Source organism: Sus scrofa, chromosome 8 (genome assembly GCF_054392235.1).
Source record: "Sus scrofa isolate SSC_HxYL_T2T_F1_AM1 chromosome 8, Sscrofa_HxYL_maternal_Yorkshire_Landrace_v2.0, whole genome shotgun sequence".
Classification (NCBI taxonomy): Eukaryota; Metazoa; Chordata; class Mammalia; order Artiodactyla; family Suidae; genus Sus; species Sus scrofa.
In genome coordinates, this window is record NC_139390.1 from 16,312,275 (window position 1) to 16,456,453 (window position 144,179).

A 144,179-nucleotide genomic window follows, 5' to 3' on the forward strand; every position below is an offset into this window, starting at 1 on the left:
AATAGATATCCAACAAATATTTATTGAATAGCAGAGAGAACTATTCCCATTATCTTGTAATCATTTATAGGGGAACAAAATCTGAAAAAGAATAGATACATATATATGTATAACTGAAACACTTTGCTGTACACCTGAAACAAACACAACATTATACATCAACTACTCTTTAACTTAAAAGGCAGATCACCTTGAAATACAACGAATAAATAATAAAAATTTTAAAATAATAAATTTGTGTACAAAAAATGAGTAACCACCTACATAACATTAATGGTGAAAAGTGCTGTATAATATTCAGTTGAAAAATTTTTAAATCTTATGTTGCTATATAATAGTTCAAAAACTTTAAAATCTAACTAGAATTACAACTTGGTAAATGTATCACTGCATACTGGCAGAGAACACAGGAAATGATAAGACTATGTTACAGCATTGAAGTTAATAGCAGTAACATTTCTTTTTTTTAACTTCTCTTGATGTTTATATAACATTATATAATCACTCTTTAAAAGGTAGAAGCAGTATGCTACATATAAGATCCTGCCAACCTACTTGTCCACTATAAAATCCCCCCCCCCAAACACAAGTTATCTTGTAGCTGGGACTAGCATGCTCTGAAAAACATAATTTCTCTGTTCACCAGATCTCCTTCATAAACATGTACCTCCTTTACATACATTTCAACGTCGGATACACATTTATCATCAGTGTTGTTTCCCAGATCACATAAACTGTCCGTTAGGCTCCCTTCTTGGGTTATTCACATGACAATGGCATTTCAGGCCTAAGAGCTGGAGTCAACGGCTCCTTCTCTGGCACCAAGAATGAAAAAAGAAGGGCCACGTGTGTGCACAAAACAAAACAGTTTATAAAACTAATGGAATAATGTGGGCATTTTACAGGAGAAGCAAGATCTATAATCTTATTCCAAAAGGTTTCATGCTCTGACTTTTTCAAAGAGAGATAAATCATGCTGTTTCAAACTCTAAACTGAAAATGAAATGTAGAGTCCTTTTAAGTTCCAGATAGGAGCACTAAGCAGTAATCTGAACACCAGGTGGCAATTTGGTATCATAACAGCAGCACGTAGGCCAAGTAGGTAAATCTTTCTGTTACCACTGAAAGGGATTCTTTGTAGGCATACAAAGGCATGCCAGGGAGAAGATCTTATTTTCATCCCTTTTTGTCTTCTTTCCTTTTCTAATTTATGTTCAGAAAAAGGAGAGTTCAGGCAGATGGCGAAATTAAGCAGGACGTCATCCTAAATATGGGGGCCTGTTGGTGCCATATGACATTCTTTCCTTTTTCTTCCCCCTATTCTTAGTGTACTAAGGCATAAACTTTATGCATAAAAATGTCCCCAATAAACTTCTCCCCATCTTATTCCACTCCAATTTTGTGTTTCCCTTGGCTCCTTTCCCTTTAGGATAGTCAGGAAAAGAAACCTACTAAACTACTTTAGGGAAAACTATAGAATTTATTGGTGCCTCTAGAGAGATGTCTCATGAAAAGCAAAAGCAGGAAGTCCATCTCACTTTGAAGGAAAAGTAGAGCCAGTTACATGAGAGTCTGGACCAAGGGCTCAGTCTTTCCTTCACTATCTGCTTTGCCCCACCCATTTCATTCTTACTCTTCTCTCTCTCCCTCTCCCTGCTTTCTCTCTCATTCTCTGAGATGGCATACATATTAACCACATAGGGCTGCCACCACCTCAGGTTCATATTGACAGAGAATTGGCTGCAGACCCAGTTTGAAATTAATGTTAAAGTAATCTTATTGGTTCTATTTGACTCTACTGTTTTGGACTTATGAAAGACGTCTTTTTGAGAAAGAACATAATGAACTCTAAGACCATGTTCTTAAACATCAGACCAAGAACAATACCCTAATAAAACTCCCAATTCCCAAGGAAAAGGACAGAGAAAAGCCAGATAAAGCCCTATGATACTCTCTTATGAATGTTGCAGGCTGTGAGTCTGTCGTGGGTGTTAGTAGCATCCTGAAAATAAAGACAGAAAAACCAAGACTGAGAAAATAAAGAGAGAAAAACCTGGAATTGTATTAGGTTACTGTTCTCGCTATACCTTCTACTTGACCTGAGAACGGATTCCAAACTGCTGCCAAGGCTGAAGTCTTCATGCTCCATGGAATCTTGCCATGTCCCTCTAAATTTTCTTGTGCCTCTTCACTTGTTGACTGTGATTCTCTCTACTGCCCTTTATGTGCCTAAAACATGCCAAGGTCTTTTCTATCTTAAAGACTTTGCCTTGGCTGCTCTTTGTCTCAAAATATCCTCCCATCACCTTTTCTTTGCATGGCAGACTCATCCTCCAAGGCTCATTTCAACAGTCATTTCAGACAGATGTTCACTTGGCTACCCTATCCATTGCAGTTTCTTACTAAGTTTCTCTATTTTGCATCATTCTTTTAAATATAACCACAAACTAAAATTGTCTTGCTTTAAAAAAAAAATGTGTTTATCTCCTCATACTGGACTATAAGCTCCGCAACTGCAAGATTTTTTTTTTCAGTTCACTGCTTTTCCCTTACTGCTGTAGAGTGCGTTCCACAGTAGATAGAAAATAAATATAGCAAATTAATGTAAAATGTCAATTAAAATAGTTATAGTCCTTGAAGAAATGTCTATTTAGGTCTTCTGGCCAGACATTTCTCCAAAGATGACCTATAGACGGCCAAAAAGCACGTGAAAAGATGTTCAACATCGTTACCAGAGAAATGAACATCAAAACTACAATAAGGTATCACCTCACACATGTCAGAATGGCCATCATGAAAAGGTCAACAAACAATAAATGTTAGAGAGGGTGTGGAGCAAAGGGAACCCTCCCATACTGTTGGTAGGAATGTAAATTGATACAACTGCTATTGAGAACAGTATGGAGGTTACTTTAAAAACTGAAAATACGATGCAGCAATCCCACTCCTGAGCATATATTCAGAGAAACCCATAACTTGAAAAGATAGATGCACTCCTGTGTTTACTGCAGCACTATTTACAATAGCCAGGACATGCAAGCAACCTAAATGTCCACAACAAAACAATGGATAGAGAAGATACAGTGCAGAGTTCTTGCTGTGGTACAGTGGGTTAAGGATCTGGCAGTGTCTCTGTGGTGCAGGTTTGACCTCTGGCCCAGCACAAGGGGTTAAGGATCCAGTGGTGTTGCAGCTGTGGCATAGGCTTGGATTCGATCCCTGGCCCAGGAACTTCCATGTACCATGTGTAAAGCCAAAAAAGAAAAAAAAATGTGGTACATATTACTCAGCCATAAAAATGAAATATTGCCATCAGCAGCAACATGGATGGACCTAGAGATTATCACACTCAGTGAAGTAACCCATATAGAGAAAGACAAATGTATGTTATCACTTATATATAGAATCTAAAAAATTTAAAACAAATGAACTTATTTATAAAACAGAAATACACTCAAGGACTTCAAAAACAAACTTCTCATTACCAAACGGAAGGTGAGGAGAGGGATAAATCATGAGTTTGGGATTAATGTATACACACTACTATATATAAAGTAGATAATCTACAAGCAAGGATCTACTGTATATCATAGGGAATTCTACTCAATATTCTATAACAAGAATTTGAAAAAGAATGGATATAACGGAATCAATTTGCTGTACACCTGAAACTAGGACAACACTGTAAATTGACTATACTTTACTATAAAGTAAAAATTAAATAAAAAATAAGGAAAAAAGAAAACAAATTATTACAAAAATAAAACAAATAGGTGTATTCCTAAATGCAAATTTAAAGCTACCTTAGTGTGAAATAGCAGCATCAAAATGTTTGCTGGCTCAAAAATAGCATGTTCAAAATAGGCCATGGTTTCCCAAATTTCTTGTGAACTAGGTCTGAAACATATGGAGGAGCAGATATCAATCAAGGGGGCCCCTTTGAGGTCCATGGCCATAGCACACTCCTTCAGGGTCCACACTGATAGAGAGTCAGCAGAGTGGAGGGGAGAGTATTATACAATTCATATGAATAAACAAAAGGAATTCAGTAAAATAATTCAGCTTCTGTGGAAAACAGTTTGGCAGTTCCTCAAAAAACTAAACCCAGGGATTTCCCTTCATGGCTCAGTGGTTAATGAACCCAACTATGATCCGTGAGGATGCAGGTTCGATCCCTGGCCTCACTCAGTGGGTTAAGGATTTGGCGTGCCGGGAGCTGTGGTATAGGTCACAGACGTGGCTCGGATTCCCACATTTCTGTGGCTGTGGCATAGGCTGGCAGCTGTAGCTATGATTTGACCCCTAGCCTGGGAACTTCCATATGCCATGGGAGCTGCCCTAAAACAAAACAAAACAAAACAAAAAAACCCTAAACCCAGAATTATCATGACTCAGTAATTCCACCTCTAAGTACATAACCAGAGGAATTAAAAAGAGGGATTCAGATACTTCCATATTCATTGCAACATTTTTCCTGTAGCATTATGTTCGGTAGTCAAAAGGTGGAAACAAATGTTCATCTGCAAATGAATGGATAACCAAATATTATGTATACATAAACATTTAAGGGCACATATATATATATTTTATATATGCCATAAAAAGAAATTACGATATGATATATGCTTCGACATGCATAAATCTTGAGAACATTTTGATAAGTGAAATAAGCCAGACACAAAAGATACCATATGATTCTATTTACATGAAATACCTAGAATAGGAAACTTAATAGAAATAGAATGCATATTGGATGTTACCAGGGGCTGGGATTTTTTTGCATAATGATTAGAGAGTCTATTTGTGGGTGAAGAAGATGCTACATATTCCAATCCCTAATTTAGGGGAAACATTTGCAAAATACATGTGTGATAAAGGACTGATATCCAAATGGACAAGGTAATTTTAAAAATCTGCAACAATAACTAGTTTCATTAAAAATGGGCAAAAGATCTGTACACGGACACCTCAATAAAGAAGGTATATAGAGGCAAGTGAGTACAGGAAAGATGTTCAACATCACATGTCACCAAACAATTGCAAATTAAAACAACGTACACCTATTAGAATGGCTAAAATCAAAAACATGGACAACGTCAAATGCTGCTAAGCATGTAGAGCAGCAGGAATCCTCATTCCTTGTTTGTGGAATGCAAAATGGTAGAGCTATTTTCCAAGGCAGTTTACCACTTTCTAACAAAGCTAAACATATCCTTACCATATGATCAAGCAATTACACTCCCTGGTATTTATCCAAATGAGTTGAAAACTTATGCCCACAGAAAAACCTGGACACAGATGTTTATAGCAGCCCAATTTATAATTGCTAACACCTGGAAGCAATCAAGAAGTCCTTCAGCAGGTGAATGAATAAATGAACTGTGGAACATTCATATGATGGAATATTAGTCAGTGCTAAAAAGAGGTGTACTACAAGACACAAAAAGACATGGAAGACCTTTAAGTGCATATCTCTAAGTGAAAAGAGCCAATCTGAAAAGGTTAAGCACTGCATACCACACCACATAACACGAACTCTCTTCGACATTCTGAAAAAGGCAAAACTATGGAAACAGTAAAAATACCAATGGTTGGCAGAGGTTTGTGTGAGAAGAAGGAATAAATAGATAGAGCACAGAGAATTTTCAGGACAGTGAAACTTCTTTGTATGATACTATAATGGTGGACACATGTCATTATACTTTAGTTAAAACTAATAGACCAAAGAGTGAAATGCAATGTAAACTACATATAATGATGTGTCAATGTTGGTTTATAAATTGTCACCATCTGATGTGGGATGGTGATAATGGGGGAGGGCATGTATTTGCGGGGAGAGAAAATATATGTATTTTTTTACTTCCCCTTTAATTTTGCTAAAAAAAATCAATAAATTAGTTTTGAAAAGCAAAGTTTTAGAAACAGTGATGGTTGCACTGCATGGTGAATGTAATGATGCCACTAAATTGTGTATGTGATAATGTTTAAAATGACAAATCAGCACCATGGGGTGGGTTTGCAGCATTCAGACCTCTGGAATTCAGCATCTTGGATAGAGGATAGGTTTCTCTTTGGGCAGGGGGCAGAGTGCTAGCCCATGAAAAGGCTAATACTGAATATGAGAGGGCTTTGTGGTGTCCATAAGTATCTGCAGAAGAGAGGGAGGGCTAGTGATACAATTTTGGTTATGACTTTTAATAGGACTTAATCTATTGCCACACGCAGAGGAGACTTGCAGAAACGAGAATTACAAAAACATAGCAGAAAGTGTAAACCACAGATAACCTTTCTTCCTAACTCCTTATACTATTTTAATTGATTCTCTTATTTTTGTTAATGACCCTACTATTTTCATAGTCCAAGTTAAAAATCTTTAAAAAACTTGGATTCCACATTTTCCTCACCCCTTAATTCCAATATCTAATCGACCGTGGAATTTCACAGATTCTTCTTTCTCAGTATTTCTCACATTCATCTCCATGTTTTTTCTTTAACATCTTCCTCCAGGACTTTGTTGCACTCTGTTTATAGCAAACATGTTCACCTCTATCTCTACTCTAGGCTTCCCCTTCCCAATTTAATCTCTTCTGTACACTTTCTTGCTGAGTTGATTTACCTAAAACGTATCTCCAAGCATGTCATTTGACTTCAAGACAGACTCAGGTCATTCCTGATTATCTGCAGAACTAAGTGTGAGTATCTACCTCACTCTGGAATGCAAGGCCCTACACAACATATGCATTAATTCATATGATGTTTATTAAGGATCAATGCCTGTATATGGAAACAGGATGGAGCAGAGGAAGAAGTGAAATGAAGAAACAAAGCCAACTCCACAGAGAATTCTGCAGAGAATCGTGCTGGTAGCTCCTGGGGGCTCAGCAGGTTAGGGATCCGGGATTGTCACTGCTGTGGCTCTGGTTATGTCTGTGGTGTGGGTTGGATCCCTGGCCTGGAAACCATCAACGTTATCAACTGATAAAGCATTAGAATGCTACCTGAGCCCAAATGAGCTTTCATTTTTTTTATTATAGTTGATTTATAATGCTGTGTAAATTTCTGCTGCACAGCAAAGTGACTTGGTGATACATATATATCCCAGGAGACTGGATATAGTTCCCTGGGTGATACAGTAAGACCTTGTTGCTTATCAATTCTAAATGTAATAGTGTGCATCTACTAACCCCTCTTTCCTGCTTCAGTTAAAAGATTTACCTGACTAGTTTCAAGCTAAGATGCTGAAACAGAGCGATCAAAAACTTGAGCTGGCTTGGCAGGAGAGAGAGGGAGAGAATGGGTGGAAAGATCAGGAAGGTGTATTTTAGTAACACTCCCACACCCATAGGAAAATGAAAACAGGGAGGACAAAGCAGGAGACACTGTGTAACTATTAAGTAACGGGAATAGCTTTCTTATCTGGTTCACAAACTGACCCTCGAGGCGATTCCAAGGGAGAAATTTTCCAGAGATCACTGAGCATAGCACATTATTGGGAGAAGTATAGGGTTTTAAAGATATTCCTTTGGATGTGCAACACATGATATGTTTATTTGAAAAACACCATCATTATTTTGGAGCAGTGTTCCTCAAAGGGTGGTCCCTGGACCAGCAGTGTCAGAATGATTTGGGAAACTGCTGAAAATGTAAATGATCAGGCCTAACCTGATAATTAGAAACTGAGTATTTTAACAGAACTTTCTAGGTGATTCTGATGCCGGCTTAGGTTGAAGACTCCTCAACACATTTGTTTGTAGGATATTCCTAGACTGTGAATTATTTCCTCTATATCTAATATGTTCAGTAAAGCTGGTTGAAAATTAGTAAGTATCATGAATCCTTGTGCTAATGATTTTTTAAAAGTATGCAAAACATTCTTTTTAATGGCCAAAAAAACATTAATTACCATCCTATAGAAACAGCTGTCTATCGCTCAGGGAGCCTTCTGTTTAGAAGAGAAAATCCCATAATAGAACCAGCCTGCTGTTTATGCAAGGATGAGCACAGGAATCATTTGCTGGTACAGTTCTACATAAATTACATTTGTTTATAATATTAATCAATCGATAGCATTAAATATTTCACTTTCTTAGGAACACTAGAGAAAACCACTCCATCAAAGAAAAAAGTTAGTTAAGGACAGAAAGGTTGGAAAACTACACAGAGTATTCAAACTGATGAAATATCTAAATATTTTAACATGGCAAGATGTATGACTTAATACAATGTTAGACACTCAGGGGCATATTTTATTGAGCTACTTAATAGGTAGAGCTTCCACCTAAACCTGAGATATTATTAAGTTTCATCAATTAAGTCGATTTGGACTGGTAAAATGCTCAAACCATCTCTGTTTATAGCGTGACCTAGTTTATTATTTTTCCCTTGCATTTTTTAGACATAACCTATCACAACTGCTTCGTATGCCTGGGGAGTATGTATTAATAGTTTAAAAATGATGCCTTTTAGATTTCTATTAGAGTTGAGAGTCCGTTTCAGTGTTGCTTGCAGACATAAACCATATTCTTATTGCATTTGTACATTTATTCAAAACTAATTTTAAAAATTGATACATGCATATCCACTAGATCCCATTACAGTGACGCATGATAATTAGAAAGACAAACATTGGTACTAGATAATATACATGATAGAAGAATCAGAGTGTCTTAGTCTATTTACTTAACCTTTCTGGGTCCAAGGTTCTTACCTCTAAAATGAAAAATTTTTAATGTATAAAATATGTAAGACTACTATGAGTACATCAGAAGGCTAATTGCTCTTTACGTGACCCATCTCAATAGCACTCTTCTCCCCTTATGCAGCATAGCCTCACCAAATTCTTGCTGTGGGTTTCCTTCGGAAACAGTGAAGGAAATGGACTTTGCATATGTGTATTCTCTGGGCAAAGGACAGAACCTCAGTGTAGGAACAGAGAGAAGCATGAAGATGTCAACTGTAGGAAATCCTAGACGGTATAGGGAAATTATATCTGCTTGTCAGAGGCCACATACATTATGATGAAAACAAGTTTAACCCAATTTCTGAGTTGGCTAAGAAGTGCTAAACGCCCTCTGGATTGTATACAGTGAATAAATTGCAGGCTTTGTCCTCTTGAGTATTAATGCCAAATACCAATTCCCTTACCCCAGTGTTACAGCCAAGGTTAAGAACAACCAAGTCAGAGCTCTAGCACCCTGTCTTGTCTATGTTGAAATTGTTCCTAGAGCCCAGGGCTTCCGCTGTGAGGGAGGTTGTGCAGGCTGGTGATGAGAGAAGGCTGGACCTTCCCATGCGATCCAGACCTTGTCCAATGTTGAATCTAATGACTCTAGTCCACGATTCAACCACTTCCAACACATCTCTCCTTTCAAAGATCCAACGTGTCCTGGCCCCATGTTCAGAGACCTAGCCCAGCCATAACTGGCATCTGTCACGTCAAGAGTAAATGAGCTCTTAAAAAAAAAAAGAAAAAGTACATGACCTCTAATGAGTAGAGGATTTAGGAAGGTCATAGAGCAAAAAAGAAAGAAAAAAATAAAGCCCAAAGACACTTCTATAATTCTTTTCGAACAGTAATCACTTTCATTTTAGAGAATATTGCCAACAGTCTAGTTTGTTCAACTTCGTGTTTCCTAAGAGAAAACGATTAGTCTTTTTCAGGCTGGAAACATCTGATTCCCATAAGAGCATATTTGTCAGCTGAAGACTTCTGTCCTTTTAAATACACAAATACATAAATATCTATATATTTAAATATATAGATGTAAATATACACATACATATAAAAGCAGGTCGTCATTATTCCATTTTACTCCACAGCACAGGTTTGAGACCAGAGCCAATTACAATAGCAAGCAAATTGACCCCAAGTATATGTGGGTCTAATGGTGAAATTGTTTGGCAGATAAAAGCTGTTACCTCTATGCTGATTTTTTTTTGTTGTTGTTGTTACTACTGTGACTCTTTAGACTGAAAGCAGAAAAAGCAAATAAATCACAAAACCTATTTGTTTATTTATTTACTTATTTTTGTCTTTTGTCCTTTTAAGGGTGCACCTGTGGCATACAGGAGTTCCCAGACTAGGGGTCTAATTGGAGCAGTAGCCACCCAGCCACAGCCACAGCCACAGCAGTGCCAGATTAGAGCCACATCTGCAGGCTGCACCACAGCTCATGGCAACGTTGGATCCTTAACGCACTGAGCGAATCCAGGGATCGAACCCACAACCTCATGGTTCCTAGTGGGATTCGTTTCTGCTGCACCACAACAGGAACTCCACAAAACATATTTAAATAAATCAGGGCCTACAGGGCAACTGAATGCTATGAAGCCACCAGAAGAATGCTTTGCTGAAATGGAATGCTCTTGAAGTTAAATCAATATCAAAATGATACATGTTTAATATAACAAAATCTGTATTACATTTTTATAACATCTGTACTTAACATCAATATTGAGCTGTGTGTACATCATGTACCTCTGATATGATGCAGAGAAACACGATACCCTTGAAAAAATATATAAACACAATCTAATCATGAGAAATATCCAATGGACTGAAACTGAAAGACATTTTCTAAAATGACTGACTAGTACTCATCAAAAACAATAACAGAAAAACCGAGGAATTGTCCCAGATTGGAGAACACTAAGGAGACACAACAATGGAAAGCACTATGGAATCTTGGATTGTATCCTGATCCCTGAAAAAAAAAAAAAAAAAAGCACTGGGGACAGAGGATCACTGAAATTTAAATAGGTTAGCTATTATTATTATTATTATTATTATACTATTAACCTAATGTTAACTTTAGTCTTAATTGTATCATTTTTCTAAAAGTTGTTAGGATAAAATAAAATTAGTAAAAGGTATGCATGTTCTGTATGATATTTGCAACTATATTTGAACTTTTCAAAGTTATAAACTTTAAACTTTAAAAAGGCCTCACATGTATCATAGATGGTTTTATAAGCATAGAATGTTTCTAGTGACACAATAAACCATTGACAGTGTGGCCTCTGAAAGTAAACAGGAGATCTGAGGGTTCAGGAAAAAATTAGATGCCCCCTTTTCGTTGCTAATTTTTTTCTTCCTTTTTTTTAACCAGGTGTGTATATCTTCTTTTCAGTAAAAATGTAGTTAATCAGGAGTTCCCATCATGGCGCAGCAGAAACAAATCCGACTAGGAACCTTAAGTTGCAGGTTTGATCCCTGGCCTTCCTGAGTGGGTTAGGGATCCTGCATTGCCATGAGCTGTGGTGTAGGTCGAATATGCGGCTGGAATCTGGTGTTGCTGTGACTCTGGTGTAGGCCAGCAGCTACAGCTCCGATTCAACTCCTAGGCTGGGAACCTCCATGTGCCATAGATGCGGCCCTAAAAAGATGAAATATATATATATGTATGTGTGTATATATATATACACATATGGTTAATCAAAAGTAGACAAGTAATGATTAAGTGTATCAGCATTACTTTTTAAATTTTCTTAAATTATTAAAAATCAGCTTTAACAATATTTTAAGTTTAATTATCAATGATTATTGCAATACCCTTATAAAAAATACCACTTGAAAACAAACAAATTATGGTTTATGGGCATAGGGGTATATATGTGGGTATGTGTGATAAAATAATTATATTCTGGTAAAAGAAACTTAAAATAATATTGTTGAAATAAAAATTTTAAACATGAAAAAATATGAACTTCTGATATATTTTATAATTTTTAAAATAAAACTCAAAGGCAGTTCTGTAAGATATGAGTTGGCAATGTAGGTGAACTGTGCCAAACTGAAACTACTGTTATTTTGAGCCACTTTTGATCCTGGTTCTCTAACTATGGGCATGAAATCAGGCCATGAGAAGTCACCCTCCAGTGAGGATCTGACCCCATGGTACTTAAGGTTTTCATTTTTGAACTGTCTTCCTAATGTAGAATTTAATACAATCCCCTGTTTTAAATGTTTGTTGAACAAATACATTAAAATAATAATACTCTGTGCATTTTAAATATTTGCCTACTTTTAATCATCCCATTTCAATACAATCTGTGCACAGAGATGTGTACGTATACAGAGCAGAGGAAACACTGCAAAGACAATTTCTATAATTGAGAGTTTAGCAGAAAGCATAAAACAAAGCAGAGCTCTTCATCTCACCACATACTCTTCCTGTATTCACTACGGGATGTTTAGGGCTGACTGAAACCGCTGAATTCAATGGGAAATGCTAAGTGTTTCTGTCTTGGTTAGCATATGTATTGGTTCAGTTTGCTGAGAATTTGGTGACTCTGCCTTCCACAGAGTCTTCTTTTCAAAAAGAGATGTTATCATTATCTGTTCCAATACTAGAAAGGGAGAGATGTTTCCTCCTGTGATTTATACATTGTTCCCAGTATTGTTTCTCAGCAACTGGTTTTCTAAAAAACAATCCGTTGAGAGGTGTTTTGTTTTCTGCATAAGACAAAACTGAGAGAGTTTTCATATTTGGGTCACATGTTAACTTGGGTTGAATATTACTTAATAATAGAGGAACAAATGAAGACAAGGAGGGAAGGGCAATACCAACTCTAGTTGCTCTAGTCAATTATTTAATTTTCCCAGCAATTGCTTGGAGAACATGCTTTCCCATCTTGAGAAAAAAAATCTTGCATAAGGACCTCTGAAGGCCTATTATGAACTTTTGCAATATGAGTGCTGGGAAGCCACAGAGTGAACAGCACAGGTTCAATCAAATTTCTTCCCAGTCATGAAGTCATCTGAAAAAACCAATTTCACCTGAAGTTTTGCCCATGCCAGCCTTGCTCTAGGCTTACTTAGAATTGTACTCTGAGCATGAAATATATAATACTTTCTTTAATTTTCATGCATGACATCAATAAAGGATCAGAAATGGATGCACAAACGCTTTCAAAGCAGAACAGCTCATTCGACAAATTCAGAAAATGTGTTCTTGCTAACATGCCCATTACAAATGTTAAAAATGGAGTTGGTTTTCACTCCAGAAGATCACTGGGGCCAAGGATGTATTTGCACTATCAAAAAAAAAATTAAGATGTAATTTTCTATTAAGACTTTATGGAGCATTCACTTTCTGCATGTGCGTTTCTCCTATTTGCCATAGATATTTTAATGAAGCATCCCTTTTGGGTTTCTGTTACCTAGCCACTTGGGAATAAATCATTATGACTTCAGAATCTGTGTTTCAGCTGTACCTTGTCAATTATAGGTGAGATGCAGAAATGGAACAATCTGCTTCTTCTAGGATCTTTTGTTTTTCTTTGAGATTGAAGAGACCTTTTGTTTCTTGAGTTAAGGACTCTGTCTAAAAACCCTTCCTGTATGAACTCATCTATATGCATGAATTCAAATACCACCTAGATGGTGATGATACCCATGTTTGTATCTATACACTAAAAGGTAGCTGTAACAAGGTACCATACACCAAGTGGCTTATAAATAACAGAAAGTTGTTTCTCACAGTTCTGGCAGCTCTAAGTCTGAGATGAGATGCCAGCATGGATGAGTTTTGGTGACAGTTCTTCCCGGGCTGCAGACAACTATTTTGTTGTATCCCCATATGGCAGAAAGAAGCTGAGGTTCCTTTTATAGAGGCATTAATTTCGTTCATGACTCCACCCTCATGACCTCATTACCTCCCAAAGGCCTTACCTCCTAACACCCTCCCAATGGGGATTAGGATTTAAACATATTAATTTTGGAGGGGTACAAACATTGGATCCATTGTGCACAGCTGACCTCACTTGATCCTGGGTTCTACGCTCCATGAGGGCAGAGGCTGCCTCTTGTCCTCACTACCATCTCCAGTGCCACATCCCATGCCTACTACAGAGTTTGTGCAAACATTTGTAGAATAAATGAATTAATCTTCACAAGTCTGTGAAGAGACTTGAGAGTTAAGCCAACTGTGAGATTAAGGATACAGTTTTGCCAATGGTCAGGTCTGCCCAAGACTTCTGACCCCAACTGTAAGGAGTTAGGACCCAAACACAAAGTTGAAGGGAAATGTCCACATAAAACAACCTCATTTTTTACACCAATTGCAAGTTCAGGATATTCCTAAAATCAACCTCAGCTTTGATGACTGCCTAGAAAGCCTCACAGAACTCACTAAAAGCTATTTTACTCACAAATGTGATTTATTATAGAAAAAAAAGATACAAATTAGAATGAGTCAAGGAAAAGATGCATAGGATTGGAGGCTTCCAAATGTGAAACTCCCATTATGCCCAGGGTGCTTTGTCCTCTTAATAATTATGTTTGACAACACATATGGAATACTGCCAATCTCGGAAGACCACCTGAGCTTCCATGTCCAGAATTTTTATTGGGACTTCATTATATTAGTATAATTGATTGACTGATACACCAAAAGGTCTATCATGATTCACTCTCTTACCATAAACTATTTTAAGGGGCCCATCATGAATAACAAAAACACTCCTATCATTGATAAATTCCAAAGGTTTAGAAGTTACCTCCCAGTGCCACAAACAAAAGCCAGACTTCTCTTTGGGAAAGGACAAATTCTTTACTACAAAGTAAGCATACCCATTTTATAGATTAAATAAAAATATCATACACATTAGTTTGGATAACTAGGGTTGCAACTCAGGACTATTTGTTTCTATGGTCCAACCTCTGTTAAAATAGAAATTTTCTTCCCATCTTGCTAAACATTTCCACTTCATACATTTTTGACCTTGGTTAGTGACACCTCTGTTTTTCTAATTTCCCAATGTACAAATATTTGTATAATCTCCTGAATTTACTGCTATTTCCCAATCCAAATAATTATCAAGTCATATTCATTCAATTTGTTTCAGAAATCTGGCTCTTTTTCTTCATCCTTCACTGGTACTATGTTAGTTCCAGTTTTCATTATTTCTGACTTAAAATTGTTTCATGTTGCTTCAAGTAGTCTTCTCTCTGCATTATATACTCACACTTATTTTTTCTACCTGGTCATCAGATCTACCAAAAAAAAAACAGCAGAAATATTCATATCACTATTCTTAAAACTTTGCATTGGATCTCTAAGGCTCATATATAAAATTCAAATTCCTTACTATAACTTACTTGGCCTCAGACAATCTAAGTCCAAGTTATATTCCAACCTCCTCTCCTAACAATCTCCCCCATATATCCTCTGATCCTGGCCCTATGGACTTTAACCATGCTGCAGATACAATAAAATCTATCAAGATTCTATGATTCTATCAGTTTTTGCAAGAACTGTCCTTGTCTCTCTTCACCTGTCATAATTCTTTTAATTAAAATCTAGTTCAAATGTGACCTCAGTGGTGATGCTTTTATTCACATTTCCAAATAGAATTATATACTCTTTTTCATAGCTGTCGTCTTGTATTGTTCTGTTTTACTAATAGTGTCCAACATAGTGCATTTTAATTTATTGACTTACATGTCTCTTCAATTACACTATATATATGTGTGAATATATATATTTTATATATATATAATATGTATTATAGGTGTGTGTGTATATATACATATATATATATATAACGGCAGGAACTCTGTCTAGCAAATGACTAGAGAACTCCATACTCTTAGTAGGGAATCATAATAGAGTTTCTGAATGAACGTGAGTCATTTAGATGAGGCCCTGTGTCTTATTCCCCATTGTACCTGCCATGCTATCGCTAAGTCAGCACTAAATAAATCCCTGTTTAAAAACCAAACTTAATGATAGAATAATGAATGAGTGAGAGAAGGAATGAATATTCAGTCTCTGCCAAAACCATCAAACTTGGCATTAAATTACCTAGGTCATTGAGTTTAATCATCTTAATTATATTTTTTGGGGTAAATGATGAAAGAAGCTATCTTAAAATAAAGCAAATGCAGGTTTGTAAAGTTAATCTAATCCCCTGGAGATAAGTCCATGAGTTTTAGGGAAATCATATCGAATTCATTTCAATGTATAAATATTTATGCGCGGCATATAATATGTCCAAAATCTTTTCTCAGGCACTAAGTAGTTTTCAAAGATAAATAGTGCACAGCACCCTCTCCCTTTAGAAAGTTCAGGGTACAAGAGTGATGGCACAGAGCCTGTGCAATATGAAATTACACTATATGTTCAAACAGTGTCAGGACTCAGGGTGGGAGTGATCAAATCTATTTTGAGGGTCAGCCAATGCATCATGCCTTGAAGAGGATAAAATCACACTTCATGAAAGGTGACAATATTCTCAAATGTGGAGGTGAGGAGTGCAGGAACAATTAGCCACCCAGTTCAATCATTCTATGGATATAGATGTGCAAAGCCCTGCTTCTCAAGGTGTGGTTTGTTAGACCTCTGGGAGCCCCAGTGCTCTCAAAGAATTCATGAGGTCAAAGTATTTACCACGTATACTGTGTTGGCATTTTTACTAATGTTGCAAAGGCAATGGTGAGTAAAACTGTTGATTCCTTAACAGAAATTAAGGTCAAGCCACCAAACTATTAACTAGCAACTCTATTCTTCAATGCCAGATACTCACAGGAAGGAAAAACAAAACAAAACAAAAAAAGTCAGTTTCTTTCCTTTTTTTAAAAATGTCTGCACCAGTAGCATATGGAAGTTTTCAGGCCAGGGATGGAAGCCAACCCACAGATGTGACCTACGCTACAGCTGCAGCAATGCCAGATCTTTAATCCACTGTGCCCAGTTGGGGAATTGAGCCCACACCTCCCTCCACAGAAGCCCAAACCACTGTGGTTAGTTTCTTAACCCACTTCCCCACAGTGGGAACTCCAAGAGTCAGTTTCTATAAGAATGACCCTAAAGAAGTAGTTAAACTTTTTATTTTTATTGAGTCCTAGTCCTTGAGTACATATCTTTTTAATTTTCCATTTGACAAAATGGGAATTATGCCTCCAGCACTTCTTCAGTCTACAGAAATAAAACAGTTATCTCCAGAAAAACAACCTGTGTGGTTATTTGAGTTCCAAGCTGAAATAGTTTTCTTGTTTCTTATCACAGAATACATTTCCCTTGGAAAAAAAAAATGACTGACTGATTACAAACTATGGTTATTCACACATTTTAATATCTGGTAGATACTGTGTTAAAATTAGTGAAGTGAGTCTGTTACTTCAAAGAAAACAACTATTAATGATTGTTGCAAAGATAAAACTTGAGCTTTCAAATGAAAATTAGAATATTTAAAACTCCTGCCGAACATCATCAGTTCGATCACTGCACAAGATTTTCTCATGAAACTGGTTGTTATATTAATGAATACATTTTTGTATTGTACAACGAAAAGTATCAACATTTGAAAGATAGTCACAATTCAATGAATGTTATCCAAATGATAATTCATGGATTAAAGATCCATTCAAAGTGCAAAATAAGTGCATGGATTTTAAAGTGACAGAATATGAAAAGGCAATTAATATGTTTTCTAACTGCATAGTGCAGTTAACCTTTAAGAAAATACCACGTGTCGAGTTTTGGTGTAATATCAAACAGTAATATTCACCATTTTCTGAAACGGCTATTAAAGTACTCTTTACTTTTCCAACTACATATCTCCGCCAGAGAGAATTTTCTTTATATACTTCAACGAAATAATGTATTGCAACAGATTCAATACATAAGCAGTTATAAGAACTCAGCTGCCTTCTACTAAATCAGCCACTAAAATGATTCATAAAAATAATAAACAATGCCCTTATTCTCATTAATTTTCTGAAAAGTTATTTTTATGACATTTAATTTTGTTAACATATTTTATTTTAAATAACATGTTACTGTTTTAAATAAATAAATAAAGGTGTTTTTCAATTTCTCAATTTTATCATGGAAAATGGAAATTATTGATAGACGACTCTATAAGCTCTTCGGAATCCTCAGTGATTTTTAATAGTGTAAAAGGATCTGAGACCCCAAAGAGAACAGTTAGAATAAAGAAATGGCACCAACATGTTCAGTCGTTCTACATCGAGAATACTTGCTATATGCTAGGCACTATCGCAGATGCTGTGTTTATGGCTGGAAAATAAAAAGCCAACCTAATCTCTGCCCTCATGAAGTTTGTCGTGTAGTGAAGTATGAAGACAATAATCTATCAGAAAATTGAATCTACAGTCACTACAGACTGTTCCAGTGCAAAAAGCCTTTTTGCCCATGTTTGGTTAAGACAGAAAATACTGCTACGTATGAATGCTTCTAGGCAGCAATAAGGAACTGCTAAAATCAAGGAGGGAGTGTTAATTTATTTATTTTGCAAGCAGTGTGTTCAAAATTCTTTAAATCTTCCTGTGTTTTATGTGTTCATTTTATTTTAAAGTATATTTGATGGAAGCAGCACATAGTTGGTTATTTATTTTATCCAGTAATACAATCATCCTTAAACTGGAGAATCTGCCCATCTATATTTAATGCAATTAATGGTAGAATTGATTTTAAATTTCCTATCACCTGGTTTACTTTCTATTTCCCCCCATGTGTTCTATCTTGCTTTTTTCCTATTTTTCCCCCTCCATATGAGTTTATTATTCATATTATTTCCCCCCTCTCTATTGGCTTGAGTATCATCCTTTCATTCAGTCCTTCAGTAGTAACTCGAGATCAGGGTTTCTTAATCCCAGAACTAGTGACACTTTGTACCAGATAATCCTTTGTTATGACACAGGATTTCCTCTGCAGCATTAAGATTTACACAGCATCTCTGGCTTCTACCTATGAAAAGTTAGCCACAGCCTTTCAGCTGTGACAGTCGAAAATGTCTCCAGCTATTGCCAAAAATTTCTCAGAGGACAAAATCACCCTTGGTTGAGAACTACTGCCCTTGACTCATCAAATTTTAATGTAAATAAGGACTTTCTTCCTTTTCTTGGACATGCAAAGACCTTTCAATATTTATCCCTCCTCTCAATTGTTAATAGCATTCCTGTTGCTATTTTAATCCTCTGTGTATTTCAAACTCCATAAGAAATGCTATCATTTGTGTCATCGATATTTATTTAGACTTGTCCACATGTTTACTTTTAAGGATCTTCATATCTTCCTGCAACTCTAAGTTTCTAATGATGACCTTTTTTTTTTTTTTTTGCCTGCAAAATAATCTTGTCTGGGGTCATATACTGGTGGTAAATTCTCTCAGTTTTTGGTTTATCTGAAAATTCCCTATTTCACTGTTACTTCTGTCATATCCTGTTATATCTCCACTGAGTATAGAACTGTAGGTTGATAGTTTTTTCTTTCTTTAACAATTTGAAATACCATTTCATTCACTTTCTTCCTCAACTGCTTCTATTGAGAAATCTGCTTTTGGTCTCGTTGTGGATTTTGAAGGGAACATTTTTTGGTCTAGATGCTCTGAAGATTTTCTTAATTTGGGGAGAGGTTCAGCAATTTGACTGTGATGTGCCTCTGTGATTTTCTTCATATTTATCTAGCTTAAATTCATAGTGCCTCCTGAATCTGTGGCTTGAAAATATCTATCAATTTGGAAACGTTCTCAGCCATTTTATCAAGTATTACTCAGCTTCATAACCTTTCCCCTCTCCTTTTGGGACTCCAATTACATGTACTGAGACGGTGACTATATCTCATATGTTTTTATATATTGTGTGATGTGTTTTTTCTTTTTTTTTTTTTTGCCACACCCATGGCATGTGGAAATTCCCAAGCCAGGGATCAAACCCAAGCCACAGCTGTAACCAGAGCGACTGCAGTGACAATGCTTTGATCCTTAACCCACTGAGCCACAAGGGAACTCCTTTATGTGATATGTTGTCTCTTCTTGCTGCATTCTCTACTTTTTTCATCTAAGCCAATTTCTATTTTTCTATTTCACTACTTTTCTTTGTGAGATGAATCTAATCTGCTGATAAGTCCATTTATTGAATTTTTAATACAGTTGCTGCAATCTTTTAATTATATAATTGTCATTTGATACTTATATAAAATATATTCAAGTCCTGACAAAATTCCCAATATTATCTAATTTCTAGAGCACATTAAACATTATTATTTTAAACTCCATAACTAAGGAATCCATTGTCTGGATTATCAGTAAGTCTATTTAAATTATGTAGTGCTCATTTGATCTTTAATCATGTTGCCTTTTTCCTCATATGCTTTATAATATTCTTGGGGTTCCAAACACTTCATATAAAACTACTGGGATCATTTGAGGCCTTACATAACGCTATCTTCTTCCACATTTGGACTGAGTAATTCTCTACTGCCTTGGTAGCTTTCTGATTCTTTCAAACAAATTTTTTTTGGTGGGTATGATTGTTCTTTTTCAATTTTTTTTCAATTTTTTAAAGTTTTATTGAAGTACAGTTTATTTACAATGTTGTGATAATTTCTCTTGTACAAAAATGTGATTCAGTTATACATAGACACATATTCATTCTTTTCCCATACAAGTTATCACAGAATATTGAGTAGAGGTCTCTTTACAGTAGGTCCCTGTTGACCATCCATTCCACATACATGAACTGAGGTGAAAGGCAAGTTCTCCCATCTTTTCAATCCTTTGCAAATGATCTGTGGTCTGACATTGTGGTAACACAATGTGGTCCATTGTGCCTCATTAGGAAGCAGTTCATGGCAAGTGTATTTGTTATACAGGTTCAAGAACAACTTGGTCTGGTCTAGACCACTGTCAATGAGATAAATTTACTGAGTAAATGCACTTGGATATTGCAAAAATATTTAATTGCTATACAGGTTTCTAAATAATCTCAGTTTCTGTCCTTGGTTTCTTGCACATTTGTCACTGTAGAGGGACCACATTTTAATGACACTTAGAGATACACTGTTCCAAGTGACAGTAAGTAAATGCTGTAGTTAAAGGCAGAGATCTAAAATAAGCAAGACCTACTTTGTCTTGAGTTAAAAAAAAATCTAAGCTTCAAACTAAATTTACATGATTTAAATAAATAAGTGGGCTAATCTTTAAAGCTTTTGCTCTAAAAAGATTCAGCAAACATTTGCTCAACTTCCCCAGTGGTAGAGGGAACACTATGCCTTGAGGATTATCTTAAGCAAACTAGAGAATGCCATCTGCCTATGTACTAACACCTCATTAATTCAGAATCTGTGATAATTTGGCCAAGTAAATTAATAGTGTCAGAAGAAAGGCAGTAAAGTGTTTAAAACCACTCGAAGAACTACATTTTCAATCATTCTCACATACTTTAGAAGCATCCTTTTCTTACAAAAATAAAGGACATGCTAATTACAAACTCATTCCCTGTATTCTTTACGGCAATTAGTCTTGAGTAAGTGGAAGCAATGTGTAGTGATTTTGTTCTGTTATATACCCACACTAAATTCATTTAAAAGAAACGGAAAGAAAATTTTTTAAATGTTTCTATGAATGTAGCCAAAATTTCCACTTCCAAATTAGGAGCTTTAACAAGAACACTGTAACGTATAAAGCTTTTTTACGAGGGCATCTGGGACATGTGTTGTTTTTGTTTGACCAGCATCCCTTCCTCTTTTGATAATAAAAATTCTGTTTTTCTTAGGACCTTCTCTAAGTCCAAGTGATTTGGGTGGTTTGAACCTCACCACTGAATCCAGGGACATTGTGTGAGCCAGATATGACTGATCAGAGATTTTCTTCTCTCTGACTGCAATTACTGGCTCAGAGACTGGCATGTGACCCACAGCAGGCCAATGAAAGACATATCCAGAATTTTTGCTAAAACTCTTAGGAAAGAAATATTTTTACAAAGTAGGAGGTTGTAAGCCCAAGGCTGCACATGAGCAAATTTCTAATACCTATGGACAAAAAACAGCTAAAAATTAAGTGAATATCAAGTGAAAGGGTGCCAAGAAAAGGAAAGAGACCAATACCTAATGCTTATTGACTGCCTAGCTCCAGCCAGACCCGCACTAAATTTGTACTGATTTGTTGTATCTATGAGTCAATAAATCTGTTATTATTAAAATCAATTAGGTCAATGAGCTTTGACTAATTTCATTGCTTATTTTGCTTTGTGTAGAGGGCCACAGCAAGTTCTGGGAATAAAAAGAAGTTCAGGAAATGAAATCCATTACAAGGAAAATATAACATTGTTAGATGGAAAAGATTTTAGTTGTCGATTCCTTAAATGCATCAACTTTTGTCATTTTACATTATCCTAAGTGTCTAGCAAAAAGGCCTTCAAGTGTTACCTGAATGAATGAATGTATGAATGCATGTGTATGTATACTTATTCATTCATTCAACAGATAATTATTGAGGACCCATTACGTGTGAAGCACTATTCTAGGAGCTAGGGATACAAGAAATAGCTAGATAGATAAAGTTCCCTGCTCAAAGATTTCCAATTCTAGCTCATGTAAGTATTTTGAAGTTTTGAAACTCCTCTTCCTGCATTTTCTAACTTCCATTCATTTTTTATTTTTGTTGTTCTTAGTACTTAATCACTATTTAATTGCAAGATTTTGTTTATTTTTCCTGTTTATGTTAGAAATCCTTCATTAAAATGCAAGTTCCTTTGCTTTATTTGATGTATATGACATGGCATGGACTAAAGTCCTGGAGACAAGTTTATCTTTATGGTTCACGTTACATTTCCAATCCTAAGACATATAGCAAATGTCAAGGTCTTGCTGGGAAAGAGCACATTCAAACTGGGTATTTATGACGAATTTAATAAAGGGACAATTTATTCAAGAGCAGGCAGCACAAAAGGTAAACAAGCAGGGCTACTACAACAGGGTACCATTATCACTCTCAGGTTTGAAAATACATAAGGAGGGGACAAATGCAAGAACCCATAGATAATAGCAGGAATTGTGGAAGGCTGCTCTACAAGGAGAAAGCCAGAGGCCCCAAACCAATCTCTATCTTACTTCTTTCCACTCATTCATCTAGAACTGGTTCCTCCTATTGAATAAACCCAACGGCAAGCCAAAGGGCAAGAGAGACCCTTGAATGGGCCTGGGCAAGAACAGCAGGAAATCCTCCCAGCTGAACCCAGCTCAAAAATGCAGAATTGCGAGTAAGTACATCATTGTTATTTTAGGCCATTAGTTTTAGGGCAGCTTATTATGCAGCCATAGATGACCGAGCTAAAAAAAAAAAAAAAAAAAATACTCAATAGAAAAATGGGCAAAGGACCAAAATAGACATTTTTCTATAGAAAACATACAGATGGGCAATAAGCACATGAAAAAATGCTCATCATTGCTAATTACCAGAGAAATGAAAATCAAAACTACGACTAGGTACCACTTCATACTGGTCAGAAGGCCATCATCACAAAGTCTACAAACAGCAAATACTGGATAGAGCGTGGAGAAGAGGGGACCCTCCTACACTGTTGGTGAGAATGTAAATTAGTGCAGCCCCTATGAAAAACAGTATGGAGGTACCTCAGAAAACTAAATAAAGAACTCCATGTATCCAGCAATCCCACTCTTGGGCATATACTCAGACACAACTGTAATTTGGAAAGATGCACACTTACCAGCATGATTTACACAGCCAAGACATAGAAACAGCCTAAACTGACAGACGAATGAATAAAGAAGATGTGGTATATACGTATAATATAATATATATTACTTAGCCATAAAAAGAATGAAATAATGCTATTTGCAGCAACATGGATGGACTAGAAATTATCCCACTAGGTGAAGTAAGTCAGAAAGAGAAAGTCAAATACCATATGATAGCACTTATACGTGGAATCTAAAATATGGCACAAATGAACATATCTACAAAACAGAAACAGACTCACGGATGTAGAGAACAGATTTGTGGTTGCTGGGGTGTGGGGCAGAGGGAAGAATTGGATTTGGGATCAGTAGATGCAAATTAGTATGTATAGGATGGATAAACAACAAGGTTCTAAAGGAACTATGTTCGATACCTTGTGATAGACAATAACGGAGAAGAACATAAAAAATACATATGTATAAGTGAATCATTTTGCTGTAAAGCAGAAATTAGTACACATTGTAAATCAATTATACTTCAATTAATTAAAAAAATAACTAGCCAAACTGTTATATAATAAGATTAATTTTTTGCTACGGTTTAATCTCTAAACATTTACAGGTTTTATCAAATGTGATAATCTTAACATTTACTTAATATTTTAGAGAATTTTGCCAACTTTTTAAGAACATTCCTCAAGAGGGTTAAAAATATATGGAAACCCTTCCCTGCAGGAACAAGTGATTTCTAAACTGATTTGCACCCTTAGAAAAAAAAGTTTACAAGTGACATTACACTGCATTCAGATCATACTACAGAGATTGATGCAGAGCCTGCATGTTTTCAAGAAAATTTTGCAGACAAATCAAAATTTAAAACACTACAATACCAGAGTGAAGAAAAGGTAGTTATTTATTTCTTTTCATTGATCTTCCTCATGGTCCCATTACATTAGTAATAGGAAATAAAACTTTAATTTTAATTTAATCAGGATATAATGGAATAATTTAAAACATTTCTCAAGGTACTTCAATCTCTCTAAAATGACTCTCTCTCTCCCCACCTTTTTTTTTCCCCACAGATCTGGCCCCCTCTTCCAGTTACTTCCCTTCAAGGTGGCACTTGCATGTAACCTGTAAATCTTCTGAAAATCTCATCTTAATTTTTCTAATTAAAAAAAATTCTTCATGGGTTAAGAATCTGACCACAATGGCTCAAGTCACTGTGGAGGTGTGGGTTCAATCCCCAGCTGTCACAGTGGGGACATTGCTACAGCTGTGGCTCAGATTTGATCCTTGGCCCGGTAACTTCCATATGCCACAGGAGCAGCCATAAAAAAAAAAAGAAAGAAAGAAAGAATGACCAAAAAATTGGGAGCCCTGTTGTCTTGCAGGCTCCTAATTGCACTGTTGGGCTTTTCATGTTCTGAGCCTCTCTGTAGAAGTGCCGCTGTTATTTGCTGCTGCAGTCTTCAGTTTGTATACATCTGGGTTATTCTTGCTCGGCTTGATCTGGTCCTGGTGCTCCCTACTGCTGATTCACCTTCACGTTCCTTCACACTGGCCCTGCAGATCCCCAAGAATCAGCAGTCCTTGCCATTTTGACCCAGACTCAGGTGGTCCCCCTCAAGTTTTGGCTTTGATTTGATGGGTCATCCCTCTGGTAATCACTTTCATCAAGCTTTCAACAGCCTCCGTGTGAACCTTTGGGAGCTTCAGAGGTTCTTCCACAATTTAAGAACATCAAGTCATCTAACAATGTGGTTTCCTCAGGGCATTCAGGTTCCCAAAGATTCTGTCTGGAGGCAGGGTGAATTCTTACTGCTATTAACTTGACCCCCGTATCTTATCTAACCTGCCTCCTCATCTCAGACTTCCGTCCAAAGAGAAATTAAGACACAGGTGCTTCAACTCTGTCTCTCCTCATCTCGTCTCCTTCATGTCTCCATAATTTCAAGGTAAGACCCTGACTTCCCTCTTCTTTCTATATGGGATCGCCACATGATCACTTCTTAGACCTACTCCCACACTCTTCCTAAGGACAAAATGTTAGATTAGGTGGAGGGATAGAGAAATGGGCATAATGGGAAGAGAGAGATTCCCATAATGTTCCAGTAGGAACAAAATTAGGAGAACACTTCAAAACATGCTCTTTAAATGTCCATTTCAATAAGTCAGAAGAGCCTGGTTGCTAAGAGTTTGGGGTTTCTAACCCAAACCGTCTGGGATCAAATCTCTCTGATCTCATTTTTGCCTAACCTTCACACATCCGTTTCCTCATCTGAAAAATGGAGATCACAATATTATTTTCCTCATGGTCTTGTGGTAAATGAGCTGGTTTAAGTAAAGCGTTTGGAAATAAGTCAAATTCTTTATTAGCTTTCTTTAATTATTATATAATGATTGACTTTGAATACATAAGAGATCTACATCTAAATTCAGGTGAAAGAGGGACCCAATAGTTCGAAGCGATGATGCTATTTCAGCCAACATTTCTCCAATTGCCCTGTTTAGTAAGTTATTATTAGAGCTTGAGAGAAGCTGAGGTATTTGTTTTTTAATTTCCTTTCCCAGGTTTTGACCTTCCCATTCACTGGGGTTTGAAATGAATCTGCAGTAAGCTTTATTATTTGCTCTGACTCAGTGTGGGATAATTGTTATTTAAATAGGACTGTAGGTATATGCTGGGAGATGCTAGGTGATACACCAAGGAAGCAAAAGAGAAGAAATAACCCTGCCCTTGAATTGTTTACTGTTCTATTACGGTAAACATAGGAAAAAGAGACTAGAAATGAGTAGTCAGTTCCAAGAGATAAGTGGCCATTTACAATTTCGCTGAGCAGACGCAATTCCATCTAAAAGAGAATTCGCCATTTCATCTGAGACTAGATGATGGTATGTTAGACTTTCTGCTCCCCATTGCCTCCATCTAAATAAATACTGCAGGACTTCACTAAGTGCACCCAGTGGTAGAAAGAATTTAATAATAACATGAATCTCTAGATGCCTAACAATCACAGAACAAGTCCTGAAGTGAAATAAACTCAGACCTTGTAAAAGATATTTGCTACATGTGACACCTCTGTTGATTAGGGCTTGTCACTATAGTCCAGCCTGCGCACCACATGCCCAAGCAGATCTGCTTGGTCCTCTATGGAGATGGCTCAGCAGTGTGAATTAAACAGCATCTTTGCAGGATCCATTCCCACTTTGCAGCCTCATGCTCTACAGAGGAATTCTCAAAGGATGAACCACTCTGCAGATTCTTATAAAGACTAGTTTCATTCTTTTCTTTCCAATTTGGATAAACTTATCTAGTGCCCTTTAAAAAACTAACAAGCAAGTCATTGACTAGCTCTATTTTTCAATGTCATGTCTATACATTTCCCTTCAGTAAGTATCCCCATCACAATATAGTGTCAAGGAGTGACATCAAATAAAACCCACAAAATCATGCATCAATGAACTGACCCAAGAGATAGTCACATAACTATCTCCATTTTACAGATGATGAAACTGAGGCCAAAGAAAGATGCTCTTGGAAAAGAAAAGAGTCTATGGCTCTATTTGAATTAGTCGTAACTTTTCTTCCTTGTTAAAATTCAACACTATTTCATCATAGATATGAGATAAAACAAACTAGAGGAAAAATATTCAGGAAGCAAAAGTTATTTAATTTTACATTTATACTTGTATTTTGATATTTTAATATATCCTTATGATTTCATTTTTTACTATAGTGCTTCTGGTAGATGCTTGCCTTTTCTGGCAGAGTTTGTTGATTTAAGATGTTTACAATTCTGACCACTTGTTATAGTATCTTTTTAAAGTAGTTTTACTCATACAGGTCATTGCACAACTGAGACAAAAAAGAAAAATGGTCTGCTGGTCTGTTATAAAAATAAACGAAGATTTAAATTAGAAGTGTAAAATGCTTAGAAATTGAATTGGAAAATCAGCTCAATTCACTCGCCTGTTAATAAAAGGAAATAGAGTTTTCGAAAAGAAATAGCTTGGAGCCACAGACAATATAGAAAGGGTTTGTATTTGGTTTGTTTTTCCTTAAGAAGCAATAACCATAAGTGCAGCCAAGAGAAAAAACTATAAAATATAAAGAAAAGGAAAAAAAAGTCTGATTTACTTAAGGGCAGATTCATTCGAATGCATGGGAAAGAGGAAAGTTGAAATGAGCGAGCCAGTTAAAAAGTCATTAGTTTCCTAAAAGAGATTAAGAATACTAGAAGAGCTATCTATCCTCGCAACGACACAATTGGAGTAGGCCTTAGTTTTGGTAAATATTAGAGGTTTCTCTTCCTGGTGGGCATATTTCCAGGAGAATGGAAGCTCCTTCTAAATAAGATGGAATCAGTAGGAAATAAATGGTAGGAGATTATGCACAAAAAGGATTTTCAATCCTACTTCAGTCAGACCAATGGGTTTGGAATGTTTAATTGTTCCTCTTTTATGTATATATTTATTCCTTATAGAATCCTTTTACGTGGTGCTTATACTATCACTTTCTGGAATGCTCACTTTCCTAAATTCAATTAAATATATTTTGATTATAGCTTATGTGCCAGACACTTATATTGTGAAAGATAAATAAGACTTACTTCCAACCTTCAATATACTTTCTCCACATTGAACTTTCACTGTCCTTAAATTCCATCTCAATTTCAACCTCTTTCATCAAGACTTTAAAACTATTCCATCATACTGTGCACCTCCCATTTGAAATCCTATTTGACCGCAGAGTTTAGCATTTACTTCTTCTGCAATTTTTTCAAATCCACCTGATGGTTCTTTTTTTTTTCGGTAAATAATGATCTTCTAATATCTGTTATCATGTTTTAAATGACTGAGAACGCAACAGTGAAAAAGACGAATAAGAACCCCACTGTTGAGGTGCTTACATTCTACGTACAGATAAGAAAATGTGAACTATTGGCAGAAACTATAAAACAAAGTCCTGGGATTGGGTGACGGAAAGGGAGATAATTTAAGTAAAGATAGGTAAGCCTAACATAGCACTTATTTATGAAATCAAACATGATTATTCTCCTAATAAAGGCACTTGTGATTGAATTTAGAGCCTACCCTAATCCAGGATTATCTCATCACAAGATTCTCAACCTAAGGACACTTGCAAAGACCCTTTTCCCAAATAAAGTCACATTCACAGGTTCCAGATGGACACTATCTTTTACTGAAGGCCAACATTCAATCCACAAGCCTTCAACCCAGCTTCTGAAGGAGGTATTATTGTTATCTTCTTGTGGCATAGATACTCCAATACAGAAAGAGTAAATAACTCCTGTGGGCACTCAGTTACTAGGTGGTGGAGCTGGTGTTTGCAGTGAGCTACAGGCTTCATGGCTGGTGTGCTTAACCGCACTTCTGCATGGTGTTAGATCAGGGTTCTCTGCAAGGACAGAGTTTGGATTGAGATCTGGATAATGAGAAAGGGCATCCAGATAGGAGGAACTACAACTGCATGTACAGTAGTTCTGTCTTCTCAGCCGGATGGTTGAATATTTGAGACATGTAGACTCTTGCAGTTGGAAGTCTATGCACCTCCCCCTGAATCTCAATAGCCTTCTGGCCATGATTTTGTAAGAGAGTTCAGTGGAAGTAACGCTGTGTGACCTCTGAGGCTGAGTCATAAAAGAGAATGCACTATCAAGAGAGGATTGGTTAAAGAAGATGTGGAACATATATACAATGGTGTAGTACTCAGCCATAAAAAAGAATGAGCTGATGCCATTTGCGGCATTATGTAAGGACTCAGAAATTACCATGATAAATGAAGTAAGTCAGACAGAGAAATATAGATATCACATGACATCACTAATATGTCGAATCTAACAAAAAGAATAATACAAAAGAACTTTAAAAACAGAAACGGACTCAATGATTTTGACACCAAGTCTATAGTTACCAAAGGGGAAATTTGGATCAGGAGGTATAAATTAGGGGGTTGAGAGTAATATATACATAGGACTATATATAAAATAGATAGATAACAAGAACCAACTATAGAGCACAGGGTAATCTGCTCAATAATGTGTAATAACCCATATGGGAAAAGAATCTAAAGAGTAACAGATATATGTATACGTTACAACTGATTTAGTTTATTGTACACTTGAAACTAACACAACTTCCTAGGTCAACGATACCCCAGTAAAATGTATTTTTTCAAAAAGAGAGAATGCAGCTCCCACCTTGTTTGCTAGCTCAGGCTTGGAGCCCTGAGCCACCACGTGAGAAGTCTGGCAACCTTGGGGTTGCCATGCTGTGGGGAAGCTAAGCCACATGAAGAGGCCACATGTAACTCACTCTAGCCCACGATTTTGTCATCAGGTCCTCCCAGCCCAGGTGCCAGGCCCATGAGGAAACAAGCCTTCAGATGATTTCGGTAACAACTGTGGTGTTATATCCAAGTTATGCACCTTCCCAGAGAAGCTGAGATATGATGTGGCAGAAACAAGCCATGATGTTGTGTCACGTCAAAATCCTTGGCCTAGGAAATTTGTGAGCATAATAAAATGGTTGCTGTTGAACAGTGCTTTGCTGTTTAGTAAGTAGTTATCAAATATAGCTATGCCTTTTCATCTACCGAGCTTCCTAAATCACATCCCACAGAGCTAAACACAAAGCAGGTGTAGTGGGGAATAGTGGAGAGAAAAAAAAAAAAAAAAAAAGCGGAAACGCATTTATCAGCAGTTGGTGAGGAGACAAGAAATCGCTCTAGCTATTTTAAGAAGAGAATTAAGACAATATACTACATACTTACAAACTTTTGGAAGAACTGGAGAAAAAAGTCAAGAAACTCACTGCTGATTTCTAGGAACTCAGAAAGGGCAGGTCATCAGGGAAGTTGACACCAAAAGACCCCATTGCCTGCAGCATGAGGTGATTTGCAGGAGCTCACCAGGAAGCCACTGCAAATTTCAAATCTGCTGTCTGGCCATGTGTCTGCCAGGAGCTGCCACCAGAGACTAGTAGTTTATCTTTCCCTCTCCCCTTCCAAAGCTATTCTATATACTAGGTACTGCATCTGAAGGAGGGCCTAAAAGACAGCAATGACACTGAGATCCAAGAATACATTGCACTGTCTGTCTCTTTATGTACTTAGTGTCCATATGTAACTTTATATATATGTAAACTTCAGAGCAGTAAGAAAACAACATCTTTCTTCTACTGAATATGATCCAGTTATCCTTCACATGAATAATGGCACGTTTACCCTCTCACAAAAGGAGGAAGCTCAGTCTTATCAGTAACTTTATCCATCTATGGATGGTATTCATATTCATACCTTTTACAGCTCACTCTCAAACTCCTTCTCTAATTAATTAATTTATTTATTTTGGGGGCATGCCCACAGCATGTGGAAGGTCCTGGGCAAGGGATCAAACTTAGTCCCCCAGTAGTGACCCTAGCCAAAGCAGTGACAATTCCAGATCTTTAATCTCTAGGCCACCAGGGAACTCCTTACTTTCATTTAAAACCAACAACAATAAGGTAACTATCACCAACACCCTTAATACAATGAGGAGGGCAGAAAGACGTTAGTAAATACATATAGCGTGTGGGAAAGAAAATGCATAGCCATCATGGTTCTCAGTTCTATACCTGGTGGCCCCATGCTTTCTATGTACTCAGCCAACTCTCAGATAATAACAGTTCTTTACTTGATAAAATAACCCAAACCTCCATTCCTGAGGGATTGAAACATTAGTGGTCTTGATTGTACCAAGTTGCTTTAGTCTTCCATTAACTTTGATCCCTAGGCACTGAAGTACTAAGAGGGGGTCTCCTAAAATTCCCCAGGTTCCAAAAACCTCCCCCCAACCCTGTTGTGTAGCAGCAATCTTATTTGTCCTTAACAGTCAGGGTTAATCACCCCAGACAATACAGTAACTCTCGTTCTTAACTCAGTTCACTGACATGAAAAATCCAAATGACTACCGACATCCATAGTTCTAGTCAATGCAGCCCTTAATGTGTACCTGCTATACACTTTCTCATTTAGGAACTAAGACCTCAAAACCATCATATCCAAGCACTGCAGAGATGGGAAGCACAACTTTACAATTAGACCATTGGGGATAATGATAAGAAGAAGCCATTTTCTTCCTACCCTTTTAATTCCAAGACCTTTATATTCTGGATATGGGAAAATCATAAACTGGTCAGAAGCTCCAAGAATATGTCTCAATGGATTGGACAGATCCTCAGTCTGCAAGGTATTGCCAGCCATTTCAATATTCTCTTCTACCATTGCTTCTGCATGATTGGGTACATGGAAAGACAGTGAATTCCAAAGATATGAGCCAATGCCCCATTTTGTAAGCCATGAAACAAAAGTAACGTGCGAGACATCAAGACAGTGAATGAGGAATTTCATATCCACATGAGGCATGTCCATATGTCCAAGTCCTTGCTAACACTTATTATTTATTCTTGATGCTAGCCATCCTAAAAGGTATGAGGTGATCTCACATCATGGATTTTTACTTGCATTTCCCTGGTGATTAGCAACTTTAAGCATATATTCATATATGTCAGACATTTGTTTATCTTTTGAGAAATAGCTATTCATTTGCCCGTTTTTAAATTGCATTGTTTTCTTGCTACTAATTGTTTACATTCCTTATGTATTTTGGATATTAACCCCCCCATTACATGTATGTTTGAAAATAATTTTTCCCATTCTATAGGTTGTCTCTTCACTCTGTTGACTGTTTCCTTTGCTGTGCTTTTTCATTTGATGGAATCCTTATTGTCAAGTTTTGCTTTTGTTGCCTATGCTTTGGGGGTCATATCCAAAAAATCATTGCCTAGGCTAATGCCAAGAAGCTTTTTCTTCTAATAGTCTTATGATTTCAAGTTTTATATTTAAGTATTTAATCCACTTTGAATTGATTTTTGTATATGGAGTGAGATAGGTGTCTAATTTTACTTTTCTATATGTGGAAAATAAGTTTTCAACATTTCTTGAGGAAATCATCCTTTCCCACTGTGTATTCTTGGCACTTTTGTTAAAGATCAATTAATCATAAATTTGTGAACTTATTTCTGTTCTCTCTATTCTGTAACATTGATCTATGTTTCTGTTTTAATACTAGTACTATGCTGCCTCGATTACTATAGCTTTAGAATATATTTTGAAATCAGGTGATACGATAACTTTAACTTTGTTCTTTTTGCTCAAGAGTATTTGTGATCTTTTGTGGTAACCATAGGAATTTTAGGATTTTTTTCTATTTCTGTGAAAAAATGCCACTGGAATTTTGATAGAGATCACTATCAAATAGGGATTTCTGTATATATCTTAACAATGTAATTCTTCCAATCCATGTACATAAGATATTTTTTCATTCATTAATGTCCTTTCACTTTCATCAACGTTTTATGGTTTTAAATGTACATATCTTTCATCTCCTTGATGAAGTTTATTTCTATGCATTTTTTTTTGGTAATACTATTTTGATGCTGTGTCTTTTTGGACAGTTTGTTGTTAGTGTATAGGATGCAACTGATTTTTGTATGTTATTTTTTTATCTGTAACTTTACTGAATTTGTTAATTAGTTCTAACAAGTTTGTGTGTAATTTAACAATTTTTATATGTACAATATCATGTCATCTGCAAATGGAGACATTTTACTTCTTCCTTTCCAATTTCCAAAAGGGAATTTCCAGATGCTTTCTGTTTGTTTTTCTTCCCCAACTGCTTTGACTAGGATTCCCAGTATATTAAGTATACTTAATAAAAGGAACAAGAGTGGGCATATTTGTCTTGTTCCTGATCTTAGACGAAAAGCTTTCAGCTTTCAGAGTTGAGCATGATGTTAGCTGTAGGGTTATCATACATGACCTTAATTACGTTGTGTTACTTCTATGACTAATTTGTTGAGAGCTTTAAACCAAAAGCCCTTTTCTAGACCTAGCTTTCAAATCTCTCTTATTTGACTTGTCACTCCCTGCTTCTCTCTTAATAGAATGGTTTCTTCCTAGAGGCTATCAGTCCAAAATGGACCATGTCCTTAACCTACTCTTTGCCTCAAGACTGGATCTTTATGAAACTGAATTGCTCTAAGCATTTCTTAATCTCACATCTTTGCTCTGTGTTGGTATAGAAGTATTTGGTTTTTCCATTCTCCAAGATTTCATGTTTCTGAACTCTTTTCATATCCTTTCATTTCTGCTGGCAAATTGGCAAATTCTCATCTCTTGTAACACATACCAACACAGAAGTTCTTTTTTCTCTCTTTTAATTTATTAGGGTGCAGGTAATTTACAGTGTTGAGTCAAGTTCTGCTATATAGCATAGTGATCCAGCCATACATGTATATTCATTCTTTTCCTCATAACATCTTCCATCACGTTCTATCCCAAGAGACTGGATACAGTTCCCTGTACTGTACAGTAGGACTGCATTGCTTATCCCTTCTAAATGTAACAGTTTGCATCTACTAATCCCAAACTCTCCATGACACAGAATTTCTTTCAACCACTTTTCCTAGAGCTTCTGGCATAGGAGGTATTCTGTCTATCTTCCAACTTATTATATGAAACAGTTCTACCAATTGCCTTGCCACTGCCTAACATGGATCACCATCTTTCCACCTCTCTCATGAGTTTCTTGCCACTTGCTTCTTGGCCACTAAATCAAAGATTTTTATTTCAAATTTTTGTCATAGCAGCACTCTACTTCCAGTATCCATTTCTCTGTTAGGGGAAATAACAGTAGCTGGTAAAATAATTAACTTCAACACCTCAGTGGCTTAACACTCTAAAAGTTTATTGTTTAATCATTTACTGTCCAGTGAGGTTGGAGCAAGATTCTTCCTTATACCCTAATTCAGAGACTCAAACTCTTTCCATTTTATGATGCCACCATTCAACTCATGGCTTCTGGGTTCACCATGAGGAAAGAAAGTGAAAGGGAATTGCACATGGAGTATTTTTTACTGTCCAAGCATATATCACTTCTGCTTTATTTTGGTGTCCAAAATTGTCACAGGGTAAATCTAATGGAAGAAAGCTGGAAAATGTGGTTCATCTGTGTGCCCAAGAGGAAAATAAATTGGTGTAATGAACATAAAGTATTAACTGGTTCATTCTTAGTTCTACTACTTCCCAGTTCTGTAATTTTATGACAGTATTTCTTTATCTGTGACATGATGATATTTAAACCACAAAATTAGTTTTTTTGTAGAGAATTCAAAACCCAGCCAAACTAAAAACTAGATAAGGGTAAAATAAAGGTATATTCAGAATTATAAGATGTGATAAAGATCATTTTTCCTTTTCTTCTTTGAAATTAAGAATGGCTATGTAACTAATTCTGGCTAATAGAATATGAGAAGTGAAGTCTGTCAGTTCGGAACAGAAATAGTGAAAATTCCCTGCTCTCCCAACACCTCAGCTCCTTTGACTTTAGAATACAATTATTGTTCCAGTAAAGGATGGGAGCATGTCTGTCACCTTGGGTTCAGAAATAATTAGAGAAATTAGAATGAGGAACAGAGGACATACTGTGCCCGCCTCCACTGCGCATGTACCACTGACAAGCAACAAACATTTGTTCAGTTAAGCAATGGAGTTTGGGGGGTTAATATGCTTACAAAGCCTGGTGGTTCTCAACCGGAATTGATATTGCCCCCCAAGGGACATTTAGTAAAGTCTTAATATACTTTTGGTTACTGGATACTACTGGTATCTAGTAGGTAGAGCCTAGGGACAATGTTAAGTATTCTACATGGCACAGGACAGCCTCCATCAATAAAGAAGCATCTGGCCCAATGCCAACAGTGTTGAGGTTGAGAAACTATAATAGCTTATCCCGACTAATAAACAATATCTCCAAACTGTTTTCTGCAGTCCTTCTTGGGAAGCTAGAGAAGAATGTGCTGCCATGAAACAGAGATATAAATCAGAAAGTGGAATTCAAGAATTGAAGGAACCAACCTGGAAGAGAAGGAGTTCTCAGGCAGAGGTGATGGTGATGGTGTGACCTAGATGCAGCAAACCAACACATCAGCCAGTTGAAAGCAGAAGAGGAAAGGAAACAATACAGGATAAAATACATGCTATAATAAATAGAGAAGTTTTGAATTACATTTAAATTTCATAGTAATTTTTAAAAGATATTTATATAACCAAGGTTTAATTATCTGAATTGCCAGGCTAGGGGGAGAAGAAATATATACATCAGAGTGTGAATCTGTGTGGGAGGAAGGAGAGGGTTAAAAATTAAGTCCTCAGCTTAAAAGAAGTCAATGATAATATTTGAAATGAAAAAATCAAGAAATAGCCATGTAAGCAGATTACTTAGATATATGAGGATATGTGCCAAAAGCAGCATCTAAAAATAAGTTAAAACTAATCACTTCTACAGATGCACAGATTGGAAGAAAAGAGTGAGGACACTTGTTTTTCATTATAAGCTTAATAGTACCACTTTTAAAACTATAAACATTCATTACTTTTGGCAAAAGCAAAATAGGTTTTACAAAAATGAGGGCTAAATAAATCAACTTTCAGGCATTAAAATGATACAATGCATAGAAAAATCCTTTGTAACGTGTAAACTGCTATGTGGAGGCTCACTGCAGCAATCATTACAGTCGATACTGAAGATGTTATTAATAATTGATGCCAGGCCTCAGCACAGATGCTGTCCTGTATGCTCATCAGCGGGTCATCGGGAGCAATCAGCATGCAGGACAAAGTGCCAAGGTTGTTATCCAATTACTTACCAAGAAAGGCGAAGTCTTGGTTTCTGCCAATCACCCATCAGCCTTTACTCAACACCTACCTTGTGGTAAGCCTGAACCCTACACTCAAGAGTCCATGTAATGTAATAGGGCTGTATGACCCTGACCACAAGGTCTGACCTTGATTTTCGAACATTTTTTCTGGCTGGAGGTGTTTTCAGTTGGGCCCCTTCTTAAATCCCCTTTTACTGGGAGTTTATTATAACTTTACACAAAGTATCACCAGATGCCTCTCCTACCACTCGAAGCCTCCTGCCAACCCTCCACTTTTCCAAAATCAGATAATCAGATCTGATTAATCCAAAATCGGATTAATGACACTTTATTCTTCCATATATTATAGTCAACTTGGTTGATGTCTTTCACTCTCCTTCTCAGAGTTGGAAATATAACATAATGCAACACAGCAGCGCAGATAAGAACATGGGCACTAGAAAGGGAAGATGTGAGTCTGGATTCAGTCCTGCTACTTTCTAAGGTAGTGTGACCTTGGGGAAATTGCTTAACCTCTCTGTGCCTCATTTTCTTCACCTGCAAAAAGCAGATAATAAGAGTACTTGCCTCATAAGTTTGGTATCATGATCAAAAGAGTTAATAAATATAATACTAAGAACTATCGCTGGCACATAGTAAAACTATACAGATATTGATGAATATTATCATAGCACATAACAAAACTATGTAATTGTTAGGTTATTATTAATATGTTTTTTGTCTTTTTGTCCTCTTTAAGGCCGCACCCACGGCACATGGAGGTTCCCAGGCTAGGGGTTTAATTGGAGCTGTTACCGCAGGCCTACGCCAGAGCCACAGCAACGTCTGATCTGAGCTGTATCTGCGACCTACATACACAACAGCTCATGGCAACACCGGATCCTGAACCCACTGAATGAGGCCAGGGATCGAACCTGCAACATCATGGTTGCTAGTTGGATTCAGTTCCGCTGTGCCATGAGGGGAACTCCTGGTTATTGTTAATTTTATTATCATTAGTGCTTAAATAGCATCAAGCATATAACAGGCACAGAAACACATTCATAAATATGACTGAACAGAATACATGTGCAAAGATGTGAAGCCACCCTCATTGCTGCTATGTGAACCATGACAAGATGCATTTAAAGAAATGCAGTCATATAATTTTTCATAGTATTCTCTTACGGTTTTTTGTATTTATGCAGTATCCATTGAGATATCTCCTTTTCATTTCTTAAAAATGGATAAATAAAATATGTCCTTTTTTCTTAATTTGACAAATGTAAAGCCTAGAAGGCCAGGCTTGAATTTAGAATTCATGGCCTCCTTAAAGTTCTGTCCCAGAACAGAGAGTAGGAAAGGGGAAAGTAGGTTGGGTTCAGATCTGGGGCCTGTCTCCTCATTCCACCTGCGGTCCTGTCCTATGGTTTGACATGTGGTCCAGTCCTGTCCTGTGGCTCCACATGTGGTCCTGTCCTGTACGGTGAAGGACTTCATAAACAAGGGTATGGACACCCAAATTCTCATGTCCAAGCTGTCTACACAACCACCCTGACCTGGAAAAAGCCCCTCCCCCCTTGGCCAAGATTCAGGCCTACGAGTGTTTACACAGCTATACTGGCCCATCCTAAAAAGATACCTTGCAGGCCCTAGAACACTAGATTGACAAACATCCCTCAGGTTAAACCATCGAAACAACTTTGCAAGAAAACTGAGTGAGAGCTGGCTAGAGATCTGTCTTAGGGAAAATCCATGAGAGACCATAAATGAGAAAAAGAGGTGTTTTTTCCCTAGACAAAACTTCTGATATCAAATATTGGGGGGGGGGCTTTCCACATCAACAACCCCTCCAACACCAACTGGTTGTTCAACAATTCAACTCTATTCTGACACGATCCACAGTTAGTGTCAGACTCCACAGTCCCCAAAAATCTGCTCCCACTTCAGATGCCAGCGTAATTGGGGTGTCCAGGTTGCTTACCTACCTGCCCAGCCAACCCACAAATTCACAGGTTCCTAGAACCCCCCTCAGGTTTGAGAAATCACTAGAATGATTTGAAGCACTCAAGAAAGCACTTTACCTACTGGCAGATTTTTATTATAAAGGATGGAATTCAGGGAGCGTCAAATGGAAGCGATTCATTGGAGAAGGTCTGAAGAGCTGGGCAGAGACCTTCCATTTCCTTCGGCACCTTCCTGTCCTCACTAACCTAGATGTTCTCTGAACTCTCGGTCAGGTATTTTTTATGAAGGTTTCTTTAGTAAATATGACTGACTGGAACACTGACCACTGGTAATTGAACTCAATCTCATAGCTAAAAATTCCAACTCTAATTATAACTTTATCTGGCAACCAGCACCCATTCTGAAGCTATTTAAGGGTCCTCAGTCAGAACATCTCATTAACATATGAAACACACTCATCACTTCAGAGATTCCAGAGATTTAGGTGCTGTGTGCCAGGAACTAGGAAGAAGACCAAATATTTATATTTTCTTTAGTATACCACAGGGAGACTCTCTGAAAAGCACAGTCCAGATCCTGAGTGAACAAGTCAATTGTCGTCTCCCTGAAATATAGAAAAGCTAGTGACAGATGGCAATCACCGAACCCCAAAAGGCTATGATGCTTCTCTACTGCTCCCCTCTCTCCTTGAATCCAGCTACCCAGAAGGCAAGGATAAGCAAAGATGCTAGAAGCAGCCAACTGCGTCCTTCCTCCCCATTGAGGCTTCCAGATCTGAAGCAGTGCAAGCCAGTAGGAGGTGAGCTGCTCTATGCCTGTTATTAGACACAAGTTTTGATTATTACACTGATGGCTGACCTTTTCCTTAATGAAATGAGATTGTTCTTAGAACTAAAGTTGGGTGCAAAGCTGTGATTTGTATATAACTTTTCAGCCAGGGCAGGGGAAAAAATAGCCAATAGAGCAAATACGAAGGAACAATGGGAAAAAGAAGAAAACTGCTTTGTTGGCACCTTATCACATTTAGCTAAGTCAATGAAAAGTTTATATTACCATGAGGCAGCTGAGATTGGTTTTTTTACTGTAACTCTATACATTGAGTCCTGTGGGGACCCAAGATTTATTTGTGCTATATTCTTTCAGTACCTGACCTATTAAGAAACCCTACTATATTGTGATTTTCCTCTTAAAAAGGGGGGGAGATATAAGGAATAAAATTAAACTCATGCACTATTTTAAAGTATCTTCCTTAAGAGCACTGACAAAATTTTCTCTGGGATGAATATTATCCTTAGAGCTTTCCTATAAGTGATTACCCTTGATTATATAAATTATTTGCATAAAGAATATTCTTGGCACTGAGTTCTCCATAATGTACCCTTTGGTGACATGGTCATTAACAAGTTTGATGGATGGTTCACAGCCTTGAGCCTTGGCCTACTTCTTGGAGTGATCAGTGAGTTGAGTAGCATCCAAGAGGCAACTATAGGAAAGATTCAACCCTTGGTGTCATTCAGGCTTGTCTTTGGCAGTTTAGTTGACTGATCTTTGCATCTTCCCATCTGGGCAAAGAGGCTTTCAACAAAGGAAAATGTGAGCAATTATAACAAGATTTTTTAGGATCCTCCTGGACCTTCTACCATCAGTGCTTGGGGAACATTGCCAGCTCACAGTCAATCATCTTTCCTATTTACTGTTTGCAGCTATTTAGTCACCTTTACCCCTGATGAGTCACTCTTCTCAAATGGCATCTCTCCATGATTGACTGGGACTGCTGGCAAACAGGTCACCTTGCTTTCAAGTACTATTTTTTTTTAAACAAATATTTCAGGAATTTGGGCTTTGTTTGCAGAAAATTAAAATTCATGCTATTAGGTGTATCTTCTTTCTCAGACAGCTCATCCAGCTATGTAAGATCTTGGACAGATTTAATCGATCATTTCATGAAGAGACTGACTTTACCTTGGAGTTGACCTCTGAGGCCCAGCTCCTTCAGTTTTTTGTTTTTGTTTTTGTTTTTCTTCTCACATGCCACTCCTTCACTCTCTCCTGGGTTCTTAACAGAGACCAGGTCTATTTCCCCATATAGATTGGGAATTTTCAGGAGAACATTATTGTTGGTTAGAAAATCAAAAATCTTCTTATCTCCCTATACACTTCTTTCTTCTTGTCTCCTTTGCCTAAAATAAGGTCCTTATAATCAGCTTTATTCTTTCTTCCTCTCTGCCTTTTCTTAAAGTGTTCACAAATCCTCAAATTTCATAATATATGCCTTTTCCTAATTAAGCAAAACATAGGGAGAAAGTTTCAGAACATGGGTTCTAAAGTCTTAGCAAGAAAAATAGGAACATGTGTCATGCTTCCGAACTTAGCATGGGTCCAAGGCAGGTCTTAAGTGGCATTAATACATATCAGGGCATTCTCAAGTCAATAGAACTATCAATTCCAAGGAAGTATAAATTTCCTCTTTTTTGTTCTTCGATGTATCCCAGAATTTATTATAGTGCTTGGCACATAATAGTCATCCAATAGCTATGTGTTGAGTGAATGACTAACTAAATGGAAGAAGGAATGATGGAAAGAAGAAAAGCAGCAAAGAAGGAAATAAAATTTTATTTTGGACTGAAGAAAAGGAGAAATATTTAAGGTGATGCATGAGGAAAGGTCAGAATAGAAATAGGAGAATGGAGTATGGGATTGGAGCCAGACATTACTAGATAGACCAGCATCATGAACCCATATTCAAAGTGGATGAGGAGAGGAACTTTCAGGTAAGGATGAACAGCTATTCCTGTGGGGAACTTTGTGAGATGTGACAACACTTTGTGAAAGATGCGACATGTCTTGGTTTATCTTTAATTCCAGGATGGCAAAGAAACATGGCACGCCTTCAGCACTATGAATATCCACAGAAACCTAGCCCTGTATTCCTACTTGGAAGGTTCGTGACTTTGGGGAGAATTGAAAACATGCTCTTGACTTGGGCATCATCTGAGTCATGGTAAGGCCAGTGGAGAATTAAAAAAAGATGATTAGGATCTTAAATGGAACATCTTGAGGCCCCTCCTAGGAAAAACTGGGTTTGAATTTGAAAGGAGCTGGAATTCTTGCATTTTGTGGAAAAGAATGAGACAATACAATTCACTTTATTACTATTAATGTGGCATTAGTATTATTATCATTAATAAAGTAATTCAGTAGCCATTTTCTAATGGCTACCATGGACCAAGTACTGCACTAGGTGTTGCAAGTACAATGTTAACAGGACACAATCTCTGTCCTGCAGGTCCTTCCAGGAGGTTCTATGTATAAGAAAAAGGCCATTCAAACAAAGCATGCTGTGTACAATGATACATGCTGGCCACAGGGTACTGTGGGGATACTTAAGAGACACACATGCTTGAAAGGATTTAGAAATTCACACTATAAACACACAATTCAGAAATCAAGAATTCAAATGAAGACCAAGACTCTGGTCTGAAATTTTTCTTTTCTGAACATAAAAAGAATCCCATAGGCAGGAATAATTCCTTCAGTGTGCTATTCTGACCTAGACATTTATAAAGTACTTCTCTTTATTAAAATCCTCTTTAAATTAAGTCCCTACTGGGAAGCTCACCTACTGCAGTAAAGTGAATATAGCGTTGACCTTTTCTCCCCCAAACAGTTCATTTTTTATATCATAACCCTCAATGATAGGGGACAAATTATTAAGCAAATATCAACTACAATTAACCTTGACCTGATGCAAATCTTTCTTTTTCTTTCTTTCTTTTTTAACCTGGGAAATGCATTCTGTGGAGTTGGTTATCAAGGTCAAACGATGCAACACTTTTGAGTTAGAGCATGGCTTTGATTAAAAGATAAACCTTTGACCCGTGACAGTGCTACAATCAGAGTAAAACTATTGCAAACACAGTTCTTTCGGTACCAGAGAGCACATTCAATATTCTGGCGAGCACGTGACATCTGTCAAACAGGATGAGTTAAATATTTCTACAAGTCACTCATCAAATAATGAGATTGTTAAGACATCCAGGCAATGCACAAAAGGAACATGTTTCCATTTTAATAATTGATTTGTTCAGTGAATAATACCCAGAGCAGTAGCAGAGAAAACAGCAAGGACTCCAGCACAGAGAAAATAATTAAAAGAAGTCTAACACCCTAACTGTTCAGAGGAAACATCAATGGATGGGGTCTCACCTGATTTGCACATAATGTCATTATTTCAGATTAGACAATTACTGGAAAATAATGTCGTCTAATGAAATATGAGAAATGTAGACACTGTAAAATTCATAAAAGAACTACACCAAACCATTTATTTTGCCATTTAATAACCCATGGGCCACAGCTGATTTACTGAGGGATGTAGATAATTAAGATTCAGAAACAAAATACTCAAGATCAAAGAAGCTACCTAAGTTTATCTAAGTCAAGGTTACCTATGTTCTCATTTGAATAAAGCCTTAACACAAACAGGAACCTATGTGCTTAGATTCATCAAAGTGTCTATAAATATCCAATAAAAATACTCCCTATTAGGCCAGAGATTGACACTAAATAATAGAGAGTTAAGAGAAACTTAAGACCTATTCTTGTTTATGTAGAAGCATCTCCGAACATCTTCATTCATTCATGTCCAATACAATAAGGGTCCTTACTGGGTACCATGCCTTCTCCCAGTCCCCATGGATATACAAGTAAATAATTACATTATGTCCCTCTTCCTCAAAGAGCTGGCTATATTTCGGATGAGGGGGATAAGTATATAGTGACAAAAATACCAAGTGATAAGTGTCATGACAAAGAGGAGGCAAAGGATCAGAGTAGCTAGGAGGAATTAGGTAAGGCTTCACAAAAGAGGTGGTAATTGAACTTGACCTTGGCAGGCAGAGAATCTGAGGAGGGGCATTCCAGGAAGAGAGGCGCCCAAGCAAAGACACTCTGTAGTTAGGTGTGGCTGATTTATCCAGTTCCCCCAGAGAAAAAGAACAGTACAATGGTCAAGACCAGAAACTCAGGAAAGATACAACCCCAGCCTTATCACTTGTTATCTGTACTATTTTGGGACTTACTCTTTTGGATACCTCATCTCATCTCTCTGTGCCTGTTTCCTATTAAATGGGTCCAATTCTAGTCAATTGTGGATAGAGTTGTTCTGAGAATCAAAGCTGTTGATAGATGTAAACCACTTCTAACCGTGCTGAGTATATGCTAAGTTCTGCATAAGGCTGGTTCTTAACCTCTGTCTTTGGGAATAGAATAATTTCTCTCTCTTAGCTTTTCCTGTGTTATATAATATCTTAGATCAGTCTGGGAATCTAAGGGAAAGTCAGAGTGTATTTATTTGAAGCTGACTGGTCTTGGCCAGATGACTTGAAGAACATAAGAGGAACAGGATGATTAGGTGAAGCGGAAGATCCCCGTGACTCAGAAGAGGAGAGTACTCAATGTGAAGTCTGTAGATCAAGAAAAACATAGTTACAATGTTGTGTTAATTTCTGTTGTACTGCAAAGTGATTAATGCTTTTTAAAATCACTACCACATTGTAATTTCCAGGTTAGTTATTTTTCAGCAAAGGAATGAAATTGTTTTTATATTCCCTATAAATATCAAAGAAATGGAGTTCCCTGGTGACCTAGCAGGTTAAAGATCCAACATGAGTTAACTGCTGTGGCACAGGATATATCCTAGGCCTGAGAACTTCTGAGGGCCATGAACGTAGTCCAAAAAAAAATTTTAATAAAAAAAAAACTTTTAATGAAAGAAAAAAACATAGTTAGTCCTAGTGAATCAAATTGTTATTTTGTATAAAGTATCTTTAAAAACTGTTCTATAGTATGTTGAAACAGAGTCTAGAAAAATGCAGATAGTTAATTCTAGAAAGGCCAAGGTGCATACACTTTTTCTCAGTGTTTGCTAGGATTAGGTGAAGGGACATCTCAAATATCCAAAGCTGAGATGAAAACATAATCAAATCCAACATACCACCACTTATGTGTTACTGTATTCATTACTGGCCTTGGTCATCAGCACACAGTCCCTGATTTCTGTGACATTTAAGATGACAGTTTTTCCTCCCAGAGCCAGATTTCAGAGAACATATTGTGTTACAACAGCCCTGACCTCTCTAGGGAGATGGGAGCACGCCCCAAATACCACGCTGACCTCATTCCAGCACAGCGGCTGCTCTGCACAGACTCATTGAGGAGACCTCACCCAGCATACTCATCCAGGCTTTCCTTACTCAGAAGTAGGGTTCTGTTCCATTCAGTTACTTAGAGACCACCTGACCCACAGTCACAAGAACCAGCCAACCTCTTGTGTCCTGAAAAGGCATGTTCTTTTTGATCCACTCTCTAAAATGCACTACTGAATTCATGAATTTAAATTCAGGTTCAGGGTGGACACATCCAATATCTGCAGAAGCCAAACAGACAATGTAAATATATAAAAGTGTAAATGTTAAGTCATAGGTGCTCATCTGCTTGCCTCGCAACCAAATACCTACCAAATGGTGCTTCAAAATACTGTACAGATCAAATGAAGTCGTCAAATATGGAAATACATCTGGCTCTCGGGCCACCTATTTTCAGTTCATTTTCCTACTTTTTCTTTTTCTTTTTTCAATATGTTTATTCCACAATCTCTTGCTTGCTTCTCCTGAACCTCCACTTTCCTCCCCTAGAGAAACCAGGGAAGCCAATCATGTGCCTTTGCAAAGAGTGGGATGATGGTGACCTTGAATCCACACAGAGATAGAGATTACGCTGTAGGAAAGAAAGTTTTGAGCTAGAATTTGGAAGAGCCCCCTTCCATTTCCTCATCTGCAAAATGGGAATAAATGCTATTATTCATTATATGTGACTTGACTCCCAGAAAGGATTCTTTTCAGGGGTAAAAGAAAGTAATGGGCATATTATAATCATCATTATGATGCCCAGGAGAGAAAAAGAGGAAGATAAGGCTCTATTTACCGCATAAATAGTCACAATTGTAACTGTTAAAACGTGAAGCAACTTTAAAGCAATCCTTCTGCATCCCAGAGGACCTGATAAATTGCCCTTATATCTCTTCTCATTTGACCAACGTGCTCCAGATTCACAGACTCCAGATTAATGACTGTGTGATCTAGTCAAATTTACCCATTCTTCAACAAAATGCTAGCAGAAGGAAAGGAATATCTATTTATTCCATATACACATATACATCTCTCCAGGAATATCACTGATTTGTTTTTGCATCAGTGTTGGAAAATTTTAAAATGTATTTAGTTAACAACCATCTCCTTGGCTTTTCCAAACACACTGCTTTTCAGACACTTTATTTATAGATCTTCCTTTGGTTTTCTTTCACCCACTGTAGAATCCTGCCCTTATTTATACTGGGTATTCTCTCAGCAGATGTTGCCCATTCAATATGATCCTTATATAACAATTTAGGGAAAGTTGAAGAAAGTGCATTTCATGGTATTTTTAAGCAACCATCTCTTTCTTTTTTACCTTCCAACATAGTAAAATAAATACAGAAATTACATATATATATATCATTTAGGAGGCTAGTATGCAAGATCAAATGAGAGCATTTAAAATCTACTGTCAACATGGGTCATAAGATGCTGAAATTGAGCTGAAATATATTCCTAATACAAAGATGTATATCAATCTTATCAATCTCCTGCAGTAAGAAAAAATTAATGTCCCAGAACCTTGTCATAGAGTCATAAACTTGAATGACACCTCCAATAATGATTCTGCTTTCAGATGTGAAGGTGCCTGAGCCCTCAAGATACCCTAGTCTAATCAGATGAGGGAGAGTTAATAATCTCTGGGAGCCGCCCATGAGAGATAATCTTTTACTAAACACTCTCATGTAAAGGACTGTGAAACATTAATGCCCCCAGATTTTACATTTTCCTGTATCCGTGCCCTTTGATAATTGACTTGCCCACCCACTGGCTTGGCCATGTGACTTGCAGTAGACAGTGAGACATTAACGAATGATGCATGCAGAATCTTGAGAAAGTGTTTGAGTATTTCTGTTCTTCTCTTGCACCCCTGCCTTCTCCTTGAGATGTCCTGGAGCAGGACCGAATCATCCCGGCACAGAATTTCTAGACTAGTCAGCCCCTCTTAAACCCATGGGCACATAAGCAAGCCAATCAATATAAGCCAGGCCTGATCCAGACCCATGACTGAGAAATAACAAATTACTGTTCAAATCCAACACCCATTTCTGATAAAAGTCCTTCAGAAAGTGGGCATAGAGGGAACCTACCTCAACATAATAAAGGCCTTATATGACGAACTCAGAGCTAACATCATTCTCAATGGTGAAAAGCTGAAAGAATTCCCACTAAGATCAGGAACAAGACAAGGATGCCTGCTCTTGCCACTACTATTTTGTACTCAGATGCAACAAGTTCTTCTTGTTGCAAGGAAATAATTATGGATGTCCCATAAATTTAGCCACAATGCTGCTCGATGCAGTACCATTAACATTACAATAAATTGCAATTAATCTGCATCTTTAATAATTGATGCCTGATTAAGTAAATTGTGTTAAATTACTATGTATCTGTACAGTAAAATACTGTATGCTCTGATTTAATAAGAATATTTCGGAGGGAAAATGGACAGTAAAATAATTCAGGTTGAAATATGTAAACAGTTATCTGATTTTAGTAATATTTATATATACACATAATTGCAACATCTATAAAATTATATATTAAAATGCTCTGAAGATAGAGAATTTGAGTAGTTTTTTTGCTTATTTATATAGTTGAAATATATGCAATAAATATGAGCTATTTTTCAATTGGAAAATCAAGTTACTTGCCAAGTGAAGAATGGGGGAAAATTTAACCTAAAAGTGTTTCATGAGAAAAGATTCCAGAAATTGTAGTTGATCATATACCCAATTTTCATTTAGTCAACAAATATTAATGAGTGTTTTTTCTATTTCATGTGCCAGAGGGATGTGGCAGAGAATAAATGAGTCTTCCACAAGTCTATTTTCCAAGTCCATGATTTTCTTTTCTGTGGAAAGGCTCATTTGAACCCTATATTAGGGAGAAGAGGAGGGAGTGGGATGATTGGGAACTTGGGGTTAATAGATGCAGACTATTGCCTTTGGAATGGATAAGCAATGAGATCCTGCTGTATAGCACTGGGAACTATGTGTAGTCACTTATGATGGAGCATGATAATATGATTAAAAGAATGTATACATGTATGTGTAACTGGGTCAACATGCTGTACAGTAGAAAATTGACAGAACACTGAAAACCAGCTATAATGGAAAAAAAATCATTATGTAAAAAAAAGAAAAATAAATAAATGAAAATGAAATTAATTTAAAGAGAGTCTTCCACCTCATAAAGCACACGCTTTGTGAAGGAGACAAGACTGTTCATACATAAAATAATTATGTATCAGGTCATAATAATTGCATGAAAAAAAATAAAGCCATGTAAGGGGCAAGAAAGTGAAAGCAGAAACTCTGCTTCAGTTGGGGTGGCTAAGGTGATGACACTTGAACAGAAGGAAGCGAGGAGAAAGCCACATGAATATCTGAGGAAAGAGCTTTCCTGACAGACATAATAGCAAGTGCAAAGAACCTAAAACAAGAGTGTCCTGTATTAGAAGCTATCAACATAACAGTCAGATAAAAACAAAGAATATTTTAGACTTTAGTAATAGAACAGCAAGGAATCAATGTTCCTATAATTTTTCAGGTCAGATTTCCTGGAGGATGCTGTGATAAAGTCAGTTCCTGGTACCACATTTTAACGAGGCATATTGAAGAATTAGAGCACGTACAGAAGAAAGTGTTTAGGATAATGAGGGGTTCTGGAACTGGCGTCACTTGAAGACCAGCAGGAAATCTCGATGCTTAATTGAGGAAAAAGAAGAACTGATAGAGATGGGAGAGAATTGTCATTTAGTCATGTGGAGTTTATTCTGTTTGGTTTCAGAGAGCAAAAGCAGAATGAAAATTACAAGCAGACCTCAACCAAGGTCTTAATAAAGCAGATCCTAATAATTTAAGACTTAAAAAGTGAATATTAGCAGTGAGTCCTAGTCCTGCTTGTCATGGGTTGAGTCCCACTTGTAATGAGATGCTGTGAGGTTAGTCCTCTCCATCAATAAGACCTATTGATCTGTATTCTCATACTGCTCTGCAGAAGATAAAGCAGTTACCCTGGGTGATGAAGGCTTACCAGAGTATAGCATCACCTCTAAGGGGTGCCATTTTGGAGGGTACCGTTATAGGATCTTTTACTTGATTCATGGAATAACACAGATGAAATAGCACAGGCTACTCTGGAAAAAAATGACACCTGACTCTAGAATCTTCTAACTTTCAGCTGGAACAGGACCTAGACATCCTGTAGGCAAGGGCCATTCTTGACTGGGGCGAAAGAGGGAGGTGTCAACTGCCCTCTCAGCACGTGTGGATGGAGGCATCTGGCTTCTAATTCAGTAGCAGATTGGGTTATTTCACAAACGCTTAAGTGAGCAAATGATGGTTCTATTTTGATAGGTGTTAATCAAAGCTATTGTCACAGAAGCAGAGTCTTTTGCTACAATCTGTTGTTTGGTAAATGTGCAAAATACATCATGGGGACCTTTCTTCTAGTAACCACATTGCCTGAAACATGAGGTATAAATAGATGGTATTGAGAATGATTTTTTTTTTTGGATATTTTAACAAAAACATCACCCTTCAATTCACCCATCTACACCTTTTACCTTCGTTTTCCAAGGAATGTAGAGAGCACAAATCTTGAGGCACAAGATTCTCTTTTGGCCCTTGCTATATCATATCCCATAACCATATACCTATCACCTTGCACAGGGCCTGAAATAAAGTATGTTCTCAACAAGTGACTTTTGAATGAAATAAATTGAGAAAATTACTGTACTTAACAGACCATACATCATTCTGGCAATGCTGAGGTTGCTTGGAACACTTTGGTGTTCTGCCGTAGAATTTAACTCCAATATTTTCATTTTAACTTTCTTTAATAATTAAGAATTTTTATCCTTGAATGCGCTATTTTCACAAAGCCAAACAGATGGTCAAGTCAGTAACAGGGCTTTAAGGTTTAAACAGGAGTGAATTTAAAATAATGGGAATGGGACCCCTTAGCTTTCTAGAACCACAGAGCGTTATCTAACCTGGACACATAACACCAGAGCCGTCAACTCATCCAGACTACCAAGGGCTCTGGCACCAGCTGTCTTCATCTTCTGCCTGAAATATTGCAATTTTCCTTGTAAATTTCTTATTTCTAGTCTTTTCTTTTCCCATTTTATTGGTTCAGGGCCTACAAACAAAACTGTTCATATTCTGGCTCTGAAATTGACTAGTTCCAGAACCTAAAATAATGGCCCGATTTTTCTACTGCTCAGTTTAAAACCTATAAAGTGGGAATGATATAAGGACCGGATTAACATCATTTCCTGATGATTAGCTGAAGGGATACAGACAAGCTCCAGTGCTGACCATTGGTATCATTTCATTGTCACGATTTACTTTTTGGAGCAGCTTCCTTACCTAGGATTAGAATTTAAACACTGGAGTTCCCCTCGTGGTACAGTGGTTAACGAATCCGACTGGGAACCATGAGGTTGAGGGTTCGATCCCTGCCCTTGCTCAGTGGGTTAAGGATCCGGCATTGCTGTGAGCTGTGGTGTAGGTTGCAGATGTGGCTCGGATCCTGCGTTGCTGTGGCTCTGGCGTAGGCTGGCAGCTACAGCTCCGATCGGACCCCTACCCTGGGAAACTCCATATGCTGCGGAACTGGCCCAAGAAATGGCAAAAAGACCAAAAAAAAAAAAAAAAAAAAAAAAAAGAAAAAAAAAAAAAAAGAATTTAAACACTGATGTGAACTTCAACACTTCTCCTGTCTGAAACCTCAGTTCCAATCCCATTGTGACTCATTCCTTCATCTTCCTATCATCTTCCTCTTTCTTACCCCACAAGTACAAACACGGCATATAACTCATGTCCTTGTTGCTTTGTAAATTGTTTTCAAGCCTGCTGATTTGCTGTTTCCTTCTGAAGTTCCTTCTCCTGAAATACCCTTATCCTATTTCTTTAGCTTATGAGTATGTGCTCATCCAGTCAATATCAACTGCTACCTCCATTTTCCACTAATTATTTAACTTACATGTTGGTTACACTGCTGGACTCTGAGAATCTCAGGCTGGCAGAGATCTTGTTTCCTCTGTCTCCCCAGTGCTTAGCTTGCTCCCTGGAAATAATAGGCTTGCCAAATAAACTTAAAGATTATTCCAAAAGAATGAGCTACAGAACTCATTTCTGCAAGGGCACACTACAGATCCAAGAGAGTCTGTTTAGCCTCCAGGGCTGACTAACGTTAAAGGGGGTAGTGCCGATGAAGATGATTTGTTTTAAATTAGCACACGTTACTAGTTGGTAACATCCAGGATTTAGACTTTCCACTCTCATTGGGAAGTCAACTACCCAGATGCCTATTAACTCAAAAAAGAGAAAAAGAGGTGGCATATACACCCTGTATTTTCATCTTGGATGAAGTAATACTAAGAAATAAACAGGCAGAAAATAATTAAAGGGATCACTTTACCACTTTTCTCTGTAATAGCAAACAAGCTCGATATTTCTAGTAGCACTGAGTTTGACAATGGAAACAGGGTGAAAAGACTAGACAACATATTCTAGAAGGGATGATTGTGCTCTTCCTCCATCATGAAACCAATCACAGTGAACACTGTTGATGTGTCAGCAGGTGCATCTCTCCACCTGCATTTCAGCATGAGTGCTAAGATGGCCTTATGAATACAGCATGAATTGCGTGCTTGACACAGAGTAGGTGCTTAATACATGCTCACTACAGTACATTGAAAGATGAACAATATTATCTATGAATATCAACATGAAAACTGGACTGTCTTCCAGATGGAGGGCTGATAAGAATGGCTGATAGACTTGGTACCAATGTTAGGGATGAGCAAGCTTATTTTCCTGGTGTGGTGACCGAGGATGCTGACAGGAGTAATGATAAATGCTCATCATACCTTCACGGTCCTCCTTCTGCTATCAAATATTTCTGTTCCAGAATGGATCCTTAGTTTTCTCTCGTCACAATCTACTAGCCCTTTCACTACTTCTATACCAGTGAAAAAAATGATCATTTTGGAAACCATCATTTTAGTGACTAAACCTAGGATTTAGGTTTCATCCCATGTGCCAGTTCTGGTGGCTTGGTTATGGACGCTAGCACTGTGTTGAGAAAAACTCTGAGGTTTCATCTTGACTCAGTGGAAAAAAGAAACATTATCAAAACAGGAGAAAAAGAAGCGGCACATGCAGCATGTAATAGTAATTCTTGGACTAAGAAATTCAAACAAATAAGCTGATAGAAAATAAATGAATTAAATAAATCGCTCTGCTACTTTTAATTATAATAGTGAACACGTTCATGTTTTTAGTAGCAGCGAGTTTGACAATAGCTATAGTATGGAAAAAACTAGACTATATATTTTTATAAGTAAAAGGAGAAAAGGAATTAATATGTTTACAACTTCATGTTTCTGAAATTGTCCTAGGTGCTTTAAAGTAAATATCTTATTCCCATTTAACCATTGAAGAAAGTGAGGCTAAAGGAGAATAAGAAACGTGCTCAAGGTCATACAATTATAATGGAGTATTATTAGGGTTTGGTCAAAGGTTGTTTGATGAAAAAACAGTCATACGTCATGTTGGATCCTTACACACATGCACACATATAAGCAAACACACTCATATGTACATATATACATAGGAGTATGTATATGCATACATGATGCAAATTTATCATATCAAGGACATGATTTTGGAACACCAAGAAGTAAATAGCAAAGTTTTCACAGGCAATGAGAAGTATTCTAAAGCTCTTTCCTATTGTCAGTTTCCTTGAGTCTTAATTCATATCCTATTGATGGAATTTACATTCTACAATTTATACATCTGACCTTTCCTAAATATAGAAAACTAGCTAAAAATTTACCCAGGAAGAAAAACTTTAGAGCTCATAATTAGCAAGAAAAGTGGGTGAAAGGCATGCCATCTTACAGTCCATTATAATAATTATGAACTTAGGACTAATGATTGGTTATTAAGATTACTTGTATTCAGTCTGGCCAATAAGGCAAAAATGCATTTGAAGCAGTTTTGAAAGGTTTACATGAAGTAGTGTTAATTTTTTTTAGTTAACACTAAAATACATTCCTTCGTGTCTGGAAAATTGTCTGATGGAAAATTTGTTATTAATAGTGCTGCTAAGGTCAAGCACCACATGTAAATGAGATATTATTATGTAAAATGCTTGGAGAATTTTTCCAGTGATAAAGTACAAATATTTTATAAACTTAACAAAACATGGATAAGCTTTTGGGGTTGGGTTCTTGGATCCAGTATGATAGGCTGATGTTTTCAATACCGCTTTCTCTCCATTGTTCTTAATGAAATACAACATTGAAATCTACAGATAGCTGGAACACCAGCCAATTTCATAAATGTTCTCCCTCTTTGTTTGGGATAAAGGAAAAGGGTTTTTTGTTTGGTTTTGTTTTTGGCCTGTGAAGAGCTTAAAATTATAAATGAGTTTGAATGTCGCTGTCACTGCTATTCAGTAGATGGCTAGGTTCCCAAGGACCTATGGTGGCAAGAATCATCTCAACAGGAACAAGGTATGTAAATAATGAGGGTTATAATCTCAAGGGATGGGAAAGACATTTCCTGGAGAAAAGAAGTATCTTGGCTGAAATCACACCATTAGTAACAGACCACATCTCACTGCTTCAGCATGTGCATCTATTTTGCCTCTATTCTCCCTCTTTTGTTCACCTCACACACATCACCCTGTATGGGTGTATGGTCTAAAAATGGAGAAATCATAAGACTCCCAGCCATAGAAGTCAAAATCAAACTACCAACCAGCTCATTTTGAGGCTTATAAAGAGCAAATGACTCACCCACAAATTGCATAATTAAGAGATGGTTTTAGAATGAAAGGCACTCATTGGCCTTCAGCTCATTCATCTTCCACCTGAACTCCCACCCGTGAGATCATCCCACCCAAGATGAAAATTATCTCTCCATTTCCACGGGGCCACACAAGAAATCTCCATCCAAATTTAAATGGATTTAATTCTAACAAATAGCCCCAGCATAAATTCACAGCCAGTCTGCTGAGCTGCCTTTGTTTTCCCAGCATGACTGGGAATAGCCTGCTTCAAAGAGGCACAACCTAGAAATCAAGACTGAGGACATCGTGTCCACTCTCTGTATAGATACAAAGACCCTAAAAGAGCGACCTGCCTGTTACTATTCTCTCTTCTGTTCACGGCCTCCAGAGTCACACTCACTGTTTATGAGGCATTAGGTCATCCACAGTGCTGGCCACTGATCAATATTGTTAACTTTTTCTGCACATATTTTACCCTTCCTTCTAGGTCTTAGAAAAATGACCTTTGAGTCCTTTTTTTCCTTTTGTTCTCGTTCTATCCCTTAGCCTACTTGATGAGGAAAAGATGAAATAACATACAGAAGGATGCACTGCATGACCAGGAAAATGACTCATCCGGCCAAATAACCTGTCCGCTGGTTACTGAGTCTTGCCAGTGTACATAGACATCCACTCCTAAAATACCACAGCAAAAAAGGAGGGGCTTTCCTGCCTCTGCTCTCTGAAATGCTTCCACATTATCTTCATCGGGAGTTCTAAAGTTTCAGCACAAGAACTGGATCAATCTTAAAGTCTTATGTGCTTGTCCATTATTACATGCCAGTTTTTATGCACTTTTTATGCTCATTTTTCTGATCAGGGAAATGCATAGCTTTCCCACATTTGAGAAGTCTGTCCATCTCGTTTTTATTTTTTTCATTCATTTTATTAATATTAAGTAATTTTGATGTACTAGGTATCATGAGAGTTACTGAGGTATAATGAGAGATAGGTCAAACAGAACCACTGACTTCCTACAACTTAGAGATCAGCAGGAAAAGACGACATGAAATAATAAAGCATTCAATAGTGTCACCCCTCAGTAACAATAGCAGGGAACACCATAGTGCTTTGATCATGTGCAACAAAGAGAACTTTTGAGAGATAAATCCACATTATCAGCCATACTAACAGCCAAACATAGGTATTATTATAGAGGTTTGTTAGTTTTTTGTTTTTGTTTTTTTTTTTTTTTTTGGTCTTTTCTACGGCCACTCCTGAGGCATATGGAGGTTCCCAGGCTAGGGGTCTAATGGGAGCTGTAGCTGCCAGCCTACGCCAGAGCCACAGCAACTGCGGGATTTGAACTGCATCTGCAAACTACACCACAGCTCTCGGCAACACCGGATCCTTAACCTACTGAGCAAGGTCAGGGACCGAACCCGCAACCTCATGGTTCCTAGTCGAATTTGTTAATCCACGACGGGAACAACCGAGGTTTATTGGTCTTAGTTTGCAATGTTTTTAAGAATGGTGCATATCAAATGACCACAAAACTTAAAAACTTACAATAACAAACATTCATTTCTCACTCATGCATCTGCAAGTCAGCTGAGCTGTCTTTACATCAGTCTGGGGGTCTGCAGGTCAACCAGAGCGATGAAACTGCAGCTAGAAGGAGATGTAATACCTTTTTCTCATGACAATAGCAGAAGCCCAGAAAGGTAAGCCAGCTGTGTAGCAGATTTCCAGACCCTGATTATATCATGCCCACTCTCCTCCCTGTGACCATGGCCAAAGTCAGTTTGGGAAAATAAATTCTGCCCACCATGAGGCTGCAGCAAAAAGGATGGAAGCACAATCCCGCAATTACTTAGTGGGGAGAGGAGAATCAGGTCCAATCATCTAATCTACTCAATTTAGTTTGGTAAATCCTGTTGGTGCCGCTTACCTATTAGACCTCTGTGATTAAACAGGAGGTGACATTCTTAAGAATAAATGTGTATGAACATGATTTTTTTGGTTTCAAAATATTCAAGTTCATCAATAAAAGCTACATAGGGCAGAGTGAGGAGGACCTGGTTCTTACCTGTTCAGTCCTCTGGATTCGCAAAGATATTCTCTGCTGTCATGTGTACAAGTACATATTCACTGGTGGAATTCCAAGGGGAAGGAAAAAGCATCTCTTTTCATAAAGTTAAAAAATGAAAGGTACACAAATAAGGAGCTATGCAGAGATGTTATTTCAGACTGGAGGACGGTGCTACAGAAGTTCATAGAAAACAGAACTGAATCTTTGAACTTGGCATCTTGTTGGATCTAGGAGGAGGGGAAGCAAGGAGATTCAAAATCCCTCCACCCAGAAGGTGCAAAATAGGGGAAAGGAAATAGAATCCTGCCTCACCTGAAGAAAATCTTTCCAATTGAATGGGAGACAGTCAAACAAATATACAAACTCGTCAACAGCATGTAAATACAGGCAGCTTCACAGCCTCTTGTTTCCCAGAAGGGAGTCTAGGTTTCCTAATAGAGTCTTTATTAGCCCATTTGGAATTGGAAGGAGCCTGTTCCAAACAACAAAGTCCCACGTTCGTTCCAGGCTTTCAGCTATGTGGTCTCTGAGGTGGGGCCTGTGTTATTATTAAGTCTTGCCTCCTTAGAAATACTGAGAATCTTAATGTGTGCACAACAGGTGTAAATAAAAAAGCCCCTCTGACATTGAATTGAATATGGAAGGACATTATAATCTTGGGAAATTTTGGCAGCTTTGGGAAATAGGTCCTTAAGGTTGTAAGCAGAAGAGAAAAGGGGAAGAAGAACTAAACTTCGCCCTTTAAAAAATGTTTCAGGACCTCATTCTAAAGGATTTGAAGGAGTTAGTACTTGTTGGGTGTGTAATATGGACCAGACAGTGAGCTAAGGACTTTCCATACCCTACTTCATTTGGCCTTCTCAGATTCCTGATATATAGATATTGAGTATCTCCTACTACAAAAAAGGAAACAAAATATGAAAACCTTTCATGAAGAGTGAATGCTGGGCCTCTGGGTAAAGCTGGTTAGAGATGATTCTGTCCCCTCTGTATAATAAGGTTATTCACAAAGTCTGACCAGAGTTTTCCATTCCAGGGAAGTAGCTTCATGCTCACATTTGCTTTCTCCTAAAATACCACCCTAGAAACAGGAAAGAAAAAAAACTAATACCTAAGTCTCTATGGATAAGAAAAATGGGTAGGAAAAGAAGGTAGCAATCACAAAACAGCTCCCGAAGGCCCAGGAACTGGCAGTATCAATTACCTCGAAATATGGAGGTGATTCATGGAATGAAAAGCAAAAAAGAGAATTGATTTAAAATACATATTTATGAAGCTATGCAATCCTTAGATTTCTTTCCCCAATCTTGGCTGCTAAGGATATTTCCTCCCCTGCCTCAGCAAAGTCCGTAGTTTTGCTTTTTTGGAGATGACAATAAAAAAGATCCCTGGAAGACACCAGGTGAAAATGAAGTTGAGGTACCCCACGAACACAGGAGGACTGCATGGACTTTTACACAGTGGAAGCTGGATCCCTTTTATTATGTCTCCTATTCAGCTCTCAGAATGCCAGCTTTCACTCTCCAAATAAGATTTTGATGAATGTGGCTTTGCGGAATCCAGTCAGTCCACGAGGAAAAAAACAATAACATTGTAACCAGGAACCAAGAACAATATTTTAATGAAACAAAAAGCAGCAGGAACTAAAATGAACACTTGGAAGTTTAAAATAGGATGGTTTGAAGAAATAACCTTTGAAAAGGTTTGTAATATAAAGTTGAGATACTCTCCCCCCCAAAAAACAAGCAAAAAACGTTAGAAAATTAGAGGACAAGTTTAAGTGCCCCCATGTCTTTCTGGTGAAAGAGTGAAGAAAGAAAATAGAGGTGAGGAGGCTATCAAAGCAAATACATACATGCATATAGACATCAAAGATTATTTCCTATAACTAAAGGAAATGCTTGAGGTTATATACTGAAAGGGTCTATTAGTTTCCAGAACAATGGATTAAAAAGAAACTCATACCAAGCATAAGCATATTACCATTCGATTTTAGAACACCTGGGAAAAAGATAAGCTCCCACAAAATTCTGGACAAAATAAGCAGGTCACATGCAGAAAAATTATCCGAATCAGAAGACTTTGATTTCTCAAAGGTAGCCCTTAGAAAGCATTAAGGAATGCCTTCAAAACTCCAGATGGAAATTATTTTTAATCGAAAGTCTAAGTAAACCAAACTCAATTAAGAGATTAGAATGAAACCATTTTACGACTTGAATGCTCTCGAAGAGTTCTTTCTTATGTACTCTTTCTAAAGACAAAGATAAAATATATGAGATACAAGAAACAAGCAACTCAAATGGTAGAAGCAAAAAGAATTCCCAGAATGAAAGTAAAATATGGTCCAGAGATGACAGCTGTGACATAGGCATTGGAAGTGACCAGTCCATATTGGAAGAGTTCCAAAGTTCCCAGGAAAGACTTTAGTTTGATGAAATCCACAGACTATGAGGTGCATCTGAATACCTGAGGGAAGATTTAGATGACTTTGAAAATGTGGGGTTAAATTACTCATACAAAAAAAAAAAAAAACACAAACAAATATTAACTATAGGGGAAACATTCTGCAGGAAAAAAAAAGTAACCATATATTATATGGTTCAGCATTGAAAAAATATTTACAGATTACTTTCAAGTACAGCTATGATTCTAAAAACTTTATGTGTTAATTCATTTAATCCTCATACCAAATTCACGAGGTGGGTACTAGTATTTCCCCATTTTACAGACAAGGCAACTCAAGCCCACAGAATTGGGTCATTTGTCCAATGTCACACAGCTAGTGAATGATAAAGGTGGATTTTGAACACAGGCATTTGACTCCAGATTCCATGCTCTTGATGGCCAGGTTATACACCTCAAGTCATAATAACGCAATTATGAAACACTGATAGAACCAAAATTCCCAGTCAGTGAATGGGGAAATTAGGGAAAAGGAAGACCATGAATGTGTGATGGAAAGCAGTGAGGTGAAACAAAGTGCTGAAACTTCACCTTTCACAATAGAAAGTCAACAGATAATGCCCAATATTGAAAAAAGTAATTTAATATGCTATTGAGAGCAGTGAATGATAATACAATGGTAATCAGCAAAAGAGGAAGTGGTTTCTATATAGATGGAGAAATGAAGTAAAGGAGGGTAGGGAACTGCAATTATACCCAATTTTGTAGCACTAATTAACTCTTCAAATTCTAGACATGTTTAACTTTGATTAAAAAAAAAATAGAAAATAAAGAATGTGGCAACGGAGGAGGGGAAAGTGAGCAGTAGAGCCATGCAGTCTCCTATTGGAGGGACAGTCTCACCTCGGGGACTGTTGATTTGAGAATGCCATTGTCACTGATGTAGCACACTGGACAGAGCATGGCAGAGCCAGAGTCTAGCCTGGTTATGCTGAGTAGTGGCATGGTCTGGGCTACAACATTTCTCTTTTCTCCCATCTCCTCAGCTTTATCGCCTGCACAAGGGGATGTTGAACTAGAAAATCTCTAGATTAACATCATAGCATCTTTTGGATGATATTTAGCACATAAATGAGGTGAGGCCAGGCTGAGGAGAGGGAATGCTAGTGGGATAGGCAAAGCCTGAGACAAATATGAGAAGTTACAACAGTTTCCTCCAGCATCTATCCTCCCTTCCATCTGAACCTACCTCTTTTTTTAAAACTCTGTCTTTAGGATTGTAATGGTTTTGTGAGGCTTTCCCTCAACTCCTGTCATTCCCTTCCAGTGATGACTCTTCTCCTATCCTGATCTTCTAGAGCTGTATTATCTGCTATTACCTCTTTGGGGCCAATCCCTCAGAGACTCTGGATATGGCTCACCCTCATAAGATAACTATTCAGTTGTTCTTAATATTGGTGAACCCAAAACACACTTGAGAATCTTTTAAAGCCTATGGATACTTTGAAGAAGAAAAATAAACACGCGTACTAAAAATTCTGCTTTCAAAGGCCCCTTGAAACCTGTCACTAAATCCTATAATCAGATTTCAGTGATTAAGGAGTTAATAGCAATAAATCCTTAAGTCTGAATGGTGATCTTTAATTTATAAAGCAGTTTCACGTGCATTAACACAATAGGGCTTCTCTCCAAGTAGAATGCAGAAAATCATTCCCATTATTGTTTTTAGCTTCATCATGGCACTGGGCCCCCTCTCACACACATGCTGTTTTTCATCACAACAGTCTGAGCAAGTTCCTTGTTACCACCTTTGAGATGAGAAAAGTAGGGCTCAATATGTTAGAGTAAGCACAGCCTTGCTGTGACAAACAGGCATCTGTGGGATAGCGCTAACAGAGTCAGGGCTACTTCTCTTTCCCAGCCCATCACAAGGTTAGCTGAGGAAGGGCTAGCTGAGGAAGGGCTAGCTGAGGAAGACATGGCAGCAATTCCTATAACTGGGCTAGCTGAGGAAGACATGGCAGCAATTCCTATAACTGGGCAACCAACACGGGGTCTTCAAGGGGCTCTCATTCATCACTGTTTCTAGGCAGTGAAGGGAAAAGAGAAAGCAAGTCTAGGGCAAGCGTCTTTGAAGTGGGTGAGATGAAAGTCACGTACAATCACTTCCACCTGCCATTGGTGAATATTATGGCTGAGCTGTGTCCCTCCCCAAATTCCTATGTTGAAGTTCTAACTGCAATACCGCAGAATGTGACTTTAAATTAACACAAGGTCAAGAGGATGGGCCCTAATCAGTGTAACTGATCGACTTCTAGCAAGAGGAAATTTGGACAGAAAGACATACAAGGAGGGTGATGTGAAGACACAGGAAGAGCAGAGAGAGGGCTTATAAGAAACTCACCCTGCAAACACCTTGATCTTGGACAGCAAGACTTAAGAATTGTCAGAAAGTGCTTTTCTGTTGTTGAAGCCACTTCTTCTGTGGTACCTTGTAACATAGTTACATCAGTCCTAGCAAATTCATACAGCAAAATCTTTGGTCACTCCTAGTAAGCTAATAGGGGCTGTGTTCTCAGGAGGAAGGAACAAACAGATATGGTGACAAACAAGCATGTCCATCCACCACATGGACTGCTTTACTTTAGGTCATGTAGCTTTAGGAAGAAGAGCAAATTATTCACAGCTAGGGCTTCTAGTTTAACTTCCAGCATCCTTTTCCTACCAACCAACATTGCATTGAAATGTTGGCTCTGGCATTTACTGCCTAAACACAAAGTGAAAATAATTTTTAAGAAAAAATACTAATGAAGACAAAATGCTTAGAATCTTAAAACCACCATATCTTTCTCTTCTGCCTCCAAGAATTATAAACTTTTTGGGGTGGGTGCGATAGGTTTTACCAGGCAGTCAGAACCCCCAATCCTTCTATAGAGAGTTCCTAAAAATACATCTCTGTAGAAAGTAAATTATCTTCTACGTTCTGGCAGTTTTCCTCTGAACAGTCTTTTCCCTTTATGCCATGGTTAGAATCCTTTTCAAGTTTATTGCTGCTGTGATCTTCTGTGTAACTCTATTTTAAGCTGTGTACAGCAGAATGAACACTGAAGGTACTACTCAAAGAGAAAAGAAGGAAAGATTTAATACCATAGTCAATATTGGACCTGGGATTAGAGAATTTCTTATATTTGGACTTGGGAAAAATAAAAGACAACTCTGAAAAACATAAATACTTAATTTCTAAAATAGATCAGAGTAAATCAAAGCATGACTATATGTGCATAATATTCTGAGTCTCCATGAACATAAACTAGCTATTAAAAGACTCAGTGGTGAGGTCAAAACACAGAGGAGCCTTTTCAATACAGCTGGAACAACCGGAATGATTAAATTATGCCGGTGGATTATGTAATACATTGCCCTTCTTGCTACATTATCTAAGACATGGTTCTGAAACTTGATTGCCTATGAGAATTCTGCTGGTTTTTAACATACAATAGTGAAACAGGCTCAATTTTAAGTGAAAATTCATTCATTTGTTTACTCAACCAACACTTATTACCTAGTATATGATACACCCTGTTCTAGATAGTGAAAATGCAGTCCTTATTTCCATGCATCTTATAAATGACAAGCAAAAATGGTAAGTCAGATATCTATGTGCCATGAGCTTTAATAAAAATAGAGTAAGGAAATAATTATGAGTGTTATGGGAGATACTAAATAAATCACAGAAGGCTTCTCTGAGGAGACGACTTTTAAGCAGAGATATGAATGATGCAACATTTCTAGGGGAACAACATTCCAAGAAGAAGGGCAAACAGGCACAAGGGCACTGAGTAGGGAGCCTGCTGGTCAGGCTCATTGAATGGCGAAGGAGTCAGATATGGTGCAAACAAGCATCTCCATTCATTGCATAGAATGACTTACTTTAGGTTGTGTAGCTTCATGAGAAGAGGAAAATTGTTCAAACCTAGAGCTTCTAGTTTTAATTTCCAGCATTCCAGCAGGACTTGGCATTGGACTAGGTATGTGGGGCAAGTTACTGGAAGCCTGGAGGTGGGCTAAAGACTTTGATTTTACTTTGAGAGGGTTTGGAGGGTTTTCAGTCATGAAACTGAAACCATGAAACCCTGTGAGAGAGTCTTCAGTCATGGAGAAACATGATCAGATTTATGCTTTAAATTTTGGTGTCAGGGCAAGAAGAGAGACCAGGGAAGAGCCCACAGACGTGGTCCACTGACAGTACCAGTGGTCCACTGACTAGGATGAGAGTGGCAGTGATGCAACAAAAGACAGTATTTGTGTACATGAAGTTAGCCTCTAGAGGACTGCTGAAATGATGGATGCATAGCATGAGAAGAAGAAAAGTACCAAGAACAACTCCGATTTGGGGAGTTTGAGCAATGTGGTAAATGCTGGTGTCTTTAGATAGAATGAGCAGTGAAAACTGTGGCAGTTTGGCTGGAGGGGGCCCTGTTATTTAGCGCAGAAGGCGGAAGACTCTTTTCTCCATAAGGTATAATTAAACTTGCTGTTTGAAAAGTTACAACCTGATCCGTCCCTCTCTAGTGAATGAGTTTCAGGTGGTCCTCAAACCACATATTTATTTGATTAAGATTTCAGTCAAATGTCAGTCTCATTTGTATTGCATTTGATTGACAGAAAGGGAGTAAGTTTTTCTCTATAGGATTTGCAACTTGGACAGATCAAGAGCGGCGGCAACTTGGGTGTGGATGCCCTTACCTACCCAGGCTCCCACCTCCCTGCCTCCAGTCCGCTCTGGAGGCCCTAACCCTTTTGCTGTCTCTACTCTTAGCCTCCGATTCTGGGCTCTGGCTCCAGAAGAGCACTGAGAGATACCTGGCTGTTTTCTTTGCTACCACACCTATGGCAGTCTCCCGAGAAACTCTCTAGTGTGTACCTGGAAGTTGCGAGACCAGGAGTATTGCACCTGCTCTTGGGGAAAATCACACCATGATGCAGGGGGTGCACTTACTCTAATTTCTATCGCCCCAAATCCACCATCTCCATTTTTCTTTTCTGAATTAGCTAATGGTACAACAAAGGGCCATTTTTACTCCTAAATTTCAGCTAGAAAAGGACACCATAGCCACAGATACCACTGCACATCCAGATGATCAAGACGGAAATCAAGTTCTCAACTGTATACTTTTCCAAACATACTTAACAATTTTGCTCAGTTTATCCTGATGGAAACATGAGATGTCATCAAATTTCTGGAGGACCTGAAACCATTCAACTAATTCAAGTGGGCCTTCGTACTGAACACTAAGCTAGTCCACTTCCTTATTTCTTTCATTAAAATGATAATTAAAGCATCTCTACTCCTAAGTGATTGGGCCCATGCTGATTTTAGTGCATATGATTGAAATAAAATCAACAGAAAGAAAATGTATGGCTGTTGACTAAAACCCTTTGAGATTACAACACGACTTTGCCATCCCAACTAAATATATGCAAATATGTGAAATGGATAGTCAAAACCCCAAGTAAAAAACTCCAAACTGTGAGTTTTGAGTCTGCTGATAGTAATAGTACAAAATTGATTTTTCTTCTTCATAAAGCTTACTTTTACATGACCCAGTTCCAGAGAGCATCCGAATTTATGGTTCAATATGATTTGATTTAGCTATGGTCATTAAAGGGACCACAAATTTGCCATTAATCATTGATTATGTTCAATCAGCTCTCAAGGTGACTTATGTTTTCTCACTACTTGCAACATTATAATCTGCCAAACAGGCTTCCTGGCATGAAACAGAAGATTTCTCTTAAGTAGTTGGAGAATTCAGTTCCAATTGTATTAAGTACTTACTGATTACACTTTCTAATATTTTGCTTTTAAAGACCTAGAGCTTTCCTGACTACAGATATGTTTTAGATCTCAGATTCTGGAAGAGGAAGGGGTTTTGCTGTGGTACAGAATGGTAAATTCTACCCATGATCCCAAAACCAGTTTCTTTGTTTGAATTATTCTCTATAAAGAAAGCTTTTAAATTTCTCCCCTACTTTGGCACAACATTCTTTCAAGCCACCTTTTTTTTATGTTGACAAAAGGAACAGCCTGAAGGTAGGGCCCATATGTCATTCATCTTAATATTGCCAGTCCTTTGTGCCTGATGCATAAGAGACACTTCCTCTGTGTAAAGAGATTTTGTATATTCTGTGAGGGAGATATTATGTATTGCATCTTAGCATCCATTTCCACCTCTTTTTCTGTTCTTCCCATCCTGTTTTGGATAGGGTGGAAAGCCAAAAACAATACATTACATCCTCTGTACACAATTATATCCTCTGTGGCTGTGGTTGTGAATACATGGAGGTTCTGCCAGTAAGAGCCAGAAACACAAGATTTGGAAGTAGAAGGAAAACAGAGACCTTGCTTCTTGCACAGTGGATAAGTAAGCTCTACAGATGTGACTATTTAGAGCAGCTGAACTCCATCCATTGTGGTCCAACACATAACCTTGAAGATGCAGCAGTAACTGATCATAGACATGGAGACATAATCACAAAATCAGAAGTCATACCTTGTGCCCTTCCACATCTCCAACAGTTTTGTATACAGCTAATTCCTGATACAAAATCCTTTCCTGGGTCCTGCACTAAGTTGCAAGATGCTCATGCAGTTTTCTCTCTCTGGGATGTCCTCCTCAACACTTCTCCATGGCAAATTCATATTTTTTTCCCTTGGCGGTCCAGCCCTTCTATCTGCCTATGACATAATTTTCCTAGATCTTCTTTCACTCTACCCTATACAGGACTTATGATGTCTTCAGCTGATTTTCTCACTAATTACATTTTAATGTGGGTTCTTGTTTGTATGTTTGGTTCCCTTGACAATCTGTAAGGTTGTCTGAGTCAAGAAAACATCTTACTCATACTTGTCTCCCCAACACCTAATGAAGTCACTGATTTACGGTATGTACCAAACAGTTATTTATCAAATTGAATTTAAAGCTTACAGGCTCTGTCTCTATAGTGTCTATAACCTCCCCTCTATAATGTTCAACACTCAGCAAATAGTCAATAAACTTGTGTTATATTGAATTATTAAGTCATTGTCATCATTCTCTTCTCTGCTAGGAATACTTTGAACTTATTCAACATTTGGAGGAGTTCCTGTGATGGCTCAGTGGAAATAATCAGACTAGTATCCATGAGGACGTGGGTTCAATCCCTGGCCCCACTCAGTGGGTTAAGGATCCAGTGTTGCCATGAGCTGTGGTATAGTTCGCCAACACAGCTCGGATCTGGCGTGGCTGTGGCTGTAGCGTGGGCTGGCAGCTGCAGCTCCAATTCAACTCTTAGCCTGGGAACCTCCATATTCTGCTGCCCTAAAAAAAAAATTGGAGGCTAAAACGTCTATGAACATAAGCTGGATTTTGGAAGTTAGCAAAGATATTCCAAGGGAAGGGATCGCATGTGCAAAGATGGGAGGAAGGAGGAAGTACACAGCACTCAAAGGACCACAATTATCTGGCATCACTAGAGTGTCCAGGGTGTAGGAAGGAGAGGGTGTGATGGCGGAATGTGCTCACCAATCCCAAGCCACTCTAATTCACCATAAGCGATGCCTTGAGCAATGACACCAATTGTGCTAGTAATTGTTTTTCTCAGCAATCAATGTATGGGCTCAAGAGTCCAATTGCAAGAGCCATAGCTTCACTAGGATGGCTTCCAGGATAATTTGCTTATCTTGGCTCTGGTGCATACCATTAGGTGACATCTTTATAGCACAGAAAAAAAGTCCCAAATACTGATAGTATGTTACGCAGAGTCTTACTGAGGCTCAAGAATTTTTATGATTTAGCATTGCTATCATTATGTTTCAGGCCATGTTCTCAAACTAGTAGATGCAAAATCCATAGGAAAAACATGACACATCCTTCTGGAGTATCCATTACACTTAAGCATGAAGAAATTTTAAATATTTTTTATACTGAAACAATTACATTATGGAGTAAAATGCTAAACTAGGTGAGTTTTTAAAGACATCAGAGTTCAAAGCAATTTCTCTCCCACTCTTCCCCATCTGCACAGAAAATAGGGGGTCAGGAATTCTTAGAGTTCTTTTAGGACCTCTGAAGGTCTTTAGCTGTTTTGTTTCATGGATTGAGGGCAGCAGTTTCACCAAGCCTGAACCTTTGGGCCCTCAGTTTCATTACAAAATAAGAAACAAAGATGCATGCCCTACCTATCTACTGCACTGAACTGTTATAAAATGCCAGGCAGATCAGATCTGCAAATTATTAAGAATATGGACCCTGAAACACAAGAGCCAGAATTCAAATCCCAGCTCTATTTCAACCTAGCTATGAGCCTTTGGGAAAGTTATTCTCTTGAGGCCTTAACTTTTTCATCTTGAAAATGAGCATGTGTATTAATAACAATACCTACCTGGTCAGGTTATTAAGGAAACTGTATTATTTAATGCAAATTCAAGTTCTTAGAACTGCACTTGACACATGAGAAGCCATTATTTGTTATTATTATAAAATTAGTATAATCTTTTTGTGGGTGTTTTTGTGTTTTTGTGTGTGTGCTTTTAAACTTTTACTTGTATTAGAATTCTGATCATGAGAGAGATTATTTATTTTATTTTATTTTTGTTTTTTTAGGGCCGCACCTGTGGCATATGGAGGTTCCCAAGCTAGGAGTCAAATCAGAGCTATAGCCACTGGCCGATACCACAGCCACAGCAATGCCGGATCCTTAACCCACTGAGTGAGGCCAGGGATCGAACTTGCATCCTCATGGATACTAGTCAGATTCATTTCTGCTGAGCCACAACTGGAACTCTAAGATTAGACCATTTTGAATGATATCTTTCTCATTAATAAAGCTAATATTTAACACATATTAAGTGCTTATGTGCCAGATATTTTACATGCATTGTCTCATGTAAAACAACCCTAGAAAACAAGTGCTATTATGATCAGTAGTTTACAGATTAAAAAAATTGGAGACTCAGAAGAGATGAACACATGCTCTAGGCTGAAAGAGTTAGTAAGCAGTGGACAGAGAACTTGAAGTCTGGACTCCAATTTGTAACCTATATTCGCGTATGACTGTGACACTTTGGTTTCCTTTAGAACCGAGATAGGTGAGTAGTGATGGGAATATGAAAGATGACACCTACATCAAGCAACACATGTATACACAGTGTGTATTCATATATACATACCAGTCTGGGCTATTACTTATCCCATCTCAACCCTTACAATGACCACAGAAGTTTGGGATTATGTGTCTATTTTTTAGAGATGAGACAATAGTAAGATACAGACTAGGATTCCAACCTATGTCCATTTACTTTGAAAACCCTTGCTTTTTCTGCTGTCATGGTCCCATTAATCATAACGCATGAAATCAAGAAGGTAGCTAGAGAGAAGAATGAAAATTCCGTTATCTATCTCACATGAATCCCCAATAATAACTTCAGAATGAAGAGGGTAAAAGAATATGTAATGCACAAGTTGCAGTTGAAGAGTTGGAGGAGAAGCCAGGAAATGTTATTAGCAAATGTCTTGTTTTGACTTTTTAAAAAAGTAGTGGGGACTTAATGATTGCTAGTTTTTAAGTGCACATCTTATGTATAAAGTTACACCCCTTATTGCATGACTCAGTTGTAAGACTGAATTACTATTATCACTGCTATGGAGTTAAATATGACCCCCAGCTATAAATGTGCTCTATGGTATTTTATATTTAAAGCCTGACTAGTCATTTGCTTATGTTTGTTGAATCAAATAAAACTGGGCTAAAATCATCCCACTGTCTCTTTCCAAACTGCTAGTGTGGCTTTATCTTGCTACTAAAAGCAGATGGATGGACAGAGGCTAACAGAATTCTGTTGCATCTCTTTGTAGCAAACAACACCCCGTAAACCTTCAAAAGACAGAGGGGATCAATTACTTCCACTCGGCAATGAGGACACAGTAAGAAGGGACATGGTCAAGGCAACAGTGGCCTGAAAATGGCCTCTCTCCTGGTGTCTATTTCAAGAGACTGGATGATGTTGCTTCTATTTATAAACTCATCTGGAAATGCATGAGCTTTGCAACGTCTTTTTTCTTCTGCACCAGCATTCTGAGAGGACATAAATTAGCGTAACAGCATCAAATAACCTAATACCTTGGAGTCAACAAAGGCAATTTAGATAAACATCAATTTACTAGCCAGCAGTAAAGAAAGGCACATAAATGAGATGACAAGGTATCTGGATTTTGAGAGGGGTGAAGGCATAGTAAGTGAATAGTTGATGGGTAATAAAGTGATGCTGCTGGTGAAGGAGGCAGCTAAGCATCCACAGGTGTGTCACCTTGGAAAGCTACCGTCTCTTTGATTTTCTTTTTATTTATAAAATTGGGATAATGCCTTACAGGGTTATCGTGAAGGCTAAATCATCCAACATGTTTAAGGCCCTTGTACATTGTCTAGCCAATCAGTGGTACCTACTGGTATTAGTAGTATCATCCCCATCATCATCACTCTCATCCACGATCCTCGTCATCTGCCAAGAGATCAGAGACACTTGCCACCAAAGTCTACTTGTATTAGCTTATCTAAATCTATGTCACAGGCAAGATGTTTTCAGTACTGACTTTTGGTACCTGGATTCTTTTAAAAATCTTATGCAAAGCCTCCAATATAAACCATGTATAGCAAATGGGCATTGAAGGAACACAATGGGAAAAAAAGAATAAGAGAGCATACCTACAGTGAATCTGATCCAACACGCCCTGCTTCTTTTACATGAAATCAGATCCTGACTTCTGAGGCTTTTAAAATCCACACGGACTAAGAACCATCCCAGGTCACCCTGTAAATAGCAACCAAGCTTTAGTTGCAGCCCAAGACTCCCTAGGGGGGCATCAGCTTAACCGAAGCCTCATTAAGTGTAGAGAGGAGGAAACAGGGGCACTGAGGAAAGATACTTCTTTTCCCTTCCATTCTAAATTCCAAGAAAAAAATATCAAGCCAAGAAATGTCAGTGTTAAGAGAAGGAAAATAATTACTATTGGCTAAAATTTAAAACTGACTTACTAAAGTTTAATTACAGAATATTCCTGTCTCCTAGTAGAGTGTTGTTACATTTTAAAATCAAGTCTTGGGAGTTCTCATTGTGGCTCAGGGGGTTAAGAACCCAACATGGTGTCCATAAGGATGTGGGTTTGATCCCTGGCCCCTCTCAGTGGGTTAAGGATCTGGCATTGCTGCAAGCATCTGTGTCATAGATCATAGATGCAGCTTGGATCCAGTGTGGATGTGGCTGTGGTGCAGCCCTGCAACTGCAGCTGCAGCTCCAATTTGATCCCTAGCATGGGAACTTCCATATGCCACAGATGGGGCCATAAAAAAGAAAAAATAATAAAATAAATTCTGATAGTAATTAGAGGGATGTAGTCAGAGCATTCAGCACATGCCAAGCATGGTTCTTAGTGCATCATGATATTAGCAAATGTAAGCCTTGCAGCCCTTTGAGGGAGCTGCTATGAGTATCCCTATTTTTCAAAAGAGGCACAGAGAGATTGAGTAATTTATCCAAGGTCACATAGCTAAAAAGCAACAGTGTCAGTATCTGAACCAAGGCCAATGAGTTGCAAAGTCTGTATTCTTTATCTGCCCTGGTTGTGTCCAGGGAGAGAAAACTCAGTGGCAGCACTGTGGACCACCTTCAGACCGAGGAGAACTGTTTTTAGTCTTTTATTCATCATGTGGTGCTTATTCAATCTTACATTATTGGATAAGACTTGAGATATTTTTAAATGATAGGTAATGATTTCACTCTACCCCCACTCCATTCTCTTACAAATGTATTTAAAGATGCATGATTACAGGTCTGCAAAACAACCATCTACTACTGTTTATGAATTATTCTGTTGGTTAAAAATACATTGAGAAATATTGTTTGAGGAAATGGTAGCTGATAATCAGTTTTCAAGATGATCTAAAACTGCAGGGCATCTATCATTTCAACAATAAGCCTCTCAATTTTAATTAGCTATTGATTAGGAAAGAAGGTAATATGACCTAGTAAGACAGCCTGAGAAAAGTGTTTAGAAATTTCACTTTGTCCATTAAGCAATTGTTCTCATATCAGAAAAGGTACTTAGTTTTTAAGTCACAAGTGGAAGAGAGAAAAGAATTAATGAGCTTTGTTCATTTTTCCTTCTATTATGACCCAGAACAAGTTATATGGAGGGAAGGGAATGGAGAAAGAGGACAGGTTGAAATTCGGAACCACCTTTTCCATGGGCAATGAATGAGGGCCAATGGAGGAAGGAGCACTGGCCGACAACTATCATTTCCACAGATTTACTGAGGCAAAATGATCTCCAACATTGAGAAAAAAATAGAGTGTCTAGACTTTTTTTTTTTTAATGGCAGCAGAAGTCATGTTTTGCTGAATTTTTTTCAAAGTTAGAGCTTGTTTAAAGACACAAGATTATAGGCCAGCCAGAGGGAAAACTGGGGTGTCAACTTTCTGGATTTAGCTGTCCACTGACTGAAGGAGAGAAGAAAGCACACAGCAGAAAAGCCTAGTAAGTTCCTATCCCAAGGCTAAGTAATGCTGCATTGAACACTTCCCAGTTAGCCAAGGATTCCTATGTGTACCTCTTTCTTTGATTTCTGTATTCTGTCTACCCTTTTACCTCTATGATAAAGAAAAGTTACTTCATCCTGAATCTGAATTTTTAAGTGCATTCAAGTGTGTGGAAACGTGCTGACTCCATAATCCTCACTTGTGTGAGTAATTCAGAGTAAAGAGGTAATCAATTGTGCTGTCAAACACCATGTCTGTTCTAGAGAAAGAACCCATCACAGTGCTATAGATATAGTTGTATTACTGAAAAAAGTACAAACAAGGAAAAAATAGAAGGCAAAAAAATTAGAAATGTTATCAACAAGAAAAAAATTTTCAATGCATTGAGGCAGTAAGAAAAGCAATAAATGAACATGAAAGACACAAAGCTTGCTCATCTTTTGCTTCTTATTTTCAAATTTATTATGGATATTTTTATGACTTAGAGAAACAGGTAGGTAATATCAAGCAGCCTGAAAACTGACCTCCTGATCTAGTGAAAAGGAGAAATAGAAAGGAACCATCAACTTAGATTTTAGGCTTCTAACCCAATGCATAAATTTCCACCTGAGAACATGTAAATGATACGGATCAGGCCAAGTATCAGCACCATGACTTCACTCCCTTTCTTCAGATACAAGGATCTACTGCCAAACCATTTTCTCAGTTTTACCTTTGAATATCTGCTGGCCTTGACCATACGACAGGTGTTGATTCTCTTAAATCCTAAGCCATCTGTTTTTGAATATTATCAGCTGCTGACAACCCAAAGCCAAGCCCATATTGGCTTTGAGGAGTTTAGCAGGACGAGGCAGGGAGATATCTCTTTAAGAAGAGCCAAAATGTAGAAAGGATGAGCTCAGATCAGCAATTTGCTAAGACTCTGTGCGGGGGGATGTGCTTGTGTGGCTCAGCCCTAGAACTATCCAGAGGGTTGGAAAAATACAGTAAGAATTCCATTATCAACTTATGGTTTAGGCCCAATTCCAAATCTTAAAAGTCACTCACCCTAAATCGTCTCGGCACATTTAACTACATGTCCAAAGAATTAGAAAGAATATAGATCAGCAGCAGATAGGACAATTGTCACTTTCCCAGCACTATTGCTAATTCATACCTCTCTTTCCTTCTGGTCTATAATCCCCCTTCCTAGCAGCCCTAAACCATTGATATCAAAACAATACCATTCAGGGATTATAACACTAAGGCCTCAAGTATTACCCATGCATATTTCATCTGTGTAAGATCTTCTGACTTAGCACAGATAGTTTTCAAATCGTTAACATAGTAAGTTCCATTCAAAATCTTTCGCTGTTATAAAAGTTCCCACTAGGTATGGGCCTCTGCAGTGTGGGACCAGAATCTATGTTTTCTTTGCATTCCCACTAACTACTTTCACTCGGCATTTAAGCATTAAATAAGTATCTGCATACTTGACACTGAGGACAGAAGTGGATAACGGGACAGAAGAAGGTTCTGCTTCCATGGAGCTTATGTTCTAGCTTCCAGAGCAGCCATTCAGATCCACAGTAAAGGCTGTTTGAATTAAGAGATAGTAAACAAAAGCATGTGTGAATGGATAAATTCGTATAGAATAAAGTTAATCCAAGCCAGCATACAGAATTATCTTTGCTTTTTTTTCCACTGGCCCACTTCATCCAACTCAAGAATTGAAGAGACAGAATGATAAGTACAAATCTGTGTGTGTGCCTGCGTGTGTTTAATATTTAATTCTTAAGAATGTTTAAAAGGAAAAATATTTTCTAAGTATTGACACCATTAAACAACTGTCACCCTAGTCATTTACTTGTAAAGCAACATTGTTCTTTTTTGGGGTTGAGGGGGGGATCGGCCATGCCTGCGGACGTTCCAGAACCAGGGACTGAACCTGTGCCACAGCAGTGGCAACACTGGATCCTCAACATGCTGAGCCACCAGGGGAGACCGTAAATCAACATTTTTCTAAGAACGCTTTATATAATTGAATTCTGCATGCTGTCACTTGGTGTTATGACCAAGTAGATTCTTGTGATGAAGAAGTATGAGGAAGACTTAGTTATAAAAGTTTTGGTTTGTTTTGGTTTTTGGTAGGTCGTAACAGAACTTTCAGCATGGTAAGATGGTATATGGTTCTCTAGGAGACCATGTTTGCCCAACTTTAATAGGAAATTCATTTCTGAGGACCACTTAATAAAGCACACTTTGCTTAGTATGGACATGAACAAACCGAATGAATGCTACGTACTCCTCAAAACTATCCTTCAGGGCCAGCACAGGCATCCCCAGCTGCTGAAAATACTGGGAGCTGAATGCTCCCAGCTGTGCTCCTCCCTGGGCTATTGTCCTCAGCTCCAGGGAACTGCCTCCCAGACAGTAATCTGTAGCCAATGATGGGCTGATCATGGAATATAAAGTCTCCTCCCTCTTCTCTCAATTTGAAACAGATCTGAAGGGCTATCCCAGCTCCAGATCCTGTGGGACCAAAGAAGTCAGCTACCTCCACCTGTCTCTGACCCACCTGTCCTCCCCATTTCCTGCCTCTCACAGATACATCTCCCCCAGAGCACACCCCAGTAAAGCTGCTCTGTGCAGTTCTCCATTGCTAACTCTGCTTTGTGGGAATCCAAACTAAGATAATAAGAATTATTTCAACAGATTTGTAAAAATTCCAATGAACTTTTGACCCCCTCACCTCTGTGTGACCAGAAGTCTGTTTCCCTTACAGGGGAACTGAAACTTTGCATTCATAAATTACTGAGTCTTGGAGTTCCCTTTGTGGCTCAGGGGGTTAAGAACCCCAACTGGTATCCAAGAGGATGCAGGTTTGATCCCTGGTCCTGTTGAGTGGGTAAGGACCTGGCATTGCCACAAGTTGCAGCGCAAGTCACAGATGCCGCTGGGATCTGACATTACTGTGGCTATGGTATAGGCTGGCAGCTACAGCTTGGATTCAGCCCCTAGCCTGGGAACTTTCATATGTTGCAGGTGTAGCCCTAGAAAGAAATTAAATAAACAAATAAAATTACTGAGACTCGATCTATGTTCCGAGTAGCAGAGAACCCCCTCATTGTGGGGGTGAATGCATCTCTTTTTCTGAAAATCTTTCTCAAATTTTTCAGTCAATACAATTCATCTGAGAGAGAACCATGTGTAGCCTGTGCCACCATTTCAAACATGGCATTGAACTTTTATCTAAATCAAAATCAAGTGTCTCCCAGATGCCCAGGTCATCTGTAGCGCAGCTCAGGTCCAGGGCCATTTTGTCTGACTTTGATGTCAACCCTCTTTCTACTGTGTCTCACCCTAAAATTAGTGATGAATCTGTGCATAGAGAGAGAAAACAAATGCCATTCTCTAATTTTAACAAACTGAGTCATGTTGAAATAGATCTAGTGTGAACAACCAGCTTTTTAAGAAAAATGGCCCTTCCTCTAAGCCGATCTGACCTGTAATGATGTGTTTGCACACATACATACATGCACATACATACATGCACAGATGTGAGCATGCACACACCCACACACACACACACAATTGTATTTAACAGCTGAAGGGAATCCAGAGTTATACTGGCCAACCCCCTCAGTTTTAGAGCAGAAGTTGAGGTCCAGAGTCAAGGAGTAGTTTGCCTCAGGTCCAAGATGTAGTGGTAAAATTCAGTCTGATCTCTGACTTTCAAAAATGAAACTTAACATAATTTAGCCTGTCATTCAGACTCTGGTGGGGGATAGGAAGAGTGATGATTACCTTTACCCTGCAAAAAAAAAAAAAAAAATCACTCATGCATGAAATTACAATAGATTTGTTTTAGCTAGCCAGATGTCTCATTTGATTTGTAAAAATTCGATGAAACCCACCTTATTAGAGATACAGCACATGGGTAAGAATACATGTAAACTGGAGTGTATAAATAACTACCTTTCAGTCAGCCTCAGCTCACACCAGTAAGCATTATGATTTAATAAATCATCAGTAAGAGATTCAATCAACCATCCAGCTCGGAAATCTAATCTAAAAATCTACGATTCTAAGTAACATTTAAAAATGGAATGTGGACTGAAACAAAACACACACATAGATTGACATCAATTTAGCAATTTCACCAGAAGACTGTTTTTATAAACATTTTTATGTGCTCATCTTTTTATAGATTCAATCAGTACTACCTTCACAGAAATCATGCATGGAGATGCCATGGCAACCGCCACATTCTGCACAGACACACACACACGAAATCAACATGCTTAAATAATGCAATTCAGGCCCACTTAAGTCCATTAGGTTTTGATTCTAGATGTAAAAAATAGCAACAATTTTTTTTTTTTTTGCCACCTAGAAGCCCTGTTATTAATGTTTTAGATCATGCAAACAATGTGATAGAGGAAAGTACAAAAGCAAAACCACAAAGGGAGGTATAAACAATTCTGGACAAGTCTAGATCCGATAACCATCGACTGATTCTTCAGGGGTCTTATTGTAAGTGAATGTCATCTTAGTCTTGTGCTCCTCAAAGGAGGCCTTTATTGGCAATAAAATAGAATTGGTAGAACATGGGATTAATACTTTTCTACCAAAAAAGTGAGTGCTTCACATTTTCAATATTTTTTTCCCATTTAAAATAATACGGTTTTGAAAACCAATTTCAGAAGACAAATGTCTTGATTTGAGTAATTTTTCCAGAGTCATGTTCCCCAGGTAACCTGACAGATACGAGCATAGAGTTAAGTCTTAAGGCTACATCCACATGATCTGAAAAAAGGACAGACTGAACTTCTTTGCAGAACAGATGCTGACTCACGGACAGTGAACAGCTTATGGTCTCCAGAGGAGACAGTTTGGGGGGTGGGGGGGTGTGCTTGGGTTATGGGATGGAAATCCTGTGAAATTGGATTGTTATGATTGTTATACAATTACAGATGTGATAAATTCATTTGCGTGAGAAATAAATAAAGACAGACTACATCCACATGATGTCAGCCATTAAAGCAGAGTGGAAAACTCTATACACCATGATAAGGACAAAGGCTACCAGAAATAAAAAAAAGAAAGAAAAAGAAAAAGGCACAGTCTACAATAGTGTTTTGCCCAGTTACAACTCTTTTGAAACTAATGAGTTAGAATAGAATTAACCCTGGTGTTTACTTAAAATCCTGCTTCCTGTGTCTCCCTCCAATTCTAATGAATCAGAATCTGTGTTCTAATACTTATGAAGCAAGTGGTCCTTTGGAAAAACACCAGAGGATTCACCAACCCCTAGGAGCCAATGTGAACCTAGGAAGGAGTGTTGTCAGGATGTCTTCCAGGCGGAGGAGCAAAGTGGTGCTGCTGCTGGCTTGTTAAATGGCTTGGTTACATGGCGCCTAGTGGGGAAATGTTTCTTGAAGACAAAAAATGACAAATAATGGGGGAGTGTAAACAGAGGCAGAAGATATCAAACAGCCACTGAAGAGGTATCTTTGTGCTTCTACTTGCTGACGACCTGATTGTGTATCACCTGTATCAAGTGTCTTGTCAATAGCAGCTGCACAATGGAGGCAACACCAATAACTACAATCCATTTTATTTTATTTGGGGGTGTGGGGAAACGCTACCAAATATTCTGTGATAATCCATATGGGAAAAGAATCTGAAGAAGAATGGATGTATGTGTGTGTGTGTGTGTGTGTGTATATATATATATATATATATATATATATATATATATAAAACTGAATCACTTTGCTGTACAACAGAAATTATCACAACATTGTAAATCAACTATACTTCAATAAAACTTAAAAACTGAAGAAAATATAACCCATTATGTAACTCATTACAATTTGCAACACCTATTTTAAAATGCACATGGAAACAGACATGAAATAATTAAAGAACAAAGTCATAGACATTCAGAAGAGTTTTTTTTGTTTTGTTTTGTCTTTTTGCCATTTCTTGGGCTGCTCTCACTGCATATGGAGGTTCCCAGGCTAGGGGTCTCATCGGAGCTGTAGCTGCTGGCCTACACCAGAGCCACAGCAACTGGGGATCCAAGCGGTGTCTACCACCTACACCACAGCTCACGGCAATGCCGGATCCTTAACCCACTGAGCAAGGCCAGGGATCAAACCCACAACCTCATGGTTCCCAGTCGGATTCGTTAACCACCGAACCACGACAGGAACTCCAAGAAGAGATTTTTATCTGTATCTGTTGAACTTGACTATAAGCTCCATGAGATCATGAGGCCTCTGCCTCCTAGACCAGTGTGTGGCTCATGTGACATGCTCAAGAAATAATTGTTGAATGATTAATAAATGAATGAACAGTGTCAGGGACAACTAAAAAGGAAATAACTTGGAGAAGGAAAGGGGAAGGCACCTTTTAAGATACCTTAGCTGTTTCTTTGTCTACAAAAGTTAATCACCAAATAAAATGAAACATATGAAAGCAGTGGAGATGGATTGATAACCACTTTTTAAAACGGAGAGCCACAGCTACTGAAGTTGGTATTTTCACATGGCACGGTTTAGTAACAAATAAGAAAAAGATTGGCTAGAGGTGTAGAAATTCAGTTGCTGACCCTTTAAAATCAAACATTAGGCCCCTACAGTCAGAGCAATTGCCATAAGAAAGTAAGTCAACTATAAGCCAATGTAACTCAACCTAGGACATGAGAGAGGGTAGGGAGATTTCCTTTGACCACTGATACCTAAAGGAGAGGTGTTTGTTTTCAGCGCCAGCATTACATCCTGATCATATCTGTATTTAGTGTAGTTTAGGGTGTGTGTGTGAGAGAGAGAGAGATAATTTACAATACTATTGACTAATCCATTTATGAGCTTTTTTTTAATGACCGAATCTGTGGACATATGGATGTCCCAGGGCCAGGGATTGAATCCAAGCCACAACTGCAACATAGGTTCAAGGCCAGATCCTTTAACCCACTGCACCCAGCCAGGGATTGAACCCATACCACAGTGTCCCAAGCTGCTGCAGTCAGATTATTAACCCACTGTGCCACAGTGAGAACTACCACGTCTGGTTATTTTAAAACTTCCACTATTGTTGCGGTCAAATCCGTGGCCCAAACTGGGGAGGTTCTGGTGCCCAGAGGGTACAGGGCATTTGGGCAGTAGCTTCCCCCCACTTCCTGCTGCTGATGGACACCCAAGAACACACACATCACTCACACAGTTATCACTTTTGAATGTCATAAGAGCTCTATAAGACTAACTCATGTGGGTCTAAGAATTTTCATTTCATAAAAGAGGAACTAGAAATATAAAAATAAAGTTCATGAAACTAATAAAATCCAGAGCAGGAACGTAATCCCAGGCCTTCTGATTCAAAAGTCACTTTTTTAAAAAAAATACAGAATTGGGTAATAAGATAAGACTAGCTATTTTAATATAGAATTATGTATTTTTTTCCCAAATAAGTCCTTTAAAATGTCATGCTATAATTTTATGCCTGTAGTTTGGCAGAGATTCACCATGAAAAGTCTAAATAAAGTTCCATTTTACAATTCTTTTTAAAGAAATGTGAAGTCAAAGATGAACACCAGCTACTCTCAGTTCAGATTCTATATGTTCTGATGGCTAAAAAAAGAGAAAAGAGAGAAATCTTGGAAGTTCCCATGTAAGACTTTTATTTGTAATAACTCAAAATAATTCATCTTTTTATTGGTGAAACCTGGCAAAGGGAAACTTAACCAAGTGATCAAAGTTAACCTCTCAGATAAAGAGACAAATTGATATCAGTTGTCTCTACATAGGCTGTCCTGAGAAGGACCCAACATCTTTTGTGACATGCTGTCCCAAAATTCATAACCTGAATTTGACCATGAAAAAGGAACAGCCACCCCGCAATAGAAGATGACCAGTGTGTACTGTTAAAGAAAAAAATTGTTCATGACACTCTTAAAAATGGTAAGTCAGACTTCATTCAGCACCAAAATTCTAAGAGATCACTGCTATGGGATTTTACAGGGGGTGGAGAAATTTGGGGTTCAATTCTGAATACATCATAGGCAAGTAGGAGCAGTGTGGGGGTCAGTGGGAGGAAAACTGCTAGGAGCAAATCCTGACCCAACAGGATTCTTGCTGAGGACAAACCAAGGTGATCAGACATCACCTAGGGAATGGTGAAGGGTGAGGCACCTGCTCAGATATAGAAGGTGGGGGACTTTTGCTAAACTGACAGCAGGCTTCTTGCTAAAACTGTATTTTATAAGGAGGTCCACAGGTGAACCTGAGAGAAGGCTCAGGAGCCTAAAGTTTGGACAAGCAAAGAATCTTTATCAGTACTCTTCTAATGGGTCAAGCCAATGACAGAGGAAAAAAAAAAAAAAAAAAAAGACAGGTTAAGGAGACGACATGACAACTTAATGCAATAGGAGACTGGATTGACTCTTGGTCTAGGAAAAAAAATGACGTTAATGGACAATTGGTGAAATTCAAATAAGGTCACTAACATGGGATACAATACTACTATCTAGTCTAATTTCTTGATTTTTATAAATATACCTTGTTATATAATATATTAACATCTGAGGAAGCTAAATGAAAAATGTATGAAAATTCTTTATATTAATTTTTCAATGTTTTTTAAGTCTCAAATTATCTCAAAATGAGAGATTTAAAAATTTTAATGATTTACTGCTGAAAGGGACCTCACCGATAAATCCATTAAATGTTGAAGCTGTGAAAACTAGCATAATTCATCCAAGGTTGCACGGACTTTGAATCTTAGTCTCCAAACACTGGAGTTCTCTCTTTGATATTGCATCCTACTTTGCCCTCAATTTTCTAAAAACCTGAGACTGTTTGCATAAGCCACCTCTTCCCATTTCATATCTTCTTCAGAGACAAGGGACAATGGTTAATAGCTGCATATGTCCACCATGTCCTAAATGACAGAAATCAACGTTTTGCCCTGAAAAGCAGATGTTAATGCCAGTTTAAGGAAGACACCCTAAGAAGTGGTTATGTGTGGTTATATCCAAAGACAAGGACTTATTTCTCTAAGAACCCAGATCACAATTCAAAACAATCCAAAAAAAAAAAAAAGAAAGAAAAGAAAAAGAAAATTGATAGAGTAAACGCAAATGCATAGTAAACGAGGGGATTACAATGGAAGAATAGTTAGTAATCATGGAGTGTGGCTTACTTAAATCATTGGTCTTTAAACATTTTTTGCTCCCTTTTTCATAAAACTTTTTTTTGAAAAAAACTTGGACATCTATCAATTGACATCTAAAATTTCACCTTTACCTCATGGCCTGTTAGAATGGCTCTTATCGATAAAGCAAGTGATAGCAAGTTTTAGTGAGGATATGGAGAAAAGGGAACCTTCCTGGGCTATTTGTGGGAATGTACACTGGTGCTGCCACTGTGGGAATCAGTGTGCAGGTTCCTCAAAAAATAAGAACAGAACTATCATATGATCCAGTTATCGAACTTCTGGATATTTATACAAAGAATACAAAAACACTAATTCAAAAAGATATATGCACACTTGTGTTCATTCCAACATTATTTATAATAGCCAAGATATGAAAACAACCTAAATGCCCATCCAAGGATGAGTGGATAAAGAAGATGCAGTCTATGTATACGATGGAATACTATTCAGCCATAAGAAAAGATCAAATCTTGCCACTTATGGTAACATGCATGGACCTTGAGCGTATTATGCTAAGGGAAATAAGTTAGACAAAGAAGGACACGCTGACTTCATTCATATATGGATTCAAAAAAATAAATGAACAAACCAAAGAAAAACAAACAGGCAGATAGAGCAAACAAATTAGTGGTTATCAGATAGGAAGGAGCGGGGAGAGGGCAAAATGGGTCAAGCAAATCAACTGCAAGGTGATGAATGGAAACTAAACTTGGTGTGGTGAGCATGTTGTAGCGTGTACCGAAGTAGAAATATGCACGAAACTTAAATAATCTTATAAACCAACTTTACCTCAATAAATAAATAAATAATAAAAAGTTCCCTTTAGTTTGTAATTAATTACAAAAGGCATCATTTCTGGAACACTACAAACAATGGCATTTTACATCCAACTATTAGATTACTCTGCAAAATTTATCCCAAGTAATTCAAACACAACAGCAACTTGAGAACAACCATTCATGTAATAAATAAAAGCATACTCTTCCAGCCTAAAATTTCATATCCTTTCTTCCCCCTTTAAACTATTTTCATTTCAACTCCTCCACAGAGTTTTATCCTAGAAGAAGACATTTTGTGCTTAAAAGCCTTCAATGGTCACTGAATCATACTTTGGTGCAACAAAAATATGTTTGTAAATTGAAAGGTACATTATTTTTAAACATACAGCTACCAGAAGGCTTTAAGTATTAAAAATGATTTGATTATAATTAGTTATTATTATAAACATTATAAGCCTCAATTTTTAAAACATAAGTGCTCATTAGCATAATAAGTAAAACGTTTATTGGTAATAATCTTTTAATTAAATGGATGAGACTGAGGTTTTCCCCTGTATAGTTCATAAACCAACATGAATACTACACACTATCACTACTATAAATAAGATGGAGTTCAGCCTTAATTCCATGCCTAGTTTTTATTTTCTATAGATTTAAGCTAAGAGGGAAATTGTTCATCTAAATGAATGAATAGTAGAAGGAGTTTGATTGTATCAGGAATTTCATTCTCCAATTCTGTCCATGTAGTTGTCAAAAATATCACACAGTGGTCATATCAAACTATTTTTAGTGATCCATCACACATTAATCAGTTAGATACTCCTACAACATTATGGAAAACATTTGTCTTGCAAAAGAAAACTTACTTAGGCATTGAAGTCATCCTTTTCAACAATGCCACCAACTGTTCCACCTGTCTCTTGGTTTTGGTATAGAATAAGATTTTCACTCCATGGCCGTGGAGAGTATCTAAATGGTTAAGAGCCAGGAGTTTTTTGCATGCTGTAAAAGGAAGTAAGTTTCTTAAAAACCAGGCTTATTCTCTCCCAGATCAATTTGTGGGAAAAATAGAAATAACACGTGGAGCTTGAGCATCTGGAAATTGATTGCCTTAAAAGTATCCATTTCTAGAATTCCTTTGTAGCACAGGGGGTTAAGGATCTGGTGGTATCACAGCAGAGGCTTGAGCTCCATCAAATATATATATATATAATAAATAAATAACTATATATATATATATATATATATATAATAAATAAATAACTATATATATATATATATATATATATATATATATATATATCCATTTCTTCAGGTGCCCCTTGGAAAGTGCCACATACCCTAGGAATCTGTGCTCCCCTGGATTATTCTAGATCATTGCAGACATTAGGAATTTTCACCAAGAAAGTACACAGAATTTAAGCCATGTGGAGGAAGATTTTGATAATAAAGTTTCATCACATTGAATACATCTCCTCAAATTATGGAACATTTCCCAAAATATCTTCAAAGTAAAGCCCACCCTTTGATTTATTCCATAAAAAGTAGCTTCAAATGGTCCAATCCCCTTTAGAAAATGTTGCATTATGTTCCCCCAGGAAGGACTATAATCCATATTTAGCACACTCGAGGCCCTGAAAATTCCTATAGTAAAGCATACAGTCTAATTCAGACTTGCGGAATTATATTTGCCTATGTACCTCTTTTCCGTTAGTATCTTTGTGAATACTCTTTCAGAACTGCTGATTTTATGATTTTATTGAATGTAGAAGTTCTGTCTCTTCCAGGGAAATCCCACAAACAGTGGCCCTTGGTAGATGCTCCATAAATATTCATTAGCTGATTTTCTGATTCATATGCAGAGGAAATGAGGTTGACAAGAAAGGAAAACTAAATAGAAATTGATTGGCAGGAATCGTATCAAGAAGGACACCTTTAAACAAAACTCCTCCAACTCATCAAATAGAAGCAAGTATGATACTGTAAACAAGCATAAAAAACACCATCCCTGGAGTCTTCTAAAGCCCACACCAATGGTGACCCCCCCCCCCGCCGGGAGCCCTGGCTCTGAGGAAAAAGGACGTCATGTTAAGAGTTCTCAATGTGCAGTCACTGCTACCAGATCACCAAAGATTAAGCCTCCTGACAGCAGGAACAGACACATAATCCCTGTCATCACAAGCATTCATTGGAAGATCCTTCACATGGGAAAAAGAAGTTATTGCTTTTTCTCCTCATGCAATGTGGGAGTTTCCTTGTGGTACAGTGGGTTAAAGATCTGGCATTGTCACTGCAGCAGTTTAGGTCCCTGCTGTGGTGTGGCTTTGATCCCTGGCCCAGGAACTTCCATATGCCATAGGTCAGGCAAAAAGGAAAAAACAAACAAACAAACAAAAAACACAATGTGAACCTAAGTGTATCAGTGACCCTTTTTTGGTGGTCTCTCTGCAATAGGAAGATAGGAAAGATACTGTGCTTCCAAAACAACTACATCCATTATGTACACCAAAAAGACAGCTGGATGGACAGCCAAAAGGCCTGGCCTTCATCTCTGTCTTTTCCCTTTACCAGCTGGGTAAAGTTGAGTGTGTCTCCTCAACTTAACTGAGCCCCCATTTCTTCATCCATCAAAACCTCATCAAACTAAACATGTCCATTATGAGATCCTTTCCTTCTAACTGTGGAAGGAAAAAAAAAAAAAGAAAAATGTCGTTTACGAAGACCGTTTCAACATTCCCTTGCCTTAGATGCGAGAAGATGATGTCTCAGCATATATTTGCTTTAATCGATTTAGTTGCCTGGCTCATTCTAACAGCTGCCTTTAGAAACATGACCTTTAGGATAATAAGATAATAATAATAATAAGATAATAAGAGTGCTACTAGGGGAAAAAAAGGTGGCCCCTATCAGTAGAAAAAGATGGTAAGGACTCCCAAAGAGTGGTTATCCCACATTAGAGAAATAAGGGCCACTTTTATAGTGTTTGACAGTCTATTATATCTTCAAAGAAAAAGCACCACATACTCCAATGTTCAGTATCAAGTTGCTGCAGCCAAGTAGAAAGATTTTAAGGATTAAGAAAATTACTTTTGTTAATTCAAATATCAGTTTGGGTGTATTTTTATTGCTCATATAAAAAATCTTATGCAACTGGGAGAAAGGATTTTAATAATAGCAATAACGAACAATTATATAATCAAAATTAATAGCGAAAATTATTCTTTTAGTTCTCAGTGGATAAAGACTAACTTTAATTAACACAGTAAATGCATTTCTCCTCTCCCTCTCTCTAGCAGTGGTGGCAAGAGAGAGAAGACACAGAATTAGGTCAGTCCCTCCTGACGACAGGCCTACAACAAATGACAAAGTGAAATAGGCTTATTTTACAAAGGAAATAGGTGTGATTTTTTGGAGAATGTTTTCACAATTATTTGATGGCTTTCTATTGCTGTATTACTCATTCCCCTCCCAAGGCATTGAGATCTTTTAGAATGATATTTGTAAATTTTAAGTGAAGAATGAACAGCCATTGAGGGTTTCATTTTTCAATACCTATTTGCATCAAGTCAAATGCTTTCACATAAGGTTCTCCAAGGAACACGTTTGCCATCTGTTGTGTTTTTATTCATCACACTATCCCAGATCATTTCAAAGCAAGATCCCAACCTCAGTTAATATTGTTTTTCATTTAACTTTAAAATCCCACAGTCTGATATTCCATACCTAATACAACAAATTATCAATTTCAAGACTCATGGTGTCCAGTTCTTATTCTAATTCTTATTCACCTTTTTTTTTTATTGCAAGGCATGAAGGAAAAAGGACTCATAATTACATAATGGACTCTTAGCTACAAACAAGATGCTCCCTAAGGCTTCATAAGTCCTCAAAAGAACACACTGGAAGGGACTTTCTACTGTGTTGTTGTTAAAGTGTCTCTAAAGTGAATAGATCTTCATAAATATAATTCAATGGACAAAAGGACACTTACCTGGCCGAGCATATCATCATGTGCCCAAAAGAGTTAATGCCATTTATACCAAGGTTATCAAGAATACAATGCTATAACATTATAGAATTATGTTGAACCTTATTAAATGTTTTTAGAGGTCAGAAGTGGTGAAATTTTGAGAATGTCAAATACCTCAAGCTAATAACTGAGAAAAGCAAACTATGAAGGCAAAGATGTGCCAATTCCTCTTTAGCATTACTTCTAAGAGAGCATGTATTGATTCTGTATTAATATACTTTTAGGAGCATTTTTATTTTTTCTACTTTTAGGAATGAATATACTTCCCACATAACACAGCTTAAAATTTAGGCTCTGGAATCAAGTGACCTGGATCCTATCCTAATATCTTCTCCACCATAAAATATGAACCCAACTCAAGATCAAGAGTTTTGTTGCCCAGGGGATGGAGATGGTCAGGTGATTTAGATCCTACCCTAATGTCATCTCCATCACTTACTGAGTATATGATCTCAGGTAAATGATTAGACTTCTCTACCCCAATTTCTTCTCACCTAAAAAAAAAAATGTATGTAATACAATTGCTTCCTCCTTAAGGTTGTTGAAAGCACAATATAAGGTGATACATATCAACGACATCCATATAACTGTAGTTCAATCAGCTCTTTGAATCACTGGAGGATTCTCCATCTTTGGTCACCCACTTCCTAGGTGTTCTTACCTACCCAGGGTAGACAAAAGTGTTGATTGTGTGAACCACTGTCTTAGCACACTCAATTCCATTATTACATTATCCACCCAATACATCCCTAATGTTGGGTCAATGTTAAAATCTATCCACATTTTTGACTTTCAGGACTCTGTAGGTGAACATCAAAGAAATCACAGTCACACAAATAAATGCTACCACAAACTATTGTCTCAAACATCATCTGAGACCTCAATTACACCCAACGGGATTTCTTTGTGACTTCAGCCAATTCATGTTGACTTCAGCAACTATTTCAAAAATTATCACCTCATTCTTCATAGTTCTGTTCAGGTGTTACCTTCTCCAAGGAGGTTTCTCTGACCTCTCCATGAGGTGCTTTGAAAGTACATTTGCATCACAGCTAGTGCATATTTATTTGCTCATGATGACTAATTTGTAAATAATACTATGTAGACATTACTTGTTGTATAGGTGAATGAATATGCATTCAGGGTCTGCTCTCCTATTGCATCTCTCCATCCCCTGGATTCCAAAGCTCTTGTGTCAGGTTCATATCTTACCTATCTTCTTATTTCTACCACTGCCTCCATAGTGTATATTAGATGCTGAATCATTTTTCTTGACTGAATTTATTAATAAATAAATGAATGTAGATGTTCAGTTCATCCATTCAGCTATTATTTATTAAGTGCCTATTACACATCTCTACTATGACAGGTACTAGAAATACAAAGACCTGGGTCTCCTTCTTATGGAGTATGTTAAGTGAGCAGGAGAGATGCAAACATGTATTTACTATATAACAATCATTCTGAAGAAAGTATGTACAAACTACTATAGAAACACAGAGGACAAAGCATCTGAAGTACTGGAATCAGCTAGAGATGCTTCTCAGAAGATGTAGTGTTCAGGCTGATGCTTCAAGTACTTCTCTTTTTTGTGGACTACCTGGTCATGAAACAAATTTCATAGTCCTCAATTAGGTTTATGAATTAACTTCTTCTGCTAGCAGGGTTCTTTCTTTGCCAAGTCAAAGGTCACAGAACATGCCTAAACTGATGTGATTCCTTTGTCCTCAGGAGGGCAAAGCACCTTGATTGACAGTCCTATAAAATTGCCTGCAATGTATGAGAAGAACTTCCAAGTAAAATGAACACCTGTTATCAGAAGAGGCAAGAATGGATGCTGGGAATGCAATGTAACCAAACAATGAAAAATTCTGCCATGGATGTAACTGACTTGGTTCTCAAGTCAGCTATGTTTCCTAAGGTACCTTTTAAAAATGTGCTTCCTGATAACATCCATTTAGAATCTTTCAACTGTAAGAGAAATCTGATGCACCGTGGCTTCAAAAAATAGGCTTCTTTTCTCACTAAAGAAGAATTCTGGAGTTATCGGTGCAGGACTGGTACAGAAACCACTTGCCTTTTAGGGCAGTTGATCTTAAAATGTGGCCCAAGGGCTGCTGGGCCTAGCCCATTAATTGGTTGTTACTGTATGTGATGATGTTATGGATAGATTTATGTTTTGATAGTATTAATATATCAAAGCCCTAACCCATAAGGTGACTTTATTTGGCGATAGAGCCTCTGAAAAGGTAATTAAGGTTAAATGAGATCATAAGGGTGAGGCCTTAACTATTATGACTATTGTCTCTATTAACAAGATGAAGAGACACCTGGGATCAATGCACACACAGAGAAAGTCACAGCGGGAACACAGTGAGAAGACGGCCACCTGCAAGCCAAGAGGAGAGGCCTTAGGAGAAACCCACTCTACCAACACTTTGATCTTAGATCTCCCAGCCTCCAGAACTGCAAGGAAGTACATTTCTGCTGTTTAAGCCACCCACTCTCTGGTATTTTCTCATGGCAGCCCTAACAAACCAATATAGATGAGATAAGCACTTAGAAATTTGGATAACCATTTGACAGAATTCTTCTATGCTTGTTGAATCTAATGATAAAATATTTGTACTTTTATTTACAAGTCTTTTTCATTTCATCTATTTATTCATTCTATTGTATCATAATCAGTCCACAATAGACTAGAAGTATATTTTTTAATGATCTTGATCACAGATAATTTGAGAGGCACCACCCTAAAGAACCCATTTATATATTTCTTTTGTCTTTTGCTTTTAGATAGCCAATCTCATGGTGACAAGATAGCTGCCATACCTCCAAGCATCATATCCTCATTCCAAGCAGAAATAAGGAAGAAAGATAAGGGATGAAAGGAAATATGGGTGCCTATTAAATCTGTCCCTTTTAATCAAAAAAGCAAAAATTCCTAGAAAATATATGCTAGAGACTTCTGTTTCCATCTATTAGCCAGAACCATGACAATGACCATCTTTATTGAAAGAGTGCCAGGAAGAAGGGGGTTATAGATGGTGGCTGAGTCAGCTAACAAACAGTGAAAGCCAAAATGACTTTACGTAAGTGTCTTGAGAGTTTAGTATAAATCAGTCTCCTAGACATCTATCTATCAGTCCATTATAGATATATGAAAGGAAAGAAGGAAGGATGGAACGAGGAAGAAAGGCAGAGAAGGAAGGAAGGAGGGAAGGGAGGAAGAGAGGGAGGGAAGGAGAAAGGGACATGGAGCACAATGACCTAAGGAAATCCCACTAAGACTCAAATGGGAAGCCATGCGTGTAGCAACCTGACAGTCTTTCATTTTCAATTCACTAAACCAATTATATACATATATACAATATCAATTATATACATATATGTAATATCAGGTACATATATATGTGTCATATATGTATCTGATATATGTTCAGTCTGATAAATATTTTAGATATACCTGATAAATACATACATACACACACATATATGTGTATATGGCAGTGTTATTCATGGGTGTGCTTTCACATAAACTGCTTCACTTAATATAGGCGACAGTTCTTCCTACACCAGAAACAAATCCTAAGAAAATAAATTTAGGCCGTTGATTTAAAGCACCAGGTTCTGGAGTTCCAATTGTGGCTCAGTGGGTTAAGAATCTGACTAGTATCCATGAGAGTATGAGTTCAATCCCTGGCCTCTCTCAGTGGGTTAAGGATCTGGCATTGCCACAAGCTGTGGTGTAGGTCGCAGGTGTGGCTCGGATCCAGTGTTGCTGTGGTGTAGGCCGGCAGCTGCAGCTCTGATTCTACCCCTAGCCCAGGAACTTCCATATGCCACAGGTGTGGGCATAAAAAGGAAAAAAAATTTTTTTTAAATAGAGAAATAACTTCTAAGAACCAACTTCTAAGAACCATTCCATCTAAGAGTCTCCACATTAATTGAAATTCATCACTTAACTAGGCATTGGTTTAGCACTTTCTCTCTTTAAAGCTTTTGTTCTGACACCACATTTCACATTGCTGTTGGCTCTCTTTGACAGAGGAGAGAACAGATATAGAATATTCCAGAACTAAACCAACATTAAGCATCCACAGACCCAGCCTTTATATATGGGACTTCTGAATTAGAAACCTCACTGCCTCCTGACTTTCCGTAACAAGACCCATCTCCAGAATCCAAAATGGCGCCCACCAATGTCCCAAAGAAACTCCCCACTCCAGTTCTACTAATGCACCTTTGTTTCCTACCCACCACTAAGTAGTTAGCTCCCTGCAGGATATTCAAACACTAAACTATTTTCAAGAAAGAGGTTATTTTACTCACATTAAGCATGAAGGTAGGTATTCTATGTTTGGGTTTTCATGCTTTCATTTAATAAATGGAGACAGATCAAAACACAGACAGACATGGAATTTACTAGAAAACCAACATTTACTTTAATGATGGATAAAACACAATTGCAAAATGACTACAAAAAAGAAGCTCAGAATGCTTTTTGTTCCAGCTGAGCTCTCGCTTTCTTAAGTCTCTCTACTATTTCATCAGTTATTATGTTACCTTCCTCTACCATCAAACACTGTGATTAAAAAAAAAAAAAAAGAAAAAAGAAAACACCTGAGGATGGGAAGAAGCCCACTTGTGAAGACTATGCAGAGGAAAAGTGAGATTGCAGTTATTATGGAATTTATCTACCAGCTTCTCTGAGCTGTAAGGGACTTCCCTTAAGTAAAAGCTTATCTTAAGTGGTGGCCAACATCAAAGTGGTAGATGTTCTGCATCTCATTTCTGAATGGATGCAGTTATTATTTAGGTGATGAAATACTCTCACACCTACACACTGATTTTATGTCTCTTTCAAATACTGCCCTCACATCAAATAGCCAATCCATTATGCCAGTAATTACTATGATTAGTAAACATAATTGAGATGTGCTCACTTGGTTTGCCCCTTCAGTTAACTGCACATGGAAAGGAAACAAGATAAATGTGGACAGTGCCTGGGACGGTGAAAAAAATCCATGGCCTGAATCTGAGAAAAGAAGACTTGTATCAGATACTCCCAGATAACAGAAAGAGCTTTGAGCAGCCCATGTGAATCCAGCCTGAACACTCTCAGCTGTGGATCAATAGTTAAATCACATAATCTATCTGAGCCTCAACTTTCTCATATATTTACCTGTAGGATCACTAAGATCCCTTAAATGCCATGATTTATGAAAGAAGTCAAAAACTGAAAGCCCATTAGTTCAATTCGGACATACTTTTGCTTGCTTTTGTTGTTGGCTCAAGTTCTGTAAAATGGTTGTAAACATTTAAAAACTAGAAGACATCTCAACAAATATGGGTTTCCAGCTTCTCATGGAGAAGAATCAAAATATCCGGCAATATCAAGCTCATATTTCTCATGGTCAGTCCCTTCAGATAGGACCCGCCCTCTGTGGATCAGCAGAGTTCCCGTTGCTCCACACTGCTTCCTGGCCTAAGTTACCTGTCTTCCTCAACCATCACTTGGTGTTCAGTCACCACCGTCAGGCCCTTTATTTTCAGTTCCTTCTGCTTAGAAATTTGCACCTATAGATGTTCACTTAATCCTACGTTTTTTTCACCGTAGAGGTATCAGTACCTGAAATTATACATTTTTGTTTGTTCATATACTTGTTGGTTTTACCTAAACTAGAACAAAAGCTTACATAAGGATGGGACTTTGTTTTGTTCACCAGGGTATCTATAGCACATAAAGTGATGTCTGGTATGTGGTAAGTATCAAATAACTGTCTATCCATTGATTTGTTGATGATAAATCCCTGTCCCTTCATAATCTGTAATCTTCTGTCTGCCAAGCAATGGGCTTTCAGGAACCACTTTATTACGGGAAAGCTCAAAATGCAATCCACCATGATGAGTACATTTTAAAATAAATGGTATCTCCTTTCTCTCAATTATTAAAGAGACACATGATCACTGGAGAATAGAAAATATAGAAATAAGGAGTTCACATTGTAGCTCAGCAGGGTTAGAACCTGACAGTGAAGACGTGGGTTTGATCCCTGGCCTCACTCAGTGGGTTAAGGATTTGGCGTTGCCACAAGCTACTGCCTAGGTCCCAGATGAGGTTAGGATCCTACATTGCTGTGGCTGTGGCGTAGGCCTACAGTTGCAGCCCTGATTCAATCCCTAGCCTGGGAATTTACATACGCTGTAGGTGAGGCCCTAAAAAGAAAAAAAGAAAAGAAAAGAAAAAGGAAAAAATATATGGAAGTAAAAATCGCTCAAAATCTCATTTAACTGAGATAACTATTTCAAAAGGCTGATGACTTTCCATCATATTTTTTTCAGGAATTATGTGTTTATACTATATTATATGTATGTATGTATGTGTGTATATATATATAAAATATATTCTTGAAGAGACCCATTCCCTTTCTTTCCTGCAGCAACTCATACAATAAGAAATCTTCCCAAATCTCCATCTTCTCAGAGAAGCGCTGGGGGAAAATAGCTGCCGTCCTGTGTACGCACACACTCCAGGAAAGGCGAAGGGTTCTTCTGATGCTGAGACAATGGGAGGCTGACATTCATGCTTTCATGTTTCTCCATGAGGTGGAATTCAGGTACTTAGAGGCTGTCATTGGGAACATAGCCCTCGTCCTGGAGTCTCAGTCTGACAGAGCCCTAGGCAGCAGGGTAAGTAAGGAGCTGCTCTGCATACTCATCACCCACCACTAAGTCTCAAAGTCAGGAGGTGTACGTTATTGGAGACCTTCCTCAAGCTGACTTCTCCCATTTCACCTTATAACAACAAAAAACGTGTACTTTACATCCCACTTGGCTTCTGTGTCTATTTCTCCGTAGATTCAGAATGTAGAAGAGAAGCTGGTGAGTGTCAACACTCCCTGCAAATCCTAGCAATACTGAATACTCAGTTCAGTAGCCGGTTTTTCCCATTGAAACTTGTTTTGTTACTTTTAGGACACGGCTAATGCATTTGAGATATTTCACTTCAGGACAGGTTGTTCCTCCCACAATGGATGCTGCCTCTACATTTAGCAGCAGGTGTTGGACCCCTGCTTTCTGAGAAATGCTAAGCATCTTGGTAGCTCTGTGGCCACAGGAATACTGGGTAGAGAGAGAATGTGTTGTTCTTCCTATACCCCTCATCCCACTCACACAGCCAAACCGGTTTCATCCATTTGAAGACTACCAGTCCCTCGTGAATTAGGTTTTAACACAACTCCAGTGGCTATGTAGACATTTCTAGCATCTTTACTCCATTTTCTAATCTCCCCGCCATGATAACCTTACTATTGTTTCATTTATTTTTAATTCTGTTCAAGGATTTGTTTGCAATTTCCACCTAGAGCACAAACATTACTGATTTATTGATATTATCGATTCAGCTCTTCCTCCCACAAGTCACTAAAATTAAAATAATCAGAGGATGAGAAACATGATTGATCTTGCATGTTCTCAGAGTACCTCATAAAAGCCAGTGGATGGCTTCTTCCTGGCCATAATGGGAAACAAATGGTTAGAACAAAAATCAGAAACAAAACAGGTCCTCTCGGATCTAGGTTACATTTTCTTGGTTTGCACTCTTGGCACCCTGTATTTTCCTAATGTTACTTTCATTATACTTAATCTTTTGTTGATAACCTTTCTTCCTTATTGAACCATAAATTTCATGAAAACAGGGGATTCATCTGATTTACTTATGCCTCAATTCCAAGGGCTGCAGTGCCTGTGGTTTTAAAAATACTTTATAAAAAATTGGATGAATGAACGAACTCATGTTAGGTGGAAGTAAGATAGAGGGAAACATGGAATTTGCCACAGAAAACACATGAGTCAAGCTTCAGAAACTAGGCAAAATAGGACTAGAAAGACTGGCATGGTGTCTTCTCTGGGCTACATTCTCCTAATAGTTCCTTTACCCAACCATCAACACCCATGAGCAGGGATAAGAAAAGGAACACTCTAGACTAGAACAAATTTTACTGGCAGTTTGGTATGGAAAGAAAAGTCAGGAACAATTCATTTTTTAAAAAGAGAAAAATATTAAATGAAGAAATATATCCAATAATATTTTTATAAAACGAAGAAAATCTGATAAATAATAAATCACTAATCCAATAAAAGGCAAATGCAGAAACTAGGGACGAGCCAAACTATGGATACAGGGATTTTTTAAAAAACACTAAACATATAAATAATGCCCTGTGCTAATGAAATTAACTATTCAGTGAAATGAATGACTGTGAGTTTGTTAGAGGAAGCAGGGGGGTAGTGAAAGTCAATAAAGATTCAGAAAGCAGGAGATCTTGGAGTTCCCGTCGTGGCTGAATGGTTAACGAATCCGACTAGGAACCATGAGGTTGTGGGTTCGATCTCTGGCCTTGCTCAATGGGTTAAGGATCCAGCATTGCCATGAGCTGTGGTGTATATTTCAGATACGGCTTGGATCCTGTGTTGCTGTGGCTCTGGCGTAGGCCGGCAGCTACAGCTCCGATTAGACCCCTAGCCTGGGAACCTCCATATGCTGTGGGAGCGGCCTAGAAAAGGCAAAAAGACAAAAAAAAAAAAAGAAAGAAAGCAGGAGATCTTAATAGATTAATGACTATGGAATATATTCATTCAGAAAGGATTTTGGAGATTTTCTTCCCAAAGCATATTTAAATTCATATGATGAGTTCTTCCACATATTCAAGAAACAATATATTGATGTTGTATAAATTACTTCAGAGAAAGAATGCAGCTGGAAAGATTCCATATTGATTTCTGTGAAGATATAACAATGCTGATATGAAAACCTGGCAAGTAAAGATTGATATCATTTATGAATACTTATGACAAAATTATCAATGAAATACTAACAAATGAAAATTTGTAATAATATGTACTCAGGAAGAGTTCATCTAAGGGATTTGAATCAAATTAAGGGGAAATCATGTCTCTAGGCACCAAAAAGTTATTTTTAAAAATTCGGCATGCAGCTATGATTTTCAAAAACCAAAAACCTCTCTGTCAATAATTTTCAAAAGCTTGTTTTTTTAATATAGTAAAAAGCATGTATCCCAAATGCTGAATCACTAAAGAAATTGTCATTAGATTGGAAATAACATAAATATGGGCAAATAGGGAACACTGATTATATAACATGAATATAAGCCTAGGAGTTTTAATATTGCATAAAGATATAACATTTTTAAATGCATTCTATAGTTGAAAAGGAGGGAACAAAATTATCATTATTTTCAGATAATATGCATTGTATATTTCAAAAACCTAAGATAACTTATATATCATATAAACATGTCACTAGAAATAAATTTAAGTGCCATGAACAGATAAAAATGGAAACTGAAAATTCAGTGGCTCTACTCCCACCAAAATGGCTAAAATTAACCACCAACCATACAAAGTATTAACAAGAATTTGGAGGAATTCAAATTCTTATTAATTGCTAACAGCAATGAAAATGGCACACACTCTTTAAAAACAATTTGACAGATTCTTAAAAATGAGACATCAAAAATTTATTCATCCCATTCCTAGATATTTAGCCAGGAAGTCATGAAAATTTATGTCTATACAAAGACGTACACTTGAAGGTTTGAAGCATCACTATTCATAATAGCCAAAAATTAGATATAGCAAAAAGTCCATCAACAAGTGAATGAAAAAATAATTTGTATACTGTACAATGTAATATTATTCAGGCACGAAAAGGAATGAACCACTGATACATGAAACAATGTGTGTGAATCTCCAAATAATTATGCTGAGGGAAGGGAGCCAGATGAAAGAATAGATGCTAAAGTGATTCCATTTATACAAAAATTCCAGATATGCAAATGAAACTATAGAGGAGAAAAAAGCAAATTAATGACTGTCCAAGGCAGATGTGGAGAACAGGATGGATTGCAAAGGAGCAGGAGAAATGAGGGATGGGGAGGGATGGAAATGTTTGGTGTTGTGATTTTGATAGTAGTTTCATGAGTATACACACCAGTCAGAACTCAGCAAATGGCACACTCTAAATAGATATGGGCTACTGTACACAAATTATACCTCAACAAATTTACAATTTAAATAATACAACAGGATCTTTTGGACAAGGAAATCCAACCAGAGACACTTATCATAGGACATCTCCAAAGTAACGTCCTTTAGTTCCCCTCCTCTAAGTGTTCTACTGGCTCTTATTTGCTTATAGACTATATGTTTCATGATGTTAATTAAATGTAAATATGTGAACATATATATATTTATACAATCAGCATTATTAATATCCTTATTAATTTATTCTCCATTTCCCCCTTATTGATTAGGGGTGGAGGAAGGAGAGAGAGAAGGAGGAGAGATTGAAGTCAGCTTTACTGACCCTAACTAAACATTTCATTTCCTTGACTCTTTCAACCAGAGGTAAGCGCATGCCATACAGTGTTAGGAGAAGAGGGTGGAAGACTTATAGCTGGAGCTTCTAGGAACACTATTGTTTTGTTGATAAAGAGAAACATGCTCAGTTGACACACATTTTTCCCTCCAATCCTTCCCTTTCTTCCTGACTAGGGAGCATGAAAGAGTATCTGGGAGGTGCAGAAGCCATCTTATCACTTGTCACTAAGAGGGGAAAAAAAATCAAATGCTAAAGATGGGGAAACAAAACGGGAGGAAATATCTGAGCCAGTTCTGGAATACCAAGCCCAATGCCCTTGCTACCTGAAAAAAAAAAATCAATCCTTTATAAGTTTCATGGAGCTATACAAAATTGTACAAATGAGACTTTTGTTACCAAATCAATGACATGTTGTTACTGCTTAAAGATCAAGTCATCAAGTCTCTTATCATGCAATTGATGAAAAAAGTCCAGAAAAAATATGTGACTTTCTCCACAACACAAAACCAAGAGTCGAACCCAAGCCTCTTGATTTTCAGTCCATCACCATGTCTGCTGTCCCTGCGGCCACATTAAATTCTGAAAAAGTTGCTTATGGAGAGCACACTCTGTGCCAAGTACTGTGCTTGATGATACATGGAGGCAAAAATGTATAAGAGCGTGTTCCTTTCCTATAAGAGGGATGCAATATGCATGAAAAGATAAGACTACACCAGACTATGAAAGAGTTAAAGCAGTTATAAAATGGAGCAAGTCAATGTGGTTACATTATGAACCACAATCTCTAGAACAGAAAAAAGCAAACAAATAATCCGTAACAGTATAAGCCAGTATCATACATAGTAAGTGATAAAGTGTTAGTGTCCATATCAGGGAAATATCACATTGGGTAGAAATAATCAGAGAGGTTTGTACGAAGGAAAGATGTTTGATCTTCCTTGAAAGAAAGATAGAGTTAAGACAATGGGGAGGACATTCCTAGAAGGCACACATGCCTTTGGAAAAGCGGTGACAGTGAGAATAACCAAGAAAGATCATAGTGAAAATACAAATAAAATAGTTTGACTTCAATGTGTGTGTGTATATATATATATATATATATATATATATATATATATTATAATTTCTGTATAATATATACATAATATAAATAATTCCAAATCACAAGAAAATGAGCAATAAAATGTTATGATTGTCTATTTTGATGACCGAGATAGTGCCTGGACTGCAGCAGATGCTCAATAAATGTATAAATAAATCATTCATGTAAAAAGATATATTAATGTGCAAATCAAAAGATTACTGCAGACTATCTTTAGTCAAAGATATTAATGCATCCTTTATACATCCTCCAAACATATATAATCTATACCTCTTCCCAGATAAAAATGTAAATTTTAAGGACCACTGAAAACCGGTAGAGTTACCTAGGTAACCCATTAAGTAAAATACATGAGATTTTACTGGTTGTGTTTCTTTAACTGCCTGCCTTTTGAAAAGAGGCAACAGATATAGCATCAAAGCTTCCACTTAAAAAAAACAGATAAAAAAGAACAGATGACTCAATCCTGATATAGCTAAATATCTCCTTATGATTTCAGTCATCTTTCGAGTCTTTGGTTATTTTTAAAGCTGCCTTCCAACAATGGCCAAATGAGTTCCCCACACTAAGAACTAGATGAGCTCTATACAATGGCAATTCCTTGAGTATTTTAGATTAAAATAATTTAAAGGTTTTCTGAATGGCCTACATAATTAGATAAAAAAGAGGACCTACTTGCCCCATCTACTGAACCACACCTGCCAAAATGTTTAGAGGCCAAAATTTGCTAGTCTATGTGTATTTGATATTCAGAGTGGCTACTTAAAAAAGGAATAGGCCACATTGCTAAACTGCCAAAACATTAGGAAAATCCTTGGAAAATGTTAATCATCCAGATGTCTTTCTGGATTTACCATGAACGTGGTTAATTGTGTTGCTTTCACTCTGGCAATTTGCACTCTTGATGGATAAAGGTGGTCATAGCCTGGGACACCGCAAAAGACAATGTCTGTTGGAGGCCAAAGCTTCTGGTTGAAAGGAGGAAAATACATTTCCCTAGATCCTTGGAAAAAATTGACTGATTTGATGTTTCCCCTCATTGGAATTCTTTGTGTTGACACATACTAGAGTTTTTTGTTAATACTTTTTAATTTTTTTTAAAAAATCAGCTATTCAATCAAGAGACTATTTCATTGAAGCCCATGAAGCCAGCACACAGTGTGTGTGGTTCTTTCTATAGAAATTAACATATGCTAATGCCAGATGCAATGATATCTTATCAAGGTGGTATATTCAATGAGAATGTGAACCCCCTGAAAGTTTTGGGGGTTGCAAATAGTTTTGCAACTAGTTGGGAAACAAAGCAACAGTCACTGAGAGATTAGAATTATGATTTGTTATCCAAGTTGATACTGAAAAACATCAGGGCATAAAAAGAAGGTTGGATTGGCTTGCTTCATCTTAGCGGTTAGCTTTCTTACCCTCAATGGCAGAAATGGAAAAACCCAACCTCACTCACAAGGGCAGGGCTTTGAAGTCTAACATTACCAGATGGATGGGAGCTGATGAGAAAGGATACATCTCCTTTTGCCAACAGGTGGCTCCCAGAACAGAAGAGAGAGGGGTGAACTGTGCTCAAAACTTTCTTCACTAGAACTATTATTCACTGTGCTCAATACTGTCTTCTCTTCACTGTCCTGCTCTGGGGAAGCTCAGCAAGGGACCTGCAAGGCACCAAGAGTGTTACTCTAAGAGGAGTCCCTCCAAATGGAAACAAGGCACAAAGGAAGAAAAATTCCACCCTCTTCCAACAAAGGGCAGCATTCATATCTTAGATGTTTGTTTTCACAACTCCAGTACCAAAAGCAGTGTTCTGCTTGATAGCACTTATTAATAAAAGTTAATGACCTCCAAAGGGAAAAGTTCCTAAAGTCAGGTTTGAATCCTACTCCTGAACCTCTCTAATTGTATGCCCTTAAGCAACTAATTGAACCTCCTTGATTTCACCAACTGTAAAATCCACGTGGTAAATTACCTAGCTCACAGGAGTCTCCAGAAGGTTAAATGCCTCAAGAGTTTGTTCCAATGCTGGTGGGGGCAGAGAGGGGCTCAAAACTAGGAGCTCCTTTGCTCTTCTTTCCTTCTAATAAAAGCTTCTCTCAAAAAAAAAAAAAAAATCTGGTACAAGCCATCTATTACACCCCCATCAATGAATTTTCCTCTCCCAGGACCATTTTTCTGCTTAAGCCCTTTCATCACGTGTAATAAAAGGCTGTTTCTATCAGTTGTGGTTGAGAAGGCAAACAAGAGGGATTTAGGAGGAGGGCACCATTCTGGAAACCAGGACCTCTGGATTTTTCTGTCATCATTATTTTCAATGCCTGCTCCACCTCTGCACCATGCCTAATCCTCTGTTTCTGAAGGACTGTCACAGGGACATATAAACCTTAAATGGCAAGAAGGATATGAAGGATAATGAGGAATAAGACAAGAAACAAGATCTGTGCCCTGACGGCTTTGCTGCTAAAAACAAATGAAATAGGAATCAAGATCTGTGACTTCGCACTGCAATGTTTAGAGAATTGAAACTTAATGTGTTTGCTTTTAATTGCTCCTTGATGGCACACAAAATTATTAGACATTAAGTCACTTTAGAGGAGTGTAGGCAGAATGGTTTGATTCGGTAAAGTCACCTTTAGTTTTTCACACTAGCCATTAGATAGCTAGGAGATGCCACAATTATTTGCTTTGTCTGGAAAATATTCCCAAGTAGGCAGACCCATCCATAACTGGATGTCATCAGAAAAAGTAATGGCCAATTGCAGGTGGCACATTGCCTGAGGTACATAATATATAACAAGCTCACTTTAACCAAATAGTTGTAAGAGAAACAGGAGATGCAAAGGGAACTTCAAGACTTTTGTAGAAGCAGCTTTACATAGTAGAAGTAGCACAGCCCTTGGGAATAGGTAGGGCTGAATTTGAATCTCAATTCTATTTCCTTACATTGAATTTGTGTGGTAAATCTATCACGTTATGAGCCACTTACCCACTCCCTCTATCCCCCAAGAATGTCCCCTGAGAACATTCCCTTCCTTGAAATACTGAGAAATATATTGATAAGCAGAGCACCTCTCTCTTTGAGAAGTGCGTGTACTCTGGATAAAAGGAGGAAACACTGTCATTGGGAAGACTCCCTTAACACAATGAAAATGATGAGATCCCATGGCGGCAACTCAACACCAGTGCCCGTTAGCAATAATTTGCAGCATGGCTAGCATGGAAAAGATGATAGCTTGACCTGGAGGGATCTTTGGCTGATACAGGGCATGCAATCAGCTGAATAGTGTCTTCTGGAACTGAGCCACAAGATGGTCTCATCACTAGGAGTAACACATATGGTAGCCCACTAAGATTCTAGTTCATGCATGTGACACACAAATAGTGCAAGTCTAGTATGTTAAACAAAACATCCAGCCTCCTCATCTAATTTCCATATCTTAGTTCTTAAGACCACCATATCTTAGTGATCTAGATCATGAGGGTATACACTTTCCAAATTAAAAGAAAAATAGCTGCGCTTCACACACTTTCTAACCAATAAAAAGTCAATATTTAATAGTCATTTTAATTCCAAAAAAATCACACCCATCACATAGATGCACTTCCCCTATTTATTTACTTAACCTGTATGGCTTTCAAGGTCGAGAGGAAATTAGGAACGCTAATTCAAGCAGCTCTGTATTTGACATCTAGAGTACAGTAGATCTGAGGGTGCCTAAAATGTCTGGCTGGGAAGGATGCTCTGTGGAGCCTTAGAAAGAGAATCACGGTGGGTACAGAAGCACATCCATGGCCATTTTTGTGGGCAGCTATTCTTCTGAAGAATAGTTCTTGCTTTGCTATTGGACTTCTATAGAAACTGAATTATCTTGCCATGAAAAAGTAGGTAATTGTGCACCCTAGAAGAAACTTAGTTAGATGGTCCCACCAGGATCCATGATCAAGTGGAAGCTGAACATAAAAGATGAAGTCAGTACAAGAAGACCCTTGGAGGCACAAGTAATTTGCATAATTGGCTATCACTACTAATGTCCCTACTTCTAACTCTCTAAAGTACTATCATGTTTTCCTCAAGTCACAGCTATGTTCGCATGAAGAATTCCCAATAACCAACCAAGGAAAAAAGTGACTTAAACAGGACTTTGCATAATGTGCTGAGCTGAAAGTAGAATGCTGTGGTATTTTAGCCTCATTGAGTGGAGTCCTGAAGGACCATTATGGAGAAAATGCTCCTAGTCGGCAAAACCACAAGAAGCACCTCACAGTCCCCAGTGCCTGGAAGGAACGGAGGTCTGAGATGCGTCTCCACACCAGGTCATGAGTCATGGCTAAATGAATCAGCTCTGTTGAGGAGAAAGACATTTTCCTCTACCTTTCTAGATTCTTCTGGCTGATCTAAAAGTTAATTGGACATGATGAGCTAGAGTAACAGGTAAAAATTAAGCAGAAGTTTAACATGTGTACATGGGAGAGACCCGGGAAAACTAATCACTTGCCAAAATGAATGACTTTAAATACCACCTTTAGCACAAAGAGGATGTTGGGGGAAGGGTTTGGGATTTCAAAGGGGAAGAAGGAAATTCACATAGAGATACTTGGTAAATTTACATGTGCTGGGCCATGCCAAGACAATGGGGCACAGGGAGGAATTTCAACAGACTTTGCCCGATTTCTGCCTACCACACCTCATTCATTTTAACCTTACCTATGGAGACAGGTCTCTTCTTAGAAGAGGTCCTCTACCCACATTCTTTTAGGCAATTGTGGGAGGGCCAAAATTTCTTCCAGAGCTTTTTGGGCCTTGATTGTTTCCAGCTCAAAACAATCCACATGCCAAGGGGATCTCTTGGGGTATCATAGTTTTCTCCCCTATAACTAGTAGTAGAGTCTTAGAATAAACAGGATTTGAAGTCTGGTAATGAGATTTGTGAAAGAAATATGTGGACAAGCCACGCATAATGAGTTCAGAGTGTGAGAATATATGTGGCCATATAAATGTTTCCTATGGGGTCTCCATGCTAGGGGAGGAAAACAGAGGAAATTCTCAATGATAGGTTCATAAACGTGGCCTCCTCTATAGATGTCATATCACCTTCCCTAGTCACGGCAGTGACTGCTCTAAGTGCTCATGAACAGAGTGGCCAGTTGGCAAAAACAGAAAATGTTCCTGTGTAGAACCTGGCCTTCCCATCACCACCTCTGGCCTGGCCTTTAAAAGAGTTAAAGTCTCACTCTTGTCAACCACAAGGACCACTTCTAAACTTGACACAGTATCCCATCCAAGGGTGCTGGGCCTTCTGCCTGGTGGGAGAGTAAAAACATGGGAAATATAGACTGGCTTTTCCTCAGTCACACATCTATTAGCAATAACATCTTTGGGTTTACTAAGAAAAAAATCTTAAAGAATGATGCAATGGCTATGGGAAGACTCAAATAAGCACCAGCTTGGAAATGTGACTTTGAGAAGCTAAAGTTGTGAGTGAGCTCTGACAAGCAATCAAAATATTGTGCTATTTTCTTATAGTCAAAACCAAAGGATGAAAGTGGTCATGGCAGTTTGCATTGTTACAGCAATTGACCTACTTACAAAAAAAAAAAAAAAAAAATTATGGTCTCTAGGACTCCAGGCTCTGCTTATTTATAGGTCTGAGTGCCCAAGAGAGTAATTCTTCCATTGCACTTAGCATTAGAATTGCAATATGGCCATTTGGGGATCCTTATGTTATGAGATGGGCAGGGTTATTAACCGTAATTACCAACGGAAAACTGCTGTTATATGATGAGGGCAAAGAGGAACATTCTAGACCACAGAAGATCATTCTGAATACCTTCTAGTGTCTCCAAACCCACTGTAAAATCTTCATCGAAGACTAAAGCAACCCATGTAGGAAAGTCTACCAAAGGCTGAAATACCTCAGGACTGTAAACTTTGTTCCACTTGCCAGGAAAAAACCCCAACCAATGTGTTTTTTTAAAAAATGGAACATGAAATACATAATAGAGAAAGGTTCTATAACATGAATGGTTTTATGACCAAGTGCAGAACTGAGATTCTTCTTAGCTCTATATTTTTTGGAGTGTGTTTATGGTAGTTAGACTTATTACTTAGTCCTTAGGTTATAAAATATCAAGGCAGGACTGAGATTCAGCTAAGCTAAGAAAAAATATAACCTGATGTGGATGTCCTGACGAGATTTTGTACTTCCTCTTTGGAGAACATGCAGTGGGTCCATCTTTGTTTTTGTAAAGGATGGTTCCATATGTTAAAAAAAATCAGCTCATTGTACTACTACTGTTGTTTGGAATTTTGCACATGGAAAATAATGTGTGCAAAGTACAAGAGTGTTGAAGTGGCAGATAAATCAGATTCACTCATTTATCACCCATTCCCATTTCCTTTTAGGATTGTACCATCTCTGTATGGTATCTTCCCATTATTCAAAAACTGGCTAACATATTTCTTAGGTCTTTTGCAATGAGGGTCCCAATCAACAAATTACACTGCACAAGTCTTACAGGAGGGAAGTGAGCAAAGACATTGCAAGCTCACACACTAAAACAAGATCTCCTTGAAACTATAGCAGGTGAGAACATCTGGTTCTCTGGGTAGCTTTGATGGGGGCTGCACCCTGGCATCATAAGTGTCAGGAGCAGATGGCTGTGGTAGTGGCAGTGGGAGTTCACCTAGAACAGTCCCATTGTGTGGGTGGGTGATTCTCTGTTTTGTTCTCAAAAGTGTAGCAGGGAAGCACGATTTCCTGACCTTCCTGAGTATTCAGTATGCTACTAAATATTTCTTAATAAATCTCTAAGCTAGAGTTTTCTGTTATTTGCAATCATGAATCCTGACCAATAAAATATTTGCTTACATAGAGGGTTTTTTTTTTATTGATTCACTTCATTGTAAACTTAAAGCTAACAACATTGTAAATCAACTATACCCCAATAAAACTTTTTTCAAAAAGAAAAAAAAGGGGTTTTCAATAGAGAACTCTTTAAATAAATCATGGCATATGCCAATATTAGGATACTACGCAGCCATAATAAAAAAAAGAAAGAAAAATAAGAAGATTTTAAATGTATACATTTTATATTTTTTGCTTAATAATATGTCAAAAACGGGATTGTATAATTTAAGATTTTCTTTTAAAAAGCTGATATGTAGTTTTGATATAATAAAATGCACAGACCTTGGCTGAATGGTTCCATAAGTTTTAACAAAACTTCTGCAACTGTGTGACCCATATCATCATAGAGAAATGGAATATTTCAATCACCTTAGCAAGTTCCCTTGTACCCTTCAAGATAAATCATCCCTCTCCAGTGGCTATCTCACTTATTTCTACAATAGATCAGTTTTGCCTTTTATAAAACTCCTCATAAATAGAATTATGCAGCAAGTACACATTAGGGTCTGACTCCTATCTTTTAGGATAATGTTTTTTGTGATATATCCATGTTATTTTGTGTATCAGTTGATTATTCAGTTTTTGTTTTTGTTTTCGTTTTGTCTTTTTAGGGCCACACCCATGGCATATGGAGGTTCCCAGTCTAGGAGTCAAATCGGAGCTGTAGCTCCTGGCCTCCACCAGAGCCACAGCAACACCAGATCCAAGCCAGGTCTGCAACCTACACTACAGCTCACAGCAACACTGGATCCTTAATCCACTGAGCGAGGCCAGGGAATGAACCTGCATCCTCATGGATACTAGCCGTGTTTGTTAACGGCTGAGCCAAGATGGGAACTCCATAATTATTCAGTTTTATTGCTGAATAGTATGCATATGGCACAATTTGCTGATCCATTCTCCTGCTGCTAGACATTTGAATTGTTTCCATTCCTTGGGTATAATGAATAAAGCTGTCATAAATATTTTGTACACATCTTTCTTTTTTACATGTTTTCATTTCTCTCAGCTAAGTACCTAGGAGTGGAATTGCTGCCCCATAGAGTAGGTGAATGTCTACAATTAGAAGGAACTGTTTTCCAAGATAGTTGTTCCATTTTACAATTTCACCAACAATGTGTGAAAGTTTCAGTTGCTCCATATCTTCACCAACATTCGGTTTTCTCAGCACCTTAATTTTAGCCATTCTAGAGGGAGAACAATGGTATGTCATTGTGCTTTAATTTGCATTTCTCTGATTATCATAGTATTAAACACACTTCCATGTGTTTATTGGCCATTTGTATATTTTCCCTTATAAAGAATCTATTCAAGTATTTTGTGTATTTTTAAGGTGGGTTGTTCATAAGAGTTCTTTATCATCTGGATATAAATCTGTTGTGTCTACACACAATGGATATATACATATATACACACACTCACACATATAGTAAATATATTCTCTCAGTCAGGGGCTTGCCTATTCATTTTCTTAGATCTGCATTCAGATGAATGGAAGTTTTCAATTAATCATTTAGTGTACACTTATTAATTTCTGTGTCCTTCTGAAAGTTTTTTGCTTCCTCCAAGTTAATATATATTCTCCTGGATTTTTTTTTCTAGAAGCTTAATAGTTCTAGCTTTTGTGTTTAAGTATATGATTTGAACTGAATTAATTTTTTTGTGTAAGATGTGTGGTAGGAGTCAAAGAACATTTTCCTTCATGCGGATATCCAGTTGTTACAGCACTGACAGGTGAACAGAACTTCTTTTTACCTTGAGTTGCTTTGGTACCTCTGTGGTCAATCAAGCAAATATGAATGTGTGGGCCTGTTTATTTTCCATTGTTATTTTTGACTACACTTATGCCAGAACTACACTTGCTTAACATTATAGTTTTATAAATGTCTGGAAATTAGGTGGTATAAGTCATCAGATTTTTTAAATTTGTCTTGGTTATTCTAAGTCTTCTCCATGTCCATATAACTTCTGAGAATCACCTTGTCAATTTCTATCAAAAAGCTTGCTAATATTTTGATTGAGGCTACACGGAATTTACATAATATTTTGGAAATAATATATTTTTGTTTTTGCCTTGCCTTTTATATTTTATTGAAGTATAGTTGATGTATACTATACTTGTGTTATTTTCTGCTGTACAGCAAAGTGACTCAGTTACACACACATACGCATATATATAAGCATTCTTTTTCATATTATTTTCCATCGTTTTATCATAAGATATTGAATATAGTTCTGTGCTCTACAGTATGACCTTGTTTATCCATTCTATATATAATAGTTTGCATCTGCTAATCCCAACCTCCAAATCCATCTCTCCCCCAGATAATGATATTTCACACTCGTATCTTCCACTCCACCCAGTCTTAAAGGAGTCAGGAAAGGTTTACAGTAAAAGTGATACCTCAATTTCCTCAAAGATGAAAAGAAAAGAGGAAGATTGATGAGTGTGAGTAGAGAGGTCAGTTGAGTTTTTCCAAGCAAAAGAAAATATTATTCACCAAAATTTATAGTGCAGTTAGATCGTTTCCTTTATTCCCTCCTTTTAATTAGTTATTCACTGCAATAAATAGCAGTATTTTTGAATATTTCATCTATTTGTACTTACATGACCTATAATAAAACTCCTGAAGTTAAACATTTGAGGTGAAAGGTATGCACATTTTTATCTTTTACTACATACTAAATGATAAACTCTCCCTGGAATGGTTATATAAATTTGCATTTCCTCCAGCAGTCTATGAGAGCAATAGGTTTTACATTCCTGAAGCTTATAGCTTAATTATTGAAATATCATATTCCTCATGAGCCTTTCCTGCTCTCTTGGTATTGAGGCTACCTGCAGACCCATCTTTTCTAATTCCCAGGAAATTTTTAGGCTGTAGGTGGAGACTTCAAGGACTCTTTTCAGAGCATTACTCTTGACATGTCAGGTGGATAACATTTCCTGCCAGGCCACCTCCATCTTATGGCCTATATTTGCCTGAACTTTGACGTGTCCTTGGCCCTGCCCTGATAAATTGCTTGGGGTTTCAGTTTCCTAAGAAATGAGACTCCTAACTTTCTGTTAAACTCTTTCCTCCTAGGAATTGAAGACTTGCTGGTGGATCTCATTATGATGTCTGGATCTACCCTGGAACAGCAGACAAAACTTTCTGATGCCAATTATTTCTCCATACTTCTCAGTATCACCCACTCTGAAATCAATATCACTGTGCTCCATTTATTCATAAGTAGGCTTCCTACAGGTCACCTCCAAGTACTTTGATTACATTCACATTTCTTTAAAAAATTTTATATCATAGAAATCTTTGTAGCAATATCCAAAATTCATTTTTCACACCTTCAATCACAGAGACATTCATACATATTGAACACAGAATAAAAATTTACAAGACAGAATAACCTTAATTTCGACACAGTTTGAAATTCTTTGTTGTTATAATGAAGACATTTTTGCTTGCTGCAGGTAAGCTATCAGGAAAAGAAAGTCGCTTTTATTGAATTCACATTTTACAAAAACCTAACCTATCTAATTCCATGTAAGAAAAAAAAAATCCTTCAGTGGGGTCAGATTCAAGAGTGGTTATATTTCGCTTGGTTGCACATTATTATGTGAATAAAAGCATGTATTTGCATTTTATTTTCTTACTTTAATGGTATGATATTTATAACAGTGTATCATAAATCAGCGAAGACTTGCATTTTTATTGAGTCTGCCTATTTACAAAGTTTTCTGTGGAATACAGTTCCATATGTGGTCTAGGACTCATTAATCCTCAAGATGTATACACCCCACTTTCTCTGTGGACATGTACACAAATGTTAGCTAACTCTATGCAGCATTCTTTTCTTAGGGTTTGAATATCTTTTTTTGATGTGCAGACATAATCCTACTCTCTCCTTATTCCCATACTTGCCCCAAAGCTTTATGGAAGCTGTGAAAAAGTCAGTAAGGAATAATGGAAAAACACAATTGATTATATATTTTAGTGCCATCTCCACCACACACACACACACACACCGACACACACACACTATACCTAAAAGCAAGGCCATTATTATTCTGTTCTTAACACAGGCCAACATGCATAAAATGTGCACTGACAGTAAGGAAGCCTGCCAGCACTCCCTCTGGCACCATCTGGTGACCTTCTCTAGCCAGACCAGAGAATACTTACAGAAATATCAAGTTAGGATTTTGTTGATTTTCTTGCCTGTTGGCCACCAATGGCAACCTAAAATGTGAGGTAGACACCTCTATGGAGTCCTCTGCCCAAGGAGCATAAAAATTTATTCTGTTTCCTTATTCCCTCAATGTCTGCCACATAGCCTAGCCTATCTTTCAAGCCTCATTTCAAATATTGTTTCCTCCATAAAAACACTTCCTGATCTCCCAGAGCAAATTTGAGGATTCTGAAGGTGCTTAATATAAATTGCAATGTAAATAAGAATTAATATTAAGGAGGACTTGGAAAGATTTATGAGATTAGAAAGGGCACTTCACCCAGAGGGAATCAGGGAAGATTTTCTGGGTCAGTGTCATCTAAACTACCATTTCAAAGATGAAAAGAGTTAGGTAGCCTCACAGCAACCAAACAAGAAATAAAACGAATTCAGTTTGGTAGGGAAGAGGTAAAACTGTCATTATATGAAGATAATAAGATATCCTATATAGAAAACCTAAAAGACTCCATACAAAAACTATTAGAACTGATGAAGGAATTCAGCAAGGTATTAGGATACAAGATTGACATACAGAAATTTGTTGCATTTCTTTACACTAACAATAAAGTATCAGAAAGTAAATGTAAACAAACAATCCCTTCTAAAACTGCATCAAAAAATAAAATACTTAAGAACAAACCTCACCAAGGAGAGGAAAGACTTATATGCCAAGAACTATGAAACATTAATAAAGGAAATTGAAGATGATTAAAGAAGTGGAAAAATATCCCATGCTCTTGGATTTGAAGAATTAATATTGCTAAAATGACCATACCACCCAAAGCAATCTACAGATTCAATGTTATCCCTATTAAATTACCCATGACATTTTTCATATAACAATAAATCTTAAAATTTATACGGAACCACAAAAGACCCAGAATTGCGAAAGCAATTCTTAGGAAAAAGGACAAAGCAGGACATGTAACTGCCCCCTTCCCACCACCACCACTGTCCTGACCTCAGAGAATACTACAAAGCTACAGCAATCAAAACAGCATGGTATTGACACAAAATCAGACATGTAGATCAATAGAAAGAACAGAGATCCTAGAAATAAACCCACACACCTATGGACAATTAATCTTTGACAAAGGAGGCAAAAATATGCAATGGAAAAAAGACAGACTCTTCAGTAAGTGGTGTTGGAAAAGAGTAGAGCCACATGTAAATGAATGAACTTAGAACACATCCTCACACCAGCCACAAAAATAAATTCAAAATGGCTTAAAGGTTTAAATATAAGACATGATACCATGAAACTCCTAGAAGAGAACATAAGCAAAATATTTTGACACAAAACACACCAATGTTTTGTTAATCAGTCTCTCAAGATGATAGAAATAAGAAGCAAAAATAAGCAAATATGACCTAATCAAACTTATAAGCTTTTGCACAGCAAAGTCAACCATAAACAAAACAAAAAGACAAGTTATGGACTAGAAGAAAACATTTGTAAATAATGTAATCAACTAGGGCTTAGTTTCCAAAATATACAAACAGCTCATACAACTCAAAAACCGAAAACAAAAAACCTAATTGAAAATGGACAGAAGACCCAAACAGACATTTCTCCACAATGAGGTACCACCTCGTACTGGTCAGAATAGCCATCATTTAAAAATCTAAACATAATAAATATAGGAGGGGTGAGGAGAAAAAGTAACCATTCTACACTATTGGTGGGAATGTAAATTTGTGCAGTTACTATGGAAAACAGTACGGAGGCTCCTCAGAATAGTAAAAGCAGAGTTGTGAAGTGATCTAGCAATTCCACTCCTTAGCACATACCTAGAAAAAGCTATAATTTAAAAAGATACATGTCCTCCTATGTTCATTGCAGCGCTATTTACAGTAGCCAAGACATGGAAACCACCTAAATGTCCATCAACAGATGAATGGAAAAAGATGTGATATCTATCTATGGAGATAGATATATGTATCTATATAGATATAGATATAATGGAATACTACTCAGCCATAAAAAAGAATGAAATAATGCCATTTGCAACAACATGATCAGACATAGAGATTATCATACTAAGTAAAGTAACTTAGACAAAGACTACTACCATATGATATCACTTACATGAGGAATCTAAATTATGACACAAATCAGGAGTTCCCATCATGGCTCAGTGGCTAATGAATCCAACTGGGAACCATGAGGCTGCAGGTTAGATCCCTGGCCCTGCTCAGTGGGTTAAGGATCCAGTGTTGCTGTGAGCTGTGGTGTAGGTCACAGACACGGCTTGGATCCCAAGTTGCTGTGGCTCTGGTGTAGGCCGGCAGCTACAGTTTGATTAGACCCCTAGCCTGGGAACCTCCATAAGCCATGGGAGTGGCCCTAGAAAAAAAAAAAAGACAAAATAAATAAATAAATAAAATATGACACAAATCAACATATCTATGAAACAAAAACAAACTCACGGACATGGCAGAGAGGAGGCACTCAACAAATATTTTACCATTCAATAATTTCAATAAGCCTATGAAGTAGGAACTCTCTTACACTGTCCTAAAAGGTCATTAGTTATGTTATCTACTTGCAGCCCATTGCTGGCAAAATAAAGATTCAAATACAGTTTTGCCCCAGAGGTCAGACCCTTAGTCCTGGTTCCCAGTCTCTTCTGCATCCTCAGCACTAGCCTGTGATCCTCTTAGAACAGGAATGGTAGGTTCTCTACATGTCTTAATAGTGACTCAGTGATAAACACAGTACTTCATACAGTAGGTGCTCAACAGCTATACAACTGTGTTTGGCCAGCTTTTCCTAAGTAACACGACCTTGATTTTCAGAGTGTTTTCCTGCATTGGCTCTCCCAACTTTTGCACTAAGAACATATTATGCTCACCTAGGATTCACAGAAATGAGGCAAGTAAAACGAGGTCCAGGGAGGTCCAGTAGCCTACCCAAGGTTTTGCAGCTACTCAGAGAAAAAGTCAAGACTGGGACCCAAATCTTCAGACTCTGCAGTCATTTCTTCCTTTTGTAATTTTAATTCTGAAACATAAGACATAACCCTTCAAGTGCAAGTTAACAAAGGCAGGAACTGTTCGTCTCTTCTGTGTGCCTTGTGACAGATGTATCCCAGTGGTAGCTGTATCAAGGGTATTCAATAAATGCTTGTTTATTTCTAACAAGGCCCAAGCTGGACTGGCATAAATGGTGGGACCAACACAATTTATCTTGATGGTCAAGCAGAGATAATGAGGGGAAGTCAACAATGAAACAGCCTCAGGAAAACAGCTAATAAGCAGTCAATTTCACCTTTTAAAAGTGATCACAGTTTCAGAGATGGAGTTGGGAATTAAATAGAATTTGGAAGATTTTTCAATCAATATTCTCTGTGGTTTTCATTTTAATTTAAAGAGGAAAAAAAGAGCAAGTTCTTGAGCAAGACTGATGGATTGCTGCTTGATCAGTTCTTTCCGTGTCCCAGTTGTAAAAACCAAACCCTAAGTTATACTAATTCTTATTTTGGCTAAATGATTTTCAGCAGCATGGGTGGATGGTGACAGCCCAAGTAATCATGGATTACATTATTTCACACAGCCCAGAATCACAGCATCAGAGCTGTTCTCCCTTCTGGGACATTGTCAAAAAATTGTGGCCCTTCCAGAGTCAAACTGAAAACCTGTTAAATAATGTAAATTTTTCATTTGGATTCAAACAACTTTTCCTCCATATCTGTAACCAGCTTGAGAATAATAGCATCAATTCTCATGATTGATCAGACATGGCCCCAAACTCTAACTTGTAGCTTAATTTTTGTTTCTAATGCATGGCTTTTGACTTCTGCAAAACTAAAAACATTGCTTCAGGAATACATTCATCTCAAAGGCTTTTTAGACAATGCCAATAACTGCAAGCAGAAATTCCTTGTCTAATACGAAAACACTATGCAATTTTGTAACATGAGTAATAAAATTAAAGCTAAAAAGAGGGAACACAGAAAAAAGCATTAGAGGAAGAGGTAACAGAACCTGGCCTCCATTTCAGCCCTTCCATTCCTCTGAGTTACCATGCGTTTATAAAACGAGCCATTTTTTTGCAAACTGAACTCATGAATGAACCTCAAATGTCAGAGACTTCCAGTTTTGCTTGAAACTAACATGAAAATTTGGGTTTATATCATACAAAGACCCCATAAGTTTCTTCTTTCCCTCATTAAAACCTCTCTCACTCTCTCCCTCCCCCCTTCACCCTCCCTCTGAGAGATTTAGGTGATTGGTTCATGTGATTTGTGTGGGCAGCCAAGACCACAAGCCAGGAGTTCCCATTGCGGCTCAGCAGGTTACAAACCCAAGTAGTATCCATGAGGATGCTGGTTCAATCCCTGGCCTCAATCAGTGGGTTAAGAATCCGGCATTGCTGTGATCTGTGGTGTAGGTCATAGATATGGCTTGGATCCCGTGTTGCTGTGACTGTGGTGCAGGCCAGCAGCTGCAACTACGATTCAACCCCTGACCTAGGAACTTCCATGCGCCGCAGGTATGCCCTAAAAAGCCAAAACTAACACACACACACACACACACACACACACACACACACAAACAAAAACCAAAAGCCATAGGGCAGGCTGGCCTGGCCGCCTGGTAACTTTGAGGTAGGACGCTAGCACATCACATTCCTGAGGTAAAATTTCTTCTCCCTCAGAGCAACCTCCCTTTAGCTCTTAAAGCCTTTTAACAGTCTATGAGGCCCATTCACATTATTGAGGGTCCTCTCCTTTATTTCGATTCAACAGATGATAGATGTCAATCACATCCAGAAAGCACCTTCAGGGCAACACCTAGATTGGAGTTTGATGAAGTAACTGAGGACGACAGTCCAGCCAAGTCAACACTTCCAACTAACCAACCCTGGGAGCTTACGGTTTCGTCGAAGAGATTGACACTGAATAGATAATGACACGGTATAAATCACAACTGCACGATGAGTACAGAGGAGTTAGGCTAGTCCAAGGATCTAAGAGTCTTCCCTGCAGACTAGACACCTAGTAAGTGAACTAGACACCTAGTAAGTGAAGTTGGGAGTTAGGCCAATAAGGAAAGGAATCGTATTTCAGGCATTTTTGTCAGGCTTCTTCAAAAGCCCTGAGTCTGGAATGAACCTGGCACATTTGAGAAATGGAAAAGGGGCCAGGGCAGCTGGAGTCTAACAAGGTTCGCACCCCGGTGTAATTGCTAAACAAAGCAGAGGTACTGGATAGAATGAACAGCTTTGGTTTCCTTTGGATTCAGGCACCTAACCTATATATGTTTAGGGTATCTTTAGGGGAAATAGAATTCTTTTTTTATTGATCCTATGATTAACATTTTTTCATGGTCCCATTACATGAAGATTAAAAGGTTTGAGTTACCACTATACTTCAACAAAACTTTAAAAAATAAAAAATATATGTATTGTTGTCCTCTGAAAAGTTTTAGGATCAAGTACTTGCTGTATTGATAGCAACTCTTGCCTCTTTTCTTCCTAACTACCAAGTTCCTGTTAGGCTTTTAGTTCTCAAACTTGCCCTTCCTAGTTCAGTCTCAGAGCCTTTGAACTTTTTCTCCGGCTCTCATCCATGTTCCCCAAGATTTCGCACAGCAGGATCCTTCCAGGCTTTCAGATTCAGCTCAAAATATCAACCCTCTCTGTCCCATTTTTGCCATCACCATCTGACTCTATCCCATTTGCGTTTCTTTACTTTCTATTTCCATTCACTTGCATGAAAAGTACATAAGAGCAGAGAATTTGAGTAAGCATTTAATATGTATTTTTGAAAGTATGGGTTTAATATTTTGATAATTAATCTTTGAACTTTATTCATCTCTAGAATGAGATGAATGCAACATATTTTCTCTGTCAACAAGACAGCCAGACTATGCAATAGTACATATACTTGAAACACTTGGAAGTTGTGGAGGGCTGCAGAAGTGCTTTCTTTTTTTTTTTTTTTTTTTTTTTTTTTTTTGCTTTTTAGGGCCACACCCATAGCATATGAGGTTCCCAGGCTAGGGATCAATCAGAGCTATAGCTGCCAACCTACACCACAGCTACAGCAACGCAGGGTCTGAGCCACATCTGCGATCTGCGACCTACCCCACTGCTCACAGCAACGCCAGATCCCTAACCCACCGAGCAAGGCCAGGGATTGAACCCACAACCTCATGGTTACTAATTGGATTCGTTTCCACCATGCCAAAATGGGAACTCCAGAAGCGATTTTCTTATATACAATCAGAGACGAAATTTTTGTAGTTGACTTTGAAATTTTTTTTGTAGTTTTGTTTTTAGCTTGGCTTCTTTGGCAACAAATCTACGCCTCTCAAATGAAAAAAAAAACAAAACAAAAACAACTAGAAGGGGCACAATTTAAACAACATCCCAGACAAGCTATCACAAGGTAATGAGATATGAAGAAAAAATACTATAAAACCATCTGATTAGACAGTAGCAAAACGATTCTAGAATGGTGCCCATTTTTTTCAGTTGGGGAGAAATGTCACAAGCCTACAGTACAGTGAATGAGGAAGGAGAACACAAAGCCTAGAGTAAGATGAATAATGATCCCATCTTAGTGACTTGTTCAATGTTTATCAAATGGGTGGATAAAGACTCTTAGCCAAAAAGGCTGCCATGAGAATGCACCGGCGTATAGAAAAGCATTTATCACTAAACCTGGGACACAGTAGGTGCTCAAAAGATATTGTTATCACTGCCACAACAACATTCAAAGGGCAAGCGTAGCATTTTACACCCATATTGACAGTCGATGGATGGTCAATTTAGGTGACACGCAAGGAGGCCTGGGAAGGTCCCACTGAATTATAGGCACTGACATAATAAAGACTGAGCAATGACTTTCAGTCACCCAATAAAAGCAGCTTCAGAAGGTCTAGGCAGTCAGGCCAGAACTTAGGAATTCCTCTATCTTTCTTGAAGGTGTTTTCATCTTAATAGAGAAGTCACAGGCAAAGACAAATGTGAGGTCTGAGCCGCATGTTGTCCAGCCAGGAATGATAATATCTAGTAGCTTTAAAAAGAAGTCAGTTCTCCCTGTTTCTTATAGGTGCCATAGCCTGTCTAATGAGAGTCCGTAGGGCTGCTGTAACAAATGGCATGGCACTTTCCTGTCGTTTTCTTTCACTTGATTAAAAAAGTTGATTCCTTGGTTCCTTCCTCTTATTGATTTGTTTTCCGTACTCCTTTTGAAATCTGCCCCTAAAAAAGTCTACTCTGTATACAAGATCATAGAATCAGCACACTTGGAAAGAGAGGGAGCTGCTGGCCTGGCCCCTCACTTTCCTCAGAGCCTCACTTGGGTGCTCCCTCACTTGGGTAGAGCCCTACCCCTCTACCTAATTTTAGAACTGATTGCTATCCAGTCAAAAATCGGAAACCACTGCCTTATACTTCTTCAACAACTGTCTTATTTGTTTGTGTGGGTCTTTTTTTTTTGGGGGGGGGTCTTTTTGTCTTTTCTAGGGCCACTCCTGCAGCATATGGATGTGCCAAGGCTAGGGATATAATTGGAGCTATAGCCACAGGCCTACGCCAGAGCTACAGCAACTCAGGATCTGAGCTGTATCTGTGACCTAACCACAGCTCACGGCAATGCCAGATCCTTAACCCACTGAGCAAGGCCAGGGATCGAACCCACAACCTGGTGGTTCCTAGTCAGATTCATCAACCACTGAGCCACGACGGGAACTCCTGTTTGTGTGGTTAATTGGCTTATTTACACACCAAAATTTCAAAGTGTCCATTCAAAAATAAGGCAATGCTCCCTTTAGTGGAAGAACTATGGCATCTTGTTTAACATCGGAAAAATTTGGGAAGACTCGATTTGGTAGAATTGAGTTTAACTGAGTGCTTTCTAGATGCCGAAACTGTTCTAAGGGCTGAGGATACAACCACACATGATATAACTCCTCTTAAAGAATCCTGCCTTTTAGGGATGATGGACTATAAAACAGGAAATATCTTCACAGTGTGAACAGTTAGAACATTGAGTGATACACGCAAAAACACTAGGTGCCCTAACCCAGATCAGAGGTTGGGGTGAGGAGGACAAGGTATGGCTTCCTAGAGGAAAGAGGAAATCCAAGCCAGGAGGTAGAAACCCTTTTCGGAGTTCCCTTCATGGCTCAGTGGTTAACAACCCTGACTAGGATCCATAAGGATGCAAGTTTGATCCCTGGCCTCGCTCAGTGGGTTAAGGATCCAGCATTGTCATGAGCTGTGGTATAGATTTCAGAAGAGGCTCAGATCCTGTGTTGCTGTGGCTGTGGTATAGGCTGGCAGCTGTAGCTCCAATTTGACCCCTAGCTTGGGAACTTCCATATGCCACAGGTGTGGCCCTAAAAAAAAAATAAAAAATAAAAAGACAGAAAGAAACCCTTCTCAACAATGTCTGAGGGTGGCCTGTGGAAATAAGGTGAGGATCTCAAGACAAGAACATGGAACCAGAGACAACATTCGAGCCAGTGGGTCCCTTGCAGAAAAGCAGGAACTCAAGCCAGGCTCTCTTAGATAAGAGGTGATTTCCCATGACTTTTTTCCATCTCTCTTTTGGTTTTTGGCAAAGCACCATCAAATCAGAGGACTGATAGGAAGACAGTGCAAATAAAGTCATATGACCTGAGATGGCAGAGTTAGCACTTAATGAATTCCAGTGCCGGCAGGAACAGACTGAAGGACTTTGCAACAGACGTCAGCAGAATCACTGAAAGCCTAAGAACAAAATCCCATTCCCAAGCCTCAAAGAGCAGAAGAAAATGCCCAAGGCCCCATGCAATCCAAACTTCCAGCACCTGCCCGCACTCTTTAATCATAGTGTGTCCAACGCAGAAGGCATAAAGATAGAAAGGATTTTACAAGACTTTAGTTAAAAAAGAAATTGAAGAGCAGAAAGAAGTGTGGATATATTGCTAAGATGAGCATTCCTTCTTTCGTGCTTTCAAATAAGTATTTTATTACATATTATATTATTTCCTTTACTAAAATAGGCTTATAAGTATTTACGGGTTTGTTTCAATGAAAAATATTTTGTTTAGAAAAGTAAAAGTGGCCAAGGGATGATCTCCACTGGATCTGTGCCTAGAGAAGTCTGTTCTCTCAGAGGCTCAGAAGATTCCTGATCAGCCCTGGGACCATGTATTACAATTAGTCTAATCTGCCTAGGTGACGTCACCTGGATACTTTCAAGCTGTGGCAATAAACCAGTTTCATGGAAATCTTTGGTCTAGAGAACATTGCCTAAAACAGGGAAGAAATTATATATATGTATGTGTATATATATATGTATACACACATATATGTATATGCATATACACATATGCATACCTACATATAAAAATACATACACATATACATAACACAATATACAATTTTCTATATCAGCTTCATTATTTTCTTTCTAAAAACCTTTAGCAAAATGGGCAAAAGACACAGTTCTGTGTAGGTTCTCTTTTTTTATGGAGATAGCAATTAATTAGGAATTAAAATTCTCAAAATATCTTTTTTTTTTAACCTTTGAGTCTCTTGATTGGTTCTTAAAAGATTCTGGATTCATCTCTAGTCCAGGCAACTCCTTTGGAAGTATAGAAATCAATCAACTTGGATTTCTTTTCCCTATGCATTTTTGTTGTTATTGTTCTTTTCTTTCGTTTTAGTTTTTTTTTTTTTTTCTTGTTATAGCCACACCCTTGGCACATGGAAGTTCCTGAGACAAGGATTGAAATCCGAGCCATAGCTTTGGCCGTGTGGGATGCTTTAACCCACTGATCGGGCCCAGGGATCAAACCTGCACCTCTACCGTGTCCCAAGCCACTGCAGTTGGATTCTTAGCCCACTGCACCACAGCAGGAACTCCTCTTTTGTTTTAGTTTATTTGGTGATGGTATTTGGGGGCATGGAAGGGAGCTCTGGTAATAAAAACAATGAACTGGCAAGCAGCTGGGTAGCTACAATACCAGGTCTGCCATCCAATATAAGAGTAATCACACCACCTTTTTTCTAGAAAAAAATAGTGAATATTAAACTTGTTATATAATTGCTATAACATTTTAAGAAATTAAAAAGATTTAACTACAAAGGATTTTAATTTCGTCTTAGTTTCTCCTGGTTGATAAGTTATAGCTTTGTCTTACTTCTTCTCTGTTTCCCACATGTATTCTTATGAGCCTCTTAATAACACAGTTTGATGTTCAACAATTGAATAAAACATAATTTGAGTGGGAATTCCTATTAACATCCAACGTTCATTTATAGAGTCTGTTTTCCATTATCTCGTTATTCCCCTCATGAACAGAGTTGATAATGTAGTACAAAATCTGCAATTATAAGTGCCCATAGTGAATACTGCATTTGAAACTCAATAGGATATTACCAGGGAAATTTGCATATGGCAGGCTGACCAACCAAGGTTTCTGATGGTCTTAAAAATGTGCAGAGAATATAGTTTTAAAAGTCTGATTTTACTTTTTTGAAACTTATCCCTACACCTTCCCCTCCCACTCTCTTTTAAGAAACTGTTTTGTGGTTAGACAAGAGGGCAATTGTGTTCCAAGGTAAGAAGCTCATTACAAAGTCTTACATACTCAGGGCATCATGGTTTCACCCACTTAGAGGTGAGAACAGCTCTTTGAGCTCCATCCCAATGTAATAATATATTCCTAATTAGAGCTAAATTACCTAAAATTCTATAAAGAATTTCCCTTTTTTAGTATTCTTGTAGAAGAAAACTTTTTGATGGTGGTCAAACTCAAGTTTTAAGTTCTTCCTTCCACTAGAATGATGAATCAGAATGAAGATCAGTTTGTGCAAACCATTATATTTAGAATGGATAAGCAATTAGGTCCTGCTGCATAGCATAGGGAACTATATCCAACCTCCTGGGATATAACATGATGGAAAATAATAATTTAAAAAAGAGCTTCTATATGTGAATGACTGAGTCACTTTGCTGTAGAGCAGATATTGGCACAACACTGTAAATCCACCACTATACATTAATACTTTTTTTAATTTAAAAGAATGAAGATATGTTTAGGATCCAGGGAGAGAACAAAAGCTAGAAAAATAAGGACCTGGCTACTCTGCTATCAAGATCTGCCTACTAGCTAAGCCATCATGTTTCAAGAATTACTCTCTGTAGAAGGAGATTGAAGAGGCAGCTAAACGAATAAGAGTCTCCTATAGAATTTATAGTTATCAAGAAACGTCAGCCTAGCTACCAGGCTCAAATTATTACAGTAGGTAAGCAACGTTTTATGTGGATTTCCCTACAAAAAAAAAAAAAAAAAGAAAGAAAAAAGAAAAAGAAACAGTGACCTCATATATCCTGAAAACTTGTCTCTTTTAAAGTCAGCAGACATTTATTGAGCATGTGCTCTGTCCTAGATTCAATGGAAACAGAAGAATGAAACCTGGATTCATGGTTGCCACTAAGGCAGAGCCTGCCTACCACCTCAAACACTATTTTTAGAATAAAACCCGAAAAACTCAATAGATCCAATACACAGACACAGACACACACATACACACACACCATCTCTGTCATCTTTGCCTACCTTCAGTCATGGACAAGTAATTTACATCAAATACTCTTTCTCGGCTCCTTTCTAGGAACTAGACACAAGCTTGAGACATGGATTTAAGTACTTAAATTCTTTCAGCATGAAGCAAGAGAAACTGAGGATTTTTTCAGTAGATGCTAAGGTGAGAAACTCAGAATTAGAGAGAACTCAGGGGTTAGTTAATATTCATATATTCCAATAAGATAGAAGGGATGCCTTAGCCAAAATTGATCAGACCATCGGGACATTTAGAACTCCTATTTCTAGGCAACTATAACAAAATATATTCATCAGATACTAGTTAATTAAATGGAAATCAAATGAAAATATACTTTACTGCCAGGAGGCTGGAGTCCTTGGCAGTGATTAACTGTATTGATTGAGGTACTTTTCATTAGATCTTCCTGGGAAGAGATGATGTCAGTTAGTAGGTAGAAACAAAATGCAGACATGGGTGGATGTTTAAGAGGAGAGAAAAGTGTGTGCCAGCACCTTCTCCACCCCTCAGGCCAGTCTTTTCCTATGTCTTCAAGGTTCAAAGTAGATATAGGTGCCTCTGAGTTTCTACTGCTCAAATTTCCTGCCTCCAGTGGTTTCTGAAACTACCTTATACTACCTCCTCTGCAACTCCCATCCTTTTTATTTCTATCATTGCCCCACACTGAAAAACATCAAGATGTATTTTTTAAAAATAAACATTATCCCAGTACTTCTGAGAGTAGCAACGTTTTGATTAAAGTTTGGGATAACAGAAAGAACTTAAAGCAATGCATAGTTATAGCAAATATAAGTTTGAAGACTACATTTGACTCACCTAAAACTTCAAATCTATTCCCATGATGGAGGGAAAAAAAAATTGTTCTTCACACCTGCTTGTAGGATCTTGTTTCTTGCCAAAATTCTCAAGCTCCTCTCTTCATTCCAATCTCTTTTTCATGCTTTCCAAGCCCTCATTCTCTCCCTCTACACCTTCAACAGAGCTGCTATGAGTAATAAAAAATTCCTTAAGAGTTGGTTTTGCAGAGCATAACTTTCAGAACATACCCAAGTGTAGAGACAACTTCATCCATTATCAAAAATTTCCATTATGGTATTTGTTCTAACAAAGAAAAAATTATCCTTCCTAACAGAAATTTTGCCTCCTTCAAGACTAAGCAACTCATATCACTGCCTTCTTTTCAAAGATGATGTATTTTCTCTTCTTTTTCCATCGATCCATTCTTTCAATAAAGAGTTATTTAGTACCTACTCTGTAACCCACTATGCCAGGTTTGGGAGAGAATGAAATTGTTGAAAATAAATCATTCAATAATCAGATCAGATACTTAAATATTTTTCTTTATCTCCACACTGGCTATAATATCACAATGAGTGAATCAATTAATTTAGAGTCTTCTCATTTTGACCAATGACTAGTTGGTAACTGGTTATTTGAATTTAACTGGTTCATTTTCAAAATAACAAAGCTTTTGCTTTCAACTAGCTGCTTATCTCTTGAAATGCCAGGCACAGCTTTAACAAGGCTGAAAAATATTATCCCATCAAAGCGTATGCTCATGTCTAGGAGACAGCACAAACTTACTTCGTAAATTTAGGACTGTCTGCACAATGAAGCTTTCTGGACATGTCCTTCTGTTTGATGGAGAATTTTACTAGTCTCAGTTCAAATGATCTAATTTTCAAGTGTTTTGATAGGGGTTCCAAACACCCGTGGAGAAAGTAGGTACATGATAAGGACTCTTAAGAATCAATATATTGCTTCTGAGGAGTAGCATATGCAGTATTTAACAAGTATTTCTACTTGAAGGTGTACCAGTGGGCTTTTGTGTGTTTGGGTAAATGTACCATACCTAATGGACCCTAATGGTTGATGGCATGCCTAATGGTTACCCTTTATGATGGCGACCTTTTTTGGAGGCACAGCATAGTAACTCAATTCAGTGTGTGTGTTAATCATGACGCGAGTGAGCAAAGTGTGGTGGGTTTTGTGTCAGCTGAGTCAGAGTGAACACCACTGCCTGGGAAAATTATCATTTGCCATAATGATATTTGAACTGAAATTTCCAGGTGTCCATGCTAAGGGGAGTGAGTCACTGCTTGAGCAGTTGCACTCAGAAGGTCCTAAATACACACTCACATGTGCAGTAGAAAACCTAGCTCATTCCCAGAACTGATCAGGTTTTATACTGTTCCATTACCTTCTGTTTCTATCACATGTCAGGTTTATCTCCTCCCAGAAAGTACTCTCCTTCTGAAATGATTTCATGCATTGTTGTTCCAAGGAGGGCAGGAGAAAGAAAAGCATTTGCATGTAAAATTCTGCTTGGGAAATGATTTCCAGGGGGGTAAATTGTATGTAATAGCAAAAAGAAAGCCTTGGCTCAGGCCTCCTTAGAGCCATAACTTTTTCTGATTCATTTTCCACTGATTGGCTTTCTCTCAAAATGAAATCAAAGCAAGGGCGTATCTCAGTTTAGAAACCCTCCAGGTTTCAAAGAGCTTCACAATGGGATTTTTGGAGCTGAGCTGGCCTTAGCAAATTGTGATGCAGGTGAAATTCGGTTTGATGTGGGCTCATCTTCCGGCTCCCAGTTTCCTCACCATACTTTCCTCCTAAAATGCTGTTTCCTAAAAGCCTTCAAGAGCCAAAAGCAATCTAATGATAGATTTTTCAGAGCCATGACCTCTTAAGGTTATGGGCCTTCTAAGGACCAAATATAGTTCTAACTACACCAAGGATGGCCACATTTGGAAGAGTCACATGTTTTCACACCATTTTTTCCACTCCTCCCCTCTCTCTTTTTCTCAATTTATATTTCCTTTATTGATGAGCATTTAAGTTGAATATCGGCATCTCACTTTTTTAGTGACTGCCTACCACATGCCAGGAGCAATGTTTTCTGCATTCAGTCTCAAATTTAATCTTCACGGCAGTCCCACTGGATAGGTATTTTCATGCCTATGTGACAAATATTGAAATTGAAATTCAAAGAGATTAAGCAAATGACAAAAGAGAGGTAGGCAGTTTTAGTCCTCAGTCAACTGCAAGTCTTTCTGTCTCCAAAGCTCTACTCTTTCTGATTGGTCCCTTTACCTCTCACCTGGCTCTGGCAATGACTCAGGACAGACAAGGAGGAACAGCAAGGCCTTGTGTGATTCTGAGCCTCACCAGAACTCAGATTATTTCCACTTCAGAAATATAGATTTGGTCTTTCTTATAGCAGGCAACTCATTTAAAACTCATCCAAGTCTTTGATAGGCATAAACTTCTACATTTCTTTATTCCTCTTAAACCCGTGACATCAAGGTCTCATCTCCCCAAATCCTATTTTACTGTGGAGAAAGAGGACTAAGAGCAGAGATCAAACAAATGCTCTAGCATCCCCTTCTGTGGAGAGATTGCCACCCAAGTACCCACTATAGACCACAATGGCAAGCACACCCTCCCGAACTGTAACAACAAACCTTAGGAAGGAGAACTGCGGCCTGTCAAGTGAAAAAACAAGGAAAGAAAACTGGGCTTTTGAGTTACTTAGACCTTAGTCTGCAAACACATTTGGCAACTTCTGACTGAGGACCTTGAGTCTATTACTCAAGCTTTCTAAACCAGTGTGATGCATAGTCCTTTCTTATCTGTGAAATAAGGTTTGAACTCCATTTACGAGGGTGAGTAAATGAAAGTGTCCATTGGATAGTGATGGAGAGATAGGCCTCCAATATGTCCTTACCTCTTCTATTCTTTCTGCAAACCCACCCTGAAATTTGCATTCGCTCTGCCTGCAGAAGTCTACCTTCTAAATAACAAAGATCGTGATGGATTGAAGTGCATCCCATGACTTTTTTTGGTGAAGAGATGGAATAGCAACTCTGGTGTGTGTGAGCAATACCACCGAATTATTTGGCAATACTGTGCTCCTAGGAGAGGCCATTTCAGAAGGACTGTGAGCACAAGATTCCAACTGGATTTCCCCATAAAACTATTAATCTAATTGGACTCCTCTCTCCTCTACTCCTACTCCCACTTTTACTTATTGATTTGAGAAAGATACATGCACCCCGATGCTCATTGAAGCACTATTCACAATAGCCAAGACATGGAAACTACCTAAATGTCCATCAACGGATGAATGGATTAAGAAGATGTGGTACATATATGCAGTAGAATATTACTCAGCCATAAAAAAGAACAAAATAATGCTATTTGCAGAGACATGAATGGAATTAGAATAAGTGAAGTAAGTCATACTAAGTGAAGTAAGTCAGAAAAAGATGAATACCATATGATATCACTTATATCTGGAATCTAGTAGGTGGTGCAAATGAACCTATCTACAGAAAATAAACTAACTCATGGAGATGAACAGACTTGTAGTTGCCAAGAGGGAGGGAGTAGGATGGACTGGGAGTTTGGGGTTAGTAGATGGACTCTACAGCATTTGGAGTAGATAAGCAATGCGATCCTGCTGTAAAGCACAGGGAACTATATCTAATCACTTATGATGGAACATAATGGAGGATAATATGAGAAAAAGAATGTATATATATGTATAACTGGGTCACTTTACAGCAGAAATTGACAGACCATTGTAAATCAACTATAATTAAACAAATTTAAAGGCTATTGTACTTGCACAACACAACGTAATTGTGATCGATGCTGCTAAGTTAACAAGTGTCCAGTAATATTGCATTAAGCTGGGCATGAAAAATAGGACAAAGGAGATCTCTATCAGTTAGGTCTGAGATCAACTTCATTTAGGGCCCTTCCATCTTTGGTCACTCTGCTGTGCTTTTGGGAAGGTCTGCAACCTGAAAATAAATATAGCACTGCTACCAAATATACTGAAACCCTAGCAAAAGATTAGTATATAAAATCTATCTACCTTGGCAGGGGTGATATTGTCCAAAATCTGGTTTGGAACCCTATTTCAGTGAAATAAAGAGTGTCTGGGCTTTGAATATGATTAAGATAAAGACATATAATTCCTACTTTATTAACTCTGGGTTTTAAAGCATAAAAACACAACAACGTAGAAGACTGGTTTGGGAGCATGCGAGAGCCAGGAAATTGTCTTGATTATTTCACGGATGTGACTCACTGAACAGCATCGTCATTTCCATTTCTTTTGAAATAAGTATAAACATACGCTGTCTTGGCATCAGCGACTCCAACATCAACCACTCTGACCTTTAGACTCGGTATGGGGCACGACAGTCAAATTTCATTTTTTATAATCTATTTATTTTCAAAGTTAACTCTCCCACCTCTATATGACCAAATAACCCTGAAGTTTCTTAAACTAGAGCTTGATTAGGTAAGAGGCCTGCCCTCCTTAATACAGCCTTTATTGAGAGAGACTTGGATGTTATGATGAATCCACTAAAAGGTGCCATTTTCTGTGTTCTCCGCTGTGGCTTGGCTCCGCGAAATCTGGATTGCCTGATGCTGTCTCTCCTAACTGTTGTGATGGACCTGCCAGTAGAAAATTAAGGTTGATTGAGGAAGAAAAGAAAGCTACTTCAACTCAGTGTTAAGCTCAGGCAGGGCCATCTCATGCCACCTTAAGCCAGGGCACTTGATGCTACACCTGCTGTGACTGCAGATCACTGTGTGGGTTCCTGAGCTTTCTTGAAACATGATGATGACATTCTTTTAGCCATGGTATGTGCAGCCAAGAGTGTTCGAGGCTTGGGCTTCCCCACATCAATGGTTTAAGTTATACTCATGCATCCAATCACTTTTCATGGAGCACTGTCCTATCCCAGGCTGCTATAACAAAAGACCATAGACTAGATGGCTTATCAATAACAGAAATTTGTTTTTTTACAGTTCTGGGGGCTGGAGGTCCAAAATCAGCAATGCCAGCATGGTTAGTCTGATGAGAGCCCTCTTCTGGTTACAGACTACCAGCGTCTCCCTCTACTCAGGCATAGTAGAAAGAGGGAGGGAGAGTTCTCTAGGAATTAATCCAACTCATGAGGCTCCGCCCTCATGGTCCAAAGGCGGCACCTGCTAATAGTATGTTGGGGGTTAGGAGTTCAAATGTAAACTTGGAGGCTTTGGAAGATATAAAAGTGGAATAAACTTTAAGGAAAACTCAGTTACATCTGTTGACAATCTAATCATGAGCAAGGTACAACCATTCTGCACTCCTCGAGTTTGTTCCATAGTATTCAAAGCACGCCATTCATCCCAGAGCAATGTCTTTGGGAAAAGCATTCATCTTTATTTTCTGAGCTACAACCAGTGCCCCCATTCCCAAATCCCAACAACTCAAGCCCCCCACACTGATTTAAGGCAAACTTCCTTCCAGTTTCCCCCTAAAGATCTCTGGCACCTTTCTCATAGCAACACTCCACTAGTGACCAGACTGCCTGGATTCAAACCCCAAGTGTGTGCCTACTAGCATTCTGGCTTTGAGCAAGTTAAAGTCTCTGCTTCTATTCAGTCCTCTGTTTCCTCACCTATAAAATGGAGATCATAACAGTACCCACTTCACGGAGCTCCTATGATAGTGCCTGTTCCCAAAGAAAGTGTTGTGTGAAGGTTCATTAAATAAAATAAAATGAAGTTTTGGGTGCTAGTCACTATGTGCTTATCATTCTGCTAAATGGTTTATATGTATTAAACCATTTAATTTTTACAACACCCTAGGATGTAAATTCCTATATTAGAGATAAGGAAACAGGCCAGGAACCTTTAAATAACTTGCAAAGTTTACACAGTTCTTAGATTTGTAGTTGCTAGGTTGTGACCCCATGACTCAAAAGCAGACATTCTTAATCCAGTATTGGAATTTCTCAAAACATAGTCTTTTTGAAGGAAAGTTTCCAGGAACTTGACATACTTATTTTTTTTTTCCTAGAGTTAAATTTTCTAAGCAGCCAAAACACAAACAATATTTTCCAGTGTGATCTACTGGTGACTTCCAACGGTCAGTTTCTATTACTGAACAAGATTTTAGGTTCCCTCTACCCAGACACTCTTTGGAAGGCAGAATTTAAGACACTCCCCAGGATTCCCACACTCTGGTGTATACATCTGGGTAGCTATATCCATGTGGTTGTAAGCAGGACTTGGGAATATGACGGAATAACACTCTCATTATGATGTTCTGTTCTATAACAGAAAGGACTTTGCAGATGCAGTTAAAATCCCTGATCAGTTGACTTTGAGCTCATCAAAAGAGAGATTATACTTGGTGGGCTTTACTTAATCAGATGCGTCCTTAAAAGAGAATAGTTGTGCAAAGTGAGAAAGATCCTCCCATGGCCTTAAAAGGGCTAACTGCATGCTGTGGAGAAGGCCATGTGTCAGGGACAGCAGATAGCCTCCAGGAGCTGAGAATAACCCTCGTTGACAGCCAGTCAGAAAGTGGAAACCTCACTCCTATAATCGTAAGACACTAAAATCTGCTAGCAACAAGGGAGCCTGAAAGACTTTCATCCCCAGAAGAGAACCCAGTCCTAGTCTTTCCAGACATCCAAAAGAAAGCCCAATAGATCCTGCTCAGACTTCTGACTTAGAGAACTGTGAGCTAAGAAATGGACATTGTCACCATGCACTACTCTTGCAGTAATTTCTTAAGCAGAAATGGAAAACTAATACACAACTCCTTGTTTTATATATTGACATAGATAAGAAGGACTTGGTGTGATAACTGAATTGCAGAAGAGGATTCTTCAAGCTAGACAGAAGGTAATCACCTGGTCCAGTCTCTTTATTCCTCAAATGAAGAAACTAAGGAACTTGTTGGAAAAGTCCTTCACAAAGTCACAGCCTTAGAATCCAGGTTACTCCAATCCAGGTTCATTCTTCTCACACCTAATATAGAACAAAGACTTTGATCCAGAACTTGCCTGTCTCCATCTAATGTTCTCTCCATGGTACATGAATTCCTTCCCTGCTAAATTGTACCAGTGATGAGAAATGTAAACGAGGCCAAAGAAATGTATAGCAGGATCCAAATGGATAGATCAGTGGATTAATGAGTGAATTCCTACGTAAAAAGATTCCAGGGTCCAAACCATAGGTAGGATGGACAGGCAATAATTAACTTTCATATGTAAGTTGGGTTTAGATTTTGCCATGGAATGCACATAGCTAACATCCCAAAGCACTGTGTTGTTCAATGGAGTGAGAGATGAAAAGTTAAGTACATAAAACATACTTTCTACTATTTTGTCTTTCAGATAAAGACCAACTTCAAGCCCAATACCTGTTTTATACTGAGGTTCATACTGTGCTGGTTATAGGCTTCAGCTCCCAAGCCAGGGACCTGAGTTTGAATTTTGGATCCACCACCTTCTAGATGTATGAACTTGAACTCACCTGTTTCAGTTTTCTCATCTGTCACACTCAGATAGTTAATATACACTAGTCCCTTTGTGATACACTGAGTCAATGCCCAACCAAAAACAATGTCCTAAAATAAGATCAGCGATCACCAGTGTCAGCCAGGATTCTTATGTTTCAGTCCCTAAGTACTTGGTTTGAAATATGATATTTAGCCACATCAATTTTCCAGGTTCTCCCGTTATTGGGATTTTGACTTATTAACTCAGTCATAGTATGTATTTCCTTCAATTATACTTCCTTTTAAATTTAAAAAGAAGTGTGATGTTTTACAAGTGCCAGTTCTGCTTAATTAAGGAAAAAATACCATGCTTGAGTAAAGCAAGTCAGTGATTTCAGATGGCACTCAAAGTGGATTAATGGATAATTCCATGCCGGCATTTTGAACGTATTATTTTCCTTGTTAAGGAGCATTGGTGCATTACCATATGTTTTATTAAGTGTTGGGGGAAGACGTTACCAGGATGATTAACGCAAGAATTACTCATCATTTTCTCCCAAACCGTGTGTTCTAGAAGTTCTCTAAAATTAGACTGATAAGATGCTTAACTTTGTAGAAACACAAAAATTCACCTAGATGGGCTAAATGAGTATGCAAAGGTTTGTAAGTAGCTGATAGTATATTCAGAGAGCTGAAAGATTACTTAGGGAGATATTCAAAACTCTTCACCCCTAAGATATTATAAGTTTTTCTGTAAAGACCTACCCATGCCTACTGGTAAAATACAAGCCTTATTTGGTAGTAGATAAAACACTCTACTCACATTCATTTTTTAATATTTTAATTTATTTTTATTAAAATATGGTTGATTTACAATTGTGCCAATTTCTGCTGTACAGCAAAGTGACGCAGTCATTCACACACACACGCACACAATTTATTCATATATATATATATATGTGTGTGTATATATATATAATTAAATTCCTTTTCTTATATTATCTTCCATCATGGTCTTACTCAAATTTAAGCTCAATTATTGATGCTAGTGTTTGTTAGTGAGTTGTGATTAGATTTATGATAAATTATGGAAACTATCTCTGAATACATGGACTGGGATGCAGGCTGAGGGATGGGCATGTATTTCCCGGAAGAAGGGATTTTAACTTAGGATAAGAAATATCCTAAGTGGCCATTGTGAGGGGTTTTACTAAACTCCAGATTTGAAGTCTGACATGATGGTTGTAATTGTTGAACTTGTGCATGTTTGGAGAGGCCCTATGAGTGAATTTCCAGAAAGACTTGTGCATGCTGCATCTGGCCACTCTAAAACACAAATCGGATAAGTCATTACATATAGAGAACCACTGCCCTCTGCCATTATGATGTGCAATTTCTCACTCTATGCGACAAGCAGCACAAAGTGGTCCTGTGCTACCGCCAAAGGAAGCAATGTCTACTGGGACTCTGGCTGTCAGTTATCCAGTGAGGTCCTCCGTCTTCTGAAATTGACATGGGAATTGTCTACACAAAACAAGTGCATCCATGACTTAGGTTTAGGATGATCTCAAGTTATTTGTGAGTTTATGTTAATCTTTGTGTTGTGCTATGAATATAAAGGTGATGTTTCAGTCTTAATTCAACAGTTGCCAAATTTCTGGTTGCAACTGAATGAAAAGGCTTTCTCTGTGTCAGAAAAGTACAGCATTTAAAAATAGATTGTGTGAGAAAAAGAATGTGTGTATCTCTCTCTATACACACACACACACACACACACGCATGACTGGGTCACTTTGCTATACAGCCAAAATTGATAGAACATTGTAGATCAACTATGATAGAAAAAAATAAAAATCTTTTTTAAAAAAGTAGGTTGGGCAGTTGTTACAAAAAAAATACTATGAGAGAAACAAGGAAGACATTTAGATCTGGATTATGAAAATATTAGAAACTACCTCCTTTCACTCTCCTTTGTAAGAATAGAGCCTCAGTTATCTTCAGCTTAATGCAATTTTTATGATGCAAAGATTATGTCCTTCTAATTAAACAGGTAGCTCACTCTCATATGTTAGAGCTGACCTTCAAACAGGCCAGTTCTAGCCTTTGGGCTTGTAGCGTACAATTTTCTTTGTTAGCCTCTACGTAATAGTTCTTATAAAGAAACTGATGTGAAGTCACAAGCATCAGTTTGCGGGAAGTCATTCCTGAGAGAAAAAAAAAAATCAAAGCCTTGCCCACGGGCTAAAGGAAATATCATCAAAGTTCTGAAAAATCTGGCAAAACTGGAACACTGGAAGCATTTGTTGTTTCGTCCTAACCAAGTAGCATCAAAATGCATCCTCATATTACAAAAGACAGAGTTTCAATTACTTAATTGAATTACTTAATTAATTACAGAGTTTAATTGAATTACAGAGTTTGAATTACTTAATTGTTCACATTAAGAGGCTTTGTCGATGTTGATCATTCATAACATCTCGGTGCTTAAAATAGAACCTGACATGTAGTAAATGCTCAATAAACACTGACCCTTACTTTGCACCAGGCAATTTTAAAGCCAATTTACATGTATTAACTCTTTGAATCCTTTCAACTATCTAAGTAGATACCAGTCTCATTCCCATTTTACGGGCAGGGAAATGAACCACAGACAGACCCAGCAATGCCTCCAACAGAATGCAGCTGGAAAGTAAAGAAAGCCAGACTTTCCATCTAGCCATGCTGGCACCTCAAACGACTGCATTCAGATTGAACAAATCAGAAAGAAAGGATCTGTTGAAAAACATGGGCATGTATAAAAATTCTATCTAGAATCTGGACATATAAATAACCTAAATTGTTTCAACCCCCTCCATAAAATGGAAGAAGCCTGGTAGACTTCACCAAGGCTTAGAAATAGCATCATCAAAATCACCCCAGCACTCTAAAGACTTCTAGCTCTGACAGCAAACTAAATACCTAATTGCCTACTGTCTTGCATTGCTTCTAATGGATCATTCTTCACATGCTACAGAGGAGAAATGATGCTGAACCCAGGAGCCAGGAAATGATAATAACTACCATCTATTAAACATGTACGGCAAGCGAGCCCTAGGCTAGACACTGTTCCTATGCTATCTTATTTAATTTTTCCAACCACTCTATGGGATATGTATTTTTGCCCCATATGAAGGAGAATGAGGTGAAGAAATTTTATCACACGGTAGAAAAGGGATTTTGGTGAGGTCTACCTGACTTCACATGTCATGGCCTCTCAATAAAATTTTTTATTGATTGATTGATTGATTTTTAGGGCCATATCTGCAGCATATAGAAGTTCCCAGGCTAGAGGTCAAAATCAGAGCTACAGCCTACACCACAGTTCACAGCAACACCGGATCCTTAATCCACTGAGTGGGGCCAGGAATCGAATCTGTGTTCACATAGGTAGTAGGCTGGTTCATTTCCAGTGAGCCACAATGAGAACTCCTCAATGAGATTTTGAGTTCAAGTTTCATCTCTGTCTTTTACCAGCAGTGTGATTTTGAATAAGGCCCTTAACAGCTCTCTGACATAATCCTGGTCATCTGCTAATGAAGCAATAATAGTAAAAATAATAATATTTTATTTTCCATGCTTTCTCAAGATTGTTATAAGAAAAGTATATATAAAGTAATCAGATCAGTCCCTTTAAAATTTGTCTCCCCCATTTCCATCTTATCCTACATCTTCTGTGAGATAAAAGCAATACAAACCACAAAAATCAAAACCTGCACTTAAAAGACTTTTTGTTGATTCTCTAATTACAGAAGTGTGGGTAAATTTATTTGCTAAAGCTGGACTGTGGTCCTTTTCTCAGGCCCGCATTTGCCAATGCTGTGAACACAGGCTGCTTGTCCATTTACTAATCTCGTATATGGAAACAATGTCATATACTATGAAAGGTGATCCTCTCTGTTTTTGTTTTTGTTTTTAGGGCCACACTCAGGGAATATGGAGGTTCCCGGGCTAGGGGTCAAATCCAAGCTGTAGTCACTGGCCTACACTGCAGCCACAGCAAGGAGGGATCCAAGCCACATCTGACCTACACCACAGTTTATGGCAACACCAGATCCTTAATCCACTGAGTGAGGTCAGGGACAGAACACATGACCTCATAAAGGCTAGTCAGATTCGTGTCCGCTGAGCCTGATGGGAACTCCCGTGATCCTCTCGGGTATGGTTGTTAGTATTATTGTTTACCTAGTGGTCTCGTCCTATCCAGCTCAAGAGCACACCACAACTGCATCCTTCTAGCTTCGTGCAAAGTCGATGCTTACACATCCCTGCCAGAGGAAGCTTCCCCTGATGCACCAAGACTGAACTAGGAGCCCCTTCCCTGAGCTTCCATAGCACTGTGTGCCCAACCCATCACGGCCCACCCTAAGACTTTGGTCATATGAAATATGGAGCAATCAAAGGAAAGACTGCCTGCCCTGCTAATTCACATCTGAGTTTGTCTGAATAATCAGATCATATGCAATATTCCGGAACCCAGAATAGGAGAAGAAATTTATGGGCCAAGTCCATGCATACACGCCTCCTCCCTCCTCCCCAATGGTCAGCAAGATCTGCTGTGATAATGACCTTCATAGGAGTTGGTGGACTTCCCCTCCTGGGAGTGCCTTCAAACAAGGAACTCAGTGAGCAATGTTTGTTTAACAGCCTGGCTATCGAGAATTGATGTAGAAATCAATGACAGGCAAGCAAGCCTTAGCACATCTTAATGGGATGAAATCTCACTAAAAAGGCTAAATGCGCAAAGAGACAATTCAATTTCCAAGGTAGAGACAAGGCTGAGATGGAACACAGGCAAGAAAAGCTCCCGAGGTGCTCTAAGACAGCGGCCGACTGCATGGGAGATCTATTGTTTTCAGACCATTACCAAAATGGAGAAGAGGAAAAATCATTAGCGAGACCTCTTCCTGACCCCATCTGATGCTGGGTTCCTGCCAGAGGCTGGCAGTGAAATTCTAGTGAGAGAAAGGGAAAAGATAGAAGGTCATGTTTATGTAAACTCCTTTCCCTGGGAGCTTAAGTCACAGGAAGGAGAAAAGGAGAGATCATTACATAGGGATGGGGGATGGGAATTTCTGGGGTCTCTACGGACATGACCGTCAGTGAGAACAGTGAGAATGTAAAAGCCTGAGGGTCTCCAGGGTGTGAAGGGGTGGGAAGCACAGGGAGGAAGACGGTGAGGCATTTTAATGTTTCTAAAATATGAGTTCTAGGAACTTGTTATTTTTTATCAATGCATCATTCTAAGAGTCAGAGTGTGACTCGTTTATTTTTTTTTAAAGCAGTCTCCTTCTGTCCCTTCTTACTCTCACTTCCTCGTCTTCAGAGTCATCATAGTCAACCCTTTAGACAGTAACTATTAGAAGGAACAGTTATGTTTTTCCATTATGGTTTATTACAGGATAGTGAATGTAGTTCCCTGTGCTATACAATACAATCCTGTTGATTATCTCCTCGCCAGGTCTGAATCTTACAGTGTCAAACTCCCAACCCAAATCTCTCTCCCTTCACCTCCCCAAGTCTGTCCTCTGTGGCTATGAGTCTGTTTCTGCTTTGCAGATAGGATCATTTGTGTCATATTTTAGAGTCCACCTATAAGTGATGTCATATAGTATTTGTCTTTCTCTTTCCTTTTTTTTTTTTTTTTTTGGTCTTTTCTAGGGCCGCACCCACAGCATATGGAGGTTCCCAGGCTGGGGGTCAAATTGGAGCCGTAGCTGCCAAGCCACAGCCACAGCCACAGCCACACGGGATCCAAGCCACGTCTGCAACCTATACCACAGCTCACAGCAACACTGGATCCTTAACCCACTGAGCAAGGCCAGGGATCGAACCTGAAACCTAACGGTTCTTAGTCGGGTTTGTTAACCACTGAGCCACGACGGGAACTCGGGTCTTTCTCTTTCTGACTTCACTGAGTATGATCATCGCTAGGTCCATCCATGTTATGGTAGACGGCATTATTTCATTCTTTTTATGGCTGAGTAGTGCTCCATTGTGTGTATACATATGTCACCTCATTTATCCATTCATCTGTCCATGGACATTTAGGTTGTTTCCATGCTTTGGCTGTTGTAAATAGTACTGCTATGAATATTGGGGTTCATATATCTTTCTGAGTTATAGTTTTGTCTGGATATATGCTGGGGATTGCTGGATCATATTACCACCTGATTTCAACATAAGCTATTTGTTTTGCTATTTCTTGATCTTGCAGTTATAGACATTATCTTAATGACCTCCTTCTAAGAAGATAAGGGCTTTCTTTGCGTATTGTCCTCTGTGTGGAGTATCACAGTATCCTCAAACTCTGTCAGAGCTGCAAAACACTTCCCAATAAGGTCAAGCCCATGGATATTTTATCTACTTTTTTCCTTGGGGACATCACTCATGGAGCCCCAGTCACCTACTCCAGGGTGGACTGAGTGCCCCTTGGCCAGCTGCATGGCAGGGTTAATGGGCCTTTGCTTCTGTTTCAGTTCCTAATGTTTCTTGGATCTCGTGCTTTATCATTGATTCTCTTATTTTCCCCTGTGCACTAAATAAGAAGCCATGAGCAAGGAATCCATTCACATCTCACATGTCTGGAAATGTTATTCCACCCTCAGCCTTCATTTACAGTTTGGTTGAGAATGGAATTCCAGTTAGAGGTCACTTTGCTCAGGACCGTGAAGCATTTCCCTTTTGTCAGTGGTGCCTCTTGAGACTGTTGATGCCATTATAACTCCATATCCTGTGCGACCTGTTTTTTTTCCCCCCCATGGCGGAAAGTTTTTAGAATTCTCTTTTTAGTGCTGATGCCCTGCATATCCTTGATGACAGGCCTTGTTGTGGGTCTTTTTCCTCAATTCTGCTGGGCATGAAGTAGGCCCTGTTATTCTGGAAACAGACTTCAGTGAAGGGAAATGATTTGTTCTATGCTATATTGAAGGAAAATATAAAAAATTCTAGATTCTGATTCCAAACTTTGGGAACCTAATCTCAGGAGAGGATTGCATCTCTGGGCCATATTATTCCATTTGCTGGAGGTTGGCCAGTAAATTCCAGACGAGGGGGCTGCACAAGCCTGAGAACGTCAAGAGACCACTGAAAGCCATCTAGGGGGCTGCCTACGACACTTTGCTCAAAAACAGACAAGAGGGATAATCTCATCACTTCATCTCCTTCCCATGAGAGTGAAACTGTGACAGCTGACAATAAGAGGGGAGGGGCTCCATTTTTGAGAGAGAGATTTTTCCTGAGCCCTCCTAAAAGAAGGAGGAACTTTGTTGGAAAATATACTTGAGGTTTTTTGTTTTGTTTTCCCCCCCCCCACACACATAAAAGGTTACAATCCTCTTTTCGCAGAGAATGAAGAATCAAAAAAATGCATGCGTAAATATGGTGAAAATCTATAAAATTTTACAGCTATGGAAAATTTTCCCCAGACTGACAACGATAATAAGTCTATGAGATGACCTTATCCTAATAAAAGTATTAACCAGAAAAATCACTGATAGGAAAATTAAGGTGAAGAATAGGCTAATTAATCATTCAATTAATTTGAACAAAACGTTCATTTGTCTTAATAACTAAGGTACGGAAGGATAAAAGATGACTTCTCCAAAATTATACGAATCAGTGAATCAAAATTTCCCTCACTTTACCAAAAGAGATATTCATTACGAAAGTCATTACTCAAACACAAATAAGATAATCTTATTTCTAAAAAAGAGCCTAAAACCCCAGAGAACCAACACTAGAGTTTTTGAGATTGTTGCCAGTTCCCAGTGGGGAGAAATATCAGATAAATTATCATCCAATGAACATAATCTAGGTGACTAATGGAGTTTTCTCGCTTCTTGAATTGATTGTTACAGCTACAGGACTACTAGTTTTCTTCTCGCTGTCTGCTGTGTGATAGACTAATTACTAAGAGTCCCAAACTCTGAACAGAAAGTATTTTGAGGTTTTGGATTTAAATGTATAATTGAACAGCTATTCTCACCTCTAGCCCTGTGTGTGTGTGTGTGTGTGTGTGTGTGAGTGAGTGCGTGCACATGTATGTGTGTGTGTGTGTGTGAGTGAGTGAGTGCGTGCACATGTATGTGTGTGTGGGAGGGTGTTGTATGTACCTGTGTTATGAATTTTTAAGTTGGAATTGATTGTCATGTACAATATATAAGCTAGTTCTAGTTCAAAGGTGAACAAATGTGATATTTTGTTAGAAATTGGCTGGGCACTGTGTGACACCCTCCCTCTTGGTGTCAATAGCCCAGTTCCTAATATCCAATTCCACTCAAACTCCAATCTGCAGAAATTTACCAGGCCCGTAAGCAGTGATAGGGTACAAGAAATGTTGACCATGCTATTAAATTCAACTTTCTTTATATTCTGATGGAATATCTTACCATTCCTTGGTGTATTTTCAAACCCATGCGGAAATACTATTACAAAATACATGTGGATTAGATTCACATGGAGTTACCCACAAGAATAAAATTTGCATGTTTAGAAGGACAGGCATTTTTCAAGCTCCCATTATATGTCTATCACTGCACTAGGCATAATGCGAGAAAGAGAGGAATGACAAGTTATAATCCAGGAATTCATCAGGGAAACACAGCACAAAGAAGAGAATTCCACCACAATGATACACTATTGAATGTCTCTTCCTCAAATTCATATTCCTTTGGACTGTGACACCTTGGAATCAAAACTCATGTTCTGTTCAATATATCCCCAGCACTTAACGCTGGACCTGGAACACATAAATGCTTAAGAGAAGGCTAATGGGTGATGAGTGGATCGATTAAATAATTAATAAATAAATCTGTAAATGAGCTAAGTGCATAATACAGAGTGAGATGGAAGTTCAATAGCGGAAGATAACTATATATGAAGGAGGTAGAGTGCTAGATAGACTTTTGGAGTCCCCCCAAACTCATACGTTAAAATCTAATCCCCAGTGTGATGATATGTGAAGGCAGGGCCTTTCGAAGGTGATGGGACATGAGGGCAGGGCCGTCGTGAACGCAGCTGATGCCCCAATAAAAGAGATTCCAGAGAAGTCTCTTCCCTCCTTCTAGCAGGTGATGACACAGGGAAAACAAGGCTGTCCATGCAATAACAAGTAGGCCTTCACCAGACAACAGATCTGCAGGCTCCTTGATCTTGGACTTGGCCTCCACAACCGTGAGAAATAAATCTCTATTTTTTGTAAATCACTAGTCTGTGGTTATCTTTGTGACAGCAGCCCAAACAGACTGAGACATGGGATTTACTCAGGTCTTAGAAAATTAGGAATACTTGTTGGTTGTTTAGAAAGAAGACAGAAGTGATATTAGCTGAGTAGTTTTCCTTAGAAAATATGCTTCACTACCTTTTCCAAAGAATCACAAAATCCGGCATTTCTTTCACTATTTCATGATCTTATTGCTACCTTTATGGCCATAGAGAAGAGGTCTAATAACATGATTATTTGAGCTAGGTTAAAATCCTGCCTCCTCATTTTCTAGCTGTATGAGTGTGTTAAGTTCTCCATCTCAATTTGTCATCTGTATTTTAGGAATACTAATGGATCTTAATGAGTTGTTGGGAGGATTAAATGGCACTTGATATGAAAGGGTTTAGCACATAGTACTCAATAGGTGTTAGCTATTTTGGCAGAGACAACAGCCAGCTCTCCACAAAAGTTGGCTCACCACTTCCCAGACTGTAGCATGGACTAGCCTACATACTACAGTTTCCTTTGATTGTAACTGGAAAGGCACTGCAGTCCAAGATATTTCCCAGCCTCCCTGCATGTAGGTATGACCAAGTGGCTACTGCTTAATTGATCACCGATAAGAAATTTATGAAAACACACCTTGCCTTTATAATGAGAGAAACTTTTGAATTTTCATCAACATTACCTTCAATTGGAAACAGCTAATGAAATAAAACTTGGGTATCTTTTGGCTCTGCTTTCTTCCACAGATAAAGCACCAAAGCCACAGTGTTCATTTGTGTGCTAGGGCAAGTTTTGTCTTTTGGAGGTTTTTTTTTTTTTTTTGGAGGGGGTGGCCACATCCATGGTATATGGAATTTCCCAGGCTAGGGGCTGAATTGGAGCAGCAGCTGCCGGCCTACCCTACAGCCATAGCAATGTCAGATCCAAGCTGCATCTGAGACCTATGCCATAGCTTGTGACAATGCCACATCTTTAACCCACTGAGCAAGGCCAAGGATCAAACCTGCATCCTCACAGACACTGTAAGGTTCTTAACCCACTAAGCCACATTGGGTATAGACTTCCAGGGCAAGCCTCGAAGTCTATACAATGAGATAAATATATTCAGTGATTGTCATGTCAAGATGGCAGGAATTATAGATCTTTTTATGAGAAGGAGGCTTACTTAGAAAAGATTGTTAACTTTACCAAAACTTTGTTTGCCTTAACTGAAGCAATTTTGCATTAGTGTGCAGGGTCTGCCATAATGAAATACCACAAATGGGTGGCTTAGACTGTAGAAACTTATTTGCTCACAATTGTGATAGCCAGAAGTCCAAGGTCAGGGTGGGTTTCCATTCTGGAGCATCCCTTCTTGATAGATGGTCATTTTCCTGTGTCTTTACATGACCTTCTCTCTCTGAACATGTCTGTGTCTTAATGACCTCTTTTTTTTGGGGGGGTGGGGTACGCACCTGTGGCACATGGAAGTTCCCAGGCTAAGAGTCCAATTACAGCTACAACTGTCTCCCTATACCACAGCCACAGCCACTCAGGATCCAAGCTGCATCTGCGACCCACACCACAGCTCATGGCAATGCCAGATTCTTAACCCAATGAGCAAGGCCAGGGATTGAACCCACATCCTTGTGGATACTAGTCAGGTTCATTACCGCTGAGCCACAATGGAAACTCCCTAATCATTCTTCTTCTAAGGATGCCAGTAATACTGGATTAAGACTCACCATTATGATCTCATTTTAACTTAATTTTCTCTTTAAAGATCTTTGTCCAAATACAGTTGCATTCTGAGGTACTAGGGCTTAGGACTTCAAAATACAAATTTAGGGGGCTCGCAGTTCTTCCTAAAATGCTATGTGACCTGGAAATGCCCCAAATCAAAGAAATGAAGTACTGCACCTATTAATAATATTATCTTCTCCAAAATTGTGAGATAATATATTTCAGATAGTAATGCACCTTATTCTGCTTCAACATTGCCTGGATGGAACTGCCACTGTGAATTTCTTTTTTATGGCAGCACCTGAGGCATACAGAAGTTCCCTGGCTAGGGGCTGAATCAGAGCTGCAGCTGCCACATCCACAACAATGCCAGATCTAGCCACATCCGTGACCTACACCGCAGTTCACAGTAACACCAGATCCTTTAACCCACTGAGTGAGGCCAAGGATTGAACATCCATCCTCATGGATACTACTGCCAGGTTCTTCCCTTGCTGAGCCACAATGGGAACTCCAGTAGCTCTCTTTAAATGGTACCAGTATCTAAACTTATTTCCTAGCTAATGCCCAATGTATCTATCCAAAAAATGCCCTTTTAAGCCCTTTTTGGAAACCGTGGATGCAACTTAAACCTCTAAAAGAACAGTTTATTTGCCAGACATAAGCTTGGCACACAAATTATTGGTGCCCTCTGCAAATGTTTCATCTGTAACACAGTTTTTTTCCCCACTCTGATGAAGAAGGAAGTTGTACCTATCATGAGGTTTCTTTGTTTTGTCTTGAAATCAAAGATAGCCAACAGTCCTGAGAGTGTCATCTGCTGCCCTGACCGTGGGTTCTTTCATCTGAGCTGGGTTTTGGTCAGGAGTAGCCTGATTACAAAGACGTCTTCTACACAGATATCAGCCGGGTTATAAGAGCATAAGTCTTGAAGGGCTTGATTGAAATTTGGGCAGAAGTTGCAGATTTTTACGAGAATAGTAAATCATATTCACAGAACAGTCAAAAGGGGTGGAGTTCCTTTATGTCTTGGCTCAGTTGGCACCTGTCTGGACACTTAAGAATGAGGGAAACCATGGAATTGGAAGCTCTGCAGTAACCCTTATGGGTGCCGCTGCTGAACCACTACAGATTCCATTGGCTGACTTGCCACATTGGAAGAAGAGATTAGAATCTGCAATTTGTGAAAACTTTCCAGTGCTGGAGGAAGCATTTCAGCAGGCTGAAGTTGATAATGATAACATCAAGTCAATTTGTCAGAAGTTTGCAGACACTCAGAAATACTATAAAAGTTCAATGAAAATTACTTTTGCTGAGATGGAAAAGGGATTCATCATTCTTTTCCGGCATACATAACATCAATGATGAAACTTCTAGAAAGAGACCCTTGTTTTGAGGACAAGGGAAATGAAATCATGAATTCAACGCCAAAAGATTCTTGGAAACATCTAGCATTTCATGAGACCAATAAAACAAAGAACATTTGAAAATGAATAGTCAGTTTGTTTCATGTGCCATTGTATATTGGCATTTTTAGTACCTATTTCTATGAAAACAAAAGTCAAAATCAAATGGATATAAAAGATATCTGAACATTACTATTTCAAAACCCTTCTGCCAAGCTTACAACCACATTAAAACCAAACCAAATAAAGCTAGTATTAGTGCAATTAGATTTCCTCCAAGTTTTTTTTTCCAGAAAGTAGGTATACATTTTAAGAAAAAAAAAATAAAAGTGAAAAATTATAATTCTTAAAAAAGATTATTCCTATTCTTCGTTGTGAAATCAATTCCCAATCAATCACTTTCACTGATTGCACTAGTATCAGTTTTGTTTTAGGGGGCAGAACCTGGCCCTAATCAGACTGGTGGTGTGTGTCCATCTGGCTTTGAGAGTTGAGAGGGAGCAGTGAATGCTAGGTGTCTCCCATACCCCTCTTTTGGAATTAGAGGGTTTACCGCAAATATCCTTGTTACGTATTGGGTGTGTCAGGCAGAATCACTTGCCCTAAATCCCAAGATTTTCAGAGTAAGAGGAGCCGTGACCAAGGAAACCCATCCACAGAGCCTCATCCACATCTGGACCTGACTTAGATTCTGTGATCCCTGACCTAGTCCTTGAGTCTCATGTCCTAGTAGACAAGACTCTTCTAGAGGTTTGGGAAGAAGTGAGCATATTTTGCAAGCAGAAAGCTAAAAGTAATTTGCGGCCAATGCGCAAAATAAGGTGAGTTTTAACACATGATCCTTTTCCTCATTCAACTCAAGGTTTAAGTCCCCAACTGGCCTAGTTTTGGGCATTGTCAACAATTTGGAAAGGAAAAAGGCAAGGTATTTCTATTTGAAATTCCACTGTCTCAGTTACCTATTGCCATTAAAATGTAGAATAATAACAACAACAAAAATAATAAACAAACTTCAGACCTCAGTAGCATACAGGAACAAGTGTTTATTGCACATGTACCCAGGGTTAGCTCAGGGTCAGCTACAGAGATCTTTAATCTCCGCTGAAGTTGCTCACATGAATAGCATCATTTGGTGGTTGAACCAACTATGATGCCCTCAGGACTCCACATATCTCTTTTTCAATCAGGCTAGATCAACCATGTTCTCCTGGTGAAAACAGAGACACACGAGAAAGGGTAGAAATATTCCTTATCTCTTTAGGACAAAGCCCAGAACTGGCACACCTTATCCTGGAGAGCACTCCTATTTGAGGGCTAGGGAAAATATAGCTCACTGGTTCTGTGAGAGTTACTGTTAAGTCACATGGCAAAGACATGGTGGATACAGGAAGGGTAAGATGCTGGGACCATCTGAACAATTTCCCACCCTCACCAAGGCTGAACACAGTGGAGGGAAAGGAGCTTACTGAAAGGAACCCAAATTGCCGAGAGAAGGTTTAAGTTAATTGTAAGAAAACAGTTATAACAATAAGGTAAACTTTACACAAAATATTGCATGCATGTGGTGTGTGTGGATTTTTTTTTTTTCTTCTTTGGCCGCACTTGTGGCACATAGAAGTTCTTAGGGCCAGGGATGAAATCCAAGCTGCAAAGCATGCCACAGCTGTGGCAAGGCAGGATCCTTAATCCACTGCGCCACAATGGGAACCTCTCAGTATTTTTTATTAAAGGGCCTAAAGTTTTCATTAGTTTCTCCTATCAGTTTCAGCTGGAAAGATTAGCAAACACAGAATCAAAACACATACTGGTAGCTCAGCCCCAATACTTGATCTGCTAAGACTTTGATGTACTTCTGCACCATCTGGGCATTAAGTTCTTTGCCTATAAATGGAAGGTGTTACTTAGCTCCTTGGCATTTATTGAGTAGGGCCTCCCCCTATTCCTCCATTCTTAGAAGGCCTCTGTGGACATATAACTTATTGAGATATTAGATTGTGTTTAGTTCTCATATATTTAAAGTTTCAGTGTAGCAAAATTAAAATGGTAGACATAAAACCAGACAATTTAACCAGGCAGTTAAAACCTGCATTGGCCATTTATTAGCTGTGTAAATTGAGCAATTTACATAACCTCTCTGTGCTAGTTTCCCTATATATAAAATGGAAACAATAATAGCAGGATGTACCATCCAGAATATTGTGAGGATAAATGAGAGGCAGGAGACAGGGGACCACTGCTGGGACTTTCTGTCCTAGCAACACACCAAGGCTACAATCCAGAGACAGGCTGCCAGCGCCCCAACGCTAAGATCTTGTCACATCCGCATCCTGCCCTCTGATCCTAGTGGCTCTCCATCAGAACATTGCTGTGTGAAGACCAGTACCATAGCCATGTTTGAGGACCAAAAATAACAGCCATAGAAAGACAGCCTCTTCCTTACTCTACCTTCCAAATCTCAGGTAAGCACATGATATTAGTGAAAATAAATTATATCCAGAACCGGAGCTCCCATCGTAGCTCAGTGGTTAATGAACCCGACTAGTATCCATGAGGACGTGGGTTAGATGCCTGGCCTAACTCAGTGGGTTGAGGATCCAGCATTGTCATGAGCTGTGGTGTAGGTCACAGACGCAGCTCAGATCCTGCATTGCTGTGGCTGTGATGTAGGCCGGTGGCTACAGCTCCAACTCAGCCCCTAGCCTGGGAACTTCCATATGCTTCAGGTGTGGTCCTAAATAGACAAAAGACAAAAAAAAAAAAAATTATATCCAGAACCATAGCTGTAAAGGAGCCTAGGTGATGCAAGTTTCTTCTTTTACCTTTCCAACTTCTGCAGTAAACCAAGACACACCTCTCCCCACAGGCACCATGCTCATTCTATCAGGTTGTCTCAAGAAAAGGGGAAGGAGATGGAGCCTTATTTCTTCAGGGTAAAGAGTGAAGCCATGAAGTCAAGGGGAGGGTGAAATTTCCTAGAGGAGAGGATGGCTTTCTGTAGACCCCACAGGGAAACAGCACCACTGCCTTGGATTGAGTCAGAACACACTCTTTCAGTTATCACATCATCTCTAAGAGACATTAAGCATATTTACCTCATTAAAATACTGGTACTCTCCTCTAAGATGCTGGTGAAAAATTCATGAGATGATGGATATGAAAGCAATTATTAGAATCATGGCAAAGCTATTGAATGGAGAAATAATGTGAATTTCCAAGGTCAGTTACTGTACCCTGGTCTTCAGTATTCCCATGCATGGTTCCTGACCCAGAATGAGACGCCAATATTTACAGACTGTACCCATCAGAAAGTATAATTCTACTCTGAATAACAGTGTTAGATTGCGGCGATTGAGGAAGAGGGGAAAAGTAAAGAGAAAAACAATTCTTTTACAAAAATCACAACAGAGCAGACAACTATTGCTTTTGTGGAAAACTAGACTTCACCTTAACTAGAGGAAGATGTCTATGTATTCAGCAGTCCTTCTAATGAAGAGTCAGTTCTAAGGAAACAGGACACCACGGGCTTCTCAGGTTAAATCACTTTTCAAATCACTTGGGCTTCTGGTTCTGTGTCTCTCTTATATCTCTACTTATGCATTCCCTTCTTTCATAAATATCTGAGCCTTGTATCCATCAATGACAATCTTGAGGACTAACAGGACAGGTATAATGTCAATGGGTTCATTTGCTGCTTTGAAAACTATTGTATTACCTATAATTAAAAACTATCAAGGAATCTTATGAGAAGCAAGGCAATTTCCCTGGGTTTTTTTTCCTAAAAAAAAAAAAAAATGTGCCAAGTACAGGGCAGTAAATGGAGTAAAGCAAACATTTCCTGAACCTCTGCTATGCCACTCACACTGCTGGGCACTATACACGAGAACATCGTTAGAGCGACAGAGCCTCCACCATCAACAGACCTGTGATAGGACCACCCTCTCACAATGACAGAGGTCACACATCCCCCTCTGAACCATAAGGTTCTCACTGCTGAAAGAGGAAAGCTCCTGAACCATCCCATAGGGCTACTGAGACAATAGTACAAAAATAAAATGTGAAAAGTGTAAAGCATTCACTACATTGAAAGATTATCAATACTCAGCAATTTTTAGATTCTGACAAACGAATAATGAGTGGATGTTAGAAGACATCAAGATGTTTAAAGGACAAATTTCAATACATGAAAATGACTTTCGGTTGGCAGAATTTTCAAAAATTTAACACTGGAAATATCAATGACATGTCAGAGGATGTAAAAAGAAAAGCAAATTAGCAAAATAAAGAGCAAAATCCAGAACTAGAAACATTTCTAGAATTTATACTTGAAGTCCAGAAGCCGTCTTACAAATATTTTTTCAAATTAGCAATAGTTACTAAGAGTCTCTTTAAAAGCAAATGGAGAAACTGTAAGATAATAAATGTATCTTGTCTTAAGCCAAAAAAAAAAAAAAGTAAAGGGAGACTATATGGTAACTTCAATGGAAATTTTTGCTTTGCTTATGCTGATAAAGACTCCTACCAGATAAATAAAATATCTCTAGAGAAAGAAAATCAAATTATATGCATTATAAACTTCAGACTTACAGATAGCAAAATCAAATATGGCTTGTCTACAAAAATTACAAATCATGGAGGTGAATTTCGAATTAGCAAAATTTGGACTTTCAGGTCTCCTTAGAGCCCTGCTCTAAAAGAAATGGTTTTGCAAAATATAACTTTTCAATCTCTGAATGCCAAACTCTGTATTGATTATACCCTACAAATCTTCCTAGGTTATGGTGCTTGCAGAGGAAATAACATTACTTATATCACTGAGGGTAGGTGTCATTTTAGATACAAAAGCAGTGACTTTAACATGGAAGAGAAATAGATAAAGACGTTTGTTTATTGTAACTCTAATAACAAGTGGTGATGGGAAAAAAAAAATAGTTACTTTAGTGAGAACTTCCAACTATGGTCTAGGATAGCAAAAGAAAGCTGAATGAGGAAGTGTGGGCTATTAAAGGGCGACTACTTCATTTCTATTTTATTTTTATTTTGTCTTAAGAATT

At 38.1% G+C, this 144,179-nt stretch overlaps 1 protein-coding gene across 1 annotated transcript; it reads left to right on the forward strand.

The window, feature by feature from the left end:
• The first annotated feature begins 38,610 nt into the window (after nt 1-38,610).
• Nucleotides 38,611-106,296, forward strand: LOC146400341 (uncharacterized). Its single transcript, XM_084973755.1, has 5 exons — nt 38,611-38,973; nt 41,040-41,175; nt 90,684-90,933; nt 94,578-94,671; nt 105,745-106,296. The coding sequence occupies exons 1-5, from the start codon at nt 38,805-38,807 to the stop codon at nt 105,924-105,926; spliced, it is 831 nt and encodes a 276-aa protein (XP_084829881.1). The 5' UTR covers nt 38,611-38,804; the 3' UTR covers nt 105,927-106,296.
• The last annotated feature ends 37,883 nt before the right edge of the window (nt 106,297-144,179 follow it).

Bases quoted from the DNA above. Each gene is read 5' to 3' on its own strand.
- LOC146400341 (XM_084973755.1), top strand. From the start codon at position 38,805: ATGGCAATCACCGAACCCCAAAAGGCTATGATGCTTCTCTACTGCTCC. The intron at 41,176-90,683 runs GTAAGGCCAGTG...TCTTTCCTGCAG, and splicing joins TGGGCATCATCTGAGTCATG to CAACTCATACAATAAGAAAT. The intron at 90,934-94,577 runs GTAAGTAAGGAG...CTTATTGATTAG, and splicing joins ACAGAGCCCTAGGCAGCAGG to GGGTGGAGGAAGGAGAGAGA.